At 47.1% G+C, this 141,224-nt stretch overlaps 6 protein-coding genes across 9 annotated transcripts in view; all 6 read right to left on the bottom strand.

Moving 5' to 3' along the window:
* Nucleotides 1-10,907: 10,907 nt before the first annotated feature.
* On the bottom strand, nt 10,908-20,338 carry TXN2 (thioredoxin 2). Of its 3 annotated transcripts, none has more exons than XM_084205677.1 (4): nt 20,232-20,338; nt 19,522-19,706; nt 18,419-18,542; nt 10,908-13,656 (listed from the first exon to the last, which is right to left on the bottom strand). In XM_084205677.1, the coding sequence occupies exons 2-4, from the start codon at nt 19,704-19,706 to the stop codon at nt 13,540-13,542; spliced, it is 426 nt and encodes a 141-aa protein (XP_084061803.1). In that variant the 5' UTR covers nt 20,232-20,338; the 3' UTR covers nt 10,908-13,539. The 3 variants fall into 3 exon arrangements, with proteins under 3 accessions (XP_084061803.1, XP_084061804.1, XP_084061802.1); XM_084205678.1 differs by lacking the exon at nt 20,232-20,338 and adding an exon at nt 20,102-20,176; XM_084205676.1 differs by having other exon boundaries at nt 10,909-13,656; nt 20,202-20,250.
* A 916-nt stretch (nt 20,339-21,254) lies between these two features.
* FOXRED2 (FAD dependent oxidoreductase domain containing 2) lies at nt 21,255-29,519 on the bottom strand (the record flags this gene model as incomplete). Its single annotated transcript, XM_084205718.1, is given in 9 exon segments — nt 21,255-22,254; nt 23,028-23,198; nt 24,025-24,266; nt 24,768-24,933; nt 25,574-25,740; nt 26,436-26,705; nt 27,176-27,427; nt 28,866-29,482; nt 29,484-29,519. Coding segments are annotated over 9 exon segments (2,187 nt in total). The 3' UTR covers nt 21,255-21,988.
* A 653-nt stretch (nt 29,520-30,172) lies between these two features.
* On the bottom strand, nt 30,173-37,657 carry EIF3D (eukaryotic translation initiation factor 3 subunit D). Of its 2 annotated transcripts, none has more exons than XM_084205933.1 (15): nt 37,523-37,657; nt 37,096-37,229; nt 36,817-36,862; nt 36,297-36,433; nt 36,114-36,199; nt 35,565-35,637; nt 35,314-35,429; nt 34,973-35,105; nt 34,257-34,404; nt 33,892-34,022; nt 33,364-33,449; nt 33,009-33,138; nt 32,376-32,518; nt 31,316-31,596; nt 30,173-30,325 (listed from the first exon to the last, which is right to left on the bottom strand). In XM_084205933.1, the coding sequence occupies exons 2-15, from the start codon at nt 37,216-37,218 to the stop codon at nt 30,312-30,314; spliced, it is 1,647 nt and encodes a 548-aa protein (XP_084062059.1). In that variant the 5' UTR covers nt 37,219-37,229; nt 37,523-37,657; the 3' UTR covers nt 30,173-30,311. The 2 variants fall into 2 exon arrangements, with proteins under 2 accessions (XP_084062059.1, XP_084062060.1); XM_084205934.1 differs by having other exon boundaries at nt 35,314-35,426.
* A 14,682-nt stretch (nt 37,658-52,339) lies between these two features.
* On the bottom strand, nt 52,340-104,207 carry CACNG2 (calcium voltage-gated channel auxiliary subunit gamma 2). The gene is made up of 4 exons (XM_084206856.1): nt 103,674-104,207; nt 57,836-57,919; nt 53,988-54,128; nt 52,340-53,556 (listed from the first exon to the last, which is right to left on the bottom strand). Exons 1-4 carry the CDS (start codon nt 103,882-103,884, stop codon nt 53,021-53,023), a joined length of 972 nt encoding a protein of 323 aa, XP_084062982.1. The 5' UTR covers nt 103,885-104,207; the 3' UTR covers nt 52,340-53,020.
* Nucleotides 104,208-118,243: 14,036 nt separating this feature from the next.
* On the bottom strand, nt 118,244-129,357 carry IFT27 (intraflagellar transport 27). Its single transcript, XM_084206862.1, has 8 exons — nt 129,249-129,357; nt 125,587-125,666; nt 124,467-124,526; nt 123,747-123,806; nt 122,665-122,782; nt 122,242-122,351; nt 121,941-122,042; nt 118,244-121,319 (listed from the first exon to the last, which is right to left on the bottom strand). The coding sequence occupies exons 1-7, from the start codon at nt 129,280-129,282 to the stop codon at nt 121,944-121,946; spliced, it is 561 nt and encodes a 186-aa protein (XP_084062988.1). The 5' UTR covers nt 129,283-129,357; the 3' UTR covers nt 118,244-121,319; nt 121,941-121,943.
* An 11,034-nt stretch (nt 129,358-140,391) lies between these two features.
* The window catches only part of PVALB (parvalbumin), a 7,012-nt gene continuing 6,179 nt past the window's right edge, over nt 140,392-141,224 (bottom strand). The window contains exon 4 of the mRNA XM_084206162.1: nt 140,392-140,752. Coding sequence (XP_084062288.1) covers nt 140,724-140,752 — 29 coding nt within the window. The 3' untranslated portion in view covers nt 140,392-140,723. The remainder of the gene's footprint in view (nt 140,753-141,224) is intronic.

The raw sequence follows: 141,224 nt of genomic DNA, 5'->3' as shown, positions 1-141,224 counted from the left end.
CATCAAACCACTCTTCCCTTCTCCCTGTATTGCAGTAGCACAGACTTATTCTGGAGCCAAGATCAGCTCTTGCTGCTTTCCCCAAAGAACTTTCAAGTTCAGACAGACCAAGAAAACAGTGTGAGAGCGTGATCAGAAGTGAAGAAAGGCTGAGCATGGCCTCCATGCCTGCAGCAGGAAGTATGTACAGGTCCTACCCTGACTGACAAGGCAGGCAGGGAGCTGAGGACCCCATGGCAGCATAGAGCTACTGCACGTACGATGGAAAATGTTTAAACTGCTCTAGTTGGGGCCCACAGGAAACTTTTGGGAAGCTGGGTCTAAGACAGGAACCAAGAGAGTCAGTGTTTAAAATATGCACTGACAATGAATTGCTTCATTACTTAGAGAAAAATTGAGAAGGGGGAAGGGGTAAAACTCAACCACATCAGGAAACAGGCAAATAATTGTCTGACAGATACACCAGGTCTCCTGATTGCTGGTCTAAGACTTTGCTGCTGCTCAGCCCACAGTGTCTTACTCATCATGATCTCCTTCCAGGAGACATCAAGGTCTTCTCTGCATTTAGGTATGGATCTCGCACCCTGGAAAAGAAGCAAACAGAAACATAGGGCAGCTTGCCATTTTTGCTAAGTGTCTTATTTTGCCCTGATCTACTGTTTTGCATTCTCCTCCGACACTGTACCCTGTTCATACACCCAAAATTGAAGAAAGTGACGCCCTTCAAACCAAGGAAACTTTTGGCCCATGAGCTGCTGGAGAAAGACAGATGGGTGGACCACAGTCCCTCACCTGCAGCACTTTGTAAAACAATTTAACAGTCCCAGGCCCAGGCAGGAGACTTTCTACAAAGGCCAAGGCAAGGAGTCGTGCAGGGCAGAGCACCTGGGGAAACTGGATCTCATGACCTGGACCTGCATATCCATGTGCAGAGACATGGGAAACACCGCCTTTCTGGAGCTGGAGTGGGGAGGGGAGCTCTGGAAGCTGCAGGCAGGAAAAGCCTGACTTGGGAAGAGCGAAGCAGGTAACAATCATACAACTATTTATGGCTCTTTTTGCTTGTGACAATCGCAGCCTTATAAGGGCAAGAGCGCTCCAGTCGGGGCAGAGCTGCGGAGGTGGAGCCTCCAGGGGCACTCCTGATGTTTGCTCCCAGGCTATCTGCCTGCCCAAGCCGCTGACCTCCTTCCCGGGAAAAACCCTGGGAACCCTTGCTGAATCCAGCTGTTCAAATTTCAAACTACAAAATGCCTCGGCTCCCCTCCCCTTCTCCCCATACCTCCTACTAGCTGGAGCCGTGGTAAAGCAGAGACGTCTGCTTTTGTAATATTGTGGGTATCAGGGAGCACTGGGTTGGAGAGTGCCCCCACAGCCGACGTGGGAAACATATTCTCATCTGGTTGTGACAGTACTGAGAACCGGAAGAAAAAAGAAAGAAAAAAAGAAAAAACAAACAACCCTCCCCATGGCCCCCCCAGCTTGCTTGTTGGACACAAGGGAGTGTGTGAAAGGCTGCAGCTGGAAAATCTGGTGCACAAACTCATTTGCAGATCCTTTTGCCCATGGATGTGCTTCAAGAGCCCCCCAGTAACTCTGGCTCAGTTTCCAGTATGTGTGTTGGGTTCTTACACATTTCAGCCCTGTCCAATCCACCCAGCTGAACTATGCTGGAAACGGTTTGCAAATAAAACTGAACATAAACATGCTGAAAATGTCACTGTCATCAGATAAGGTTGCTATGCACATGAAATTCCTGACACGAGTTCATTAAACCAAGGACATGAAAAGTTAAGCCACATGCCTATGTTGCCTGGGATGGGGAGGAGGGTATGGTGAGTGTGGATTCAGACTGTAACTTTATTTTTTTAGCCTTCTACCAAACCCATAGCCATCACTCTGGTGTGACCCAATTTCTCCCAACAGGAGGGGGAAAATAAAATAAAATAGAATGTCACAGCACCCACCTCCCTCTGCGAATACTGGAGTGATTTGGGAAGGAGCAGGAGGCAAGGGTTAGCCATGCCACTTGGCAGCTGTGGAAGCTGGTTTTCCAGAGGGCAAAGCAGACATTGACAAAGCCAGGCCTCGGCAGCCTTCACCAAAACCAGTCATATTTAGCACTGCAGGAGGTAGTTAATCTCTGTATTATGAAAGAGGCACTAAGAGCTTCCTCTATGATACACTTTTCATAACTGGGGCTGTATTTGCCTTGCCGAAATGCCTGGGCTAGATGCTCCTACATGGACTTACCAGTTCTCAGACACCCCAATTTATAGAAGTGCCAGACCTTCCCTACCACCTACTGAGCTGTTACAGATCTCACACCACATATTTTAAGAGAGGGGCAGGAGCTGTGGGAGTGGTCTACAGATGGGAGTGATTTCAGGAGATGCCCTCTCCTAAGCTCTGCTTCACCCTGCTTTACCCTCTCCTTTCTGAGTCACACAGCCACCCTTTATCTGCCTTCTCTTTCTCAAGAAAAATGAGCTGTGGCACACTTTGCCCTGGGATGAGCAACATGGGTTAGATTAACCTGTAAAGGAACATCATGTTCTCCTCAGCCTCTCAAGGGTCAGGGTTGGAGTTTGATGAGTGTGTAAAGCCAACCCAAGTCTGAGCAGTCTCTGAAGGAGGGTTATTCCCCTCCCTCCTCTGATCTTCACACTCCCACTGCCAGTCTCGGATGACAGCCAGCTGATTCAGCTGGAAACAACCCTGAATCAAAAGAAAGACAGATGTTTCCAGTTTGATAATTTTCTTGGTGCATTTGACTACGTGCCTGCTACAGAGGTGCTGAAAATGCACAGTCATAAGCAGCCAGATCCACAAGCTGCTCAGAAACTATGAGGGAATTGAAGGTCAGTAGAGGCCAGAAAGCCTCCTTTTCAGGGATATTGTGAATGAATTGAATTCAGTTGTGTGGCTGGTCAGAGGTGTTCTTGTGGCATTCCATAGGCAAGTGGTTGCAATCAGTATCTGAGTTAAAGAATGTCTACTATCAAATATGTACCATTACCAAAATCACAGCATCATTTAGCATAAGAGGTAATTTTGGAGATCTCCAGGTCAGCCATCTGCTTGGAGCAGGACCAGCCCTAAAGTTAGATCAGGGTGCTTAGGGCCATATCCAACTGGGATTTGAAAAACTCAGAGGATGGCAAATCCACCATCTTTTCCCTTTTGTCCTTCCACTGAGCACATTTGGCAATGTGGCTTTACCTTCTACATAACTCCCATTTGGGTAGTAGAAGTCAGTGGTTAGATAGTCCCCCTCGTGAGCTTTCTTGTCCCTTTGCAAACCAACCTGTGTGGCATATGGTCCAGCTCCCTTGGGCAGCTTCATACTTCTGCCCTGGAGTTGCTCCAGTTTGTCAGTGTCCCTCTTGCAAATGTGAAGGACCATCCTGAAGCAGCTTGAGGAGGGAGAGCAGATGTCTCTGCCTGCTTGTAGAAGCTTGAGTGTTCAAGTGTGAGTGTTGGGGTGTGCATGCACAGCACCAGCATTTTTCCTGTGTGTACACAGCATCACAGGGCAGCTGTGCATCCGCCTCTCGGGTAAATATTGACTCAGGGTTTAGGTCATAAAAATGGGTGCAAATTCACTCAAGGCCATGGAGCTGTGCTGGTTTTTGTAAGCAGAGCTTTCCTGCAGGTTTGCTGTGTGAATATTATCCACACTGAGTCCCAGGGATGTCTGTGCATGGTCCTCCTGCAGCAGCTTTGCACCTTAGCAGGCATAGATCCTCCTTCCCATTATTGTTGGAGAAGATGTTTACCGTCAGGTTTAAATCTGGTCTGGTAGCTTCTTGATTACTCACTTCTCAGCTATTACTCTGCTTCAGTAACCCTGAAGCTCAGGGAAACAGGGTGTACCAGTCAGTAGCCACGTCTGGAAGACAACAGAAATAATTTTCTGCTCTGGTGATGTTGCCAGAGAGCAACACATCACTGCTGTGATGTCATGAGCATAAGGCACAGCCTTCAAAGCATAAAATACCCACCCATTACTGAGGGGGCCAACAGGTTTTTGAAGGAGGCAAGTGAAAATGGGACACCTCAAAACTTTTATCTGCTTGCTGTCTTGGGTATATGGTAGGCAAAATGTTGCGTAACTGTGAATCAGCAGTGCCTTTTGAAATATTGGGATTGTGGCTAAATGAGCAATCCCTCTGGTGTCTTCATAAGTCTTGGTATTGTGGTGTTGGTGGACTGGGCAGGGTAGAGCCAGGGCTGGGCCAGTGACTGCCCCAAGCTACAGAGGCAGCAGCAGCAGAAGAAAGCCCTGAGGTACTGGTTTTTAGCTGGCCACATCCACTCCTCATTTCACTGCAAGAACTACATCAAGCCTCTGTCATAAGGAGCTTTGGTGCTGCAGCCCTGGGTGCTTGGATGCCTGACACAAAAGGAAAAGGGGTGTTGGGTAAAGACCTCCTTGGTGTTAATCTCCAGGCTGGAGCTGTAGTCATAGAAAGAAGAGAAAAGGAAGCAATGTAGCTTGCTATGGGGAATGGAGATGTAAATCTAGGTTAACAGAGGGTGAGGTGCTCAAAGGTCTGACCCAGATCAGAGGCAGGCAAAGTTTGTTCCCCAGCTATAGAAAATTATTACAGAAATGCTATAAAACAAGGTTTTACTATAAGTCAAGGGCAAGAATCACCAGCTGTTTATGTCATCCAGCTCCCTTTTTTCTGAAACAATTTAAGGAGTGCTTAAATGGCATGAAGAAAAGATATTCAGGTCAGATTTGAAAGGCAGAATTTTTTTCAGGGATCAACATCTCCTTTTGAGACCCTCTTGTAAATACCAAAAAGCAAGGCAGAGAGGCGAAATACAAACTCAGCTGATCTTCCCTATCAGCTCCACATCTGGATCTACAAGACCCAGCTGGGATTCCCTGGGATGTGTTGGGACAAGAAGCTGTGTCTGCACCACAGCGCCATACGCTAGAAGGCCCAAAATACGTGCACAGCCACCATGAGCCGTGGGACCTTGTGCTCTGCCCAGGGCATGGTGGCCAGCCCTGCCCAGCTTGGCAGCCTGGAGAACCTCACCAAGGCTTATCTGGTTCTGTGCCCTCCTCCCTCCCCAGATGTACCCCTAAGGCCAGGTTTTCCTGCTTCACCCCAAAGGCTTATTTTTCTTATTTTAAAACAAACAGACTTGTGTCTGTTTTGATTTTTAGAAGAAGGTTAGAGGGAGGTCAGAGCTGACATCTGGGCTGGAGATAACATTCCCGTCTAATTAGCAAGCCCTGGATAATGAGGGCCTTCCTGTCCCATCCCCCTGCCTGATGTGAGAAAGGACAGCCAGTGCAGGCTGGTGCAGAAATGGGGCAAGAGAACACCCTGTAGGGCAGCATTTCACCTTCTAGTGTCCCCAGCCCAAGCTCCTGGGCTGCTGATAGGTACCCTGGGTGATGGCTAGAGGCCGCACCTCCTCCATCTCTATGAGGACACCATCTGCAGGTGCTCAGCCTCTGCAGACTCTTTCCAAGGCATTGGCCATGGCTTTCCCAAGTGCCAACGGTGCTGCCATTCACCTCTCTGCAAAGCAAGGTTTATGGATTCAGACACCCTGGGTACTACCTGTGCTGCTGTGTGTATGGCAGGAGAAGACACCGGGAGACGCAGTATTGGTGGGAGACAGATGAGATGAGGACAGTGAGGGTCCCGAAGCATGGCTGGGCTATCTGCTGCCCTCCCCTCAGCGTAGGGAGCTGTACATTGCCAGTTCCATCCCTGCTCTCAGGAACTGGGTCATTTATCAGGGCAGTGCAGCCCGCCGGGCTGACATGATGCAGCTGTTTGTGCACAGCAGTCCTGCGAGGAGGAAGCGGCCACGGCCGGAGCCAGCTTTGGCTGGGATGCTGGGCTGGGGGGGAAGGGGCAGAAGTGCTGGGGAGACCCAGTTTGTGAGGCTCCTACAATCTACAGACATAGCCCCCTGCAGCAGGACAGGGAAATGCTGGAATAAGGCCTGACTCAGCCGGGACAGAGGCTTCTCGACTGAATCACCCGAGTGCCGTGCCTTCCCTGCAGCTCCCCCACTGTGGGCTGCCGGCGCTTTTGCAAAGCCCTGGGAGATTACAGGCACAGGCAAGCGTGGCTCTCCAGGTGAGATTACGACAGTGGGTGCATCTGGTCCTTGGAAAACCCCGGCTGACACCCCTTAGCAGAGCTGGTGACACACCAGCCTCCTTGCCTCGTCAGCTCCATGGCAGAGGGATTTGCTGCCAGCAGCCTCAGATTCCGCCCTCAACGGAAATGCCACAGCTTGTTGATTCCTTGGAGGGGACGTGACCATCATTCCTGGCCTCAGTATAAAACCCCAGGGAGGGAAGGAAAAAGGAGGCAGGGAACAGGGCTTGGGATGTAACAGTGGCAGAACTTAGCCATCGTGACCCCAGCTGCAAGCTGGAGAAACGAGGAGGCTGGGAACAGTGCCCTTGGGTCAGTCATGTGCTGCTGGTCACCACAGGCTGGACACAATGTCACAGGGAGGCACAGCATTGTGGGAGAGCAGCAGAACAGGGAGATGACAGCAGCCTAAGGAGTTTGCTTGCAGATGTGGCCACATGTTGCCAGTTTCTGTGCTGCAGGCTCCAATGAGACCAGCAGTGATTGGTCCCTCGTGTTCCTGCATCGTTTCATCTTCAGGATGCTGCCAGCTTCTGCCTTCGCGTGTGATGCCAGACAGATAAGGAAAACCCCAAACGTGCTTCCTCCTGAGAGTTGCCAAAAAACTGAGAACAGAACTTGATCCCAAGGTCAGGGAAAGGGGAACGAGAACTAAACAGGGTTCAGACAGGTACAAGGGGGTTGGAGTGCTGGGTAACCGCACAGTTTAGCATGAGAAATGCAGTAGTAGGTGTGATAGCAACAACTTTTAGTCTTTCCTGAGCTCTGTGAAAAGTTTACATGCTCTTGCCAGGATTTTAGGATGATGCCCGTGGGACCTCCCTGGCTGGGAAGGGGAAGCTGGATCTCCTCAGGTAGCGAGCTGAAATAGCTTAGGCTGAAGGATCAGCCCCCTTGAGAACAGACCTGGCAAGCAAGAAGGAAGAATGTGGGGGTTTTGTCTTGTAGCTTCCTGCCAAAAACTGGCATAGCTGTAAACACAAGTGCCGAACAATAAGGTCTCCTGTCCCAGCAGCTGCTAAAGCTGTCACCTGGGAAGCTTCCTGCAATCAGCCAGTGGTAGGACAAAAAGGAGTTCCCACATGCTTTCCTGCAATTTGTCATATGTCTGATCTCTGTTCTGCTCAGTGCCTGTCATCCTCCCTTTCCCCAGAGCCATCTCACGCTCCAGCAGGAGGATGTGATTATGAAGACCAATCTCTAGTGCAGAGCAGGCTCATTGTTCAGCCTTGCTTCTCCAAGCAGCAAGAAGTGCTTCTCTTTAGGGCTTCTGAGTCACCCTATAGCCTCTCCTCAGAAAGTATTTCCCTTGGACTGGTTCTGCAGGCACTGGGTAGATTTCCCTGGTGCCTCAGAGATCCACAGCCCTCTGCAAATCCTCTCTGCCTGCCACGTGTTGAAGCTCCAGGGCTTACGGTGACCAGAGTTGGCAGGAGACTGCCACTGGCTTCTTTTTCAGACCACTGCACCTTTCCAAGGCGTTAATCTCTGGGTCTGAACAGTGCTATGCTGGATCTCTCCTCACGGGTAAGTATTTTTAGAAAGTTTGAGCTCAGACTGTGCAGTCACTTCTGAGCTATGCCAGGACAAAAAGAAAACAACCACTTCTGCCTGAACAATACCAGCACAGAACAAAAAGCCACTGTAAATGAGGTTTTTCAGCATCACTCAAAACTAGCCAAGCTTTGAAAGATGAAACTTGCAGTCAAAAAAAAATGAAAGAAAAAGGTTCCTAGTGAACAAGTGAACAGAAAGGGCTTTGACAGTTTACTTAGAAAGCCGTATTAAAGCAAAACGATGTTATATAAATACCAGCAGGCATGCTGGAGCTTGCATCACTCCTTCTCCATCCTGTCCGCTGTGACAGCCAGAGCCAGGGCTGGGTTTGTTACCTGCTGCTGCCTGTGCCATGGCCCCGCGGGTAAAGCCACCTGCAGGGAAAGGAGCCCTGCAGTCCCTGCGCCCGTGGCTACGCACACTGCAGGGAAACCTTATTATGATGGAGCAAGACAGCAACCCCGGGGCATGCAGCTCCTCTCCTTCCCAAGGCCATGAAGCTCCATGTGCAGAGCCTGCCGGGACAAACACCCTCTCACTGACAGCTCTGTGGGGCTGGCATGAAGGAGCTGCAGCCACGTGGGTGACCAGAAGTCACCATCTCTGGAAAACACCGAAATCTCTGATGCATGTTGTACCCTCTGGATGACTTGAAGTCAGTGTTTCTGAGGACTCTCACTGCAAAAATTTCCTGTTTTTCAGGAAATTGCTCAACCACTGGTCCACTTGTAAGAGAGATGGAGCTAGGGTGCCTTTAGCAGCACAGCGAAGAGAAGTGTGCAGGGGCTGAGAAAGGTACAGGGAGCTCAGCCTTGCCTTGGGTGGGAGCAGGCTGGCCCCTGTCCTTTTCTGTCAACAGCTGCAGCTGCTGGGGACATCTGTGAGTCACAGAAACTCCTGGCACTCTTCACAACAGAGAACCAGAGCATGGGAGTAGATAAACAAGTATGTATACATATACACCTGTAGGGACCTTATTTCACAGACCTTATTTCATGCAGGCCATGGAGAGAACCCATCAATTTTAGTGCATTTTTTTTGTGACTTTTGGGTCATGAGAGCCTGGAAGTCAATGTGAGGTGGGAAGTTGGGTACTGCCCTGTTGCCTGCAGCTGCCAGCTGTCCTCCACCCTTAGGACACGAGTGGCTCCAATGTCCCCTTCTGGCCTCTCCTTGTAGGCTATTTCCCTGTCTCACTTCCCATTCTTGGGCAAGGGACCCTTTGCCACCAGGAAGGCAGCCACAGGGTTTCTCCTCACTCCATTCCCACTGGGATGTGGACAGATGCATTTTCAGTCTCTCCCTGTAGGCCTCTTGTTGTCACCTATTTGGCTCCTCTGGTCCAAGAAATTTGGGCTTCCCCCTGCTGCTCCTGCCTCCATCCTTCCCTGGCTAGTAGAATGCACAGAGAGAGAAAGTAAGCAGGCACGGCTTAGCACAGCAGCCACCTCCAAACTGCATTCAGCCTGTGGCTACCACCTTCCTGAGAGTTGCAGTCTTTGGTTTTTGCCTGCAAAAGGTTTTAACGGGAAAAGTGTTGCTAAAGTTACAGAGCCGCTGAGGCAGAGAATCCACAAAGCTCGCAAAGGTGCCCCACATCCTTGAAAAGAGCAGGACATGGCAGAACACCACCCCTATGTGGTGATGGGCAGTGTCCTGATTTAGACTGGGACAGAGTGAATTTTCTTCCTAGCAGCCAGTGCAGTGCTGTGCGTTGGATTTAGTATGAGAATAATGCTGATAACATACCAATGCTCTACTTCTTCCTAAGCGGTGCTTACTTTAAATCAAGGACTTTTCAGTTCCCTATGCTCTGCCAATAAGGAGCTACCCAAGGAGCTGGGAAGTAGAGCTGATCCAAACTGGCCAAAGGGATATTCCACGTCATAGGCCATCATCCCCACAGTATAAACTGGTGGAGTTATCTGGAAGGAGCCAGTCACTGCTCAGGAAGAGGCTGGGCATCAATCAGCCAAATGATGAGAAATTATATTGTGCATCATTTGTTTCTCTTGTGTTTTCTTTCTTTTAGTAGTTTCCCTTTTCATTACAAGTATTTTTATGTTATTCTTATATTTTACTTTGTTCAAATTATTAAACTGTTCCTGTCTCAACCTTTGGTTTTGCTTTTTCCCTGACTCTCCTCCCCATCCCGCCAGGAGAGGTGTGAGTAAGCAGCTGCCTGGTACTTAGTTGTCAGCTGGGGTTAAACCACAGCTTGAGCCTGGGTGTGTTGCAGGGGCAGGTAAGGAGGACAAGAGACTGGAACAGGTGATCTAGTCTGGTTTTGGTTTGGAAATCAAGCCTATGGTAGCTTTATCTTATCTTTTTATTGACTAGACTATTGCAGCGGCTGTTATTCTTTAACTTGCAGGAAACTCACCGCAAGTACTTGCCACCATTTAAGCAACAGTTTTGAACAACACTGAGTTTAACATTGCTGCTAACAGCCTTGCAGGGCTGGAGAATTTAACTGCTGATTCTCTCTGAATCCTATAATTACTTACTTGGATGAGAAAAATGAGGTGTGTGAGGGGAAGCTCAGAGTGATTAACAAGCTGTTTGGGCCAACAGCCTGGCTGGACTGGTGAAAGGCCTGCCTAAGGCAGCATCACTGGGGGCCACTTCCCTGTTGACAAGGAGCTGGTCTTTGTTTTCTTCTTTGCACAGGAGGAATCGTATTTGTTGATAAAGCAAAGGATTTACTGGCCAGGCTGCCAAGGTCAGACCTCACTGGGAAAAAACTGGCCCAAACTATCCCCCTTCAGAGGACTACATATACACAGCCCACTGTGTGCTGCAAGCCAAGCAACCTGAGTTTTCCATCCTCTACCAGCCCTTGAAGCTGGTCTTGGCATAGCACCTCTAGCAGGGAAGATGGCAAACCTCTCCCTCCCTCCTTGCAGATATTCACTATGAGCCAGAGCAGCTGGAGATTAACTCAGAGTTCAGCAGGGAGGCACAAACATCTTGGGGAAAGGAGCAGCTGTGCTAGGGCTTGATACAAGTGTAAAGCCAACAGAAATGAATGGAAAACCTCTGCTTGCCTGGAATCAGGCGCCTTGGACAAGACTGTGAGACAGAGGCATTGTGCCTGACCCTTGGGGGAACCTTGGCGTTGGGTTCAAAACACGCATAGGGAAGAGATGTGGGCTTAGCTGAGTGTTGCTCCCCTTGGGAAGGCACTGACTGCCACGTCCTCTTTAAATAGAAACAAAGAACATTAAGAGCTGAGAAAGCTACTGTTAAATAGACAGGCTTGAGTAGGAGAGAGCAAATGCTTGACAGATCAGAGGAGGATTCAATGTGCTTAACTCCAAAAGGGAAAACAAACTTCATCCTCACTGGAGAAACATTCTCCCAGCTGACATGAAAAAACAACTACTGCTGAGGAATTACCCTTTGCTTCAGTTTCCTTCAGTTGGGAAAGACCAACATGACATTCAGGTGGCATGAAAATTGCTGTGCAACCCCTCTTTAACCACTACATAAATACACTGCTGGCACTGCTTCCTGCTTGCACCTCCTGTTATTAACACCGCTGTGGGAATCCCTGAAGCCTTCCCCAGCAGTTGGCAAACATGGAGCTGAACTAAAAACCTGGCAAAGAAAATACCCTTTTACTCTGAGTCCTGTCCTGTGGTGGAAAAATTGCAGGCTGCTTGAGGAATCTCAAGCTGTCCCCAACCCTTCTTCCTACTGTCCACCTGTTACACTGTTCTGAAGGATTCCCACAAGGCACCAAGTACGTGGGTCTTCAGCATTTATCTCAAAGAAACAGTTGTGGCTTTCACATAATGCACCCTAAAGTGTGCTGGCACTTTAACAGCTGAGTGACACTTTAGCTCTGCTTTCCCTTAGAAGGAAGCAATAAAATAACTATTTTATACTGCCCCTTAATTACACAATGCAAAGTCACTGTGTTTTTTCCTGTTCTGTAGGATGGTAAGGCAAGAAGGTTGATTATTGTTGGGTATGTGACGCTGTTCCCCTACTTTTCCTGCTTGTGCAGGAAAATGGAGAGTCTTTACTAGAAGTGTTTATTGAGCAGGAACACTGAAACTGCAGGGGAAATTGCCCAGACTGAAACTGAGGAGATCAGGAGCAGCACAGCCTCTGTGATCTCTGGAATAAAATTAAATGCCAGTTTTTATTGATTGTAACTGACCAACAGTTCTTTACCAGATTACATTCAAGTGACATCACCTCTAGTAGCATGCCAGCAGTGAGATCAGCCCAGCCCCAATGGGAGGCACCCACCTCAAGAGACCAGTACCACCTTGTGCTGTGGCCCTGGCTCCAGGGGGACAGAAGCAGCTGGGAGCAGGGATGCCAGCCAGCAGCACTGCAGTTGCAGCAGGACTTGGATCACCACTCCCCTGGTTCCTTCAAAGGTCATAAATTGTTACTGCAGAAGTGCAGAAAAAAAATTTACCTGTTTGCTCATATACCAGGGAGGTAAAATGGAGCAATGCCAAAGCAGATTTAAGACTGACTGAAGGAAACAGAAGCTGTAGCAAAAAAAAAAAAAAAAAAAAAAAAGAAAAAAAAAGAAAAAAAAAAGGCAGCTTGTACATAGTTATTAAGCATTTACAATGTTCTCATGCAGCTTAGATAAGCAAGCTGGAATTGAACAGTAGTCATCAGTGCTGGTGCTATACTCTGCCTGCAAGCTCAGGAGGAGGCTGGGAGCATTCAGAAGCCAGGTTGACAGGAAACAGGTGTATGTGAGGAGGAGGAAGAGGTTAGAAGGGCTGAAGGCTGCTCAGACAGAAGCCCACAATCGGTACCCTCAGTCCAAAGGTCAGGGCAATTGAAGTCAAAAGGCTGCCTTCTGGCAGGGCTCACCCATGTGACCACATTTAATTATTCACAACGGGGACAGGGAGGCTCTCAGGCTCCACAGACAGGGGAGGGGTGAGAAGAGCACAGGGGGAGGGAGCACAGCTCAGGTTCCTTGTGTGCAATGAGCAGCTGTTCATCTGTGAGTGACAGGTGAGTCCCCCCTCTGGCCCCCTGGATCCAGCAGCACACAAAGGGGGTCCTACAGGCAGCACTGAAAGCCCCATGGAAGGAATCCCCTATTTTGTTTTCAGCACATTACCTTTTAGTAGGGATCAAGTCATAACCTGCACTTTCCCAACCCATCATTAGAAACTGTGCTGCTGATACTCCCAACTCACCTCTCTAGACAGACAGATTTGTGATAATCAAGTTTTACTTTCCCAGTAAGACAGCAGTGACTGATAAAAAGTTCTCTATTGCTGCAGACATACAAAAGGAGATCTATAAAATACTTCTCCCTATTTTCTCTTATTAAATTATGATGGGAGCCCATGGATTTGTGGAGGAGTTGTACCTGTCCCATCAACACAAGGACAGAGGAAGAAAGAGACAGGTTTCACAGACAAGGCAGAGGCATTCTCAGCTTTAAAGGAACCCACCCAGGGCAGGTATGTACCATCATCTTGCAGGGAGCAGCTGCCCTCTGCTCTGGGCTATCAGATGTGAGGCAAAGACAAAAACATTCCTCCTCTTAACTCAGCAGCAGCAGCTCTGCACGTCAGCTCTTGGCTGATAAACACAAGCTCTTAATTCCAGCCACATTCCCAGTTTTGAGAAAAAGCAGCCCTGCTCCTCAGCGCCCTTTGCAACTACTGCTGCTCACGAGAAGGGGGAGAAGGAGGGAAGGGTTAAAACATTTTCCATCTCCTAAAAACACCAAATCAGAAGAAACCCCCGGGTTGTACAAGGCAGGCAATTGACCTGCCCTCAGCTCTCCCAGGCAAGGAATGCACAACATGGACGTGTCCAGAGGCAGAGGTACAGCCACCCTTTTACTTCAGGCTCCAATGAGTTTCTTGAGGAACGCCTCCAGCTGATCCTCGTCCTTTATGCCCACAAATTTATCCACAACGTCTCCGTTCTTCATAGCTAGCACAGTTGGCACTGCTGATACCTGGGGCAAGAGAAACAGGGAGACAGGTGAGCAAAGCCTGCAGGAAGCCACCTGCACCTAGATCTCCCAATGGAAGTCTAAGGGAGCAGCTACAAGGGAGCTGAGCATGTACTGCTCTAGGGTAAGATGTCCACTTGCAAAACAGGCCAGCTGCGCTGCACGTTCCCCCTCTCTGCACTGACTTACACCACTCTACTTGAGATAAGGCTGAGCTGCTTTTTGAGTTTAAATAAGACCCAAATGTTTAAAGACAAAACCACAATACAAAAACCACCTCCAGTACAAAAGCTTCTTCTCATCCTTCCCTTTTGTCCTCTCATAAACGAACACACCTAGGACACATCTCAGACATAATCACCTCAGGACATTTTATGGCCAGGGTAGCATCAGACTGGACCCCTGTTCTTCTCCAGACAGGACTGGAGGTCTAATCCTAACCTGCCCCACCATTGCACAGGCAGATTTCCTGCTCGTATTATGGCAATGACAATCCCCTCCAAGCCTTCTTCCTTTCCCCACTTCTGTTTTCAGTTATTTATCTGGTCACAAACTGCTGGTCATTCAGTGCAGATTCCTGATGATTAGGTAAGAAGTGAAAAAGTCCCTCTGACCAGAGATAGCAGGCAGCTGTGCTGCTCTGGGCGCTGCTTTTTTAGCTCAGAACAAAGTTTGCTGGGAATTATCCAAGAGAATAGTGTTGGAAATGACAACACTCCCCAGGGACTTGCTGGTTGACTGGTGACAGCAGAAACCCCAGGGACATGACTGAAAGAAGGAACAACCAGAGCTTGGAGAGCTACAGCAATGGAAGATCTGATCACATTTCTGACCCCCACAGCTTATCCCTGCAAAGTCTTCCCCCAAAACACATCCTGTCCTTATCTTGCCCGCTGACTCTCCTCCAGCCTGCAGGGCCTTCCCAAGTGCACTGCCAGCCCTGCTGCCAACAAAGATCTGTAAATCCCTCTGGAAACCCATCAGAGGACTGGCTTTTCTCCCAGTGGGAGCCTGAGATGAAAGGGACATTTTGTCTTCCCTTCCCACCCGGTCCCAGCCGAGCAGTCCAGCGTGGCTCCCCACAGTGTCCTTCAGGGCTTGTGCAGTCTCATCTGAAGGGATGGGAGCGTCGGGGCTGCTCAATGCACAATCTTCAGCTCCTCCTAGTGACTGCAGGGAGTAGATCCAGAGGGCTTGGGCCCCAGCACCGGCGATGGTGCCAATACATTCCCTTGTGATTTTGAGAGAGAGAAAAGATGCATTGCACTCAGCTGCTCCGTCCCTGAGAAGGCAAACCTCCACTGAGCCTCCCTCTGGTTTGCACAGTGGGTTAATATCGAGCAGAGTTGCTCCAGTCCTATCCAAAAAAACCAAGAGCTGGCCCCTGTTAGGTTCGGGGTGAGAAACAGGCAACTCTTGGAAGCTCTACAGAGAAGCAGCCAACACCATGTTGCCAGGCCCTGCAGGCTGACCAGTGCATCCGCGAGTTTCACATGGCCTTGATTCCTCTGCCTCTTTCCCTCTTTGTGCAGGTGACCAAAATCAAAGTAAGAGTGGAAGGTCTGGGGCTCATGCTGCAAAGCCAGATGAGAACTGGGGACACAAAGCAACTTTCCTCTGCTCAGAAAACACAATGTTTTTGTCAGCTTCCTTCCTGCCAGATGCACCAAGGGCAGCCTGTTAATGGAGCATGTACTTTGTTTTGCTGGTTGAGAAGCAATTATCATGGGAATTTCTAGAATGTAAAGTTGAGGGCACTTCTTCTTTTTTTGGGTCCCATCTGCACTTAACCTAAACAAACTTTACTCCTCCCTGAAGAGTATTTCTACAGAAAAAATCAGTCTGCTTTTCATTAGTGTTGACCACACAGATAAACAAACAAACATGGCCATCCAGGTTATTCCTGGCAATACCCATACCAAGGGAATCCTCCCCCATCTGAAACTTTTATACAAGCTCAGACACCACACAACAGAGCAGGAGAAAGGATTTCACCCAGGCCTCTGAGTGAGGAGATAACAGCATGGAGCTCCACTGATGAATGACCACCTCTGTACCCAGCAGCTCTCCTGAGCTGCCCACCCACAGTGGCCAGAGAAGGAGCTGCCCTTTCCTGGTCATCACACACAGAGGCAAGTGGCTAAGGCAAGAGATGAATCTAAAGAATTTTAAGAGACTGCAGATAAACAAAAGTATTTCTTCTCCCTTTCTGCTCTTGAGGCAAGAGGTCAGGAGCTGGCTGGAGCAGCAGAGAAAGGCCACAACCAGAGATGAAAGGTATTCGATTAAACGGGGAGTCCCCAGAGAAAACACTTTTGTGCTGGGCACAACAGGACAGGGAAGGGCACTGGTGACATTCCTAGCTGCAGGAAATGCATCCGTGCTTTGTGCTAAGCTGGGATGGCTAAGAGCCAAGGGCTTGTATAAAGGAATGTGCCAGCATTCCTCAGCTCTTCCAGGGGCCTCCCGCTGCCTCCCCCCACACCAAGGAGACTGCTGAAGAGGACATTGTGCAAGCAGGCAGCAACCTGGGGGTGCATGTGTGCGTGGGCAGGGGAATAAACATGGATGGAGTGAGACTTCCTGGCAGCTAGTGAAGGATTTGTGGGGGTGGCATGGACACTGAAAACCCCCAAACAAAGACTTCCTCAGCGTGCAGACATCTGATCCCCTAAAGAATGGCTTTAAAACAAATGTTTTCTGATCCCCTCTAAACACCACCTGTGGTTTTCCTAATCTCTCACAAACATTCTGTTTGATCCCTCTTTGATCTGAACTTGGTGCCTTCCCATCAGCCCTTACATTTCTCCTTAGATGGCAACCTCCTAGAAGATGAAGCAAAACCAAGCACATGCTCAGCACATGAACAAAACTTCTGCCTCAGAAAGGATGCTCCAAAATTTGAAGATCTGAGCACAAAATTCTCCCATCCCCCTACTTGTTTGCAGCTATGGTACTTGCAGACAGTCTGACAGTGTTTTAGCCACGGGGATAATGGCCAAGACAAGACACAAATGCATCACTCCAAAAGTGGAGGAGGGCCTCTTGCAAAACAAAAGCTTCACCATGTTTGTATGTAAGGTTCCTGAATGAACTGCTAGAAGCTGACCCTTCCCTGCAGCCTCAGTCCTAGCTGCAGGCAAACACGCACAGCAGGCAGTACTCCCTCAGCACCTGTGGGGAGGGGACACACAGTACATCATCAAATATCACCAAACCTGCACAACTTGGGACTTTCAGCCTCTTTTCACAGACCTTCTCTGCATGCACACACCCTGCTTGTCGTTTTCCACTCATCTGAGATTATCCTCTTGTAATCTCAGCTCATTCCATCTACTGGAAGGCTTGGAACAATACGTGAGTTGAGCTAATAATCTCTATTCTCTTTTCCTTAGCATGGTTGCTACCAGAGCTTTCCATACATCTATTAGGATTTACACACTTTCAGATCATCACTAAAAACACCTCATCCTCTTCAACTTCTCACCAGCACCCTCTGAACTATGCAGCCTTTTGGGCTTGCAGCAGCCAGCCCTTCTCAGGAGCCAGCAGCCATCTTCCTTGGCCTGGGGTGTATCTGCCAGCACATCTCCACCCTGGAGAGCACCGGAGGCTCTCGTGCTGAGCTTGTGGGAACTGCAAGTCATGACTGTGGCCACCAGCTGTGTGGGCACTCCACCACAGCAAGGCAGAAAGGTTTCCCTGGGGAAAGAGTGGGAGGGAACAAGCTGTTCCCACTTCCCTCTCCTTCTGGCTCAGCAGGGTGCAGGAATGGCATCTTCTCCAGGCTCAACAAAATGACAGCTTGCTCAGGAGATGGTTCACACTTTTCAGGGCAGCTTGAGGAGCTTGCTGTGCTAGTCGTCACCCTGGGAGCAGGACTTCATCTGCAGAGGGGGAGCAGATCCATCTGCATGATACCCAAGTGAAAATGAAGCATGTTTTTCCCCTGTAAAGCATTAACAGCAGGATGCCCCAACTCCATGGGCAGAGTGGTTGTTTGTGAGGACAGACAACAGAGGCAAGCACGGCCCTCAGAGGGGCTTTTGCGTTTCTTAAACTACCTAACCACTGACAGAAGGGACAAATAAATGAATCATGTAAACTAAAGTCATGGCCTTCTCCAGTCATTCTGCTCCTTCCTGGGAGAAAGGCAGTACAGGAAACACATCCAGAAGTAATGTCACACTGTAATGTAAACACCAAGGTCCTCCCCTTTCAAGAGCAGGACATGGGCTCCTGTTTTTTTCTGACCTGGCTTCTACCTGTCCAAACAAAACTCACTGTGCCTCCTTGTGCTGCAACTTCAGGATGGGGATGTTATGACCCAGTTCAAGATCCTGAGCAAGGAAGGGAAAGAGAGGACAGGCTGGTTGCACAAAGAACCATGTTCAATAGCACGGCAGAGTGGGGCTTGTAACTTCACGATCTTGCCCTGCACCTGAGCAGCCCAGCTGACAGCAAAATGCCATGTGTACTCCAGGCTCCTCAAGGTCCGGGAAGTGTTTACACTCTCAGACACCAGCAAGGCCTAGAGAACACCTCCCCGCAGAATCAGAGGTGGTGATGTTGGGCATGACCAGCAGAACTGGAGCAGAGCCAAGCAGCAAAATCCACCTAATGACAAGTGACCCAATGGATCAAGAACCCATAGGCTCTGGGCTTCCCCTCCCCTCCAATGCTGCTGCTGTGCAGACACAGCTCTCCTTAGGGAGGCACGTTTGCACGGCCAGCCAAACAAAGTCTGTGCTCTTCCACCTCCTACCTCGTACTCGATAGCGAGGTCTGTGTGATCGTCAATGTCCACCTTGGCCATCAGCACCTTCCCCTCCTGCTTGGCCACCAGCTTCTCCAACCTGGGGCCTAGGATCTTGCAGGGACCACACCACCTGATGGAGCAGGAAAAGAGAGGGCACATTAGGAGAGGCAGGTGCAGCCATGGAAGGCATGCTGGTACACCAGTGCCTTTACCACCACTGCTGTTCCACTCAAGAGCCAGCCTGGAAATACAATTCTTGAACCATGGCTTAGAAAAACACTTCTCTCACAAAGGAGCTGTCAAAGGTTAAGGAAGCTCTGCATCCAGTTTCAGGCTTCAATTAATTGTCCTCTCCTCCCTGGATGATCCCAACTAGTGCTCACTTTGGTTTTTCAGTTGGTTTACTTAGAGCAATAGTTTTTTGGCTGCTTAGTGTTCTCTTTGCCCCAATAAAGCTGTAACAGGCTCACATAACAGTACCAGAGGACTATGAAAATATGTGAAAAATCCAAAGATAATCAGTATTTAATAGAGCAGATAGCATCTAGGAATATTTTTCCTGACAGGTGGGTGACAGCATTTTTAGTGATGACAATTGCTGTCATTGGTGTCACATGGCTGTTATTAACAGCCACATAAGGACATTTGCTATAAAGAGCCTCAAAACCATGCAGCTTTAAGAAACATGGAATGATACACCTTAACAATGGTGAGGCACAGCGAGTGCAGAGCTCTCCGAGGATGTTGCATCCATGAAGCCAAATAGGGCAGATAGCAGAGCTTTTTCCTGAGGCCTCTTTTGTAGGATGATGCAACACTGGGCCTGGGGTGACACCTGAGCACTTGGAAGGTGCAGCTATGCCACCCTGGGGAATGCTTTCCTGGCACTCCTGTTTGACACTGCTGCAGGGTGTAGCTGTGAGGGGAGTCTTCATGGATTGAGCCTAACGGCCAGAAGCATCTTTCAACACGGGACTCCACTGCTTGAGAAGCCCTCAGGCTTGCCCCTCCATGGTGAGCTTGGAGTGCCACCACATCAGAAAAGTCACAGGGACACACCTGCACGGGTGGTGGTGGAGAGGGGTGCAAGAGCCACGAGTGGAACTTACTGTGCATGAAAGTCCACCACAACGGGCTTGGGGCTCTTCACCACCCGGTTCTGGAAGTCGCTGCCATCCTGCACGTTGAAAGTGTTCCTGCGGCCGGCTGAGGTGCCAAAGGCCCTGCCGTGGGATGCCAGGGGCCCCCGCGTGGGGAGCGACAGCAGCCGCTGGAGCGCCAGCCTCTGGGCCATCTGTGGGGAGAGTGGTTGGTGGGGCGGGTGCACGCCACGGCTGGTCCCACTGCAGCAGCGCCCCGACCCGAGTCCCCGCGGCAGGACAGCCCCCACGCCAGGAGGAGTCCAGGGGAGAAGCTTATGGGGTATGACGTGGGATTGCTTCGGCCCCGTGCCCAGCCCCTGCCCCGCTCTGCAGCTCCAGCCCAACGGGCACGGGGCGCCCAGCTGGACCCCGCCTCCTCCCCGTTTACAGGAGACAGCTCCAGGCACAGGCTCCCCGTTTCGCTCAGCCCTGCGGAGCAGAGCTGCCCCCACGGCCCACAGGGCAGAGCCAGGCCTGCTCCGACACCGCAGGGCTCCTTCAGCCGATGTGCCAACAGGTGGCACAGGGCCCCGGCCCCCCAACCCACAGGGGAGAACAGCCCCAGACGCCGGCGCCCCGTTGCTCCCCGAGCCCGAGGGCAGAAGGGCACGGCCGGGAGGGCCCCGCTCCACCCGCCGGGCCCGCACCTTCCCGGCGCGGAGGTGACCCGCACGCACCGAGCTCCCGCCCGCCTGCGCCGATTGGCCGCCGCCGCCGGAAGGCTGCTACGGCCGGGCCGGCCGCGCTCCCAGCCGATTGGCAGCGGCCCGAGGGGCCGGGCACCTCCGACTGGCTGCCCTGCCTGTCCTTTAGGCCGCTTCGCCCCGCTGACGGAGGGGCTGGTGGGATGTGTCACGTGGGGCGAGCCCTCCAATAGGCGCAGCGGGCGCAGCACGAGCCGCGGCGCGGCCCCGGTGCCGGTGCCACTCCCGGTCCCTGCGGCTGGCGGCTCTCTTCAGCTTGAGGCTAGGCAAAGCGCTGCGAGCTTCACCTGCTTTAAGCTTTCCTGGAAGTGCACAGCTCTACAGTCCCCCAGACAGAAATTAACTCCGTTCCACAACGCGCCCGCACGGGTAGGGCACCGGGACCAACGTGCACCCCTACACTGAGGGGTGACCACAGACCAGCGTAGCCCATGCCACCCTCTCCAGCTGCATGTGAACAGGCACTACCTTCCAGCAGCAGCATTGCTTGCAGAGCCCACCCTTCTCAAAGAGAGCAAGAACTCCTCTGTCACTTCCTTGACTTATTCTGCTTCCCTGCCTCTCCAAGGAACTGAGGTTTTAGGGAAAACAGCAGCTGAATTCAAAGGACTGGGAGAGCTTTAGGTACATGTAAGGTACAGCCCCTCTCAGTTTGGAAGCAATAGCGTGCATTTTTCAAGAAGCTAGAGAGTTGGAAAACGCGTGGAGATAAAAGCCTGTTCCCTGTCATCCCTCCTCTATTTCCTAGAAATCACAGGGACATCATGAGGTCAAGCTCAAAACTGCTCTTGCTTTGCAACTCCAGGCCCATGGAAGGAGTTCACAGGGAGGTGATAGGCAAGCATATGTGGCTGACAAGGGGAGCAGTAAAGTGCAGACAACCTCCCTGTCAGTCCCTCTAAAATCTCAAGGTGACTGGAGGGGAATAAAACAGAGAAAGAGCATTTTAACAACATCAAACTTTCTTGATGGAACATAGTGCAAATAGGAGAAATATTGGTCATGCTTTATAAAAGGCTAACCTTCTAGGCTGCTTGGTGTGGGAGAAAAAAAGCCATGAGGACAGCAGACCCAAACTCTTTAAGTCTCTGTGTTCCAGGCATTCCAAGCAAGCTACTCATCTGTTGTGGAGGAAAGAGTCCCTTGTAGTGTTCTCTGGGAAATTATAAATTATCTGACCTATAGAATAACTAAAAAAAAAATCATCTTTCCCCACTCAAGCTACACAACTGCCCTAACTCAAATGCAGGAAAAATACCAGGAAGTTTGCCTGGAGTACCACTTCAGGATTCAATGCAGAAACAAATCTTCAAGTATACACAGTGTACAGCATCCAGGGACCAGAGAGCCATGGGCTGTGAGCAGGCCACCTTTGAAGGGGATGTGACATCTCAAGTTTCCCAGGCATTCCTGTGCTCCCTTCTGTGGCCTCTGTACGTCGCTGCAGATACTGGTCAGTGAGATACACACCAACACCATCTTCGGGCAACTCTGAACTCTGCAAGGACAACATGGGAACCTCAGCATCACTGGGTTTTGGTCCCTCAATCCTTCAGAGCATGTTGGTCCTCTTTGTAACAGCAAGATCTGAGCAGGTCTTTGGCAACTCACGATCAGTGGGAGGCATGGGGATGGAAAAGGGATGCTGGAAAGGGCAGAATCCTGCTGTGGATCTCTGTTACAGTACAGTCACAAGAGCACCTATAGATTTCAGTGTGGAGCAAGAAAGGTTAAAGCTCATCCTTGGCATTAACAAGATGCTGCAGAGGACGAACTGGTATCCCATGATCTCTCATCAAGTGCTCCTGTGACCCATGGTGGCTGTCAGGGGGTCTGTCACCCAAGAAGTCTGTGTGAGTGTAATCCTGGAGCAGCCCAGCCTGTACCGCGTGCTGCCGGAGCTCCTGGCTCCCCAGCAGTCCCTGCATTCGAATGTACCCCTGCTGGCAGGAGGGAGGCAGCTTCTGATGGGTGAAGGCAAACAGGAAACAGGACTCTGCAGGGGAAAGGATCAAAAATTAGAGTCAGCAGAGATACCCCGTAGGGAAATACTCCCATAAACTATCAGGGACTTGTTCAAAATAAAAGGCAGAAAGGATGAAGGAAGATGGCTGGAGTTTCCCACCCGCTACCCTTCCCTGGGGTCAGCACAGTAATTGATGTAATTCTGCAGAGCTCAGGAGATGCAGAGAGGGATCCCCAGTCTGCACACTGAGAGAAAAAGGAGCTGGATTTGAGCTTGCATTCATCTGGCATATTCTTTGTGCTACAAGATGGCTTCCCTCTGTGTGCCATAAGGGCTTCCTGCAGGAGGGTCCCACACCAGTGTTAAGACCAGGAACGAAGGCAGCAGAGGCTCTTCACCTCTCACATCACACCACTCCCATTTCCCATGGGAAAGCAATCCAATCACTGGTACATGAGATCTAGTACACAATGGCACAAAGAAATGTTCAGATAATGAAGACGAAAGGAAAGCTGCAGCTAGAAAAAGGATTGAACCCAACCTTATATGCCTTTCTCTAAATCTTGGCATGCCTGGGCCAGTCTTCTTCTAATGGTGACAAGAGCAAGGACTCTTTGGGAACATACACACGGAACAGCACTTTGTACCATCTGGTGAGTGCATTGAGGAAGTGTGACTGATGGTGAGACACAAGCAGCTCACCACAGGGAGATCTCAGCTATTTGCAGAAGAGATCACTCCTGTCACTCGTTCCTCACATTGCTCCTCCTCTTCCTGCCATTTTGACCGTGTGCACAAATTACCTGCAAAGAAATTGCGCAGGTCGGTGCTAAGGCAATTCTCCAAAAATCGCCTCAGCGGCAGGATGTGAGCATTCGGGGCTGTCCAGTCTGTCAGAAAGTCCTCCACAATGTGATGGATGGCATTTGGCCGGGGCAGAGGCCAGTCTGGGGGACGGAGTCTCATCTCACGCTCTGCCAAGAGAACATTAAGGGAGTCTCTTAGAAGCAAAATGGCATTAAAAAGAGCCTGGGGAGTGGAAAGCAGCTGTGACAGCTGTTTCCGCCTTTGTCCTGACCTTTTAATCCATTACTGTGATTTGCAATCCCCTCTGCTAGCTCTGTCCTCAACAGCCCTGCCACTGCACAGCTGCCCTCTGTCTCTGCCTGTAGCATTCTTGTCATGTCACTCCTGTTCCCCCTGGGCACGGACTGCCAGATGGGCTACGTTGTGTTTAATGCTGCTACCCATCATGCTTATTTCCGAGAAGGCAAGCTGGACCCTAACCCTTGGTTTCTGGAGATGAAGATTTCAACATACTCATTTCCCAAGGAAGTCTGCCCTGCTGCTGGATAGAACACTCCTCTTCAAATCCATGCCTTTGGCTGCCTCTGTGTCTGTGTGACCTCTCAGACCTGGGCCTGCCAGAGAGCAGCTTTTTCTTCGCAGCAAGATGGCCAAACAACAACACCCTCATCTGTCAGGTTCTGCAGAATTCACATAGGGTGCCAGCCAAAGGGAAGAACTGTTCCTCTTTTTGGGCATGGGGAAATTTCCAGCACACCTGTTTGTTCATGTTTTCAAATGTGAGGTCTCTGGTACAACCCCTCATCCCCAATATCGGTCTTACGGATGGAACTTTCTTGCCAACTCTCAGCTTCTTTTTCAGCTCATACAGTGGTGGGAGGTGTCTCACAGGAAGGGGGAATAGTGCTTTCAGGTACCAGCCCCACTCTGACTCTGATTTATCTTTATCCCTCTTTGTTTTGGTTGTGTCACACAATTAGCAGGAAAGCTCACCTGTTGGGAGGTGTTTGTAATAGTAAATCACAGGGTGTAAGAAGTTGGACTGCCAGGCATGCTGCGCCTCTCCCACAGCACGGTTGTAGTAGAAGACATCCTTGTCGGCCCCAGAGAAATTCCTCCCATACTCCATGATGATGACAAAGAGCCCATTGCGAGCCTTTCTTCCCGTCTGCATTTCAAGCTCGGCCAGGACTCCAATAGGGTACTCTTCCAGGTATTCAAATGCTGTGGCATTCCTGTGAATTGAAAACACACCATCGGAATTTTCCACCAGAGAAAGCCAGCTGGGATCCAACCCACCCTCAGCTGGTCAAGGCTAAAGCCAAAAAGTCATCAGATAGTAATTTTGTTTGGTCATTACAAATCTGAGCTGGACTTGATGCAGAGCTTATAAAGGCTGCAGATACTGTGACAAGACACCATTGTTTTCCTAGATTATGGGAATCTCTACAGTAGCACTGCTCAAAGTTTTTTCCTGGGGTCAGTAAAAGAGTACTACACCTCTAAGCCTAAAGGGAAGGTCTGGACCATTTCAGCCCTTTAAGAGGGAGAAACAGTCTGCACAGTTGAGCACCAGTTGCAGCAGTAGTGCAGGTTTGGGGTGGCTGCCTATGCGATGGTAACATCCTTAGGCAGGAACAGCACAATTGGTGTGGTGTCAACATGGGAGGGAATGGTAGAGAAACAGAAATGAAATTATGGAGCGCTGTGCTGGGAATAATTACTCACTCACTCACTCTCTCAGCAATATGATGTCAGCCAGGACACTGAACATCTGGTAGAGGCCTGAGGCCTCATTCACTCTCTTGATGATGGAATTGGTCAGCTGTGTAATAGGGTAGACTGTGGATGGCCAGGGGACACCATGGTGACGGTTTTCCAATAGGCGATGGACTGCCCGAGCTAAGATATGGAGAGAAACAAAGACAGCTTATTTAACAACACGAGCTAATGCTTTAAGAAATCCAATCTCTGTGCTGCAGCAGGACACAATAAACAACCGTTACAGCTCCTCTGTGCTCAGGATCTCCCACCCCAATAGCTGGTAACTGCAGTGGAGATGCCCTCGGAAAGCTGATGTGATGCGAAGTGGTGGGGGAGGGGGTGGGGGGTCCTTGGGGATATTTCATTACTTCTCAGCAGTCCTTTAATGATAAGGATGGGCAGACACACATAAAGAAGGAAATTCTCTCTACTGCCCACAGCTGCTGGGTTTTAACTCCACAGCACAGACCTCTCACCCACAGCCTGTCACAAGGCAGAGCATCTGGCAGGAAAAAATCTATTGTGTTACATAAATAACAGACAGTGCGCAAGAGAGATACAAGACAAAACAAAGACAGACAACCAAAAACTTCATATATGACCCCAAGTCACTTCTCCACCACTTCAGATGATGCAGCTGCAGCTTGACTGTGTTTTGTCCTTTTTATTGCCAGAACAAGACTAAGGGCAATCTCTTTCCAGCAGTAAGCTATGGATTGTTCTTTTGAAGGGAGGAATGATTTCCACCTCTGCCCTTTCTGTGCACCCCAGTACTCACTTGTATACCGGAATCCATGGATGAAGCCCCCAGCAGATTTCCTGAAGTCAACTGAATGGCTAGCAGTGCCAAGGACAAAGAGCCCCCGAGTGCCTCTAGACTCGTAGCTGGGTTTGATTTGAGGGTACTTCTTAATATTCCCTTTTCCTGGCATCATTCTCAGGGATCTGATATGCAAAGGAGAAGAGCTATCAGGAAGGACAGGAGTAGAAAATAAAAAGGGTTTCTGATACACATTATTTTGCAGCCACTGCAAGATTCTGCTTCATACCCCTGCTGCCTTCAGTGGCTTTTACTACTAAAATTAGGATCTTTGGAGGATAGGGGTGTTCATCTCAAGATAGCCCTGGACAAGGTCTAATTCTCAGCTGAGCCACTAACAATGAATTTTGCAAGACAGTGAAGTTAGCAGTATCATTTTCAACTGCAGGATGTACCAAGGTGGAATGAAGGTTGCATCCTCAGGGAATTTTTTTTTCCCTGACAAAACCTTCTTGTAGTGATCTGCACCTTTATCATCCTAATTCCAGAAAAAAAAACCAAACATTGCTAGCCTTGTCCTTGTGATCTGGCAGGTCAGGATGTTAAGTTCTAAAGGTACAAGCTTTTCTGTGTCACTCAGGTCTCACTGCTCCCATCGGCAAAGCATTAAAGCCTGTTGGTCAGAGGGCAGTGACACACATTCCCACTGGGACACAGCCTTACCTGCAGGATAAACAAAGGACTGTGCAGCACCAAGCAGCTCAGAGCACACAGAGGTCCAAACAATGCTGCCAGGAGAAGACCTGTTCTGCCCTTTCCTCCCTACTCAGGCCCTTCAGCCTAAATACCTTTTTTCATGGAGATCCTGGTTCTCCCTCACCTATTATAGATAGAGAAGTCAAACTTCCAGCCCAGGCAGCGGATGACACGGTCGTAAGGTGCACGGGTGGCAAAATTGTCCAGTTCATCCTGAGGGAGGGTGATGGAGTCAATGCCAGCACTGATGTTCCTGTTCTCCAAGTAGAACCTCAGTGTGATGTGTAGCTTTCCCTTTTTGTCCTTAACGATAGCCAGATCTTCCAGGTCGCCCTCCAGAAGCCCATCCAGAGATTTCAGCTGGTAGGTGTCCAGCAGGCCATTATTAATTGCTCTGTGGAAAATACAAGAATGTAAAGAAGGGAGGTTCTGTCTTAGCTACTGAAAATTGGATCACTCATCACGCATCCCAACTCCTCTTCAGTGTAAGGGTTATCCCCAGAGCCTCAGGGCTCACAGGAACAGCACAGGTAACAGCCTCGCTGTCCTTGCAGCATGTAGCCAACCTCCTAATTTTCCTCTGTAACTAGAAGCAAGGGAACAACTGAGAGCCAGTAGATTTTAAAGATTATAGTTTCCAAGAGGACATGTTTCTATTTTAGGTCCTAAAAAAGCTCTCACCAAGCCTCTGTGTTCAGCAACTGCAACCTGGATTGCTTTAAATCAAGGACCTATAGAAAGCCCTGTATTTCCCCTATGGCCCCCATGACCACACACCAGTCCATCCTGTCACCTGGGAAAGAGGTGATTCTCCTTGTTAATATTCCAGCTGTGTTAGGAACAGGAACAGGAGCAGTTCCTTACCTCAGATCCCCGACGTAGTGGGTGGCCCAAGAGAGGCGCACGCGGGACCGGCTCACCATGTGGATGAAATTTGTGACACCCAGGATGTTCTCCGCTGTCTCGAAGGCCGAGTTCCCTCGGCCCAAGATCAACACGGTTTGGCCAGTGAAGTCCTCTGGGTTGATGGACACAGTCTCGTAACCTTCAACATACTCTGAGCCAGGAAAGTTTACCACATTGGGAACCCACGTCCCAGCAGCAACCAACAAAGAGCTGCAAGAATAGGGATAGCACGTGGAAATGCAGGAATTTCAGGAAAGGGGCTCCATCTCCTCATTCCTTCCTCCTCCCTCCTCCCACTGTGGAAGGTCGCTGCAATGTGACCCCCACAGTGACACTGGACCAGCTGCACTGGCCATGGTTTCAAGAGAAACCTCTACCTAGCTTCAACTAATGACTTGCTCCTCTCTTCCCTATCCTCAGGACAACTAGGAACACTGTTATATATATAGCAACAGTCAGTGTGGGTGCTGTATATACGCATCTCCCTTGCCTGTTCATGAATGCAACTTCTACTCGTATGAACTCACTGACAGTATCACAGGTTGATTATATGTTGCATAAAAATGACTTGGATTTAAAATTTGAGTTGACATTTGGCAGAGCAGAAGTCATTTTTAAGACAGACAGGAAATAGTTTCGCTATTTTGAAGTGTAACTGCCAGTCATAAAAACAAGTTAGCAACATCACTAATTGTTAACACCAAAAATAACTACAGTGATCTTTTTATATCACTCCATAAGAGCTTCCAGTTGATTCTTGAGGAAGTTTTTGCGACTTAGATGGAAGCACCAGGCAGCTGAGGCAAGCAGCACTGCCTGCTGTCCCAGCTTTGCTTACACAGCATCCCGAGAGCAACTCGCTCGCAGTACGTGGGTGTCCGGGATTGCCTTCTGTCCCCTCGGAGCCTGCCAGCAGCACACCGGCAAGTGACAGCCAGCACGACCTGCTGTCGTAGAGCTGAGGCTCTCAGGAGAGGTGAGAAATATACTCCGTATGTTCACACGAGTAACTTCGAGGTTTTTTAGGAAAGGAGCTCAGCGGTGGTACGGGATACACACACGTAAATAGGACAGTGGAAGGGGAATTCAGCGACCAGCAGCCCTGAGGGTTATTTCTGACAGTCCTTGCCCTTCCCCCAAAAATTCCTCACTTTCTTCTGCTTCCTCCCGCCTGTTCCAGCTCTGTGCCAACCAAGGGCTTCACTTGTCTGGGACACACCCCTGAGCACATACGGGAAAACGGGAGCAAGATGTCACTGCACTGACTCAGTCCAGTTTGTAATAAAGGCAGTGTTGGCTGTGAGTACAACTGAGTTACTTTTTTCACAGACAGCAATTATCAAGTGATAAAACAAAAGTGACTTCAAGATTACTTATCAAGGACAGACGCTGCAGTGACGGCCATGGCAGCCAATTTGTGTCTGCCCTCCCAACCTCCTCAGCTGCCCAAAGCAAAACACTGCTCGTAAAACGCAATGCCTTCCCAGGAGGAGTTATTCCACCCATCCGCTTGCCAATCCCTAAAAAATGTTTTCCGCCCCTGATGGTTCTAAGAGGCTGTGAAATCTCCATCCTCGGATACTCACAGCTTTGCCCTCAACAGGGCAAAGCTGTGAGCTGCATGTCAAGCCCCAGGTTTGCCCATTACCTGCACTTGTAGTTCTTCCTGTCCTGGTCGGTCAGGAGAAAATAATGGCCGTTCCAGGCCTGCTCATTGTTCTCCAATGTCACATGGATGATGGCTGTGTTGTACTGAACCCGCAGCTTCAGCAGGGAAGCAAAGTCCTCCAGGTAACGCACCATCGTGTCAGCGTTGGGGAAGAAGTCGCGAGAGTAGCGTCGGAATAGCAGCCGCCGGTCGTGGCTGAGGAGCGAATTCCAGTCGTGGCGGAGGTTGAACTCGCTGTTGGACTTGCCCGTGTACTGCTTGTTGATGCTGATGAGTTTGCGGTGCCGAGGGTAGAGCGCGAAGAAGCTGCCGGGAGCATGGCTCCGCTCAAAGACGATGTAGTCCCGGCCGGCTTGCTGGAGGAAATAGGCCGCCTGCAAGCCCGCGGGGCCGGCCCCGATGACGCAGTAGTCGTGGTAGAGGAACGTGGCGCCGCACATCGCGCACAGGCTGCTGGCGTACAGGGCCAGTCCCAGGAGCGTCCCGCAGACCGCCGGGGCCATGGCGAGGCTGGCGCAGCCGACCCTGAAGGGAAGAGGACCGGGAGGCGTCACCCCAGGGGCTGCAGCTTCCCCACAGGAGACCACCGACCCCACCAGTCCTCGCCCACCGCCACCCAGAGCCGGCCGCCATGACGCCCCACACAGGGTGGGGTGTCGGAGCGGGGCCCTGCTCCCTGCCAGCCAATAGCAGCAGGGGTCCCGGGCCTTCCAGCCAATGGGTGCACAGTGGCCCCCGCCACACCATACAGGTGCCAAGGTGGGGCAGCACCTGCGGACTGCTGGTCGCGAGCGCCTCTGCGCCCCACCAGCCAATAGGGACGGGCGGCGCAAGCCCCCCAGCCAATGGGAGATGGGGTGCCCGGCGCTGCCCTCGCTCCCCCGCCAATACGGTCCCGGCCCTGATGCCCCCGCCCCCGCCCAACGGCGCACGAGGCGCAGCGCACGTGACGCGCGGGGCCGCCGCCGCCCGTCCGGAGCCGCACCTGCACCATGGAGCTCCCGCCGCTCCGCTCCTCCCGCTCCGCTCCCTCCTCCTTCCCGCGCCGCCCGGGCAGGGCGGGGCGGGCACGGCGCTACCTCCCGCCCGCTGCGGGGGCGAGCGAGGGGGGCGGCGCGCTCCACGCGTCACGTGACGCCGCCACCACCGCTTCCCGCCGCCGGCTCCATGGCGGCGGGCGCACCACGTGTCCGGGGGCGGGCGGCGCTTAAAGGGGCAGGCGCGGGACGGAACCGTGACCGCGGGGGACACCCGAACCAGGCACACACACACAAACAGCGCCGGCAGTCGGCAAAATCAACTTTATTCCGCCTTCCCCCCATTTATGATCGATGTGCAGCACAACCGGGGCAAAGGTACAGCCACAGCTCATCCCCGGACCGGGGCTGCCCAGGCACTGCAGCCCCTCAGTGCTGGTTGCAGGGTTCAGCTCTCTTCCTCTGAAAAAGAAGAGAAGCAGAAATTAAGTGAATGCAGCTGGGGGAAGAAAATCCCAGAATTAAACCCTTGCTGTCAAGAAAATGCCACAAGGAACACAAAAAAACCCAAGGCTGTCACTTTGGACGGCTTGTGACACCTCCTTGCCTCTGTCCAGCTTCCCAACAAACCTGCCCATCAGCCAAGACCACACACTCGTCATACACAATTTACATTCCTAAGCAAATTATGCAGCAACTCAACTAACATTTCCATAATAAAATCCAGAGCACCCAGGCTAAGCTTACAGCCTAAAAATAACCTGGGATATATCTTTCCTATGACAGAAGCAAGAGCTCTAGGATAAATGGTTTCCCTCTGTCAGTGGAGCATACACAGATGTCACATCAGACATGGTTTTAGGCAGCAAAGGGAAGGCAGCAGTTATCCACCAGGCACCGATCCTCCAAAACTCGCATCCAGACCAGCCAGTGATTGCTCAGCTTCAAGTCTCTTCAGAAAAGCTTCACCACGTTCCCTCAATTGCGCTCTGCCACCACGCATTTTAAATGTGTCACCTTATAGTCACTGCCATTTCTAAAACTGCAGTCAGAAAATATCCCAGTATCAACAGAAATTAGCACCCACCCACTGCTGCAGACCTTGGGGCTGCTGAATGAAGGGCTTCTTGGCAGGCTTCATTCTTCCAGACAGCGCTCTGGACCTGGGACCTCCCCCCAAACCCTGCTAAAACCAGTCCTCATCAAGTATCTGTACAAGAGGCACAACATCTGCATCTCCAACTCTGCACTCTTTTCTTCCAGCTGAGTACTCCCAATGTCACCCACACCTTTTCAACAGAGTCCCATCCTTGGGACCACACATTCCCCAGCCTCGTTCCTACTGCACTGGTCAGATCCAACCCTTTAGCTCTGGTCTTCATCATACATAACCCCGTTTCATCCAGACTAGAACATCACTTCAAAGCATAAAGCACCAAGTATGCTACAAACCTTCCTCTTCCTCTTCTTCCTCCTCATCCTCCTCATCTTCATCAGAGCTGAAGGTGCCATCAGGCAAACTGTAGATGCGGATCACCTGCTTGTTGGGGTCCTTGAGGATGAGGTACTTCCCCTCATCCAGCTTCATGCAAATGTCAATGACGCACCTCAGGATGCCCCAGGCATTCTCTATGCTCAGATTAATCTGGCTGGCAAATTCATTTGGCTTGAACTGCTGTGTGCCCAGGATCACGTGGCGGGCAGAATCCTTCACGTGGTAACGGGATACGTACCTAGGGGGGCAAGAAGAAACCAGAGTGGTATCAGATTACACCCAGACAGCAGAACACCAGCAAAAAAAGCAGCATGATCATTTTATTTTTGTTTTCTGGGCTAAAAAATCCTAATACTCCAACACTGAAAGCTAAGAGGATTTCTTGGCTACAAACTCTCAACCTGCAATGCACCTGGAAATCCCCAAATCGGATGGAGAGGTACAAAAAGATAAAGAAGAATTAGCCTCACAGATAAAATTAAGAAATAGCACGATTAGCTGGGAGCTTGGAATGAAAAAGATGGAAAAAGAATCAATTCTGTGTCTGCGGATGGAACTGAGGTTGCCGAACCACTAGAACTTTAATATTTAGCAAAAGCCTCTTGTCCATTACCTACAGTACTCAACTGATTTTAAGCTGACAGTTTAAAAAATGCTGTGGCCGTATCTCCCCCCACCACCTAATTTCTCAGTAACAGGGCACTGAGGATCTCAATCAGATTCCTGACAGGCACCACAATAACTGTATTTATTTCCCTTGTCGGTGACCACAGCAAAGAGGCTGAGAGCCCACACAGGCCACCTGTCCCTCACGTGTGGGGTCAGTCATAGCTGGATGCTGAGGGGAAGCAGCTTACACCAAGGCTGTTGCACTCACCACAAGCTTTCCTTTCTTGGTCACTCAAAAACTGGGTGATTTTACGATTACTCATTCTCTAAATGCTCACTAAGCCATACACCAAGTTTAATAATGGAAAATGCACTTTGAAGACATTTGGTGTGAACCACCCCCCTTACCCGAGTTTAAGATACTCTGATCCAGCCAGCAGTGCACAGCATGTCCAGCGGGCGAGCTTGTAGCTGTTGTTCTTCAGCTCCGTGGCAATGACAGCCCCTCTCTGAGAGTCCAGCTTCTGGCGCCAGTCCACCCCATTGCAATACTGAGAGGAGAATCAAAACCAGGGTCAGCCTGACAAGCCAGGAGCAGGCATCTCTTGAGCCACCTTGTCATCACATAGGAAAGCAGTCTACCCTACAGTCTACCCTACAGTACCACAAGGGAGTGTGAACTGCAGACTACAGAGTATGCTCTTGCACCAGGAAGGGAGAAATGCAAACAGCTGAGATTGCTCAACATTTGCGGCACTGGTTAGAAGGGGTAGTTAGTGAGGAAAGAATTCTAAAGAGAACCGTAAGAACAGACTGGCTACTGCACTGAACACCCAGGGAGATAAGAGGGCTCAAGCCAGCTACCTCACATTTAGGGGAGAATCTCAACAGCATTGCTTGTCCACCAAAGTTATACTCCTTAGTGGAATGTAACACCCAGGGGACACCGCCAGATGTTTGTCTCATCTTCCCTGCTGTACCTGGCATGTCAGGCAGCAGTGAAGCAGTTAGAGCTAGCTTGGGGATCCTGTTCTTCCTCACCCTCGAATCCCACTCGTTCAGTGTTTTGATGTTGATGAATGACACTTCTCCATTAGCTCCTGTCATCACTCCATCATGCTCACAGCGGACAATGAGATCTATATCATCTCCCAGCTTCCACCTTCGGTACCTGCCAATAAACAATCCAGCTGGTTATTTCTGACCTTTATATTCAGACCTTTGTTCTCTTCCAGATCCACAGAAGCATTCAGCAAAATCCTTTCCTCCTCTATCTTTTCACTGTGAGGTCATCCATGAATCCCTCTAAAGGTAAAGCTTCTATCAATAACACTCCCAACCTGTTTTGCCTCCGTATCACACTGACAAAACCTGGGCATCAGAAATATCAACTTACCTGTATGCAACAGAGGCTACTTCATTTTTATCCATGTCATCCTCCACAAAGGGGTTTGGGTTGGGAAACTTGTACTTCTCCTTTCCCTGCAGATGACAACAGCAGAACATGTTAAGAGACAGCTTTCCTCTATTGGAAAAGTATTCTTTTACAGCAATAGTAGCTGATTTCCCTTATGTCGAGAAACACCAAAACATTGAGACAGCTGATGAAAGCCTCATGCTCACATTAGTCACAGCACTATAAGCAGTACTTGTACTGGCACTTAGGCTTCATTAAGTGTACTGAGAACCCTGTCTACATCAATGGGAGTAGGATGATTTCTCTGTGAAATCAAGGTGAAAACCTTCCTACAACAAAGTCACACTGTTCACCAGAAATAATCCCACCTCTTTCAAAACTGAAAGACCACCGGTATAACACAACTGTCATTTAAAATACTTCTGGGCTGTATTAAAGCAGCCTTAATGAAGTGTCCTCTTGAGACTCTGGAACACAGACCCACTACTCATCACAGTTCCACCGTACCATCCTCAGACACTGCTGGGAGAAGTTATGGTTGATGTAAGTAGCTTCCATGGCCAGGTTGCGTGGAGAATTAAAAGAGTTGCCCTCTTCCTGTGGTGGCTCATTGGCTGTTTCACTCACTGTCAGGAGGTCTGGGAAGAAAACCAGATGCAAATGGTAATACCTGGGGGAGTAACTATGTCAGCTTTAGTAAATTTCTAGCCCCACATCAGAGCACATCAATACTGAAGTTCCCCCCACAGCTATCACACATACTGCAGTAATAAGCTTGTTCAGGGGGCTCAGTGTGGACACCCAAATAAGCATGAGGAAAATAAGACCCTATAGCTGCTGCAACAGAAATTCCTTTCAGGACTTTTCCTCACCGAAATCTGAGTTGTCCCTCTTGTCAAAGAAAAGCTTGGATCCAACTCTCTGGACAATGATGTCCCAGGAATAGACAGAACGAGTGCAGCTCATCAGTGTGGCCAGGATGGCATCCGTGGCAAACACATTCCCTTGTGTCTTGGCCAGCTGTGAATACAGGAGGAGGAGAAAACTGTTTCAGCAATAAAAACAGATACCCCTTCCCTAGGTAGGACAAGAAGCGCTAGCAAACCAGATCACTGATTTCTTCTGCAGTTCTGACTGAGAAAGCTGTACTGGTGAGTACCCCACTGACTGCCAGACAAAGAGTAAGGTACTACCCAGCAATCCTGCCCCACCCTCACCCACACAAGGGGAAGGTAAGAAACTACTACAAAATGTTAATTCTGTTGGAAAATGCACAGCTTCTCACTGCAAATCAAGTCAAAAGAGAGAAATGTCTCAGCCTTCCTCACCTCCAAAAGCAAGGCCCAAGGATCATATATCTCTGACATAAATTTTCTTCCCAACACAGCTCAAGTACGGGTCTGCTTGCCCTTCCAGAACTGGAGCTTTTCCTGGGCCACTGTTCCTACCTCTGCATTAATCTAGCTCTGCCTTCCACCTAAGAAAAATAGTGATACCAGCTAATGCTTCTTGCTTTTGCCCTTTGGTCTGACAGCGACAAGTGGACTCCAACTACAGCCCAAACTGAGTTTCACAAACTGGTGGGTACCTTTCGGATAACTGGGTCATCCGTAGTGGTGACAGTATGGAAGATGCGCTTAATGCTCCTCAGGAGCTTCTCGTTCCTTGTTGTAATGCGGTCGAAGGCTTTGTCATAGTACTCTAGGGCTCCACAGCACTCTCTGCAAAGATAAGAGGACCATCTGGATACCCCTCTTACAGATAACACCCCCCACGAACTGCACAGGGCCTGCTGGGTGTTCCATTACCTCCCCTTGGTTTTGGTACTTCAATGAGAACATTGGGACCAGGCAGGAGACCCTTGAGCTCCCGCTTTCCAAAAATCCGGTCACTTCATGGAGCAAGCAAAGGGCTGTCTTAGGAACTCACATGTCCTGTGGCTCTGACACCTCCAGATAGCGCATTTTCATCAGACGAGGGAAATCCATCTCCTCCTTCACCTCCCAGTCGCTGCGAACTTCAACAGAGGAGTCACGAGGTTTCTGCTGTGCGGCCAGAGGGGGGACAAGTACAGAGAGAAATGGAGACACATCAGGATTTGTGCAAGAGGAGCTGCCCTGTGAGTGCAGCCACAGAAACCTAACCATCACAGGGGGCACAATGCTCATCAGTTTGTCTACCTGTGATTTCTGGTCCCACTTCTGCCTCACTCCAAACTGCTTCTGAAACTTCTTCTGTAGGCGCAAACGATCTCTAAAATGACAAATGTGAGAAAAGCCGTGATTCCTATATGCCACAACCACTCCTCCACTTCCAAACTACTACCAGAGGAGCACTGCTTTCAGACACCGAGCTGCTGAAACATTTGTTGAGCCATCTGTCGATCAAGACGCCCAAGGCATTAAAAAGTCTGTTCCTTGCTCTAAGCAGCTCTTCCTATAGTTTTACCTGAAGTCTGAAATGCAGTTTGCAGAAAGGATATTCTCTCTTTAGAATGTCACCGTTACTTCCTAAACACAACTAAAAAATTCTCCTAAATTATTAGGTAGCCATTTGAAATCCATGCTTTTAAGTACTACTGACACCAGAAGAACACTGTACTCAAAACATCCCGAAATTCTTTGCTGACTGTTTGCTCCAGCAGACTCTGTTATTGCAAGCTTGCAAATTCATCAACAGTACATTCACACTCCAACCCGAGCTCGGTATGCTCGTCTCTGCAGCCTCACCTCTCCTTCTGCTTGGCACTCTTTGGCAGCGTCTGCATGCTGAACTGCAGCATGTTCCGACGGTCCTTGTCTCTCCGAAGGTTCCTCTGCAGAAATGATGGAAAGAAAAAGGAACAGGTTTCAACTGGGAAGAATCCTGTGCTGCCGAAGCTCCCCTCTGATCCCGTCTCAGGGACACGCTACCTGAGCAAACCTCATGCGGTTCCTCTGGTACGCTGTTTTCTGCGTCCGGGCCGTGTCCACCAGCTGGAAGCTGGTCTCATCCTCCTCGTGGAAATAGGCATATTGGCTTCCACCACCAAACTGGGACGAGTACTTGTCTGGAAAAAAAACAAAGCAGCTCAGCACCAAGGTCCTAAGAAAAAACCCTGATGCTTTGCCTCTTTCTCCCCCCAGCTTCTTTCACCTAAGTCTGATATCTAAACTGGGATGCCTGCCTTACACCTGCATGTCTACTCCCCCTCCACACCTGCCTTACGAGCCCGGGTAGTAAGGCAGTACAAAAACCCAGAGTAAGCCCCAAGGACAGGGAGAGCCCCACAGAGCTCTCCCAAGGGTAAAACAAGCTTCCTAAAGTAAGCTGCTGTCTTGCTGAGGTGTGCAGGTAATTACAGGGTGGGTATGAGACATGAAAGCAGGAATGACGCTTGGAAGGAAGCTTGCAGAAAAGAAACCCCAGGAACAGCCAGCAGCCCACACATACTTGTGTATCTTTTATCCTGGTACGTGGCTCCTGTCCAATCGGCCACCTAAGAACGAGCATAAACAGTTAAAAGTAAGAATTAACACAACATATGCTCCAGGTCTAATACTTTTGACTCCCACCTGGGCCCGCCAGCCCGGCTAGGTGTTCACAGTGTGTCAGGACGCACTGCCAAGGGTGCCAGAGGGGCAGCCAGGGTAACAAAAGCGAACACGGGAGGCAGCGTGCAGGGGGGCCCAGAAGGGCCCCAGAGCTCAGGGCCCAGCACGGCACAGGTACCTTGCCCAGGCGGTCTCCTTTGCTGAAGGGCTGGTACGGCATGTCCTTGAACTGCTCGGGCACAGCACACGGGCCCCAGCCGGAAGGGTTGTCCTGGATCACGGGTGCCACAAACTTCGCCATTTTTTAATTTTCTAAAGGTGAAAAAATGAAAAAACTCTCAGACCCTCAGCTGCCGCACGGTGTGGCACCGAGACCTGAGGCCTTGCTTCTGCACAAGCCAGCGCCAAGAGAAGGCGCCTCCGCCAACGAGGCCCGGGGAGGAAGGAAGGGTCCCGGTGGGCGCTGCGTGTGCCGGGGAGGGGCGGGGACGCGGCCCCACCGGAACCGGCGGGGCGGGGCGGGGCTGGGGGGGGGTCTTGGTACACGCGGGAGGTGCCGGCGCGGCAGGAGAGCGGCTCCGGTGCGACTCCAGCGCTTCCCTCACCTGCGCGGCTCCGGCGCGGCCCCGATGGCGATGGATCCAGCGGCGGATCCGGGAGCGGCTCCGGCGGCGGCGGCGGCGGGCGGGGAAAGGGCCGCGCGCAGCCCCGGCGCGCCCTTCGCGTCAGCGCCGCGCGACGGCAGCGCCCTGTCGTAAAAGCAGAAAACCGCCAACCCCCGGAAAAGCGAGCAACCAGCGCGGCTGCCGTAAAGCGGAAGCGTTGTCGCAAAATGTCAACTATTAAAAAAAAAATTTAAGAGAAGATGTTCATTGATGTTTGATCTTTGTGTATTTTCAGGTCTGATTAACAAGTTTAATCTGTGAAAGAGGAGCTAACAAACAAGCTCCAAGTGATGTCCAGATGTTAGAAAGACAAATTACTTGACAGTAGAACTGCCTTGTTAAGGTTAGGGATCAACGTTTTTCAGTGACCTCAGGAGAGGTCGGCAAAGCTTGGGAAGAGGGATGTACCACAGATAGTGGACACAAAGAATCCAGAATTTACAAGCCACAAAGACATTTGGCAGAACCCCCAAGGTAAGGAAGAAACTAATAAAGACAGCTCAGCAACTGTGCTGAATCAGCTCCAACAGAGTAAAAGGTAATTCTGGCAGGGGGAGATCATGGCCACTGACCCAAGAAACCACCGACTGGAAAGGAGAGAGGGACTGAGCGTGCAGACTAATTAGCACGAGCAGGGAGAGGTCCATTAGCCAATAGAAGACAGAATACTAATTAAAAAGAGAATTAGGTAATTTTTAGCCAAGGAACATTAGTGGCTTTGTTTGGTGAAATGTATAAATAGCAAAAAGCTTTGGTAGCCATGCTGGCTTTGTGGATTTGCCAGCCGGCACCCCTTTCTGTGCAGAACTGTAAATAAATCAAATACCTGGATTATATGTGTGGATTGGCCTCTTGCACACTGAGTGAGAGAACCTGCTTTGGGACAACACTGTCATTTACTGAAATTGCATTCCTGCTTAATCGCCACTTAATAGAGAAAAAATATGCAGGAGTGGAAGGAGAGTGATGTTAAGGATAGTGTAAGTTTGGCCTGTTGATTAAAATGCTTGAGTTTGGCTTTTAAGTGTAAAAGCAGGGGGTGATGTGTGACAAAAGCCATTCACTTTGTACCCAGATGTCATAAAGAGGAGGAAAACTTGGCTTTCTGCGTGTGCTCAGCAGAGCACAGCAGCTCAGACAATGGTGAGGTCAGAAACATCTCCAGTGCTAATGATGGCTAAACTTCCTGGAACTTTGGAGCTTCTCTTGGCAGAGGTGTTTAGCCCTATGGTAGGCAAATGCCTGTTGGGAGTGGTTTTGGTGTCAATGACTTGCCTTTTGTTTGGTTTGGTTTTTTGTTGGTTTTTGTTTGTTTGTTTTTGTTTTCTTTTCTTTTCCCTTTAGAAAAACTTGAGTTCAACTTAATTTACAAATCATGTATTCAAAAATATTGATCCTCAGCTTAGTCAAATACAGATTTCAACCATTAATGTGCAGTTCCCATCTGGTAAAGTTTGCTGTACATACATGTGATTGAGTTACTGTGAGGTCTGGTTGGTAAATTCCTGTTTTCCCAGATAAAAATGGAGATAGAGGTTAAGAGATGACTTTGATAGAGAACAGACTTACAGGACTCTGGACAAGAAATATGTCAATAAAGTCACATGCTGGGACAGGAAACGTGACTTAATGGTGTGCCTCTTCATTTTCTCACCCACACAACTTCTTAAAATAAAAATGTCTTCCAAACTTTGTAATCATGCTGTGAAAAATCAGATACTTTTCAGGCTGTAGTTGTATGATCATTCAACCAACATTTTGTTTTTAGAGGGTGTTACAAAAACCTCTTGACTTTGAGAGTTAAAGATGGGTGAAGAATGGGAATTGCAGTTGCCCTTGCTGTGTTCACAGTGTGATATTTGAGCTTTCCCATAGTCCCTGATGGCTTCCCTGACCTGCTGGAAGGCAGACCTAGGGCTGGAAGTTGGATTCAGCCCTACAGCCTCTCTGGGAGACCATGAACCAGTGATTTAATACAGCAGTGCCTTGGGTCCCTGTCTCTGTAATTGGGTTAGTATTTCTTCTCAGGGAATGAGGACAATAAATCATTAAATCCCAAATGTTCTCATGCCAGAGTGATTGAAATTTTCTCTACCCCTAAAAAGAGCAGGATCTGGTTTACAAATCTCTTCAGCTCACAGGCTAAAAAGCTCTTTAGAGAATTTTACTGAGTATCTTTTACCTAGGAAGAGTCTAGATCAATATTTTCCAGGCAGAGAGGTTGTGCATTTTCTTCTTTATTTTCCACTTGTGATTCCTCCTCGAGAAAGAACCGAAGCTGCAGCGGTCTTTGCTTTGACAAGACACCCTGCCATTAATCAGAAGTGGGATTATTAAAGTGCCTCTTCCTGCTAGCAAAAAAAAAAAAAAAAAAAAAAAATCCACTTACAGAAATGCAGTTTATAAAATACAATTTGTAACTGTCTCACCTAAACAGCCTTTTTGGAGACAAACATTAGAGCTGGAGCTGCCTCCCTTGTCGCTTGCAGTGGCTCAGTGGGATGCCAGCTCCACAGTGCCTGTCCCTCGTCCCCCCAAGCTGGACAATGGGCTTTGTGGGCTCAGAGGGACTCGGCTTAGGAGGGGGTGGGGGAAAGAGGAAGAAGTTCCAAAGAGAGAAACAGATTTAGGAATGAACAAATGAGGAGAAATAGACTGATAAAACAAAATCCTGTGCTTTCCACCATTTCTTCTTCATTCCCGAGCCTGCATGAGGTGCATGCAAGAGAATGTAGTGCTGCTGCTGTCTACCAGAGATGGCAGATCATGTGCACCTTGGTCTCAGCCCATCAGAGTTCTTTTTCTGGTGGCACAGTTGGATATAGGTGTGGGTTGGAGGAGATGGGATGCGTAAGGAGTGACTGGTTTCACTGGGATAAACGCTCCCCTGGGCATGAATCTAACCTCCCATTTTCTTAGCAAGGAGAAGAAGAGTTCTATGAAAAAAAGAATCCAGTCTTAAGCAGGGGAGATTTTCTATCACATTTAGAATCATAGAGTGTTAAGGGTTGGAAGGAACCTTAAAGATCTTTTAGTCCCAACCACCCTTGCCATGGGCAGGTATTGGAATAATATTCCAATATTACCGGATAGCACGTGTCTGGGCTTGTCCAGCCCTCGCTGCTCGGCCAAAGGCAGCTGCTGTGATTTTTCACCACAGAGATCCCTCTGGCTAGTTAGGAGTTGCAGCTGGACACTGAGAGCAAGTCCAGGCTGGTAGAAACTCAGCTTTACCTCGGTGAAAGTCCTTAGGCTAGGTGAAGAACGAAAGGAGTGGATTCTACCGCAGGGTTTAATCCAGAGCTTTATTCCAAGGTCTCCGAATATGGTAACAGCTACAGTAGAATCCGGCCGCATGGTCTCCAGGTCTTTTTAAGCTCAGAGGGAGGGGGAGGGGAGAGGATAGGTGAGCTACCAACCAGGTGGGAGAGGGCGAGTCTCAGGGGACAATGACACTTGGACAGGCCAATGGCCCAGGGCTGAGAGGCATCTTTTGAACTTCTACCAATCACACGGCGCCCTTGCTGGACTGTTAAGTTTGATGGACATCACTTAGGAAGAGAAAGGGGGAGGGGAACAGGAAAGCTATACCTGGGAAAGGACTGGGAGTCTGAATGGGAGATTGCAACACACTACAACAGGCAGGGACACCTCCCACTAGACCAGGTTGCCCAAGGCCTTATCCAACCTGGCCTTGAAGTCTGCCAGGGTTGAGGCATCCACAACTTCACCAAGCAACCTGTTCCAATGGCTTGGTCACCCTTACAGTAAACAATTTCTTTCTAAAACCCAGCCTGAATTTCCCTCTTTCAATTTGTGGCCATTAGTCCTTGTCCTATCAGTACAGCTCCTGGTGAAGAGTCCCTCTCTGGCTTCCTGGTAGTCCCTCTTCAGATACTGGAAGGTTGCTATGAGATCTCCATGAGACCTTCTCTTCTCCAGGGTGAACAGAACCAACTTTCTCTTCCTATCTCAGGTCACATTTACTAGGAGAGGGAACAGGTCTGTCTCGCTTCCCACTTCACATGAGGCACTGCGCCTCCTGTGTCCTGCTGGGGCCCCGCAGCTCCGTGTGCTTCTGCCTCTGTCCTGCTGACCCCACACTCTGCTGCTGCTGCTGCAAACAGTTCCCCTCCTGGCCTCTGGTTTTCATGAAAGGCACGTGAAATACGTTGCTTCCTGGAAAAATACTCCAAATACACTTGCCTTGCAATCATTTGATCCTTGATCCATAATTTCAGTTCATCAGTTAATTAATCATTTAATCAGTTAATAAGACTAATCACTCTTCCCTGGAAGACGCTCATGAGAACAGCCAGGATAAATTGCTCCCATCTGTTTCTCTGTTCTTCTCTCCCACTTCTCTGGCTTTGGGCTCTGTGCTAGTGTTAGCAGGCCCATAAAAGAGGGGCTCATTCTAGCACCTTAGATGTTTCAGTCCAAAACCTTCTCTGCCCTCCATCTCCTCTGCAGTTTGGTGCTCGCTGGAGAGCTGTAACCCCATGAGCTGGCGCTGCATTGAGCAGCCTCCTCCTGCTGGGAGAGGATAATACGCAGCTCAGGCTGAGTTACCGGGGGCTTGCCAGGTTTAAGTGAAGGAGAGCATGCCCAAGCACCCAACCTGTTAGGGGCCTTTCCTAGAAAATAGATCACCTCTGCCTTGAAATCTTTGGAAAGCCTTAAGATGGGTTGCTTTCCAGCTTGTATGATGGTACTTCCGATCAAAGAGGCAGCTGAGGATTGGAAGACTAATGTTCACATTAAAACACCATTCTTCAGTAGTTCTTTTTCTCATTCTTATAAGAAATGCATCAAAAATGGAAAGTTGGGTTCCTTTTCCTCACTAAAGACCAAACACACACCGTATGCCTGTGCCATATGCTTAGTCTCCACTGCCCTGTGCTTCTTGACAAACCCAGAAACCAAGGGAAATAGTCTTCAGCCTTAACACCTTCCCACTGTGGGGAACCCTGATGTTCACACACACCTCCTCAGGTCAGATTCCTCTTCCGCAGTCATTGTCATCATCTTTAAAGCAGTAAAACTTACTGCTGGCTCCAGGGCTTTTGTTGTAACCAATTTTGGCTGTGTATGAACTGGCTCATGCCCTGGATCGATGTTCATAGGCTGGGAAGCCTTCCTTCCTTCCCTGGCCCTCCCCTTTGCATGCCATCTTTTCCATGGCACTTTTATCTGCCTCTTCAGTCTGCTGTTCTCTCAGGCCAGGTGATTTGCTGCAATGCTTGTCCTCCTTTCCAAGAGCTTCATTGCTCTCACTGTTGCCCTGGTTGCTGAACTGTAAACATGTCCTCTCGTGTGGTGGTTACTCACCAGCTTTATCAAGGAAATTCTTGGTTGGATTTCCAGGAAAATTCTTGATTGGATTTCAGGAACCCTGGAAAAATGGCCATGAAACAGAGTTACTGTGTATGTGCAGTGAATCTGATTTTTAACTTGCTGCCTGTGCAATCTGGTGGGGCTGGGAGCAGGTGGCACCTGGCAGATTTGCTGTGTGTGTTCAGACCAACCCTGGTTGTCCAGTGAGGTCCACACAAGGAATGTGCTGAGTTTATTGTTCTTGGTAGCAGATAGTGCTTTCACTGTAAGGCTTTTCGCCTCTTCCTCCTCCTGCTGTGCTGAGCTCTCCCTGGCTGCTGGGCTGGATTGTCTTGTCCTCACAGACAGAAACTGAGCAAGGACTGACTTACCCTTCTTAAACCACACTGCTTCTGTAGGCTGGGCTCAGAGCCTGACCTTGCTCTGTCTGCTCCTTCCATGCTACCAGGAAAACTCACAAAATGTTGTGTATCCTTTCTGTGAATTAGTGCTCTCTCTTGCCTGGTTTTTACTATTTTTGCCACCAGTGTCAGACCTCTCCCAAAGTTTCTGTAGCTTTGACCACCAGGGTCTGGACCACATGAATTGCTGGAGAGGCAGTGTGTGTGTCATGCTGCATCCTCACCCTTGGCTGCTGAGCACTGCCCTTTCCAGAGCTGCAGAAGGAGCCCAAGGCCCTCTGCCTCCCCTCAAACTGTCAGCAAGATTGTCTCCTTTGATCTGCACTCAGTGCTGGATTTTATCCTAGCAGCCAACAGGCTAATTCCACAAGTTTATTCTACAAAGCTCAATTAGAGCAGCTGGTGCCAGCAGCATCCCTGCTGGCTCCAAGCCTGCATCAGGAGAGGAAGGCTGGTGCAGTGGCTGGGGTATGAGCTTGGGAGTCCACAGGCTCAGCTGCAAATCCCTGCTCTGGGGCTGTTTTCTAGGCCACACCAGGGAGCTTCTGCAGTGGGAGCTTGTCACCTCCATGCTGTGCAGGGAGGGACAACATTACCTGCCTGACTGAAGGAGATAAAAGCTATGGTGGTGGGCAACCGTGTCAACAAAGGCTGCTGCTTCTGGGAAGTGCTGCATAGATCCAGCCAGATCTACAGCAGGGAGGAGGTTGGGGCCCTGGGTGGTGGAAGGCACGCAATGCCTTCTCACCACTGAGTTAGCAGTTTGCTTTTCACCTGCTGGAGCCCCGCTCCATGCCCTGCGATTATCCAGTGCCTGAATTGTATGCTGCACTGCCCTGAGAAGGATCTCGATGTGAGCAGAGCTATGAGCAGTATGGGTTTTCTTTACAAGGGCCCTTGCTCAGCACAGAAGCACTCATTTTTATTTCCTTAAACATCATCAGTGTGAGAGTAACTTCCATGAAAAATCAGAATCTTCTGGGGCTAAACATGCTGTGCAAGTGCTCTTGCCTGGCTGGTTTCTTCTCTGGAAGGCTTAATGTTTATGCCAGCCAGGAAAAGAGGTCTAAGCAGAATATCAGGAGGCAGAAAAAGAGTGCAAGCAATTTCTGCTAGGAAACACAGTTGAACCCTATTTGCACAAGACCTACTTTCAAGGCAGTAAGGAGGCAAAAGCAGATGCTACCTATGTATAACATACTGTTCTCTTCCCAGGAACTGTCAGAAAGGTCCCCACAAAAGAGAAAGGCAGCAAGGGATAAGCAGCAGCCCAGCAAGTCCACGGTAGCCATTCCCCTTTCTGCTCCTTGGTAAGTCAGAGACAGGGCTGGCCGACACGCTTGGTCGCGGACAAATGTGCCTCTCGGGGTACAGGGAGTGTGGAGGGTACAGGGAGTACGGAGCCTCGGGGCCATTCCTTCCTCTCCTCTTGAGCAGATTTCAGAGCCATCTGCTCTCTTCTGTCTTTGGAGGAGTCAGCCGGGTGCTTTTGTCCCTTCTGGCAAAGCTGTGCTGCGTATGTCCCCCATCGGGCGTCAGGTACCCCGAGGCAGCTGGGACGGATGCGCACTCTCAGCCTTGCTCCAGAAAGCTCCCACTGCAGCAGTCCAAGGTCTTTCTTTCTCTCCTTTTCCCTGTCTGCAGCCTGTTCCTCTGGATCAGGCACTTCCCAAGGTCACAGCTGACTCCCAAGGTCAGGTGCAGGCTTTGCGTTTGGCCCCTGCTGTAGGGGATGGGAAGGGGTTTGGGCTGGAAAGGAATCTTCCCTTCACCCCTTTTCCCCCAAAGGATCCACAAGCAGCACCAGGTACTCGAGGGAGAGTAGCAAGGGCAGAAAGAAACATGGGGTAGCCATGGGGCTCCCTGGCCTTGGAAGTGCTTTCTGGAATTACTCTTTTTCTCTGCATGCATGAAGTATTACCCCATTAAACACTCCTAGATGATCCCTGGCCAGGCACCAGTCAGAGCTGCAGATTTTAGAGTGGGAGAAGTGGGGGGACTTGCGGATGATAAGCAGCTTCTTGGGCCATGCTGCCTCCAACCTCATGGCCACACCAAGCTCACAGTAAGAGCTTTGTTGTCTGCCCTCCCCTCCTAAAACAAAACCTGCCCCTGTGCTGGCTGGAGCCCATCACGGGTGGGTCTAAGTTGAACCCCCATGTAAATTATGTCCCTGTGTTCCCTCTGAGATGCTGTCAGGAAAGGGGGAATGAGGGAAAGCAGATAGTGAGGAGCCCTGGAAAAGTGGAAAAGTCCGCTGGCCACCCTTGTGCACCAGGGGGACACCGGGCAAGGGTCCCAGCTCTGCATCTTCCCTGGAAGCTGTGGGGCTGCTCCAGCTCCCCGCACAGCGCGGCTGTGAGGCTCCGCTGCTGTGCCGGGCTCGTCCCACGGGATGGCACTGCCTGCTCAGGAACAGGCAGCCCGGCCGGCGCTCCTGGCAGGCATAAATGCAGCAAATTAAACGGTGCTGGCAGATTCTGATTGACAGGTCCCTAGAGAGCAAAGTCCCTTGTTTTTTCCATCCCCGAGGGGATCAGGAGCAGCAGGAGGAGCAGCAGCAGAGAAAGCCCTTTCCCAAGCCCGGTACTTTGCCCTTGTGGATCTGTTTCTGGGACTCAGCCCACAGCCGTGTATCTTGACCCCTTTGCTGAAGCCGCGGGTCCGGGCCAGCCGGCTCCTCCGCCGCGGGCGCTCCGCAATGTCAGGAGCTGCCCGCTGCAGAGGATGCCGAGCCCGCCGGGGCCCGGCCCTCGTGGCGTACATGAGCCGCGGCACCCGTGTCGCTCCGAGCCCAGGGTGCAAGGCCCGGAGGTTTCGATAAAGGGCAAGCGAAATGAGGCCAGCGCGGTTTGGCGTCATTCGCACGTTACTCCTCTCCACGGTGTAAAATTGGCGCAAGTGACAACGCTCTGCCAGAATGGTTCACGTCTGTGTTGGCTCTGCCAGAGCCAGGTCAAAGCTGGGATTTGCAGCCAGGAAGATGAAGGCAGTCACCCAAATTTTGCTGCTGCAGTTGTGGGAAGCAGCATGGCCCATTGGGGTGTCCTGGATCCTCTGGCAGTGTCCTCAGTGCAGCTCCATGTCTGGCAGGTCCTCAGAACCCCTCTACGGCACAGTGGTGGATGGCTTTAGTAAGGTGTAGCCACTGTGGATACTAGGACATCACAGATGTCCTCCCTACCCTGGCACAGATCCCCAGCTAAAGGTCTTTTTATGGCCAAGTCTGGGTGGCAGGACCCTGTTCCCCCTCTCAGGCTGGAGGGAAGTTTCTCATCTCCATGGGGTATCTTGGTTGCACAGCTACTCTGGAGCTCTGTAGAGCCAGCAAATTGTGGTACAGGTATGCTTGGCTTGAACAGAAGTGCTGTAAATGCCCTGCCTGGGTGAGGAGCTGCACACTGCACAGCAGCCCATGTGTGGTCCAGCTCCATGCCTCAGCTTAGTGGGGGACGTGACTCGTTCCCCACTCCTGGAGGTAAAGCTCAGGCTGGTGGCATTTAATTCACATCTGCTCAATCTGCACAGGTCCTACTCAAATTCAATCCTCTGCCTGCCACTCTTCTGTACCAAAACTGTTGCCTCTTCTTTCTATCTCTCCAGAAGGTGTCCAGAAGAGCCTGGGCAGAGGAGGGGAGAAGGCCCCAGCACCTGGGAAGGAGATGCCAAGATATCTGGACCCACCTCTGCCTTTGGGGATACTTCCTGGGCATTCAGATAGCCCGTCCTTTGCCATCCTTGCTCACCTAGTAGCTTCAGTTGTGTTGGCTGTGCCTCTTCACAGACCCTCCTCCTCCATCAGCTCTGCTTCTCAAACCTTTCTGTGTCCTTGGCCTCGGTGCTTGGGTTTTGAAAGGCGAGCTGTGTGGCTGTCTCCTTCCCCCGTGGCAGTCCTCACACACAAGCAAGACAGCAGGCTTGTGTGTCTGACGCTTGGCCTCTCTCTGTAGTCATCTGGCACTAAAAATTATCTGCAGAGAAAAATACTGGGCTCCATACCTGGGACTTAATATCCTCCCTCACCAAACCATAATTACTAATTACCATTCCTGGGTGTTTAAACCATTTGAATGATGCAGTTAAATGCCCGACGTTAATTTAATAGCCAAGTATCTGGGTTTCCCCACATGAGGAGCTCTCAGAGCGTCTCCCACTGAAGCAAAACGCAGCCAGCTCTGGCTGTGGTCCATATGAGAGCGGCAGCAGAGGAGCAGCAAGCACATGTTGACAGCAGACCCACACACGTGAGGGCCTGGGCATTACTCAGCAGCAAGTGCTCCCTTGCTCCACACCATCCCCCTAAGGGAGCCCCCTCTCCAGCCATGATGTGCCTCCATGGGATGGAAGACCTGGCACCCCTGCCAGTGCAGGCCAGCATCCCTTGGGTAGTGCAGGCCCTCTGGAGCTCACATCCTTTGCCAGAGCCATCCTTGCAAATTTCTCTGTCTGAGTAGGGCAGCACTCTCTCTGGCAGATGCCCTGCCTGCCTTCTACCCATCCCTGGCCAGCATTTGAGAGTGTGTCCTCAGGTTTGGAGGGGCACTGTCCAAAATCATCCCTGTGCAGGGCCAGACACTGCATTGTTCTGGCACCTGAAAGCAGGGAATGACCATTGGCCCCAAAGAGGTCACGAGGCTGGGGCATGACAGGGACCTGGCTGAAGGCATTGGACCAGACTCTGCCTGCTCCACCTCCACTCTGGCTGTGTTGCAAGGGGCCTGTAGTCTCTCCTTCCCCACTGCTGGGGCTTGGGACTGGGGCAGGAACTTTTCCAACCCAAATATTTTAACTGACCTCTTCGGCTTCCCTAAGGCCTCAGCGGCTCAGTGCTGTGGAGGAGAGGACCCTGGTGCCCTGCTCACCCCTGGCATGCTCAGGGCCTGCCACAGCACACAGTCAGCAGTGGGAGAGGCAAGCACGTGGAATGGGGAGCACTGAGAACTAGGAGGGGAGCAGGAAAGCATATTAGGGTCTCTCACCTACCTAAGTGTTAACATGCCTGGGGAGAGATGGGGAATGAGAGCTTCTGCCCACGCACAAGTCGTTTGCTTTCGATGCTGCCCCTCTAAGACATCACTTAATATGACATTAATTAGTTAATGTTTGCAAAGTGCTTTGAACATGAAAAGTGCTGTATAAGTGCTGAATATTAGTACTAATTATTATGGCATGGAGGCTGGTGCAGTCTGAAGAGCATTCCCCACGCTAATTTCAGGCCAGAGCTGCTTCGCTGCCTCATCCCATAAAAGCCAGACAGAGAAGGGGAGAAGCCTCTGCACCCTATGAGGAAGTGCACCCCTCATGGAGTTTTGTGGAGGGGCTGAGCTGTGCACCCCCTTGCTTCAGGCAGGACATTGCATGGGAAGTGTAGCCACATGTCTCCAGTACCTCACTGGCAGGAGGATAAGGGAGCACACTCTTGCCCCAAGCTCTGAAGCAGGCCGGGATTGGAAACATCACAGGGTGGATGGAGGATACGCAGGGAGGTTCCTTCATCCTTATCCCACCCATGACTGAGCAGGAGCACTCAGCATGGGTGAGCACTCAGGCAAGGAGATGAGAAGGAGGTGAGAAGGTTTTGGGGTCTGTGCACTAGATGGGGGAGAAAGACAGGTGCCTCCTAGATGTGCCTCCCTATCTGTCCCCATGTGGCAGGGCCAGGAGCTCCCTCGTGTCTCCTGGCCTGCTTTGCTGCTTCTCCCCTCCCTATGCCCTCCTTCTTGGTGAGGACGCTGCTGGGAAGGGTCCCTGGAGGAGGAGGAGCAGAAATGGGTCGGCGGGTGCCCCCAATTACCTTGGCAGTGAAGTGTCCTGCCAGATGGAATGCTGGGGGGTGTTAGGTGCTACCAGGGCCCAAAGAAGGGGGATGAGCTGGAGTAGCTTGTGCTAAAGGGGGTGCAGTGAGGGCCAGAGTGGGGACCCACTGGTTGGTGCTAGCCAGGGGGTAGAGATGCTGAGCACAGGTATCAGCATGGGTGAGGTGCGTTGGGCAGCAGGGAGAACTGCAGGGCTGTGATCGCACTGCGACCCACCAGTGCCTGCTGGGACTCCTGGAGCCAGCTGCGCCTTCCTTGCTGCTGCCAGGTTAACTGCCCTGCTCTGACCTGCTCACTCAGCTCGAGGTCTCACTCGTCTGCTGTGGGTCACACACAGAGAAGCTTTGTCACTCAGGTGGCTGTCCTTCCCATCATCCCTCTGAGCCAGCGGTCACAGAGTCAGATGGGGATTCTGGTCTGCCTCAGAAAGCCATGGAGGGTCTCAGGGGAAGTGAGAGCCCAGTGCAGGGTGAAGGGAAGCTCATTGGTGACACCCTTGCAGCCAATGGTGAGTGGGAGGTGAGGGGACGTGCCTAGTCCCCTTTGTGGGGATCTCGCCTCCCTGCTCTGCTGCCACCTTACCTGTTTCTGGGTCTGCATCTCCAGCTGTAAGTTATTCCCCCTCTCCAAGCTCCTACCTGAGCATTTCTCCCAGGCATCCACTGCCAACCTAGCTACTGAGGAAATTGCCATGAGTGGCTGAACAAAACCTCAAAACGATGCTGGAGTCACTTTCTTTATCCTTTTTTGAGCCCTCCAGTGTGTATGAATTCTGACCTTGCTGGCAATTCTTGGCTTGCCACGAAAGCCACTGTTTCCAGTAGGAATTGGAGCATCAGCCTTTGTCGTATCTTCCCCCCAGAAAGAATGGAACAGGAAGGGAGATGCTGGAAGCTAAAGAGAGGCTGGAGCAGGTGTTTTGGAGGGCAGCAGAGAAAGCCCACTTATGACTTGAGTTTACTCACACTTACTTAAACCAAGAAGTTGTGGCAAAACACTCTCCTCTTGCCTCGTCCATTCCTGTATCTCAAAGACTATCTTGAAGCAAGCTCATCCTCTGAATCTCCAATGAGGATGAAATTGTCCACAGCAGTAGATTCTCTTGCTGGTTTTTGAGGTACTCTTCTGGCACTACAAATCCCCCCCCTCCCCCAATTAAATCAACATAAACGAGGACCAAGTTATAAAAAAAAAAATCTTTATTTCATGTACCAGGATTTTTTTTTTGTCATTTTCTCTTTTTAAAATTTTTTTCTTTTTAACAGTCTGAAAAAAACCCCACGAAATAAAGAAAATGGAGGTTGGTTTCTTGTACTGGTTTGAGCTGGACATAAGCAACGCCCTGGGGAAAATTCTTCCCTTCCAGCCCTTGCCTCCTGCCCACGCTCTCCCGGCGCCCTCCCGCGCTCTCCCCTTCCCTCCCGGCCCCCGGGCGCGCTCAGCCCTGTGAATGCTCCCCAGCTCCGAGCGGTGTTGGGTGGGGATGGAAACCCCAACGCCACCTTCCCTCTACGCTGGAATCTGGGGAACTGGCTTTGACTTATTCCTCGGGGGGCATTGGAGGGGGTGGATATCCCCTGTGAATCATTCTGAAAGGGCTGGGGGGCCACGGGAGGGGATGTCATTAGTGGGGTGGGGTCTGAACACCCAGCCGAGGCGCTCGCATCCGCCTCTTGCCCCGTGATGCCATTTCTGGGGGTGACTCCGTCCCTCTGCCGCCCCCCCTGCCCTACCCCAGAGCGGGGAAGGGGGGGTGAAGTAGCAGCGGGTCGGGGGGAGCGGGGAGGATTTGGCTGCTTTAAAGCAGAACCCCCGCTGGGACCTGGAGCGGGGACTGCGCAGCTCCTAAAACTGGAGCAGCAGGAATGGGGACGAAAAAAAAGTCGAAAAGTGGGTCTGAGCTGCCGAAGGGCTCAGCGGCCCCATCCTGCAAACTCTCGGCTTTGTGCCTGCCCCGGGCGCTTCTGCTTTCGGGGGGCAGCCCCAAAGGGGTCCCGTCCTCGCCCGGTGTCTGTGGGTGTCACAGAGCACCCCGTCACCCCCGGGCCATCTCCCCTCCCGTCTCCATCGGCGGCGGCTCGGGCGGAGGAGCTGCATGAGGAGCTGGCAGCCCGGCGCCCCCTTCCCCGGGTGCCAGCGAGGGAGGGGGCGGCAGCCGGCCCAGGGCCCGGGGGGCTGGGGGGACCCAGCTCGCCTTGCCCCGCTGCTGTGGGGGGACCACGGCAGTCGGGGACCCCCAGGAGGAGGAGGGCACAACGCGGTGGGCGTGGGGACACCCGCTGGCTTGGCACCTCTCCCGGCACGGCTCGGGGCTCGGGGCTCTGCCCCGGGGGCTGGCAGGCGGCACGGATCAAGGGCGGGCAGCTGGGGCCGGCTTTGGCTCGGGGTGTGCTCGCTGTGCCCAGGCGTGGACGGGAGCGATTTCAGGGAGCAGCTGGGTGGCCTCACCATGCCCCTGCATGGCTGCAGCCCCGCTGATGCGACCCAAGGGGGATCTGGGCGGATTTGAGGGGTGCATGGCCACCCTGGGGAGCCTCTGGAGCATTCACAGGAGAGCATGCGCCCACCCGGGCTAGAGTGTGTGAGCATGGGCACACGTGTGCGCGAGTGCTGTCCCCCCCACAGCATCCCATGTGTGTCCCCCCCACAGCATCATCACCCTGAAAGGATGGGAGCTCTAGCTGCCCTCCGCCAGCCCCCCCAGCCTCTACCTGTGCCTCCCACACAGCTCCCTGCTGCCTCTTTTCTTTTTTCACAGTTTAAAGCTGAAGAAAACAAAAATTAAAAGAAAAAAAAAATACTATCTGTTCTTCTTGCAAGTAAATCCACTTATTATATTTACATTTATTTATAGCTGTTGTTTTATTAAAAAATTGCCACTTTATTTTTTTTAAGAAACCTCTTTTGTCCTTTTTTTTTTTGTCTCTCTGTGTGTGTCTTTATTTACTGTGTCTGTTTGTTTTTTGCACTGTCACTGTTAACCCCAGGGTCCCCAGGGCTGGGGAAGTGGGGACCCCCTGGGGACACTGTGGAGGGTGACTCAGCATCAGCTCCTGCACTCCCTAGGGTCACTTTAAACCCCTACGGATCTGTGGAGGACGAGCGGATCCCCACGGATCCCAGGGGAATGGAGTGGATCCCCATGGGTCTCGGGGGAACAGAGTGCGTCATGGCTGACTCCGGCACCCAGGATCCTCCATAACTGGCCCAAGGACACCGAAGTCACTGGCAGCCGAACCCCTGTCCCCTGTTCCCCAAGAAGCCTGTGCTGGGTTAAAGGTAAGTGGGAAACAAAACATAAAATAAAAGAATAAAACCTCCCAAAATTAAAAAAGCTGCCTCCTCCTCCTCTTCCTCCCACTTAATTTATTGTCATTTGTTATTTCTTGCTTCCCTTTTATTTTTTTTAATCTGTTTTTATTAAATGTTAAAATAATGGTACATGGGAAATCATGCATTTTCTTTTAAATTTATTTCTATTTTTTAAATCTCTTTCTCTCAGTTTTAAGGATTTTCTTTTTTTTCTTTTTTCTTTTGCTTTTTTTTTAAAGAATTTTTTTCACTGTTGTCTCTTTCCTCATGTTTCCTTTTCGTTTGTTTGGTTTTTTTGTTCACTCGCTTGTTTGTCTGCTTATCTGCTTGTTCCTTCGTTGTTGTTTTTATTTTTTTTTGTCAGTTTTTTGTTTGCTTTTGTTGGTTTTTTTGTGGATTTTTTTTTTTTTTTTTTTGCATTGGGAAGGTCCCCACTCCACCAAGGGGCGCTTCCACCTCCTCCTTCCCCACCCCCCTGCTGCCCCCTGCCCGCTTCCACCCTCCCCACCCTGCAGCCCACCCCCGTCTCCTCCTGCCCGTTCCTGCCCCATTTTCAGCTCCTGGCGACGGCTTCATACCGGGGTGGTCCGGCGGTTGGCTGTGTTGGTGTGGATAGAGTCCTTGTTCTCTTTCTGGATACAGTTGTGAACCTGGAGGAAACTGTTATCCCTGTCGGAGTTGTAGGTGGCGGTGGGGGTGGTGGTTGCCTTCAGCGGGTCCCTGGTCAGGGTGTACATCGAGATCTCTGTTGATGGCAGGGTGTTGAACCCTTTGATCCCGACGGGAGAGGCATCCCTGGAGTGTGAAGGCTCGGTGGAGCGGGAGCTGGAGCGACTGCGTCTCTGATAGCGGTACCGGTAGCTGGGGATGCGGGTGATGGCGGAGGACTGGAGGTAGTCCGTGGCACGAGCGTTGGCACGCAGCTGTTTGTGCCGGTCTATGAACATGTGGACAGCCAGCACTCCCACCATCTCGGCTATAATGAAGGACAGGGCCCCGAAATAGAAGGACCAGCCGTAGGAGTAGCTGTTCTTCTTGGAGTCACTCTTGGAGGGGTCTCCAGCGTTGGCTGATATGTATACGATGATGCCAATTATATTACTCAGACCTGCAAGCCATCCGGCAGGGGAGAGAGAAGGAGATGTCAGGAAGGTCACATGGGGCAGCGGTGGGGCTGAGGGGTTGAATCCCCTCCTGCACGGGCAGTTTGCCTTGGGAAACTCAGGCAAAACCCTCCTCATGTGCCTGCCACTTCCCTGGACCGCACTCCTGGTCCCCGAGAGATGTCAGATGTTAGGGAAACTCTCCTTCCGTCGGCTCCCAAGCAGGAGGAAAGCCTCTGCCTGCCTGCCTCTGCTGGGTGAGCAGGTGGGATGGAGAGGCGTCCCTGCGATGCTGCCTTCAGCCCGAATAAGACTTCTCAGGGCTGGGACATGCACACACTCCTGCCTAGGCAACTGTACCCCAACGTCCCGGCTGGGCAGCCCCCCAGTCCCCTGAGCCCACCCCCGGGGCATCAGGCCCTGTGCACCCCTTTACCTGCAGACACGAAGAAGATGCCGGCACTAAGGATGATGTTGTGTCGGGTTTTGTAGAACTCGCTGGCTGCAATGCAGAGTCCACCCATGAAAAGCAGAATCACACTCAGGATCGGGAAAATACTAGAGGCTCTAACAGCCCCTGCAGAGGAGAGAGGGAGGGCGGGGCAGAAAGAACAACACAGGTGTGAGAGAGAGGAAAAAGGGGCATGGAAATGGCACCGGAGTGAGGGGATGGGGGCACGCGAGCACGTTTAGTGGGTGGGGTGAAGGGGAGAGGCAGAGGGCAATGTGCAGAAGGGGAGTAATTTAAGGAAAGATAAGGGCATTGGGGGATGGAGGGAGAGAGGAAGGGAAGGAGGGAGAGAGAAACAAAGTGTGTCAGAAAAAGAGTGGTCCAAAGCAACCCTCCCATGCCCTGGCCACTGCTGCTGCCACAAAGCTGGTGGTTCAGCATGGCGAGGCAGAGGGGGCTGTGGGGCTGGTGGCTGGGCTGGGAGCCTGCCTGCATTGTCTGTGCCCCCTCACACTGTTTTTTCCTCTGTTTTTTGGGGGACTGTGGGCTGGAGGGGGAGCCCAGGCACCATTCAGCCTCTCCTTCTGCAGGGCTCTGCCGTTCAAGCCTGCACTTCAAAGAACAGCAACCCAAATGCTTCCTGCAGAGCTGCTCAATCTCGAATCCTCCCAAAAGGGCATGAGCATCTCAAGGAGATTTTTTTTTTTTTTTAGGGCTGAGAAGGAGCTCGTGGTGCCATGCACTGCTCTGCAGCTGCAGTGAGGACTGAGAAGAAACAGTCCCAGCCCTGTGTGCTGAAATGCGGAGCTTAACCTAGTGATTAAATGACTGGGCTGCTTCCAGAGGGCAGTGATGGTTTGGATGTGCCAGCTCCCACACACGCACACTCTCCATCGGTCGATATGGGAAGAGCTCAGCCAGCAGAGGGCAATGGCATAGATGCACAGATGCACGTATATGCTTGTATGTGCACGCAAAACATACCCCAAAGCTTCTGGGGGGCCTGACTCGTGTTCCCACAGCGAAAGGCCAAGTCTGTGTGTACGCACACCCACACACACGGCACGCACGCACACACCGCTCGTGGGCGGCTCGGTGGGAGCCTGAGCTCTGCCTGAGTCTGCCTTGCGAATATTCCTATTTTTTTATAACTAGGAAGGCCTTCTTTCCTCCCTTCACAAGAGAAAATAAGCTGTTAAAGTGTGAAATGAAGCCTCGCTTGATAAAGAAAGGTATCAGACAGGCTGGTGCAATTCTGCTTGTGGAGCAAAGATCTGGAAGGGGGGGATGAAAGCTAATGCTTCCTTGCCTGCAAGAATGAATCCAATGAAGCAAATACAGGACTTTTTCCTAAGTGAGCAGAGACCCCGCTTCAAAGACCCTGTTGGCCTCTGGATCCTGCTAGGCTCAAGCAATCAGCTCTTTGAGGGGGGCCTAAAGGCCATTGCTTGTGCATGGGGAATGCAGAAGGCAGGGAGAAACCTCTCTTGCTTGCTTTCCAGTTCTGCCTGGCTGTGTTTCAGGGAACAGGATAACAGTAATAACCATCTTAATAGCTTCTGGAAAACAAGGTGGCATTTGACGATGGGGAGCTTAAACGGCAGGAAGCAAACATCAAGCAGACACCCACTGTTGAGAGGCTTTCTAGGGGATGCTTTGTCAGTCCTGCAACCTGGTCCTGACTACATCAATTTTATCTGTGTCTTAATTCTGAATTCACATCTGTGGGGAGAACACAAAGTTGCTGACTGACATGGGAAGCTGCAGGTGTCATGTGATGGAGAAGGACAGCAGTCTTCCTCAGCCTTTCAGGAGGACAATTCCAGCAAGAGAGGAGGAAAATATCATCCAGCCTTCCTGGCTCCAGAGCCTGTGTTCTAAAGAAAAGGGGCTGGTGGCGTATGCTCCCTAAACTCATCTGTGTCTGCTAGTAAGGAAACACAGGGTTGCTTCTGTCTCCTCTCTGATAACAGGCATTTGATTTCAAAAGTCCTAAGACACCTTATGTGGATGGCTGGCAGAAATAATGGCTAAAACCTTCTAGCCAGGCCATGGACACTGCTCCATCACTGTCCTGGCCCCTGGGGCATGAGGGAATTGCCTACTCTGATACAGATAAACAACTCCCTGGTTTTTCCTGATGGTACTGCTGGCATCGCCCATGCAGAGCACCCACGGACTCCGGTTTGACAGAAGTTCTGGGAAGAAGCTGTTCAGTGGGGTCCTTCTCCAGGCAGGTCTAAGCCAGCAAAAATCCCAGTTCCCTCAGGAATGACCCAAATCATCCTTTATTGACTTGCCAAATCCCTCTTTGAACCGGGTTCTTTCTTAAAAAGGGCTCTACCCTGGGGACACTGTCAGGTCCTGACATTGGGCCAGTTTTTGTCTTCAGATCTTGTTCTCTCTGAGGGAACAAACCCATCCTTCTTGTGATGTTTGCCCCCTTCCCCAAACTCTTTTTTCTGAAGTGCAATTGATGCTGCAAGCAGCTTCCTTGCTCCCAAGCAGCTCTGCAAAGGCTGATTTGCCCTTGGAGGCAGCCTGCAAACCTTTGGCATCCCTGTGCCAAACCGGATCAAACCTCTGGGTTCAGCTCTGCTGTTCAGGGGCCATGCAGCAATTAAGAGACCAGTGCTGCAGAAAGGCAGCTGAAAGAAGCAATCTCCCTCAGTTGTTTACAATTTACAGTGGATGAAGGACTGTTTGAGAAACCAAGAGGAAGCAGCATAAGATCTGCCTCTTTTCACATACAAATGAGCCTCACAGATCCGAAATTATCTCTCTCATCCCTGCCGCAGGGCTGGGTTTCCACATCTGGCTTTGAGCACACCCGGATGACAAGGAGCTATTCTGAAAGACTCCCGGTCTTTGGAAGCCTCTGATGATTAACCTTGGAAGGTCAAAAGCACTTATCTCAAATTTCTGTTGGGAGAAGATCTCATGATGTCAAAAGATGTTTGGCTTGGAGGGAGGGCAGGATAGCAAGGTAGAGACCTAAAAGGAGTGTTCCCTGTTCAGCTGTGCTAAAGGAGGAGTAAGCGCCTGCCTCTGGGGTGGGTGAAAATGCTGGCTGGGGAGGGCAACCAGGCAGGCAACGCATGATGTGGATCTGTCCTGCTTGCCAGGGTGCTACTGCGCAAAGCGGCGTGAGCTTCACTCACACATCTCCGTCTGGACTTGGAGCTTGGGCTACAAGACATTGTAGGATTACAGACATGCCTTGTGCCTAGGGTTCAGCACCTCTAACAGGGGCTCTGGGTGAGCACCAGGTCTTTCCTTCAAGGGGCTCTGGCTGTCCTTATTCCTGCTGCCTGCTCCTATCATTAAAACCAGCAAAGATCAGATCTGCAGCCTCTGTAGGGAAACGGTGTTTGGGGGAAGGTGAAGACAGCAATAAGAGCTCCTCAGACAAAATCCAGCTAATTTCTTAAGTCTGGTGCCACTAGAGTACCAGATAAGGAAATCTAAACTTTCTCTGCTTTAGGAGGACATGCACACTCACACACACATGCTGCCCCAGCTAGGCCAGTCTGACCTTAGGCTCAATCAGCCTCTTTTCAGTGGATTTGAATTAAGACTCTGATTTTATATCACAATTAATTGCTGCTCATAAAAAAAAAAAAGCCATTGGTTGTTTCTGTGAGTTTGAATTTGCCATCTCATGGGCAGAGCCCCTGGGAAGTGAGAGTGGAGTCATTTTTAGGGGGTGACGAGGCTCTGGGGTTTCCACTGAGCCTCACAGGTCCCAGTGTCTCCACCACCCTGGGTTCAGAAACAAAAGGCGCCCGGCGCTAGCACCTACGAGCCATTGCGAAAAGAGCCTGCGGACTTACGGAGGAAATATTCTGCTGTATCGGCTTCATAATCTGCATCCTCAGGGAAGTGATCGATTTGCTTACACAGACCTTTAAAATTCCCTAGGGAACAAGAGAAAAAAAGAACAAATGAGAACACCAAAACCTGCCTTGCAGGAACAGCTGCCCTCTGCTTCACCTTTTGTGCCCGCCTGCTTTGCTCCCAGGCAGCATGCCCACTCGTGTGTGCATGCCCGGGAAATGCCCGGGGCCTCTCCTTGCACACTCGCACGTGTATTTGCACAGGAATGTGGGGTTTGCTGCCAGGCTCCAGCCTGAGCCCACCTAGCCCAGCACGCCTCACTCCGAGAGGAGAGCGCCAGAAGCTCCGTGACTCCTGCCGCAGCCAGGCGGGAGAGCACTGCCCGCCTCGGAGGGAGGCGGGATGGGAACGGGAGCCACGTACTGGGCACAGTACAGGTGTCAGTGGCCCCTCCCTCAGCATCCACTGCCGTGACTGTGAGCAACATCATCAGACCTCAGTGTTTCCCCTGGCACGGCCTCCCTGGATCACAGCAGTGAGGGGATCAGGTGTGGGTTGCAAAAGTATTTGTTTTTCTCAGCTGTGAATTTGCTGCCCTCTAATTCCTTGGGCAGGATACATCCTTTTGTTCTGGTTTGGTGCTAGAACAAAAGCCCTTAATCTACTTTCTCCATATGACTGCTTGTTTCTGCAGACCTTTGTCAGGTGTGCTCTTGTGTCCTCTCACAGACTGAGGCTACAAGGAGCTCGGAGCAAGTCTGTGCATGCAGCTTGACAGCAAAACGCCCTGGTGCTGGGAGAGCAAAATCTTCCACCATAAGTGAGGGAAGCTGGGCTGGACACAGTTCCATCAGGCTGGTGTATATATAGGGCCTTCTGCCAGTTTCAGTCACGGGGCACCCTCTTTCACACGCTCCATGACCAACAAGACCATCCCAACAGGGGGCCAGTGACATCTTCCAAGTCTTTTGTTAGCTGGGATGTCTACCAGGCTCTTATTTTCATCACTCATATCTTCTCTTGACATCAGGAGTACCACTTCAGAGAAGTACTCCTCAAGCCACATCATAATTTTTACCATGATCACTGATTAATTAGTATTTCAAATGATCGGGTTGTCCATTCTTGAACAGGGCTGACCACGTGAAAGACAATTTCATTATGTCTCCTGGGGTTCCCACAAATATTTTCTCCTGCCCTCCATTTCATTTCCCTCTGCAGACTTGCACTGGCTGGCCATTAACACAGAACTGATGGACACAGTCTGTCCAGAAAGGAGAACTACATTGTCTGCATGAGGTGCGTGGGTAGGCATGGGGATCCTGTGGGCCTCCTCACCACATGTCAACCAACAACCTGGCTCAGGCTCACTGATCCCTCAGCAGAAGCATTTGGAGCCCGAGTCTGAAAAGTGACAAATGCTGTGGCAGCCTGGGTAAGCCTCCTGCCACCCTGACCCTGAAGCCAGCTTCTGGACCAGCTGGATGTGAAGGGCAAGGAGAAAATGAAGCCACCACATCTGAGGCTGTTGCCTCTGGGAAGAGCAGCAGAGCTCTTCCAGACCAAACCTACCCAGGCTGACACCTGCAGTCACCATGTCAGGTCTTGGAAGGTCTATTCCAGATTAATTTGAATGACCTTTCAGATATTTGTGAACACACGGAAGAAGGGACCAAGTTCAAAAGATTCTCCCTGAGTTGCTTCTTGAGGCCAACCCTTGATGGATTAATGTTTGGGATGCTTTGGGAGGCAGTCCTGAGTAAATATCTGAGTAAATGGAAGGCAGGTTGGTGTGTTCCTTTAGGTCTACCCCCAAGTTTGGCTTCTTCTGCATCCATCTGGCTTGTGCCTGATGCCTCCAAGGTACCTATTGCATTTAGCTACTCATTCAAAGACCTTGCATGAAGAGACTGCAGATAGCAGAGAGGAGTGTGTGTGTGCGTTAAGAGGTAATAGGAGAAGAAAGTAGGAACAAAGCCTCTCTGTGTAGCTCTGACATACTATTCCCACACTGAAACTGTGGCTTATGAAAGGTTATTAATCACCCATCCCCAATCCAGTTACCTAGTTCAAAAAGTGTCTGCTTCTCAGCCATGGCTCTTCTGGAGGAAAAGCTTCATAGCCAAGTAAATTGCCTTGGCACACTTCCACCCTGCTACTTGCCCACTAAAATCCCTATGAGGCAGGCAGATACAGGATGAAGGGGCTCCTTTCCTTTGCTTGCCCCTGACTGCCTGGGGCCATCTGCCTGTGACAGATGAGCAGCTCCTCATCCTGGTCCTTTGGCTGCTGTCGCTGCTGTACAGTGCAGGTGAACACTGGCACACTCCGGGGCACTGGGGAGGTCTCCAGCTTCAGATTTCAGTTCCTCGCCCAGCAGATCCTGAACACTGAGTTCCTCCTGCCCGTACATGCCGGGGGAGCAGGCAGAACCTGCATACACCTCCCAGGTGATGTTCCTGGCACACAGCCAGAGCCTCCCTGTTGGAATCAGCCAGGGAGGGAAGACGCAGTGCATCTGGAAACCCCCTCACTGTGTGACATCCTTTCCCTGCTTCCTTTTTTCTCCTTCTCCCCCGCTCTGTTTCTTGCTGAATTTGAGGCTGATTAATTCCTATGTAAAGAATTGAGCTGCCTGGGGAAGATGCTGCATCTGGTGCAGGCTGTCTTTTATATGGACTTGCGTGGGATAGCTGGTTAGAGGTTCAGCCGCTGAGGCAGGCTGAGGGGATATGCAGGCTCTTTGAAAATCTGCTCCTGGTGCCCAGTGTCCCACAGGCTTTGCTGACCTGGCTCCGCAGGGTACTTGGCCATTGGAGTGTCCAGCCTCGGCTTGCTTAAAATGCTGTGACATTGTGGAGCTGTTCCTCTCCACGGGCTCAGATGATGTGCCAGGTTCCCCTCCCTGGATCGACCCTCCCGGGGTTCCTGAGGGCAGCGCTGGTGCCGCTTGAGCCCCAGCTTTGTCTGTGCTCAGCACAGAGGGCCGTGGGTTTGGATGCCGACTGCTTCCCTGTGCTACCACACCCTCTCCTCCAATGCTTCCTAGCTCCTCTGGGCGATGGATGGGGAAAGGATGCAGAATTTAGGTCATTAATGCGCTAACTGGGAACATAAGAGAACAAGATTCAGTTTTTGCTCTGCCAGAGGCGTGCTGTTAAAACCACTTCTCTCTGCCTCAGAGTCCCACCCTGTAAAATGGGGGTGACAGCGCTCCTCTGCCTGGTGCCGTACGGGGACGTGTTAAACAGGGCACGGTGTGGGTGTGCTGGTGCCAGCGGCTCCCAAAGTGCACAGGGTGAGTGAGTGACGGATGGCAGCCGCTCAGAAACCCGCTCGGTGTGGGGAAGGCCTTGATGTCACTTCTTGTGCCAAGGTCACTCGGCAATTCTCTGACGGACATCTGTGGCCTGCTGAGATGGTACAGCAGCTTCCCTGGCACCTGTGCTGGTGGAAGCACAGAGGGGGGATGGAGCAGCTCAGCGGCGCTGCTGAGGTCTGACACACCAGCCTTTTCTTGTGCTGCACGTGTGGTCTGCGGAGCCAGGGATGGTGAGAGCCGTGTGCCGCCCTACAGTTAATACTCCTAAATGCCTGAGCGAGATCAAGGCATTATTTGGGAGGGCATGTAGGCCTCTGAGAACCTCCCCAAGGAAGTCAGAACCACATCTCCTCTCTACTTGAGCCCCTTTGCCCTTCACACTCTTCCCAACTCAAGGTATTTCATGCCGTGAACCTTGAAACAGGGCACCTATCTCTGTCCTCTCCCACACGCCTCTCTGAGACACTTGAGCCACATGCTTCCACCTCCTCCCTGTAGCTCTCCCAGTGCAGTTTGGGCTCTCTCCTCATCCTTGCTCATGCTGACCCATCAAATCTTTCTCCTGTTTCTCAGTCCCTCTCATTCATGACAGCCACCTCCCTCTCTCTGGTGTATCAGTGTGGGCATCCTCCACACCCTGCTTTGGGGTGTGCAAGCTGCAAAGGAGGGGGGGATGAGCATCAGCCTGTCTCAGGAAAGGAAGACTGCAGATGCCCAGGTCCATAGGAAAGCATGGAGCAGTTTCCACATCCCTTGTTACTGGGAGTCGTTAAGCAAGATCACCACCGTATGCTTGTTGCCTGTCCCAGCTTTGGGAAATGCAGTTTAGAAGAGCCAGGACTGGTGCAGTAGGCAGCCCTCCAGTGCCTGGCCAAGGACAGAAGCTGCCCAGTTGGGTCATTAAGAACAATTTCTCATCCTGCCAAGAGGGACTAAATGTCTAAGATGAAATTCAGCATCAACTGTGTGTACATCTCTGAGAGAGGCCTCCTCCAGTGTGGCAGGATCATTGTTTGGGTATCAGCTGTCTATCCAGGACAGCTGGCAGCCACCAGCCCTGCTGCAGCAATACTCAGACTGAGCTACCCCCGGCTCCGTATTGTTGGGGATACAGTTTATTTTTGTGCCGCTTTGTGCAGCCCTCTCTCTTTCAGAAGTCTTGCTTGCCTGCAGAGTGCAATCCATTGCAAAATAGTAAGTTCCAAAGAATGAAAAGCTACTCCCTTCCTGCGAGGCAGGAACACTTTTAAATGGTCAGGACCATACATCTGAAAACTGTGAGCCAGAGGCAGAGGAAAAGACATCCAAAAGGAGAGAAGCAGACAAAGAGGGATGAGAACAGAAAGACCTGTTTTCCCAGAATGATTTGTGATATTTCCATTTATGGAGAAAAGTAATCCACTGAAAGCTTTCCTTCAGTCTCACTCTCTAATTTAGCAGAGGTTTTGGCATGATGGCTTCTAGAGAAATAAATAAAGGGGGCTGGATATAGCTGTTGTCTCTAAAAGCTGAGAAAGATGGTTTGGTGTTGGCCAAGGATTCAGTATCACTTTTTGTCACACGCTCCCCATATCATTTTAGGCAAGCCACTTACCCTCCCCCACCCACCTCTTCTTTCACTCAAAATAGGAATAATGTATTTCCCTGCCTCAGGAGAGTAGGCTGAGGATATTTGTATTAAAAATATGAAAGTGATCAGACACTGGATCATTTGGGCCAGATAATTCTTCCCACCATCTAGTTCAAATGTGACATGCTCATTTTTGATGTTACCTTCTGTGCATGAAGGCTGTGCAAACATAACTGTTCTCAGAAGTTCCCACTCGTGCTGCCTGCCCTAGGAGTAAACTTTGGTGCAGATTAAACTGTTTGCTATCTGCCCATGAAAGAGATACGAGAAATGGCACACGACAGGCAGGTAGTCAGACACAAACACAAACGTTTCTGCTCCAGGATTCTGTTTCTGAGCAGTGTCCCTTTGGTACCAGGTGGTGAAGTGGGGCTCAGAGCCAGCCTCTGGGCTACAGAGACAAATTCCACCGCTACATGGCAAACTGCTGGCATGCCTTTCTTACACACAAAAGGCTTCCAAACCGGGAGAAGAGGTCTGCCATCCCTGTCAAAAATTGACACCGGTGACACTGAGTTGTTAATGCCCAACCTGACATGACTGCAAGAGGAAGGAGTGAGGTTTCACGAAGTGACAAAAAGCACAGGAAAAGCCTTTTGAAGGCATTTTGATTGCTCTCCTCCCTTCCAAGAATGAAGCACACATAATTTTGGGGGATTTGGAGCTGATGAAAAGCGCCGTGGCAGTGAACACAGACAGTGCTTGTGGGCATCTGCTTTTACCCACCTGTGCTGACACTCCCAAAAGAAAGACTGGCCCTTCAAAAGGGCTCATTATCCCTCTCTGGGAATCTCTCCATAGATAGCACCTTACAGAAATTAGGCCATCTTTTCACCTGCCTCAGTACACAGGTTACAGGGTGTAGGGCTAAGCCAGCAAACAGAGCACAAGGGATGGTCCTTCTGGGGCTGGAGCAGATGCTTCTCCTGCAGCCCTGACCCTGCACAGTGGCAGGGGAAGCTGTGCTAGGGTAGCACCTTTTGACCCAGCTGGGTAATTTTAAGACTGAAGAATGCTCAGGTGTCATTAGGGACAAAGGGATTTTTCACAACAAGGTGCAGGTCAGTGGGGCAGTAAATGTGGTCTGAGGAGTTGACCCTGGGACAATAGCAGAGATCCCATGGGAACTACAGGCCATCAAAAATCTTGCCACCTTCCTGTCCAAATGCAATGTACCTGCATTGATGTGGTCTTCAATGCAAACACGTAGCAATGCATACGTTAAAAATCCCAAACAAAACCCTAGCAACATAACCAGTACGTGGCATACATAATTCTCTCCCTGGGGAGAGGATGAAAGAACAAACCACATGTGACTGATATCAAACTCCATCACTTAATTTGCCAATGGAATTCATTCAGATATTGTGCTGAAGAAGCCTGTAAAAGAACTGGTGCAAAACAGAAATTGATCTTATAGTTATGAAAGCATATCTGCCCCTGCCTATGAGGTAGAACCATTATACCAGCTCTCCTCACTTTATTATTAATAATCATGTTTATTACCGCTGTTGCCAAGGTTCAGATGATAAAGTGAGTTGCAGTAAAAATGTTACAAACACTGTTTTACCACTGCTGCCTTGATGAGCATGGAGGAAGAGGTGTATCAGCACATTAGCAATGACCAGAGCTACAGCAGTAAAACGGCCTAAAACATACTGGTTCTGAGGAGATTAATTTATTCAGGAGATGGCTGATAAATAGGGAAAGAAATGCAGACATAGATGGCAGAAATAAGTGGGAGAAGCTGGTATGGAGTAGCATTGAGGAGGAGATGAGATGGAAGGAGAGGGGTATAGAGAACTGCCAGTGTGGAACACCAGGGAGATTAGTCCCAACCAAAACAATACCAGGCTCCTGTTCTGCCTTTTTCAGCTCTTCTCCTCACTTACTCTCTGCAGCCATCCCTGGCAATCACCTGGCAAAGCGAGAGGAGGCTAATGACAGAAGGCTCATAGTATCATTTAAGTTGGAAAAGATGTCCAAGATCATCGAGTCCATCCTTTGACTGATCACCATCGTGCCAACTTAACCAAAGCACTGAGTGCCATGTCCAGCTGTTTAATGCACTCTTCCAGGGATGGCGGTGACTCCACCACTTCCCTGGGCAGCCCATTCCAACACCTAACCACCCTTTCAGTGAGATGACCACACGGGCTGCTGGAGGTGACCCAAGTCCCTCCTGCAGAGGCTCAGCAGTGTGGGAGTGCAGGAGAGCCCATCCCGCCCTGGCACTGCCTGCAGGGTGCCTTGCAGAGCTCTGCTGCAGCCGCCAAGGGGGCCCACGCTGTGCTAGGGCTGGACTCTGCAGTGCTGTCAGCCTGGAACCACTTTGCATTTTTCCTTGGAGGTGGCAGCCTCCCCTCCTCCCCACCCTGCCTGATGCTGCTGCATGCTGCTAAGTACCCCATAGACTGCCTCAGAGCTGGCTACAGCTATTCCTTGTACGTGGGTGGAGATGCAGTGGTAGCAAAACCTATTATTAAGATTATATGAAGATTTCCATTTATAAACACCCTCTTTTTACAGGGTTGTAACTTTCAAAAATATCCTCGCTGTGGCTTGAAATTTCCCGTGCTTTGTCACAGGCAGAGAAGTGAGATTGGCTGGGAAAATTGGGCAAAGGCTCTTGAATGCGTTTTGGTGCAAACGCAAATCCAGCAGGTTGGAGCTTTATAAACCGAAACATTGCGGGTGGCTGGATTTCAGGGTCTGCTACAAATCTGTCCGAGTCACAAAGGAAAAATCTCAACACAGCAATAATAAAAACAATTCAAAAAATTCATTTTTGCAGACACCCAGTACAAACGTCTCCCATGATAAACAAATGCCTCTGTTTCCTAGACTTCGCCAGAATCAAACCTGGACTGAATTTCTTCTGAAAATAGTACTTAACACAAAAATGTATTAGGCTCATCTAAATCATTGAAAGCTGTGGATAACCGTGCTACTCCTAATGTTCTATTTCTCACATTTGCCTTCGGCACTGACATTGAAAATAATTTTACGTATACATATGTAACAAATGCATGATTTCATTTTTATGTCAATGAAATAATTTAGTTTTTTATAATGATATTTGCCTGTGTGATTCAATGAATGAGTAAAGCACAAACAATACCTCTGCTTCATCAGCAGAGAGGTCAGAGACTATTTCTACTGCTGTTAGAGTGACTAGTGTCACTCTAGGAAGGAAAAATATATGAACCTTCTGGCTTACAAGCCCCATACCAGTTTCCAAGGTAAATTAGCTGAGTTAGTAGAAGTACTGCCTTTCCTTGCAAGAAGAGACAGAATTAGATTTGAAATGAGCTGGGAACCAGAAATAGAATTGAGAAAAAGGCTTGTAATTAGTTGTGGTACTCAGATGTGGTAGCATGATGTTGGGTTTCAAATTTGAAGAACATAACTTAAGTACTGGACCTGCTGTGGTAGAGGATGGAGAAATAAAAACAGAAGTTGGTCAGGACATGGAGAAAAGTCCAGGCAAAACAGGAAAGGCAAGTAAAAGAAACCAAGAAATTACAGATGATTAAAAAAGAATCTATCAATTTGTAGCAAAACCATTTATAAGTGTGTGTGTTTAACAAGTCAAATGTGACTCTACAACTGTGAGTCGAGTGACAGGAAGGGTGATGCAATTATCTGCAGTGAGAGAGAAGTGATGTGCATTAGGTGTGGGAGGAGAGGAGATGCTCCATAGCTACCACAGGCAATCCCCATCCACGGCTGCACATCCAGATGTGACAGGAAGGAAGACACCAATGTAAGCCTGCATGGAAAGGGGTGAATGGGATGGAGGAAGTATTTAAGAGCTGGTTGTTCTGTTTTCTTTTATTTTTTCCTTATCAGGGCAACAATACTGTAACTAGGACAGTTTTTGCATATAGAGTTACAACATCAAACTCTCAGAAATCAGAACATGTAAACAACATCCTAGTTGGGTGAGGGCATAAGGACTGAACCATCTCGAGTTTGGACTCAAAGACCCAGAGCTCAAATGGATTAATCTTACCCCAGAAGTATGTAGAGGAAAATCAAGTGCAAGAAAATTTTTGATTTAGTTCATCCTGTTGTGTTGCATTTTTCTGCTCAGATGTAACTGTGTTCCTGATCCATGAGTGTGCATCAGAGGACAGAGCCAGGCTCACCTTGCACAGTAGGTCATGTTTTGGATCAGTGATGAGACTGTAACTCTAGTGGTCACTGGAAGTAACTGTGCACAGACATGGATTTATAGGCAAGAAAAGAGGTCAAACCAGCCCTGCTTACAGGGTGAAAAGTGTCCTGCACAGCCTGGGATGAGCCACAAGCTATGCATGCCTTGGTTCAGCTATGAGCTGAGACCCTAACTCAGCAGGAACCAGGGCTTAGCTATTCCCAAACTCCAAATCTTGAATCTTGCAATTGTAATGCTGTGTTCACAAGACTTTTTGAATGCAATTTCCTTAGTCATTTTTAAATTATGAAGGAGGAGAAAAGGCACTTCAAATCTTTCATCTCCAGCTCCACATTGCATTTGTCTCTGACATATCCATCTGGATCTATGGGGAGACACTGTCCTCAGTTAAACTGGTACAAATCTAGTGTGACTCTGAGCTGCTCCTTCAGCATTTAGGGCCACAACCAAGAGAGGAATTAGGCTCTCAGCTGTTAATTAGCTTATGAAGTATGTGGTGTGCTTTAGGGTCCTTCAGAATGCAAAGCGCTATATAGAAATTATTATTAGTTATTAATAACAAAAATACCCAAGAACCCCAGGGAAATAAGCCAAAGAATGGAACAAGTCAATGACAGAGGCAGCTTTTAATCCATCCTCCCTCTTCTGTGGCACTTAAGCTCTCCTCCCCCTTCCCCTCCGAGGCTCAGACACTTGGAGGGAAGGAGAGCCCACCATCACACATGTTTAGCAATTTGGCAGTCTCAGCAAGTCTCCTGTGTTCTCCCACACAGCATCATCAGCCTGCAGTAGGAATTGTGAAATCTGTAGCAGAATTGACACCCAGCAGTAGAAATTTTGGGGAATAACAGTGTGTGGGAATTCCTCAGCTCGCCTCTCATGGAAAATTGCAATCCTGCCCAGTGGTCTTCAGGGCTTTTCATTTCATTGCCCTCCCTTCCTCTAGGAAAATTATTGAGAAGGTAGGCACTGCTTGCTTTCTTTAAAGGTGAGAGATGAGACGCCCCTAGATGAGAACTTGGGGTCCATTTGCTGTTGCCTGAGTTGGAGCGAGTGGCTCCACTGGAAATTCCCAACCTGTTCTAGCCATTCCAGCCGGGGAGATGATTGCGAAGTCTATTTCAGGTAAGGAAGTAGAACAAGGGAAGGGCTGGACTTTCTCTAGTTCTTTTTTACCCAGGGAACCCAAAGCCCTTCATGCAGGTCCCGCGGCGCGGAGGCTCTGCGGGTGAGCGTGGCAGCCGTTACGCGCTCACTGAGCGCGCACACACACGCCCTTGGAGAGCGGAGGTGGCTTTGCCCAGGCAGGGAATATTGGTTATCCCTTAGTCTGTTCAGGAAGTGCGCTGGGATTTTTGCTGTCCCTTCAGGCAGCCCACCAGAGATGGCCAGGAGGGAACTGGGCGTAGGATTTCCTTGGCAGAAAGCCCTGCTGACTGCAGCGCTTCAGGTTGAGCTGCAACGCGCAGGGCCAGGAGCTCACGGAGCTTTTCTGCCCTGTGTCCTTTATGCCCTGGAACACACCACCTACAAATTAGAAAATGAAAGCCCTGGGGAAGAGGTCAGGACTTTCCAATTTTGCAATTTCCTCTGGCAGTCACTACATCTCACCCTCCAGCGCTGGTGTTTTGGGAGAAGCCTGACCCAGAACAGACACCCTGCTGTGATCTGGGGAACGTGCTGGGATGAAGGGAATGTGAGTGTGCTGAAGGTCTTCAGGATGTTCACTCCTGATGAATCCAGTCTTCACCTGGACCTCACTCACAAAATTATCCAAAGCCTCCCAACTGTTCCTAAATCAATAAGGAATAAGAAACATGAGGGAAAACAAGGCAGGAAGAGCAGAGGACTGATTTGATGTATAGCGAGCCTCTTCCTGCTGACAGCTGGGGAGGAAGCCACTGGTCCTGAGCTAGCCACATGCAGAAAGTGTTAGTCAAATCTTCAGGGGACAGCCCCCATTGCAGTCCCCCCCTCAGTCAGCCTGAATGCTAAATCCAACCATGGCTTTATATTGTTTCTTGCATTTCCCAGCTATGCTAGGATTTGGGATTTGAAGAGTTGTATGGATTTGCATGTAGGGGTTCAAGAATTTTAGGCTCATAGCTCCCTGTGCTTATTTAGGTGCAATTGCTGGCAAGGCAAATATCCAGTGTAACAACCAGACTGGTCTGTGAAAGTTGTAGGAAAGCATTGCCCTCTGTGCTGAAAGAGCCAGGACACAGAGTTTGCTTTGTTACACGCATTATGCTGATTTTTCACTTGGGTTGCTGGAGTTCAGAAAATGTTGATAAACACAGCTTATATCCCACAGGGCCAAGCAGGGTAGCTGTGAGTCTGATCAAATTGCCTTAGCACAGCTATGCCGAGGCTCCCAAAGCCTCCAAACAAGCTACTGCTGTTCTAACTTGCTGCTTTACTCATAATCCACATCAAACACTGGGTGTTAAAGTAGATATTGCGCAGATTTGATTTTAGGTGCCTTTCTATGCAGCTGAGCAAAAAACAAATGCCAAGCCTTGCAAGTGTTGCTAGCTTTTAGAGGCTGCTATTAGAACATTAATAATTTTATTATTGTTATTTCCTTGGGGTTGCGGGTACCCTGGTGATTTACAAGAAAACAAAGTGATTTGGCCCTCTCCTTAAGCTCTTACAACAAAAGTTAGACTTAAGCGCAGCACTGGGCTTATTTAACAAGCAAACAGTGCCAGCAGGGTGTTTGGAAAAGGGAGGTTTATAGCAGCACAGGATCATGAGACATTTACGATTGTGTGCACGTGTATATCCTGTTAGTTTATGCTGGCTTTTAAAAAGAAAACCATAGAGGGGAAAGGTGTGCTGGAGTTAGGGATAATGCCTGCAAGAAAAACAAGCGGAAGTCAGCGAGGGAAGGATGATTTGGAAAGGGGAGGCTGAAGGGAAGGCTGCAAGGAGGAGTGTGACTCTTCCTGTGGCACAGCCAGGGAAGGCATACGGGGGAGCAGGTACTGCTGCTCAGTCATAATAACTCTTTTGAAGCTTGACTGCAAGTCGTGCTGCTCCACCAATATTTTTTCATCCACTGAGCACACTAATTTATTGCAGAAGAGTCTGTAGGTGTGAGCTATGTGCTAAGGCTAATCTCTGAAGCGTTTTCAGCTACTCTACACGTAACATTACTCTTGCGTCCCAGGGAGGAGGCTATTCATAATGGAATAAAATTTACTCACAATCCTAGACTGGGGAATATTATTTTTAATGTGATCTGGTCCAGTTACACTCAGTTAGAAACCTGAAAGGCCGTTTCAGGGTTTTGAATCATGTCCAAGCAGGTACCAAGCCACCTTCTATGTCCTGGATTGTACTACCTGGAGACATCCATCAGAGCTTCTTGTACCAAATTGTACCTCTGTACTCCCCACCTACACCACACATGGAATAACGTAGGTCTCAGAACTGAAACTTCCCTGCTTTAAAGTCTTTAACACGAGAACTTGTCTCCTAAGACTGCCAAAACCCAAATCCCTTTCATATCTGCCCAGTTTTCCTTGGAAAATATTATCATTTCTCCACTGGAATCACTGGTCTGAAGTACCAGCCCCTTTCTCAGTTTCTAATTTACTGCTATAGCTGCAGCAGTCTGTGAAGTAACAACAAAAGTTGTGCTGCATCTTAGATCTTAACCTCATTCTCTTACCTTTGAACTCAGTTGCCAGACAAGAAAAGTACCTAGATCAAAGAACAGCAGCATCTCAGCCTCACTGCGTGTTTGTCTCGCCACGAGTAAATCCCTTTTTTTTGTCTGTGCCACAGCCACTGCTGAAAGTCTTTCTGTCTTGAAGTTGGTCAGCATTTTTCAATGAAAATTTCTCAGAGGGGTGCAGGGACTTTGACCTGGTCACCTGAATCCCAGGGGAATAAAGTGAATACCTGAACTATTGGCTTACCGACAATTTCAGCGCATCTAACTTATGGTTTTGGTTTAAACAAAAAAAGGCATAAAAATGATCGTTTTCCCACCCGCGTGTAGAACAGCAAGTTTTGTAAATCCAGAGCTCTGAGGGATGGGAAAGTAGTTGTTCATATTTTTCCAGCCTGGTTTCTGCATCTGTTTGACTTCTTGCCAGCTAGCACGCACCTTACTCAGCGTATGTTTGCAGCTTCTCTTTGGGTCCTGCTGGGACAGCCATGGCTGCTGAAGACACAGCTGGCCAGCTGTTCCCTGGGCACCACCTGGCCACTTTCCTTACAGTTGCCACACCTCAGTCTACCAGCCTGCTCCTTCCAAACTGACCTCTGAAATCCATTGTGCACCAAGACCTCTTGATCGGCACGGCCTCGGAAGGTGCTGGCCTCGGTTTTGCTGAGCCAACCCTAGAGTGAACCTCAGACATGGAATTCAGAAAGTCTCCGCTCCAAACTGTCTCTCGTGGTGCCCCTTTTATTGAATGTCTAAAAGAGTTTTGGCCAAGCTGGAACAAAAACCATGCAGGTTTTCCTCTTGTTTCCTGTGTAACCTGACATAACAAATGGATTGTGCCTCTTGAGAGCTGCCCTCCACTCCTCCTGAAGGGCTCCTCTTTTTCTGTAGTGCACTTCACAGGGCGCTGCAGAGCAGAGAGAGCACGAACAACTTTGCCTAACCCTGGGATCCTGTAGCAGCCCCAGCACTGGAGATTCCCCTGCAGGGGGCGGGAGGGGTGTGGGTGTGGAGAGAAGACGGAGCATACCCTGACGAGCTGGAAGCCTTGTGTATAAAATACCTGTGGAGACTGGCAGGGAAAGCAAGCAAGCTGGGACTGGATGCCTTCCAAGCATCAGAGCAAAACTGAGTCTCTCAGTGGAGGATGCTAAATTTTGACAACGGGAAAGAAACAGATAGACAAGGGGTGAGTGGGAGGGGAAAGCCTTTTCCTGATAATGCTGTCTGCTTGTAGCTTTAAGCATTATTATGTATTTCCACATGCCACCATGTGTACACAGCATTTTACCGGCAGCTAAACAGGCAGAATTTTGTCCCCAGGATTTTGCAATACAAAACCCCCAGTATGTGGGGCTCTTGCAAGTGAGGGTACCCAGCTCTTCAGAAGAGGCTCTCAGCAGCCATTAGGCAGCAGCCTACAGGGCCTGGATCCTGCTCCTGATGAGGTCAGTGGGAAACAGTGGGGACAAGATTGGGCCCAAGACTTGCAGGATGAAATGAGGGAAGGAAGTGCCTGAGAAAGGTCACAGGCTGAGTTGTGGCATGTTCATATCTTGTTTGCTCCTGGCTTTGGCTGTGTGTATCTGAATCATTCCTCATTCCAAAGATGTAATATAGTAAACAAAGTTAATAGTCAGAAGGGGCAAAGCTTGCCAAGGGCATAGGAGAAGTGGAAGTCATTAACGCAGGGAGACCAACTGCAGTAAATGAGTCCGGAGGGCAGGCACGAGGGAGGTGAATAAGGCTGTGCAGTGGAAGGAGGGGAGAGGACAGCAGGAGAGGAGGAGCAGAGTCATTGCTGCAGGGCAGTGGAGGGGGCTGGGGAGGGGCAGATGTGCTGAGTGAGCACCGAGTAGCATGGGAGAGGAGACAGGGAGCAAGCTCCAAGAGAGCCACGTGAGGCCTTGAAGATGAAATGAGAACTGAACTTTGATGTAGAAAGAGTCTGGAAGTCAGCACAGGGATTCAAGAAGAGGGAATGACACAAGTGGAACAGCAGGTAAGGAAAAGATAATGTAACTGCTGCATGCTGGGTGTTTTAGTGTGACTATTAAGCCTCCCCTACAGTCCTGCTGGGCCTCTCTGGCTCTGAGAATTGAGCGGGTTTGTGCTTTCATGATCTGGTCTAAACAGCAGGGTAAAATATTTTCCCTTTATTGCTTTTGCCTAATCAATCATCCACACATCAGGAGTGTTCATTCGTAAGGGAGGCAGTGGCAGGGAGAGGGCTGTCTGTGAGTGGTGGGATGGGCACCACCAGAGCAGCAGAACAGTGTCACTGAGGGGCTGAGCATCTCCCATCACAGCCCACAAGCTGTGGGGTGCAGGGCATTTCTACAGGGAGAAAAGTTGTGGGATTCCCTCCAATGTCGTGACTTCCCCAAAAGTTGATCGAGGGGACAATCCCAGCAGTAAAACATTTCCCACGCTCTGCGGGTTTCAAAGAAGATCAATACCACTGTCTCTGTTGTTTATTGTATCTTCCCTAGGTCATGTCTTGTCAAGGGTGTTTCCTGCCGGACAGAACTACCAGAATAAGCAAGAAACATTCCCTCTTCCTGTGGCTTCTTCTGGGACAAGCTTCATCTCCCATCTCTTAAACCTTGAGTGGATTCTATGTGGGTTTTTTTAACAGCTCATCTCTCCATTCCCCTTTGAAACAATTTTCTACATGTGAATTTCTTCTATTTTCTTACCTTCCATGATCTTTTAGACTTGTTAGTTTTTAGCTCATTGTTCCAACTCTGGTGACTTTCTTCCTGCTGCCCCTTCCTCTTTCTTCTCCTTCCTTCTTAACTATTGGCATGCAGTTTCTCAAATGTAGCCTCCTGATCTCTGGGACTCAGTCCTAATAAGATCAACTTTTCCCACCCTACCCAGTGCTGCCTTGCTTAATTTGCACCAATCCCTGTTGTCCCCTAATTTCAGAATTACACTAAAACTTTGATTCCCTTCAAGCATTTTCCTCATATGCCTATTCGTGCTCATCTGCAGTTTGACTGGCTCCCTCCTTTCATCTCTCTGTCCATTATGGCAATACCTGCAGTGCTGGGTTAATCTCCATTTCTGTCCAACACCATCTGCATTAAAAACCAAACCCAAACCTCAACAAAATCCATTCCTTCAGGATCTTCTTCAGGATGCTTTAGCAAGCCCCTGATTCTCAGTTTTTTGGGTTATACTTTCAGGAACAACAGCATGAATCTGTCTTTCGTATCTACCAGGAGACTTAGGGCAGCTTATCAAGGATAGTCTTGCTATTCCTTCTCTACCTGTTCCTTTGACACCACTATTATTCCCAGCACACCCATGTTGTCTTCGCCTCCTAGCTCCTTTCCAGACAATATATTTTTCTCATCTTTCAATCACAGATTTCCCTGATTTATATTGTTCAGACTTAACAGCCCCCTTTCCCGAGCCTTTCTCATGCCTTTCCTCCTACTCTCTTTGCAGCCCTGGAAGCATCTGACATAATTCAGTCGCTCAAGAAAACAACTACTTCTCTTGACCCTGGTACCTCTCATCATTTAGGCCTATCTCTTTACTCTGTCTTTTTACTTTACTCCAGTGTGTGTTTCCAGTAATTCCATAGCTTCTGGTACTCTGCTCAGCTCTTTGAAAAGAAGCCATTATCTGCTGTGTCCTCAGGCTCCTCCATCGACACCGCCGTTCCACTTAACAAGCACCCAGAGCCTCCTTATTCTTCATAGAGCACTTAAGAGAGTCACTCCCTGCTATCTCTCCTACATGACTGTCCTCATCCATTTTCACTCCAGGTTCATGCAGACCGCAGTGCAGGAATCTAATGATCTCCTCTTTACTAATGATGCCTGGTCCCATTTCTTTTTTTACCTCGTGGCAGCCTTGTGAAATGGTTGCCCACTCCATCCGTCTCGAGGTATTCATTGCGATGAAGGTACTGTCGTTTCTTAGCAACTGCTCAACTTTCAAGTGGTTCTTCGGATGGGGATGCCTCTTCCATGCTGGGATCCCTTCCCCGGGGATAAATGATGCTTTTAATATTTTTTTCTTATAAAAATTATAATCGTACCTAACATTCGTACTGCTTTTCACTCATAGAGCTCAAAGTATTTTACAAAATCAGTAAGCATTGTTTTCTCCATTGTAGAGAGAGAAAAGCTGAGTCACAGAGACACTGGGGCCAATATTTTCGTGTGTTCATTCATTTTATGCATCTTCATTTCTGGGAACCCAGTCTGAAATAACTTAACCTAATTGCTTTGCTGTAGGATATGAAAGGGAGCAGTAGGTCTTGAGCACCTTTGAAAAATACAGAATAGAACAGTAGGTGCAAAATATCTCAGATGAGGCACAGAGAACTGAGTACCTATGAAAATGTAGTTGTATACCATCTGATCAAGACCACAAAGAGCTCCCTTACTTCTGACATCAGAGCCAGAGACCTCCATTCATGAGCCTACTGCTGCTTCAGGGTCTTCTTTCTGCCTTAAGTGGTGGAGAGATGTGATGGTGCAAAGCATCAGGGTATTTTAGATGTTTCAGAGTAACTCTTCATGCTGTGGCATATTCATACCTCCTCAGCCGCTTTTTTTTTTTTTTTTCTCTGTGAGGAAAGTAGAAAACAACCCTGTCCTAGAAGAACTGGTGGACTAGTAGCTAGACTTAATATTGAAATGGTGGAAACTGGTTCAAAATTCTTGTCACCCAGCAAAGACTTCACCCTGGCCTTCCCATATTCTAGATGAGTTCATTAAATATTTGGTTCTTCTGACTGCTTCTTCTCTCCTTCTGGCCAGCAGATCCATTTCAGATCCACTGAGACTAGAAAGTATGTTCCAGCAGAGTGTCAGCTTCAACAAACTGTCATTCACAGACAAAAAATGAGTCTCAGTAAAAAATTTCTGTGAGTTCTATTGGCCACGTTAATGTCAATAGTACTCAAATACACACAGCTTTATAACTGCATTGCCTTGTCTCTGCTACCTGCAGCCTCTCTTGCCTAAGGAAGTTTCTGGATTCGTATCAGCTTTTCTCAGTTAACTTCTTCACGGGTAGAATAGTTCCTCTTAATCTAAAATGCTTCAAATAATCGATATAACTTTTCTGTCTCTGTTTGAAACCCATTCTGCACATGTTGTGTGATGGCTGATGAACAGCTCAACGTGAGCCAACAGTGTGCGCTCTCAGCGCAGAAAGCCAAAGGAATCCTGGGCTGCATCAGCAGGAATGTGGCCAGCAGGGCAAGGGAGGGGATACTTCCCCTCTACTCTGCTCTTGTGACCCACACCTGGAGTGCTGTGTGCAGTTCTGGTGTCCCCAGCATAGGAAGAACGTGGAACTTCTGGAGCAAGTCCAGAAGGGGGCCATGAAGTTGAGAAAAGGACTGGAGCACTTCTCCTACAAAGACAGGCTGTGGAAGTTGAGGCTGTTCCTCAGCTGGAGGAGAGAAGAGGAGTGTGTGTGAAGACCTCATTCATTTTTTTAAATCTCTCTCCTTTATTTTCCAATCTTCTTTGTTCCAGTCTGTGCCATTACTCAAATTTCTTCTATGCTAGCAGGGGCTTCCTTAGGATCCCACAGCTCCAGCTGTTGACATGTCTTTTTCCAATACTGCTTCCTTTGCCTGGACTAATATTTCTCTCTCTGCTTTTTAAACTCTCTCTCTCTCACCCTCTCTCTCCCCTGTCTTGATTTCAATTGATAACAGATTTTAGTCCTGGGTTTTTCCACAGTGAACCCAAGCCAGCCTTCTCTTTTCTAGCCCTCAGTACAAATGTTACAAAATATAGGATTGGGGAATAATGTAAAACTGCAATTCCATGTGTGATTGCCAGAAAGTCGAATTTCTTTTGAAGAGCCTGGGAGATACCCACTTCCTCAAAACCATTAACAGTCTCTCCCATGAGTTTCAAAATAATTCTTGAAGAAGCATAATAGCTTCCCTTAATTTGTTTGTTGATTGACTTTTTTTTGACAGCACAAGGGCAATTCAACCTCTGACTTGTTTGCTAATCTGTTTCTGCCAGCATGGCTTTAAGTATATGAGATGTGAATTCCAGTTATTTTCTAACTTGAGACCTGTACTCAATGACTATTATCCTATGCCATCAATTGAAAATGGAAAATATTTGGGTTTCCAGTTCCCCCACAAAAGAAAGAATGTAACAAAAATATGCCCAAAACCCCAGATGCTTTTCCCTCATACAAAAACAATTTGGTAGTTGCTTTAACTTGTTAGTAGTAGTGACTCATCAGAGTGAATACTTTTTGGTTATAGAACCAACATTTGCTTTTTACAAACATGTTCATGTAAATGTTGCCATTTGAGGGAAAATCCATGCCAGTAAATATGTTTCTGGAACAGTCACAGAAGGCAGACAAATGGAGTGGGAGCACAATTGAAGCTAATTTGTTTAAAGTAAACTGAATGATCATACACAAATATTTTGTGTGATATTTACTAAAACCTATGTTCTTGCCCATCAGATGACAATTATGTAATTTTTGCAAAGTAAAACAGGCGTGTGAGAGCCTAACCTGCCTCTTCAAATGGTAGGAGTTAACCAGCACTGGGAGATGTACCAGGCTGAGTTTTTGTTTAAAGGGTAGTCTTAGAGGTTAGTCTTAAAATTCAGGTCTCACACACTTTTCACTCCAAATGCATGTATACACTCAGCCAAAGTTTGACTGCATCCACAGAATCCTTCTTTGATGAAGAAAATGTGACTGCAGAATCAATACTTTAAGGTTAATGACAGCTAGAGGGTATGAAAATCTCCCTTCTTTTGGTGGAAATATATCAGCTTTCTTTATTATTGGTCTGTCTAGCTTTGTTTCTTTCCTTGGCTGCTACAGGAATGCTGCTGTTGTAACACAGGACAATCTTACAGGTGCTATTAAGGAGCACCACCTCTCTGTCTTGTTTATTGGACAGCAAGGGGCAAGTGTGGAGGAGTCCAGCAGAAGTTAAGGTGGTTTAAGCTGTGTGAGTTGCATGCTGGCAGAACAGGGAGAAAGCCACATTGCAGCAGCTCAACTGCTTCGGATGCACTCAGTTCAAGCTGTGAACACAACCAAATATATTCATTTTGCTGGCATTTTTATTAGTTATAGACTTCCATCTTTCCATCCAAGCCAGTGAAACAGCTCATGTAGGTTGCTGGGTGAAAAGCCTTTGCTCCTGAGTGAGGAAGTCCCAGAATTATACCCCAGATATTTTATGCAGTGAAATGGCTGCAGCACAAATAATGTCTGTGGATAAATAAAGTCGGTATTAGAAATTTATGTTGCAAACATCTGATGAACTGTTCTAAAGAGAGATGACAGTGTCATCACATCTAGCTCTGGATCAGTCATGCCACTGTACACCATTACATGCCTAACACACAGATTATAAGCCAGCTATGAGCTGCTGAGCAGCCCTGGGAATCACACATATTCCAAAAGGAGCGAACCACCAAGCGCTCATCATGGTGCATACTGGTGCCTGTGAGCAAACAAATCTGGGCCTGTTTGCAGAGCCATATGAGCGGGTTCCTCTGCCACACAGCCTCAGGTTTGGAATACAGTATCTCTCTCTAACGCAGCCCCATTTCCCGGCTGGCCCGAGAAGCCAGCTCCAGGCAAGTGGGATTAACGACACGCTGACACACACACGTGCAAGGAATTAAGGGAGGTGACAGTAAAGAGGAGATGCCTGTGACCAATGCAGCCGCTTCTATGTCAAAGTGGGAAGCTTCTGATCATAGAAGAGGCCCAAGGTGTTAGCAGGGGTCTGCACAAAGCTGTTTGCAGCTTCATGTCTGCAGCATCACTGTGCAGTATCCAGAGGCGCAGCCTCGCCGGGAGCTGGAGTTGGAACGGCTGCTCTGGCTGCAGGTTTCACTGCCCTGACCAGGCTGAGCCAGCGGGCAGCCTAAAGCCTGTTTTGTGTGTTTGTCGAACATGTATCACAGTAGGAGGTACTGCTTTATGAAATACAGTTTCTAATTGCAAGCCAGGGTTTTCCAGACCAGTGGCATTGGCTGACAGACGTTCACGTGGCCCCAGATTGCCTTTTACTGTGTTTCTCCTCCTCCCCTTTATCCAATAGACCATTGAACTATTGAGCAGCTCTGGCTGACACGTTTTTGCAGCTCCGAGACCTACAGCACATGATCCTCAGTGTATGGAGACTATGATCTCTTGTCACATTCAGGGGAAAAAAGGATTGTTTTTGTCTGAATACAGCTGAATTGCTTGGTGTTGCTCTTAAAACTTTCTGCCTACTTGTCACTGCATGATGAGAGTTGTATGATCCTTGAGCTGTTGTGCAATTTCCCAAGTAAGGACCCAGATAAATGGGATTTCAGAGGAATATTTTTTTTTTGTTCTTCCTGAATGCTACCAGAGACAGCTTCACTGCCCCTGCTCCAGGACTCTGAGGATACGCTATGATATGGTGATTTATCCAGCCTAACCCTTTGCCAACAGGAAGCAGTAGGTTCCTGTTTCATGCTCAGAAGCCTGTAAAGAGTCAGCTCACAAAGAGAAGTCCACCCATCCCCAGGACAGAGGGGAGCCCCCTGTGCATTTGACTGCAGGGACTAGAAACAGGGTGCGTGGGATTTCACCAGCTGGTGCAGAGAGGCATCAGACATGTTCCCATGGGTTCAGAGCCTCCAATTCACACACAGTGAGCTCCCAAGGAGCTTGATTCTGCAGAGCACATTTTCCTACATCTCTTACTCTCTGGCTACTCTCTTGTTACTGTGATAAGGTAGATGAAACACTGCTCTCTCTTTTCTTCTGTGCACAACCTAGTTAAAGCCATACAAGGTGCTTCCTTTGGCTTTCTTACAAGCATGTGGCCCAAGCAGGGCTTACAATTTTTATTGATTTGAGATCCAGGATGGGCTATTTTCAGTTCTTGATGAGTACCCACTGAGAACTGCCAGAGTGAGGAGATGGGATAAGTCTCAAAGGTGTGATGCACAAACCACTAAGATGGAAGGATAAATTTTTAAAAACCCATATGTCTGGAATTTTGGGCATAGCTGTTCTTCAGTGATACACCACATTCACTCAGAGTTCTGCTGGGATGTGATATCCATGAAACCTAGCTGCAGCTGAGTAAAGCCCTGAGCAAACTGGCCTGGCCTCACAGCTGACCTGGCTTTGAGCAGTAGCTTGGATTAAGAATTTGTGAGGTTCCTTCCCACCTGAATGTTCCAGTTATCCTATGATTCCAACTCAAATACCACACACAAATGTCTGACCAACCTTTTCTTTATCGATATCCCTTGAGCTGTGTGTAGAGGGTGTATATAAACAAGCACAACTGGAGGTGAAAGTCAGTGCTATGCCATTGCAAAGCTTGTAAATAGTGATTCAATGCATACACAACGTGGTAATGACCAGACTATAAACACCTGTGGAGCAACTCTAAAATTTCATTCTACCACAGCATCCAGCTGCTGAAATTTGTGTTATAACTAGAACTTAAAAGGAGAAAAGGAATTGGATTGAAAAAAATATACAGGGAAAAACAGACTTTCTCAAATCGGCAACATGTTGACAGATTTCTGTCAGTGCAACATATATTAAAGTAAAAGAGGCTTCCGTGCTAGTCTAAACTTAGGAAATGGGTGAGTGCTCCAGCAGATCCACCCCATTGGCTGATTGTGATGTTCTTCAAAACTGCTTAAGTCTGAGAACATTTTGGGATGGAAGCCGAGGCTTCCAGACTAACCTAAGATTTATGAATTATTATTATTATTATTATTATTATTATTATTATTATTATTATCATCATCATCATCATCATCATCATCATCATCATCATCATCATTACTATTATTTCCAACTTACCAGGGAAACTGAATCAGAAAAAAACAACTGAAACTGAATTCTAACTCAAGCCAGGGATATTTTATTCAGCTTGGGTTGACCGTGGATCTCACCACATTTGAGAAGAGCAGGAAAATTGGAATCCTGGAATCCCAGTGAAGCAATCTCAACAGCCAAAAAAGCAATGCACTTCACTGCAGGTTACTGCGTTCTGATGGGAAGTAAAAGAAAGAGCTTGTCCTTTACATGAAAGTGCAGCAAGAACCCAAAATCTATCGACTTCTAAAACTGCCAGTAAGCCCCAGGTCCTCACCTATCCAGCCTGGGGCATAAACTTCCCTCAGAGGCATATTTCTGTGCATGCACTTACTGTAGAAGACAGAATTGGGATTATCAGTTTTGTCCCTTCTCCAGTGGGGCTTGTACAAGTTCATTCCATTACTGCACTGATGAGACTGGTGCAAGAAATGAGGTCATGACTGCAGTTACCTTGGACCTTCGAGGGTCTCTGGGGAATCATAGCCCTTTTCTCTAGGAATGCAGCTGCATGCTTTCAACCTGCATTTATCTTACAAAGCAGCATGTCTCCATTTGAAGTTCTGCACAACAGGATTCTTCATAATGGACTTGACAAATCTGGGGCAGTGCACAGAAAATCTCCCTTCAAGGGAACAGGTTCAGGTGCACCGACACTGATTTTCACTCTTCAGCAGATGGAAGGCTATTTAGAGGTGGAACACTGAAGATGGCATTATTTGCCAAGAGTTGCATTCCAGAGTTTAAAGGAAAGGATCTGTCAAAGAGAGAGGTTATGCTGGTAAGAAACTCCCAGACCACCTCAACTCCATTGCATCAGGAGGACTGAATGATCAGTGGCCTTGAGCAGATGCTCCTTTAATGGGAGTAGAGGCCAAAGGGAAGACTTTTTGTAGCTGTGGAATGTGTCCAAGGAGAGATACGAGGTGTGTATAAGGAAATAATCCAAGACAAAACAAGAAAGTGCACAGCCATCCAAGCATCTGGAAAGAGGTAGCACTGGCTGACCTGACAGACTTGTTTGTATGTGCGTGGTGAAGCCTGAAGATGAGCTGCCAGGGATGGCTGAGCACATTCTCTCCCTGAGGATTTCTGGATGGGATTCTCAGACTGGGATCTATCACCCTGTGAACTCACTGAAGCATACACCAGTTCCAGACTGTGTTGCCATGCTCAGTAGCTTGTGGGAGAGGAATAGTGTAAAGACAGCTCTTGCCACATTGGACTTGAAAAGGTTGCTCTGAGAAGTGGGGGCACGTCAGGATCTTCTCTGCAATGAGGGAAATGTCCCAGGCAGGAATAGAGTCCCAAGGACAGGGGTGTATGACATACAGAATAAAGCTAAGGTGCTAAGATGACCATATTTCAACTTCTGATGAATGGTAAAAGGAGAAGGATGAACAGGCTCTTCCTTCTTCTGTCCTATCCTCTAAGGCTTCTCAGGCTTGCTAACTCACTGTGTTGGAATCTGCTTGTTAAGTCTCCATGGAGTTAACAAGAGGAGTGAGAGAACATTTGGGAAAAGGTAGAAAGAGAGAGAGTATGGAAAAGATCTTGGAAGGAAAGCCAAGGACAAGCAGATACAGTCATGATGCTTTGGCTGGGACATCCATTGAATAATACTTCCGAGTTGCCCATAAAGTCAAGATCCTGGCAGAGGGTGGATCTGGATGCTAACTCAGCACTTGTATGCCATGAAGAGAATACCATGGGGACTCAGTCCATTTTCCTCATTGAAATGATCAACTCAAGTGAATTAACTTGGTTTCCAACTCATCCAACCCTAATCATCCTCCTTTGAAGTTCTCCTTTCTCATTCATGCTGTAATTGTGCCCTATATAAAAAACCCAGTGTGTCTCAAAGGCAGCTGGAGTATAAACCACAGAAGGGATGTGGAGGCCTTTCATCCAAGACAAACCTACACTGAAAATTAATCCTGGTTTTGGACACAGTAATAGCTCTCAGATTATAGAGACAGAAGAAGTCAGCATGGCTGGACTGATAACTATCCCTTTGCTTGCTGCCCTTGAAAGGGACTGATTCAGGGGACTTTGTTCACCCAGACTAAAATACTTGTTGAGTTGGAGGAAGGTAGAAAACCTTGTTCTGATGTTACATAAGCACATCATGTAAATTAAACTGAGGGATCAGTTCAACTCTGTAACTCTGAGCAAGCATAACTGTAGTGAAATAAAATTGTTACAAGAAGGAGTGAGAAGGGGTTTAGAGACTGACTTCTCTGTCATATCTCTTGGGAAGAAAATCTCAATGAAAGCCACCAGTATTAATGAAAGCCAATTGGAACTTGATAGGAATTATTTTGCTATTTTGTCAGCGTTGGTTGGAACACAGGGATTTAGGAAGATTTCCTTTGTAGAAGCACATCTAGGAACACTGTGCTGTCTCCTCTGAGCTGTGAGATGCACAAGCCTTTGGGAATTTGTATTTCTCTCAGGATCTGGTTTGTATGCAGCTTTTCAGATTTTCATGGAAGACCAACAAACCCACATTACTGGCATCTGTTAACTGAATGAGAACACACACGCCCAGACCCAAATCCTACCTACATGCCATGAAGGAACTAGGAGGATAGAAGGGAAATTCAGGTTGCCTGGAATCGCTGTGCCTCTTCTAAAAATTGTCCCCATAAACAAATACCTTATCACAGTGGGGTAAACTGCCAAATCCCAAAGAACTGGCTTCGAGAAAGTCCTTCTCAGGTTATTAAACAGGTCCTATCAAAGAAATGACAAATGAGAAAGTGGCCTTTGTTTTCCACAGTCAGGATGGGTCTAGGGACTGGAGTGGTAAGGGGGCATGGTTAGTGGGGACCAGCACAACATATAGGGGTCCCAGAGAATGGAGTGTGCTACAGTTGAGTCGTTTCCTAACTGCATTTGCTGGTATTGCACTTGGTTCTGACCAGAGCATTTCATTGCTTTTTATTGGAAGCACACAAACCTTCCGTCCCATTTGAAAGGAAGGAGAGGGAAGAGCTCAGCTGCAGCAAAGAATAGAGAAATCAGAGTGAGGGAGGGAGCTGCAAAGAAAAAGAGCAGGTATAGTGCATGTCCGATGAGGTCCATCTGTTCCTCATTAACCAGATGTCTCCCACCCACCTCCTGAAGTGCCATTGACTGCGTATTGTCAGGACAAGAAGGGGATAACAATGCCACCATGGTGCAGACATTCATACACCAACAGGAGTCCTGCCATGCAGCCATCCCTCCCTCTACTACCCTTCCAGACTGGATGCCAAATCCCTCTTTTTCATAATCAGCTTTTAAACAGTTACATCCTCATAAAGCTTTTGCATTATAATTGCCGTTTGTTTCATCCCACTCTGAAAATGGCAAGTTATTTCAGCCCACTTTACCAGAGTCAGACCTTACTTCCTGTAAGTGTGTCATGACTTCCTGCAGCGTTTAAAAGAGAGAGAAGTGAATACTTGCTTTAAAAAGTGGTTTCTACTTGCCAAACTTCATCATTTTAAGAGTCAGAGAGTCCTTGGATTCTCACCTGTATCCAAAGTACAGCAGTAGATTTATGGACAATTCAACGTACTAAAGATTATTTAGAAATGCAGGAAGAAGCATAAATTACTTTCTCTATGTTGTTAGCCAAGGATCATTTATAATAAGAGCCCATCGAATCATCCTTACTCCAAGGGTGATCTGTGCAGTGATCCATGTGTGGGCATGTCAGCCCACACAGGAAAACTCTGTCTTACTCTCTAGGCTGTATTCACAGCCTGTTCGTGGCAAGTCTTCCTTTACCTCCATATCCCTGATGAAAGCAAAGCACTCTGTCCTCAACCCTCTAAATCATTCCACAGCACGGCTCATAAATTGTAGTGTGCAAATGGAGCATCTGCTGAGCTGCAGCCACAGATAATGTGATGCTTCCACCTATTTTCCTTTGTAAAAGCATGCAGGCTATGCTGTGCACTGGGCCCCTGACTCACGTAACAGTTAGAAAATAGCCTTAATCTTGTCATTTTGGTCCAAGCTCCTGCACACTGAACTTGAATGGCTGGAGGAGATCTGGGTGGGCATGTGTCCTTCAAAAGCAGCAACTCTGAGCACTCACCCGATGGGCAGCTGAAGGCCTCAAGAGCTTGTTGAGATAAATATCTGTACCTCTTTCAGAGTCATTGTACCCAGTGAGCCTGCCACGCTGCTAGAATAGCTCTAGGTTTAAATGCCTGTTGAACAGCTGGTGCTGAGCCTCATGTTGATGTGAGACCTCTGCAGGAGCCGTGCACTCTCCTTGATGTCACGGCGTTATTACATTGCTGTCACCACGAGAGCAACTCCAGTGTGGATTCCTGCTCACTGTGAGGCAGGAGAGTCCTTCATACATCAACAGCAGTTGGTCCTTGAACCCTGGTGGGTGATGGCTGAGACTGCATACAGGGGCAGTAGGATTGCTGAGCCCTGTGCATGTTGCAAAAAGCTGAACAAAGCCAGGGAAAGATGGAAAGGAATAAAGAAAGACTTGGTTGAGCAACAAAACAGGAAACTTCATCAAGAGACAAGAGAGAATGGATGGCAGAGAGAGGAGTGAATGTTTTTTTAAAGAGAAAAGGCTCATTTGGTGAGGGGAATAACCATGAGCAGAAAAGACAAATTATGAACTGGCATGAAAGGCAGGAGATTCCCCATTGAGTTAAAAAGAGAGGGAGTGTTGGGGGGGACATTGTTTTTATTGTTTTTTCATTATCTGTTTTTCCTGAGAGGTGACGGGTTCAGACATTATATGGAAATTTCATCTTTATCACAGATGTGTTACATCTAGCAGTGACTGTACGTGAAAGGGTAAGCTCACGCCTCATGATAGGTTTCTGTGAAAGGCTGTACTTAAGCTACCTGGGGAAGTTGTGTGAGCCTGCAGGGAGAGGCAACTGCAGTAGGAGGTCAAGTTCTCAAGAAGGAATGGTCGATAGGGCTCTGTGCCCCTCAAACATCCCTGGAGATGCCCAGTCAGCTGCAGTGTTTTTGTCTCTCTTTACGCTCCAGAGGCTGAAAGCACTCTGGAAACTCAGCAGCTGGATTCTGCGGGAGCAATCTGATTAGTGTCCAACAAATGGCTCCTAGCCAGGTTTGTGACAACCTGATCAATCAAATTCAGAAAATCCCTTTTTAACTTCACAGCTGACATTGGGAAAGATCTGGGAACATGTTTGGGAATTGAAGGCACCTGCTGAACGTGAATGAGAAAGAAAAAAACCAGACAGGTGGATGAAGAAAGAAATGAGTGGAGGTTTGTGTGATGATTCCATGTGCTGGTGTTTGGAAGAAAGCAAGCCACCTTTGATGCCAAATTATGTCCTTGCCTGCATCATGAGACTGCGCCGTGATATCAACTCAATGCGGATGCATTTCCACGTCTTGCTTTTGCAATAGGAAAACACACCTGAAAATTTCTCCAGGTGAGTTACAGCTGACATGGAAAGCCTGAGGAGAAAGCTGGGATCTAGCAAGACATGGGAAACATACCCAGAGTGCCTGTTGTTGCTGTTAAACACCATCTGTCACGGACCTACGCAGGAATTGAGTGTCAGATTCTTCTTCCATCACAAAGGCTAAATGAAATAATCTGCCTCTTAGCCTCACACGCATCATTGCTGAACGTAAGAATTAGTAGTTCATGCTCACTTTTAGTAGCCATGGATTGGACCCAGTACGTCAACTTCATGACTTATTTTCCTGACACTGCCCAAGACGTAAACAGCATGGATTTTATTTTTCTTTTTCTCCCTTGCTGCTTTCTTTTCACTCAAAGCATTGTAGAAATTGTTTGTTTTTTAAAATAAAACCTTTTTTAAGTGCCAGGTAAGCCTGCAACTGCAGCAATGTTCTCTCTCCCCTTTGGTTCTAACAACTTCTGAGTATCAATCAAGCATTGGTTTGCAGAGGAAAAAAAGATAATAAGGAATGACTTAATTATCTCTGCTGAGGAAAATATGAGCTTGATTTCAGTTTCAGAGGGAATTACTTTTTTCCTGGCTCACTCACTGACTCTAATAGAAGACCAGTGAGATCTGATGTGGCTCCAGCAGAGACCTCCTATGTTCAAAATATCTGGGAGTTTGAAAGAAGTACTGTAGAGTTTGAATTGGCTCTAATATGTTACTGATTGCTATCCATGACGTTTCCCTGGAGCTCGAGAGAACATCTGTGTACTTCACCCTTGGAAAACAGTCAATATCCTTCCATGGTGTGATAGGCAGTAGGGGCCAGGTACAGAGCACTTTGGAAGGAAGGTGGAGTGATCTAATAGGGACTTGTGGCTTGGTGAAAAGTGAGTTCAGCTCTACTGCAGTCTTTGTGTATACTTGGCTTACCACTTAATCTTCCCATGTCTGAAATTTTCCACAAGTAGAATGGGCATGGGAGCATTTTCTTGTGCTCCAGAGACACTGGGTGATGGAAAGCTTCAAGGGGTGAAAAACCACACACTACCAGAATGGCTTCCATTGCTTTGAGCAGAGGACAGCAATTGCATGCACAGAAAGCATGAGCTGAAACCTCACCCAGCAGCATTGGTTTTGCTGCTGCAAATTGAGACCTTGCATTTGGTAATTTATCTGTTGGCCTTTGTTTACCTGACCAGTGATGGCACTAGTAGGTTTGGAATGTCACCTTGATTGGCACCAGTAAAACTTTCATACCATGATCTCTCTGTTCTAGAGGGGCCATGTGTGTCATGGAAAATAAATTTATTTTGAAGACTTTAAAAATGTTATCGTGACTATTCTTACATTGCTTTTCTGCAAAAGTAAGCATCAGTTACTTCTCAAATAACCACACAGACCTCACAGGAGGCCATAATGGTCCTTTAAAAAATGCTAAAATAGTCTCTCTATGCATAAAAATGTCAACATTTTAAACTCATGCCATTCAAAGTGACTTCTGGAGGGAAGCTGTGGATTTCCAGCTTTCTCAGCGGTGTCTAAAGCAGCATGGTTTGTGTGGGGGTTAAAGGTGACTTTGTGCTGCATTTGTGCTTTTCTGATCACCAGACCAGAAGAGATTGGCTTAGTCTCTGATACAAGCTGGAGTACCTCAAGGCTGTTGTAACATATACCTGAACCAAATCCTATCTGAAAACAAGGGACCACTGTAGCAGGGGACTCCTGGAACGTGATGTCTTGTACTGTTCGTCCTTTAGCCACATCCCTTCACTGAGGGAAAGCTTATGCATTTCTTGGCTATGTGGGAGTTCCTGATAACAGGAATTTAAACCACCAATGTGCAGCAATGTTAGCAAAGGGCATGATCTGACTCCATGGAGTCAGGCAGCAACAGAATGAACTGAAATACCATGATGCTTTCTGTCTGAAAAAAGGAAACCACTGCCTCAAGACTAGATCTTATTAGTTTTGGGCCTTGGGCAGGTGTTGTTTCATAAGGCAAAATCACAAATGTCACAGTGTCTGCTTAAACTAATAAATGAGAAAAATACACATTTTCCAGGGAAGATATACTTCAGCCGTGAGAAGTAGCTTTAACCCAGTGCAGTAGAAGGCTACATAGCAAACCCTTCTCATCATTCCCCTGATGCACTCCAACAGGGCTCCCAATGAGTTCAAGAGATGGTATCTGAAGAACCCAGCATGACCTCGAAAAAACCTGTGTGACACAGCAGCACCTGATAGAACCAGTGCAAAATCCCCACGATAACCTAGCATGACCCACAAGACTGACCCTGTGACAACATTTGATTTATGGCAAATGACATGGATTTAATCACTCACCGGAGAACGCTGAATGACGCAGCACAGCGTTGCTCACTGTGGCTCTACTGAACTGGCACGCTCCAATTGGCTTTGGGAACACACCCATTGGGTGATTCATACAATTAAAGGGCTGCCAATCCTCCCAACACTAATGAAATGCATCTCTGTTTTACTGGTAGCACTTTCTAGCAACCCATTTAGGCTTTTCTGCTGCTCTCATCACCCTAAGGTATGAGCACATCACAATTGATGGACAGCTGGTTTGCGGTTGAGGTTAAAAGGAAAACCTGGCTCCAAATAGGATGGAATTGTATAATTCATAGGTTTATAAGCAGAGCACAAATATTCAGTCAGATAATTAATTGCTATACTGACTTAGCATGGGTTGGATGAGGTACCCCCACCTTGGCAGGGGGACACATTAACATTAATCTAGGAATGCTAAGAACTGTGTGTTCTAAGTAAACCAGCGTTACAAAATTGTTGTAGTGTATAAACTATATCTCAAATGTGGTTTGAGATTTCCTGCAGACTGTGAGAAAGACGCTGTGGTTCTTCTCCACTGAAAGGGAAAGTAAAGATAGCTTCAAGGTGCACAAGCAGCAAGCTGCCTACTAAGATCACTGATGTATGAGCATACATCAGCCAGAGCAGGTGCATAGGGGTCAGTCCTCAAATTCATTCCAGTTGATTCAGCCCATTTAATAGCACAAAACAACAAATAATTTTGCTCACATTCCATCTGAAGACATTCCATATATAGGGGAAATCCTGGATGACATTAATAAAGGGTCATGAGGACTCTGCTTAAGTCTCTTTTCTCTTCCTCTGTCATTCTGGACCAAGTATGACCCAGACATGCTGGAAGATGTAGTCTATCTAGGACAGCCAGTCGGGTCTGTCATAAACTAAATTAGTTCAATAGTATTCTCTCAAACCTTACAACAGACCTAAATTTCCTATTAGAGCCTCAGTTTCCTTTACTTCCTTTGGTTTAACACCCATGAGGATCCAGCTCACTTCCTTCTCTGCAGGAAAATGAGATCTTCCCTGGCCTTGTAGGCTCTATGCTGACTCCCCACTCACGTTTTGCTGCTGTACAATTAAAAACCAGATTCTCCCTCATTCACTCTCCCCATCCTCCTAATCTAATGCCCTGGTGTTATCCTGATAACAGCACGTAGAGATGTGAACTGATCTGCCTCCCATCTTGTCATCTTCTCTCACATATCCGACCCAGTTCCCAGGGTCTGATTTTGTACAACTATGAACATTTAGTCTTGAAAATTGATCACTGGCCCAGAGGCTAGATGTTTGTTACCCAGAAGAAAAAAGATGACGTTACAGTTATTTTAGGTCCTGAAAAGGGCAGGAAGTCCTACTACATTAGCAGTGAAAGGATCAAGAGTGGCTCAAGAGGATCTTGGCAGGTTCAAAAAGTCACAACATTTGAAAGCATAGTCCACATTTGATCACCTATCAACAATTTATCAATAGCTCAGTGATTAAAAACAAAGCTCTTTCACTTCATTAAACACATTCAGAGCCGTTTGCTCTACATTCCAAATGGCTGAACTGATGTTCCAGTGCAGCCTATTTTTAGTCTTTCTGATTAGTTCATTATTTAGGAAAAGCTACTGACTGTATCTGTTGCAGAGATCTAATTCTTCATGTGGATCCCAAGGAAGAGAAGAGCTTCATATAGGTCGTAGGAATTTATTTGAATGTGGGTTTGACCACTGTCCCTGCTGTGATGCAGCTCAGTGAAGTGATGAGCATAGAGCTTTCCTCTCCTTGAGTCTTTTCCTTCATTTTTGTTATGGGAAGAAGCCCTGTAATACATTATACTTTTTTTTTTCCCTGTGAAAACTAAGATGTAGATTGACAAAACTAGCAGTCTCAGTGAGAATTAAACAAGATACTCAAAATAAGTGATCTCTTGGGTGTCTGAGTAAATCACCACCTCCAGATCAGATTTTATTTATTTTGGGAACAAACTATTTCTTTGCTGGTAAATCCTGCAGTTTTGTCATGAATCCAATGATTTTTTCTCTGGTAAGTGACAACCCTGGAGACAGAAGTGGCCATGTATCCCCAGGGCAGACACCACATGGGCAAAAGCATTCCAGCATTGCCTCTTCAGCAAGCTTCAGCCCTCATGTGAAAGGACAGGATCTGCAGGTCACATGGAGATTAGTCTCTGTGTCCTTCAGCCCTGCCTGCTAAAACTGCAAAGGAGAAATCCAGCTGTGATGGCATCTTCTGGCTCCCAATTTCTCAAGCCCTTGCACACACATCTGGGCCAAGCTCCATTTCAGAACCCCAAATAACACAATGCACCTCCCATAGGGACAGAATGAGATAGAATCATTCATTTATTTCAGACCACCTGTGGTTACCAAGCATGGGGGAAAACCCCTCCAGTCACTTAGGTATGCCTCTTTGGGGACATGGGAATTAGATTTGGACTGAGAACTGAGAGGGGCTCTTACTACAAGTTCCCATGGCACAATGGAATGTGACCTTGCATGGGTTTTGGAATCTGCACACCTGAGTAAGCACTGCATCCTGACAGCTCTCAGATGCACAGCTCATTTGCCTGTGCAGGGCACCATGCTTGAGTGGCCATTAGAACTTGAAATACCTAAGCTAGCTTGCTTAGAGTTATTTGGGAATGTCCTCCTGGCACTGCCTGGTGTTGGGCAGGCGGGGACGGCTCTGCGTTCTGGAGAAGGAGATGAAGTCAGTTCTAGGTGTAATACCCTCTTAGTGATGTCAAAAGCAGCAGCACAGAAACAAGTTGTACACTTTTGCTGTCTTCTGCTTTGCTGCCTTTCACATGTCATTTGTCATCTTAAGAGTGTCACTTCTTGGATGTAGGGACAACAGTTTTGTGTGTGCACAGTGTCTAGCATAAAGGTGTTTCCACCCTATGGGAAACATTTTTTGTGCAGCTGCAATGGCACAATGGCAAGAAAAGGTAAAATTCTCAGAAAATCTCCACCAAAGAACAGCAGCCAGAGAAGAGCATTAAGTGTTAGTTCCTGTGCTTTACCAAAGATAATCTAGCCAAGACATGGGTTCTTTGCCATGAAAACTGTACTCAAAGACTCAAGGAGGAGGACAAATTCATGTGCTTCCAGTATGAGACCAGCACAGAGCCTCAATATATGAGGTGGCCGTGCCTGTCTTTCTTGGCATCACCAAATCAAGTCTAAAATGTCATGCTCCAGCTAGTTTGTTTCTTCTTTCCTTTTTCAAACTTTACTGTATGGAGTCAAAACCACTGGTCACACTTTCCAAATTGCTGGAGGTCCAAGACTGGTTGGTCTATATGATTGATCCTGCCCGGTCTTCCCATGTCAGAACCCTTCTTTCTCCCACGGACTGGGGCAGGAAGGAGTGGGAGAGAGTGCTGTTAGTGGTGGTAGATGTTGGCATCAGCAGGTGAAAATCCATCCCATTCCACAATTGAGAGAAGATGGATGAGGAGGTCTGTCTCTCCATCCATCAGCTCTAGCTGATACTCCTGCTTCTCTCAGCAATACAAACATCTCTACCTCCGAGTCCCAGGATTTCTTCTGACTCATCTTCCTCTTTCAGACCATGTATCTCAATTATCTCCTTCCAGCATGCACACTGCATTCCTATTACCACCTTCCCTTGTCATGCTGTGGCCAAGTCCCGGATCCTCTCTTGCCTAATGTTTCCTTCTGGCCACCTGTGCTTTCCAGCTGTCACAGACCCTTCCAGCCCCAAATGTCCCTCCATTTCCAGCACGCAGAGACGCTTTCCTCCACAGCTGAGTTGGTTTATTCCCAGAAACAACCCATCCCTTCAGTTTCTGCAGAAGAATAAAAGTCCTCCCTGGTCCTCATGTCTTTATATTGTCACAATGCTCTTTCACACAGTCTTGCTTTGCTCTGAATGCTTTCCCCCTCACTGTTCCTGTAAATGTGGGCCAAGCTGTAATGATGCAGCACACAGAAAAACACCTTTCTCCTGTGATCTTAGACAGCCCCTGGAATTAATTCCTGGAAAGTCATTCTTGTCCTTTCTGAGTTATGCTTTCCTGTGAACAGATGGACAAAGTGATGGATGAAGAGGGGAAGAACAGAACAATGACTGAGAAAGAGTTGTGCAATGATTAGGTGCTCACCCAAAATTTAGAAAAATTGTCAGTCCCATGCATTTTCCTGTGCTGTGCTGCTGTTTGCATTGCAGTTCACTCAGCAGGGTAGACATATTATTTTCTCTTTTGCTCCCTTTCCCAACAGCAAAGCAGCTGCACTGCTCTGCTCTGCTCTTGGCAGTTGTTCCCTTTGAGGCTATTGAGTACAGTTCCAATGGAATCCTCAACTAAAGGACACTGTGCAATGTTGAGCTCCAATTATCTCCAGCAGCAAGCCTGTTCACAGCTGCTCTGTTGCCCCAAACCCTTGCACTCCATGAGAGACCCTATCATCCTCCCAGGCTTCCTCCCAAATTCTCCTATTGAACTTTCTCTGTGTATTTTCTCTTCCTTGAAAGAAACACCTGGCTCCTACTTTTGGAGACACATGGGAAGCAGAAAAGATTAAAACAACTCCATGTTTGGAAGACTTAGAGGTCTAGCCCATTGTGCAATCCCCCCCAAGCCTGGAAGATATGAAGGAACCAAAGCCTGGTTATTTTTTAGGGAGCAGCTACATGTCTTCACTTCTGTTATTTCACAGGTCAACTTACAATTTCTCTCTGTGCTTCATACACTGAGATCATAGGGCTCCAGGCAGGCATTTTGAGGAATATCTGGGACAGAAGCTTCTACACCAAACTGTAGCATCCCCCATACCAAAAGCATGCACTGCAGTAGTGCTGGGAAGCAATTGGAGGAGAAAGAAGCCTGGAGATAGCTATTCCTGGACCTTTCCTCACTCCTGCCCAACTGCATTTCCACAGGGCAGTGGGGATCTCAGTCTCTCACTCAATTGTTTCCACTGGACACTGGCCCCTCTTGCTGTCCCCAGAATAAACTAAATCAGCTTTTCACCCTGCTTAAAATGTTCCTACGGTCTGTGGCCAGTTAGGAATTCCCAAACGCAGGGAAACCATCCATCCCGTGGTTGTGAAATTCAGTAGGACTTCATAGCGGCTCCAACCTATTCCCTGTACTTTTTGTCTCTGAATATTTGATTTCTGTCCTCCTCCCCACTGCCTTCAGGCAGGATGACATTCTTTTCTGCTCAAGCCCTTTCAGTCCTTTCAGATCTTGAAACTCCCCAATTACAACCACTTTTCTTGCGATGGTGACACCTTAAGAGACAACAGCAGCTGCCTATAAAGGGCCTCTGCCATCTGTTTCCTCTGCCACTTCTTTGAGACAGCTCTAGTTATATACAGAAAAATATTTATCACAGTTCATTCACTCCTCACTCAGAAATGAGCTAGAGAAAAATGCCTTCTTTCACGGTTCTGCCATTGCCCTTCAAAAACCCATGACCCTCAGCCTAAGGAAAAGGACAATGCTTGAATCTAAAACAAAGCAACAGAAATTCCTGATGGTCGGTCCCTTGGGACCCTGTACTCTGAAGGCAATTATGGGGGGCATCTACATTTGGGAATGGCTCCTCCTGGCTGCCTGAAAGGCAAAAGTCAAAATCAAACCACTTCAGCTCAACCACCAGTCTTTCATACCAATCATATCTGAAAGGAGATGCATGTGTGCACGTGTGCACAGATGCACATTTGAACAGACTTAGCTGTGAGTCCTTTTCCACTGCCTCTCCATAGAGGCTGGATGGGATGGGATCAAGGGGACTAGTTCCTACTCAGGAGGACTATGGGCTAGAAATGTAAAGGGAAGAGGGGAAACATCATCAAGGGTTAGGACTGTGGGAGAAAAATCCACACGTGAGAGATGATGTGGACAAAATGGAAGAGATGAAGAAACAGCGAATTCTGAAGAAGAATGGTGAAGAGAATGAATAAAAATGAAAACCAAGGGTGAAAAAAAATTGAACTAAGAAAAATATTATGCAACATCCTCAGGAGGAGATAAAGCTCTAGGAACAGGTTCTCAGAAATTTACTGTTTTCAATGGACAGGTCACAGTGAGGTTGCAGAAGTCAGCAAATAGGGTTGGATGAAAAGTTGTTTGATTCACAGTGATCTGTGATACTATATGAACACAACCATAAACCTGGGAAATATTCAGTGTTCAAGCATGATCCATCTCACTGCAGCTACACTGGTGATATAAACAAGACCTGAAGAAAGAGAGAAGTTCCCTGAGTGATAGCAAATTTAAGAATGAAATGTTGTTATGAAGGAGTGGGAGGAGAAAAATAAAACCAACACTAAAAAAAAAAAATCATGTTCAGAAGGAGAATGAAAACTGAGAAATAGGAAGAGAAAAATCAGAAAGGGATAGAAAATCCAAGGAACGGAGGTGGATAGTGTTATTCTTTATTTGACAGAATGTATTCTTTATACAACAAGCTAAATCAGAAATTTATAGGTGTTTCCTTCTAGCAAAAACACACATCAGAAAAATCCCTACCCATGAATAGGATGACATTGCATTCTCAAGTTTTTGTATACCATCCTCATTTCTGTTTTTCACAGCTAGAAGATAGGAGTATATGCTCTGGGGGAATAGGAAGTGCAGCATAAAGTCCATATGCTTCTCTGGGGAGTTATAAATTTGACAGGAAGCTAGTATAAATACTTTAGTCGCCTGTGCCACAGAAACAGAAGTGGATTTCACCTGTCCTGCAGGGCTTGGTATGAAAACTCTGATTAAGTAGTTTGGAATTTTATGGGAGAGCTTTCTGTAACACAAGGAGAATAAACGGGTCTGTGAGACAGAAAGGTGTCAATAAAAAAGAGAGATTCAGATAAAGATAGAAAAGCAGAAGGAAGAGAAACGTGAATGCCAGCAAGTTCATGGTCACCTCTGCCATTTCACACACTCACCCATCCAAGGTGAGGAATCTGTATGAGAATTTTTGCCCCACAGGAAGAGCAGCCAAGTCGAATTTTCCTAATAAGGGTGAAAGATGATGAAAATGGGAATAGTGAAAAAAGGAACTGCTGGACTTGGCGAACAGCTGGCATAAATAAATGCAGAATCTCATTACCTTTGGGGCTGCTGCACCCACTCACACTTGAAGGGAATTTAGCCCCCGGTTTGTTGGGTACGTCACTGGCGGAGCGGGGACACGCGGTGACCTTGGGGGCATGGATGCTGAAAGCACGCACAGCCCCTCCTCAGCCTGGCGCTCCCCTTGCCTACACAGGCAGCGTAAGCAGCGTGGCTCCATCCGAGTCACCGAGGTTACATCAGAGCAACGAGGGGAGAACTGGGCCTCCATCTCTTGTGCACAGAAACACTACAGTACTGTACGTCATCGGGGGCCAGTGCAGTAATCATTTCCACAGATGCAAGAGGAAAGAGACACCCTTGTTTCTAATTTACTTGTGATAGCATCAAAGAGACCTAAAGCCTATTGCTTTCTGGGAAGCAGGGACTTCAACAATAATAATTCTTTGCACATATATAGCACCTTCATTGCCAGCTACTTACTTTATACCCTGGGGTGTGAAGAAAAAGGACTCCACTTAATTCCATATGCTCTTAATTGCTCTCTATCCCAGATCCTTCCTAGCAAAATATGATAGAAATACCTAAACTCCCTGTTAATTTGTCAAATTAGGGCAGTCATTGACACCAGCAGAAATACAGGCCTAGTTTGCATCTTACGTTGCAACTGCACAGCATAGCATCTAGAAACAAAAGAAATGCCAGACTAAGTAAATCTGAGCTCTGTTTAATCCCTGACAAATGTTTCAGGGAAGAGGCAAGAACCACATGGCAGTCAGATAGGGGATAGACTGCCCTTGTGAAATGTTATCCTAGTTTTTATGGCGACTGGCTTAATTGCTGAATTACAAAACACCCAAAATGCTGTTCACATCCATTAGGTGGATGCTTAATTTTCGTGAACTCTGTCGTAAATGCCCACTTGCTTGCTAAATGTTGTTAAAATCTTGGCCATGAGAGCTCCAGTGGCAGTGAGCTCCACAGCCCTGATATGCATCAAATGAGAAAGCTTTAACTGGGTCTCCTGTGACTCATGTCAGGTCCTCTTGTCTGTGTGTTACAAAATGGGGAAATCAAGAGCTACTGATCCACCTTCTCTAGTCCATTCATTATTCAACACAATCCAATCACTTTCCCTCTCGTTCACCTCCTTTTCCAGGCAAACATGCCTAGCCTTCATACACAACCTTCCTACCCTTCCTTGTCCCTGTCCCCCTTTTATGAACCCTATTCTGATTTTGCAATACCCCCCCCTTGGATAGGCCTTGCTTCTGCACTCTCTGCTGTCCCCTTTGCTTCACTCCTTATGCTTGGGGACTTGCTGGTGGTGGGTTTTCTGTCTGCAGCCCTGCGCTGCAATAGACCATTAACAGCAGTGTCCCCGTTTCTGGCACCCAGTGAGTCACCACGGTTCACGTAGAGCCCTGTATGATGCACAGGCCCCCTTTTCTCACCAGCCAGTGACACCCTCTGCCCCTCCTCACTGAGGTTCATCCAGACAACCAGCCCCCAGCCCCATTCACCTCCCCACCTTAGGTATTCCTGAGAATCTCAGAGAAAATCATTCCCCTGAAAACAGTTCAAAAAGGACGACTGCTCACTGAGACTCTTCTCCCTGACAACCAGAGATCCTTCACTGTAGTGCACAACAACTGCCCCAGGGTTATGGCTTGAGAGACCCTTATTTTCCATTTGGATCCTGGCCTGATCCATGTCTGAGGGTTGCCAGGGAGGGCATTTAGGGCTGCCATGAGCTCCTTCCAGCCCAGTTGCTGGCTGCACGCAGATGAGCCAGCTCATCAGCTGAGCTGCCAGTGAGCCCTCCGGCCATGGGAGGTTGGAGGCAGCAAAGTGGAGGGAGGCTGGCTTGACCACAGGCAGTGAGCAATGAGGGGAGCAGAGGGAGGGGCTCAGCTCTCACCCCCCTCAGAGGTAGCTGGGCTGCTAGTAAGAGGAGACAGTGACAGCAACTGGTGTCATACACTGCTTTGAGGAGGGGGCACTGGCTGGAGAAAGGAGGGGGACAGCCAGAAAGAGGCTGGAAGAGTGTTTATTTAGAGCACATAGGCAGCACAGCTCCAAAAGAATGGGGTCCTTTAGCTGGAGGGAATCACTATATGTAAGATGGGGTAAAGACAGGGGGAAATGATGGTAGGGAGAAGAGGAAAGAGGAAAGAGAAATGTGACAGCAGGAGCAAAGGAGATGGAGAGGAGCAAGGACAAGATAATATAACAGAGGATAGGATAAGATAAGATAAGATAACAGAGCAAGGGGGATGGGCCTCAGAGAACTTGGAGACAAACAGGGAGAAATAATGAAGGAGAAGATGCTTTTGAGAGAAAGCACAGAAGAGACATAAAGATGAAAGGGAAAAATAAAGAGGAAAAACAGGGGAGGGAAATGAGAACAAATTAAAATGGAGATGGATAGAATGAGTCAAAGATGGAGGGTGAGGAAAAAGCTGGGGTTATATAGGCAAGGGAAAAATAACTTTCAGGTGTATTGTATTTGCACTGCGTTCTGCATATGCCTAAGCAGTGGCTGCCTAACTGGGTGGCTGCTGCCCTGGATTGGGGGCTGAGCAGGGAGGACATGAAGCAGGAACCCTGCTGTAAGCCATTCCTCCGGCAGCAGCCCCCTTCTCTCCTTGAGAGCCCCCTGCAAGGGGGGAGGTTTCGTGCCCGTGAAAGGAAGGCAGCAGCACATCCCCTGACAACGAGTGCGATATGGAAGGGAGAAGCAGCGCAGAATGGAGCAGCGAGGGCTCCCCCTGGGATAAACTGGGTATGCTTGATTGGGAATCCGCTCTTAAAACAGGGGCAGGGGGCAGAGCCATCTGAGAGCCTGAAATGTTCCCTGCTCCCCCCGGCAACCGCCTCGCTACTGCTTTTAAATTAAATAAATATGGAGATTCTGCTGTCAAACCTCAGTGGTTCTCCTCCTCCAAAACTCTTGCTTAGATCGTACCAAACCGCAAGCAAGTGAGACAGGGGCTCAGAGGGCTGCATGGGGAAAGGGATGGGTTAAAAGGGAAACATTAGATAGGAATAGCTCCTGGTCTCCCTGGCAAAGAGACATTTGTTCTATCTCTGTGTAATTTCTTTATACATTATTGCTGCCACACTGAACCTCCATGTCCCTCCCACTGCATTTCACTCTCACTCTTTTCAGCAAGGCAATTTCTGGTGCATTTCAGGACAGTATTAACCCATTCCTCTTTCTCTGTCAGCAGGAAGATTCATAATTTAAAAGCAATTTAGAAGTGTGTTCTAGCAACTCACCAGTGAGGAACAGCATTTCCTTGTCAAATCTTACAAAGGAGCTGAGCTTGCAGGTCTCAACCCCTCACATCCCTGCCTTCTCTGTGACTTCAGTCAGGTGTGAACTTAAACTGAGAGGAGAACCAAACCCACCCAGCTCTGGGATCCTGAGTAATTCTTCCTCACCATCTGCCACCCCACTTTTTAAAATTCTTTGTCTTCTCTTTCACCCAAGGCCTGTCCAGCTCTGAATCCTTTTTTCTCTGTCAGATGCAATGCCAGCAACAATCAGCTCTGTGCCGGGTCATTTCCTCCTGCTGCATCTCACTGGGCTGGGCTAGGATGCTCCTGGTCCTGAACTGTGAAGATATGGAGACCCTGATTTAATCTACTTCTACACCCACTGAATTTTCAGATAAGGCCCTGGATTAGGTCAGCAAGGATGAAAGGAAAAGACCCTTTGTAGATTTGTGGATCCTTAGAAGTAGGACGGCAGGCAATTCTGAGAGGAAACTAGGGATACTGACAAGAAACAATGGCTGAAAGAAATAAAATCATGAAAGGTAAGAGGGAAAACAGGGAAAAAACCTACATATAAAATGCATGTGAAAGGAAAGAGGTGCACCAGGAACAAATGGCAGTGGGAGAAGGCAGTGAGAGGAAGCGACGCAGCGCCAGAATCATCTGGCAGAAGCTTGTCCACTGCCTGTGCCCTGCCTCACTTTGCTGTCAGCTCTTCATTTTTTGCAAACACTGGATCTGCACTTAGCTCTCATGCACTGTTCAGATATAACAAGCTGGAAAGGGAACAGATCAGCTCATTAATTCTCCTTGGGAAGGGTCTCTAGGCAGGAATTATTTTCTCCACCAACATCCATTCAATTACTTGCCTTCACACCAGTCAGATCTACAGGGATGTCTAACCCCATGTACATCACTCATGCCTGCCTGCCCTGGACTCTTCTCTCCTGCCTTCTCAGTACAAAAGCCTCCCAGACCTATCTGTTTCTTAATAATAATGACAACATGACAAAACCAATAACCTACAGATACGAAATACATTTCGTTTGCTTGCTTCATAAGACCCTGATAAGGCATCGTCCCTCACTTTTTGAGATCCTGTAGGAGATCTACAGGAGCTAATGAAAGAATTAGACAAGGCATCACTCATAATAAAAAGTGGTTTTAAAACATTCAGTGCCAAGAAGGAATTAGGCTGGAATATCCGCAGCCATTTCGAAGTTGTAAGAGGTGCAGCATCCATGTGGGGCATGAGCTTGCAGATCTCAATTGTTCAGTGTTCGTGTGTGTTTTGTGCCTATACAGCTGAAGGGCTGAGAAAAAACATTTTTCTTGAAGGGCAGAGACTTTTCAATGGCCCAGAGACATACTTGGGCAATCCCAAAGTCTAAGAGAGAATCATCTAGAGGAAGATTTGGGAAAAATTCAGAAGCATGATCTGCAGTAATTGTGAACTGACACCACCTGTCTGCTTGAGTCCCACCATGGAGCAGGGGCTCACAGTAGGGCACAAGATAGGGGAAAATAAATCCCAATAGAGGAGGAACTTCCCAATAACACTCTTCTTTGAAGTACTACAAAGATCTGAAAGTGCTGACTGAAAGTCCATTGTAGGGAATAGAATGACTGAAGAGAGGGAAACCCAGAAATTGAAAGCCTGGGAACCAAATTCTCCAAGAGAAGCTTTCAATTCTGACAACAACGTATCTGTGCATAGAACCCAAGATAAGTACTCACATCCATTTTTTCTACTGGATCTCTTGGCCAAGATGAGAAAAGACAATTTAGTATGATAACTTGAACACGAGGTGTCCACCATCTCTGACAGCCTACAGTGTTGACTAATGCCAGCGTTCCTCCACGTTTCCAGAAATGAAGGCAACATTATCAGAGGCTTCCTACCAGTAGCAGATGGCAGTTTGAACTCCTCCTTTGATTATTTTCTTGTTACAAAGCCTCCTGCCCTCCTCTTCAGTATCTCCCCTCACCCTATAGACCTGCCCTGACATCTACCTCAGAGAGAAGAGTGCCTGCCCCACATCCTTTATCAGGTGCCTCTGCCACACCGTGGGGAGGCTGTGCACAAACCCAAGGCTTTTGTCCTTTTTACAGCCTCCTGAGAAGAAGCTCTTCCCTCCATAAATCTACCCACTCTATGTATCATGGGGGAAAGGAGCCTTTGCTGCATCCTTCTCTCTCCTGTTCACCAGCAGGAAGCTTTCACCAGGGAGAGGGAATCAACCAGGGACACTGTTTTGATTCCTTATGACAAGAAAGAAGATACCCCCCGACTAAGTTGATCAGACATGACAGTAAGAGCCCTGCCATCCACGGGCTGGTGGGGATATTTGGCTGTGCTGTCCTGGGACCAAGGGAGTGCCAGCCATCACCTCATGCAGGCTGTGGGGCTGTGGGAAGCCAAGCAGAGGCATCCCAGCAGTGCCAGTGCCAAACCTATGCTGTGCCACCTCACGAGGCAAATCCATGCTTAGGCCCTGCTCAGCGTGTGCCCATGGGGATGGTTTTGCCTTCTGCTGAGATGCTCTTGAAACCAAGTATTTATCCAAGTTTTAGTGCAACCTGTGCCCTCGGGCAAGGCACTCAGAGCTGGGCTCAGCTCTCCTGTGGTGCATTGCACCCTCCTACCCCACTTGCTGCTGCTGCCCAGCACTTGGGGGCTGGGGAAGAGGGCCAGCCCGACCCTCACATGTGTGGGGTGAGTGAGAGCACCCTGCCAGGGCCGTGCAGGTTGTGCTCAGGCTGAATTTCATGCCGTTCATGCAGGGCTGTGGTTTTAGCCCACTAGAGAGCATCAGCAGGGAGGGCAGGGGACCTGGGCTGGCAGCACAACATTGTGGGGGCTGGGGGCACTTCAAAGCTTTTAATTGGAAGCATCCTGGCACATTCTTTTGCCATGAAAGCCACTTCTCAACAGTGCCTGTGGGGTCCTGTCAGATGTAAAGGAGAAGGAGCCCCGAGCTCCTCCAATCTGACAAAGCTCACCCGCCCCTTCCTCCTCCCCCTCAGACCGCGTCCCTCTGGGTACGGCTCTGTGGGCAGATAGACATGATCTGAATTCACTGCCTCTCCTGGCTGGGGTCCTCATACCTTCTATCTCAACCCCAGCCTCCCTCCGCCCTCCAGCCTGGGGACACGGCTCAGGAAGGGAGTTCATCCCTGCAGCCTCTCTTCCCTGCATGGCTTTGCATTTGGTCTTTTTTTTTTTTTTCCCTCTCTCTCTCATTAATTTTTAATTAAGGAGATGTCTCCTTCTCTGGTTGTAATGAATATCTGTGTGAAAGGCTTTTCATTTTTTATTAATATATACCTCTATGTATTTATCTATTTGCAGGAAATCGGTGCGTGTGTGTGAGCAAGTGTGTTTAAAACATCCCCCATTAATTTACTGCTATTGATTTTCTGGCGTGGATACAGCATATAGTATTCAGCATAGAGCTCCTCTGCAGGATATGTTAAAAGGCAGCAGTTTGGGTTGACAAAGGGCACTAAATGCAGTATGCGTCAAATAGACCATCGCTCAATGAAGTCACTTAGCTATTCAAAACATGTCCAGCCATCACTCAACCATTTGCACCAAGAATGGGGGGGAAATTCATGCTTCTTCCTGGACACAACCATTTCCAAACAGCAGCTTTAGCTTTCTTTGGTGAGAGACATCAAAACATACATAGTTTATTTCCCCCTTCCCCCTGCCTTCCATCTGCCAGTGCCGGGTTAAGAAAATAATTTCTGCGGTACCCACTTGCCGTTCTCTCCCGACAGGGAGCTCCAGGCACACCCAGCTTCGGTGGACACCGGCAGGCACTGATCTTATCCCTGCATGTCCATGAACCCCGGCAGCCCACTGTCCAGCTGGGAGCTGATTCACAAACAGGGCTTTCACAACGGGCTGTAATGTGCGCTCCTGTTCTCTCACTCGCTCCTCACTACGTGTGTAACACAAACCGTGCATTTACATCGGTTGCCCCTCTCCCTCCAGCACGGGCTGAAGACCACCTCCCCAGCCCACACGTACGCCAATAGCAGTACTCAGCAACACATATTTAAAAGCGAATCACTGGCCCCTCTTTTCTTTCCCTCTCCCTTTAGAACGTCTGATTCCAGAAGTTGGCTGCAGTGGTGTCTCTTCTGTCATCAGACATGTCACTGAGTTGCTGTTTAGTTTCACCACATCAGACTTCAGCTGATTTCTCCATTCAGAGACTTGTTTATTTTAAGCCTTTACCATAAACCTTTAAAAAAAAAACCCAAAAAATCAAAACCACAAACCCACCCTCAAACAAAACCCATCTCCCACCAACAAACAAACTGGGGAAAAACCCCAGCCCCAAACCAAACCAATCAGCAGCCAACTAGACCCCTCTCCCCTCTGCATCCAGCCCAGTGAGATGTGGTTGCCTACAGACATTACAAAATGCTCTGAACTCTGTTTGAGATGACTGGTATCATTCTGCATGAGACATTCTGCATGAGACATTTTGGATATAACACGGTTGCTTCCCTTTCTCTCTTTTTCCTTCCTAAAGTGAACTAAATTGCATCCAAAGTGCTTTGCAATCACCTCCTCCCCACATTGCCCCTCACTCACAGTCTTGTCTTTGCAAATAAGCCTTTTGCAAATAGAGCAATTATTTCACTCTCTGGTTGCAGCCGGAGCACGGCAATAACACAGCATTTTGGCATTGCTTACCCAGGCAATACAAACAAGCTGAAGACAGGCAGACTGCATAGTTGCTTTTTGAAAGGATCTCTTGGTGGTTTTGTAACACACACATTATTCGAGTTGGAGGGAGGAAGTGAATTTTTGGAGAAGGTGGGAGCAGAGAGGGTGGGAAAGAAGAATGAGAAGGGAACAGAACAGTGAATGTTTTGCCTGTCTTCTTGCCTCTGTGCTCTGAGTAACTGAGCCCACCACTCTCAACACACCGCGAAAGGACTGAAGTGAGAAAATGGTGGAATGTGGAGGGATTTATTGGGGGGAGGAGGGAGAAACGTGGGGTGGTGGGAGAGGAAGGGGTGGGGGGGTGTGGAGGTCCAGAATCAAATACCTTCTAGGCAGCAGGTTCTCCATAATCCAGAATGGGTCATGACTTCCTCGTTCTTTTTGCTGGTTTCGTTCTCACTGACAGTTTTAGTCTTGCAAACCCCTCTGGAGTAAAGCCAGTAGTCGGTCCCCACAGCTATGGTCATCAGGCTGAAGGCAGCGAAAGCACCAACGGTGGTTAAAAGCATCTGAACACCTCTGTCAAAGAGCCCCATAATTCTTCATTATACAAATACCCAACCGCCTTCTGATTCTTGGGGTGTGTGTGTTTAATAAAATAAAAGAATAATAATTCCGACTAATAATATAATGGGTAGAGAGAGAGAGAGATAGATATCAAAAAAGGGAGGTAAGAAAGCCCACGGAAAAGAGTGTAAATTAGAAAGACCACACGGGAAGAGGCTTGCCTTTTAAATCGGAAACGTTCTGGTTGAAATATAAAAAAAGGAAAAAGGAAAAAGAAAAAAAGAAGAGAGAAAAGAACCAAGAAAAACCAAACAAATAAAGAGAGAACCCCCCCCAAAATGAGACGCCTTAATCCCTTTTTCTAAAATTCTGGTCTCCAGTTTCCATATGTAATGGCTAATTTGGAGATGGCTTCCACAGTGAACAGGGGAGCAGCAGCAGCATCCTCAACACAATCTCTCATTATCTGGACCTAGACAGTTAGAGACTGTAAGAGCAGAGATGCAACCTTCAGTCTTCTTGCTTAGCTCTGCAGCCTGCGCCATGAAAATCCTTTTCCTTCCCAGTTATCTTCCTTGGGTTTTTATTTTTTTTTTTTCCCGGCAGCGGCAGTCGCTCCAATCCTCTCTCACTTTTTCTTGCTTGCTTCTCCTTCCTTTTGCTCGCTCCTACCACCAAGCCAGAGTGCCCAGTATACTGTAAGCCCTTGATTTCAGCTGAACAGGTGCCGAGGTCTTGCCTCCCATGGCTTTTCCGCACAGCCGCGGCGCTCGCTCCCGGCGGAGGTGGGCGAGGAGAGAGGGGGGCTCCTGGAAGGGGGGGTTGGGGAGGGGGAGGAGGGGGACAGGCTCGGCGCCCCTCCCGGGCGGGGGTCGCGGAGCGGAGCCCGGCTGCGGCACCCCCTGCCCCGCGGCGGCCCCCGGCGACTCCCGGGCCCCGCTACTGCATCAAGCCGGCGGCGGCGGCGGCGTTGGCGGCGCGGCGCTGGACGGCTCCCCCGCGGCAGCGGCGGCGGCGGCGGCGGCGGCGGTGGCGGCGGTGTTGGCGGTGTTGGTGTCGGCGCTGGCCGGCGGTGCTGCAGGACAGCTCCCCGGGCGGCGGGGCGGGCGGAGCGCTCCCGGGCCGCCGGTGCTGCAGGACAGCTCCCCGGGCGGCGGTGCGGGCGGAGCGCTCCGCGGCCCGCGGTGCTGAAGGACAGCTCCCTGCCCGCGCCGCCCGCCCTGCCCGCGCCGCCCGCGCCCCAGCATCCGCGGGCGGCAGCCTCCCTCCTCCTCCGCCCCGCTCCGCTCTGCGCGGGCAGGCACAGGCAGCAGGCAGGCAGAGAGGGGCGGGGGGGCAGCCTGCCCCCGCCCTGCGCCTCGCCCGCCGCTGCCGGCTCCGGCTAGGGTCGCTTCACCGCGGCCGCCGCGGAGCCCAGGGGAAGACGGCGCTGGGTCTCTCCCTCGCTTATCGCCTTCCCCCCCCCACCGCCGCCCCTCAGCTCAGACTCCTTCGCATCCCCGCCGTAGGTACCCGGAGCTGCGAGTGCGACCCGCACACCGCAGTTAGACCCGCACAAAACTTCAGTCAGCCGTTTCTCTCCCCAGGAGGCGGGTGAAATGTAACGTGGAAGGGTAATTTAAAAATAAGCATGTATTTCTGCTCTTATTGCTGTTGTTATGATTTTTAAGTGCTTGCTCTTTACTCTTCTCGGGTTTGCTGCAAGTTGCATATGTCTTGGTGTTGCTCGTTTTCCATCCCTCTGCCTCCCCCTGACCAGCGTTGCGTGGATCCCCGTGTTCTTACTTTGTCTTTGGGGATTTCACTGAAATCCCAATGCCTGCTCCAAGAAGCAGACATTTTGGGAAGATTTTCATGAGAAAGGACGATTTATGATAAATAGTATCATTTTGTTAAGGAAAGACACCACCAAAATTGAATACCTCCACCCCCTCAACCCTGGGAAAGCAATCCACCTTTCACATCCTCATTTTACACAGAAAGACACATGAGCTGAATGGATGCAGACTGAAATCTATCACTGCTTAAGTTTTCTGTGTCAGACACAACCCAATAGTACAGGGAACACATACAAAATTGTGCAATACTGACACCTAAGTATGTCATAATCCTCTCTCTCTTCCTCAGCAGTATCATTACACCAGGTTAATTACATTAGTCACCTCCTGGTTCTATACATGTAGCTGCTCATTAATGCAACGATCACGAAGAAAAGAAACAATCTAATTCTTGATGCTACCGATTTTGTTTCTCTCTGATCAGATTCATTGTTCAGTGAAAAATTAGACCAGAAGATCTGCTTTAGGTTCACTGCTGCTCTATGCGGGGGAGCCGTGCTGGGGGAAGGGGGTGCCAGGAAGTTGAACCAGTTGGAGAGCTTCAGCCATGCTGCAATTTCATAGCTCCAGTTACCTCTTCTCCCTACTACCTCTCTGGGTGCAGACTGAGACTCCCCTTCCAGGACAATCTGTCACAGGACTTGTGGGCATGAAGGGCTTTATAGCAAGTAGTCAGGGAGCCACTGGCTGCCCTACAGACCCTGGGTCATTTCCCCCCTTTGGAGGGCACAATCCAGGCTGCTCTCACAGCTGAGACTGAGGTAGAGGTGTTTACCAGCAAGCACTCATGGTGTCCAGCATCAGCCATATGCAAATCACCACCAGCAGGCAGAAGAGGCCCCAGGGAAGGCAGAAAAAGAAAGAGGTTGTAGAAGAGAGCGCAGGTTGAGATCACTGAAATATTCTTTGTTTCTAGAACGCAGTACCTAGTTCATCTGGAGGAATCCCAGCCTTGCCCTCTGCCATTGGAGCTGGGGAGGCTCTTTCTGTACCCTGGAGCTGTTGAACAGCCGGGGATGAACAAGGGGGCAGGTGCATATTGTACTCTGCATTTTTACTACTCTGAGTACAGCCTGCTGCAAGAATATGGAGGACGGTAGTTTGTGGACAGGCTCTCTGAACTGTTGTCCTTGGTGCAAAGGAATTTGAGAGGCAGAGGGATGTGGAGGGCACCCCTAAGCTGCTGGGAAATTATGGTTCTATAAGGGATGACCGGTGTTGAGGAGGCTCCATGAGGCTCTTAGCTTGGAAAGCTAGGGATCATCAGTCAAGGACCTCTCCTCCCCCTATATATCTCCTGAAAGAAGGAAGGGGCCTTGAAGAGGAAGGCATAAGGGAAGAATAAATAATTCTTGGGGCTCTGAGCATTTTGTTTTTATGTTAGTGGTTGTTCCTTTCCAACCCCACCCCAAAATTCAAATATACTCATTTTCCAAAGAAAGGTAGAAAGCCTGGGCCAGGAGTCCGAAAGATTCTGAAGAAGAAAAATCTTCATTTGGCTATTCTTGCACTTAAATCCATCAGACACAAACATTTCATGTGTGGACAAGAAAACCACTCTGGAAAGCTGGACCTCATACTTCCAAGGAAGGTTGGCTCCTCAGTTACTCTGTACTCTCGAATAGTGTATTACAGCAACAAGAGAAGTCCATGTTCTCTCCAAAGAAATTGCCAGTGTAAGAAGGCCATGTTTGAAGGGTGGCAATTTCTATAATCTCTGGCTAACAGAAGTCAGACCTATGAGAGCTCAGTGCATCTCAGGATCAGATCTAAACATGGCTTCCTGCCTCACACTTCCCAATTTCCAGAAATAATTATCTTTCTGCTACCCTACTTATATACTCTTAGACCATTCACAATAATCCCTCTACAGTTCTAAATGCCACAGGAGAAGAATGGAACAAAGGCAATGCAAATGCCAGACTGTCCTGTGTGACTGCTTGCACTGTGGTTAGATGCTGTGCTGAGATTTTGTCTTTCCTACAAAGAATCATTAAAAATTATAATACAAAACAAGAATACAGAATAAAACCACTGTGGCAGATTTTTTACAAGTTGCATCTTCTGAATAGTGCAACACAGAATGACATCTATAGAAGAGTAAGGAGAGTGAAATTAATAGTCTGGAGGAAATAGAGAGATTTTAAATTACATTTTAAATTACTTGAAATGAGAAGCTGATGAGACAGGGAGCCACAGGAAGTCTGCTTCCAATGGCAAACCAAGAGTGCTGCTATTTGTGGAGAGAAGGGGCAGTGCTTAGGAAAAAAAGGGGCACGAGAAAGATGCAGGAAGCGAGATGAAGGGCACAAAGTCGGAAGCAACTCCATGGGATGGTAATGAGACTGAATAGTGTTTGTGGATTGAGTACTGCAGTGGAGCTCTTTGGCACATAGGATAAAATCAAATAGCAATAGTGTATAAAAATTGGATCTAGGAATCTTCATCCTGGGGAGGCCAGCTGAGAAGGAGCTGTTGTAATGAGCTGTAAAAGATATAGAGTCGGTGCAGCTGCATTTGCAGGCAGAGCAGAGGTGTTAATAGGGAAATGCACCAGCAGAGGAGATGTTAGAAAAAACAAACTGGGGTTTGGGTGATGATGATAGAAATAGAAGCCAATGAGACCGAGAAAAGAGAAATGAGATATGGTATATAAAGAGAATTAAAATATAAGATATTCTACTGGAGAAGAAGAAAGTCACATATCTGTATCATTAGAAAAGCAGATGGAGTGATCAAAGCAGTCATCACTGACATCCAAAGCAGAGGGTCCCAAAGCACCTAAACATTATTTGCATCATATCTGCATACTGGTGGTTTTCTTAGACCAACAAACTAGAAAGCCATGGACAGAAGATTTGTGGGTTTTGCCAGAGACTTGCAGGTGAAGGAGCTAGAGATGGAGATGATAGACATAGGGAGATAAAGGCAGGTGGAAAAAGCCTCCCTGGGCCTCTCTTCTTATCTTTAGGTTCATGTAACTTGAAGATCAACAACACAGTTTAAACATCAGACAATCAATACTACAGCAAAGTCATCTCTAGTGTAACCCTGTGACAAGAAATTAAAGAAGAAGGGAAATACAGGATATGGAGGTCTATCAATTAAAATGAGCAGATTTCCATGCAAAATGGGCGCGGGTTCTACCCTGGGAGTGCCTAAAAAAACTCTTGCGATAGACAGGAGTGGACTCTGGCAGGCACCAAGTACGAGATTCTAATGCTGCCTTACAGAAGTCCCTCAGTTTCTCACTTATGTCCTCTTCCAAGCACAAACAGTTCATTTAGCCTCACAACATTCCTACACAGAAACATGTTCATTAGTTTGCAGAGGCGCTGAAAAATCCAGAACGTGTTCATAAAGCACACCAAAGTGAAAGTGTTTGTGCTGATTTTAGTGGGATCTGGGTGCTGGTATGAATGAATTGGGTACCCACAGGTACCCAAGATAAGTGTTTCAGATTGAGTCTTGAAGCTACAACTCCTGTGCTTTCCATGTGAGACCCCCTTTTCCCTTTTTCTTACACACCTTTTCTTCCATTGGTATACTTGAAGATGGTTGGGAAGCAAAAAGCGTCCTCTCATGAGCCCTGAGGGTTGATTTCTGCAAAAAAGGAATGCCTTCCTTCTCTACTCCGAAGAAATAGTTGCAGAAGACTGAGATAGCAGGATGAATTTTCGGCCATGATGAGTTGCTGCAATGTGAACTGTTTTGCCTCCCTTTCTCTTTCCATGCTATGCTAAGGTTTGTATGTACAGCAGCCTCCTAATCAATAGAAATAGAAAAAAATCAATACCTGCAACCCATTAGCTCTAACAGAGGGCAGACTGCTAACAAGTCATTCCAGCTGGAATTCTAGTATTTGGTAAAGCACTCTCAGTGAGCATATATGCATATGTGTATATATATATATATATATATACACACACAAGCCGAATATGACTAGCAGAGAATATAAGTTGTGAGAACATTCCCCCTCCCACCAGCCCGTCTATCCCTATGTATTTACATAAGTATGCTAAACTAAAGACACTCTTCCCCACTCAGATGCTGCGCCTCATACTTATCCTCTCCAGAACACACATTTTTCTACACTTAATCTATAATCCCAGCTACCTTCATATTGGACTATCTTGAGTATAAATAAATACATGCCTCTATACTCCCTTACCCCTGCATTAACCATATACCATAGAAATCCAGCTTGAGGCCTACTTATTCACAAGCATACAGCCATTCTTTCGCCTTTGCTGTATCCCTAGATCCTTCATGGAAATTCTCTTTTTAGTTCACATTCATATCCAAAGCCAAACACAGACAGTTCCCACTGAGAGCTACGTACATCCAACCCTCAAAGCATATTCCAGGCAACAAAAAGTTGGCGAAAACTTTTTGGCACAGGTTTTGTAATCAGAATTTGCTCTAGGGTCTAAGGCACAGGGAAGAGTCTCCAGAACAGATCAGAGAGGCAATGGGTCTCACTGCCCTTTGTGCCTGAAATACGAGCACCAGTAACCATGTTACCCCCAGTAAAGCCTTTGTTCATTTTCCACTGACTGTAACTAGATTAGACCATCACTCCTGATTTGTCTCTTATGGAATGGGTGGTGTCTCCTGGTCAGCTTCAGAAAGTCCAAATTAAAAGCAGTCATCATTTCTTGACAAACAGTTTTATGAAACTCCCCTGAGGAAATGCACATGGGCTGTGGTTTGGTTCTTAAAGAGAAAAAAAAGAAAAAAAAAAAAAAAGCATGTTTCCATGTAAACATAGTAATCAGATAACAAGTCAAAAAAGAGAAAGGCCTTACTTTTTTCTAAAGGCTTTCAGAATCTTCTTGGAAGCATCAGTGCAATGATAAATGCTGAGGTAAAGGTGAGGCATACAGCGAGGATGGTTTGTGTTGACACTGATCGATATCCTGTGATATCAGTCTTCCTTTCAGTGTAAAGGGCACAGATGGGGACAGACAAGAGGATCTTGTGCAGCCGCATCTATTCACTATCATCATGTAAAGCCACAATCCGGCCCCAATATGAGCTTTTGCCATCTAGACCTCTGCAGCCACAGAGGTATCACTGGGGCTTCCTCCATGGACAGATTTGGTCTCCTAGGTCTGGTGGTACTGACACAGGCAGTATGCAAGACAGCTATTCAAACTTTCATCTTTAGGATACCCTGAGCTTTTCTTCTGTCAGATAGTTTAGGGTATTGGGGCAGGAATATTGGGCATTTAGCTTCTCTGATGCTCAATTAGTACATCGGGGTTAAAAGGATTCTTGAAGGAACATCCCAGGAAAAGGAAGAGAAAGGGTTAATGTCTAGGATAGGCTATTTAATCCCTCTGAATTTTCAGAGGGATGTTCAGGACTTCAGTGAGTTGGCATTCTAAGAGAATTCAGAATCAGCATCTCCCACTGATGCCAGGAACAGGCTACCAATTTTAATGTGGGAAGGATTTACTTCTGTAGTCCCACATAGTCAGGGAGGGAGGCATCTCATGAGGTATAAAAGTACCTAAGACACTGTTTCCAAGCAAGTCAGCTGATACATCATGACCACACAGCTCTTGTATTCTATGAATTCCTAGGATTTGTCTTCACATTACCATTGTAATGGTTCAGGATCCCTCAAGTGAATTCCTATAGAGGAAGTAGGTTAAAGACATCAGATTAAGCCAGTCAGATGCTAGACTGGAGCATTATGGTGATGCATAGAAGAGTATTCCATGGATTGAAATTGTCAAGAGGTGGTATTCGCTGCCTTGGGATAAAGGCCTAATTTAAAAAAGGAAGCAAAACACATGTCTATTTAGGCTTCTAACTCCAGGTTTAGACAGTGAGGAACTGTCCTGATTTTCAGTTGTGCTAAGGAGTCAGCATCTCATGTCGAATTTAGAGGGGCTCCAAACACCTCTGAAAATCCAGATTTCGGTTTTGATGTTTTAATGTCATTTAACATAATAGCTTTGATCTCATGAACCAACAAATTTCTTAAAAGAAATTAAATCTAAAATTCCAAGACCAAACAGTGGGTTCATCAGCATTTGATACTTTCAGTCATTCACTGCAGCTACTGACCACTTTTGAAAATTTCTGGGAAACATCAGAAAGCAGCATTTATTTATATGGTGGCAAATCATAGGAAGTGAGAAGCCTACTGCAGAGCAAAACAATTCCCAGCAGTGCACTTGGTTCATACAGCTCCACTAGACCATTCTCAGGGCCTTGATGATGCCTCTCTCCCACTATGTGGGTCTCTTTGGCAGCTGACTCCAGCAGAGGCTGACCAAGCACTCCAGCCCATCCTCCAAGAGTGTGGAATTCTGGCTGTCCTTTGTGTTTCTCTAATTTATTTGCTCAGTTGTTGTGCTCTTTAACACAGTGAGCTAGTCTGGCAGAGGACACAGGGAAGCATCTCTCAGCCATGCTCTGCAGTCCATAACAGAGACATGGGAACATACACAGGAGTAGGCAGCTCAGAGCAGGCTGTTTTTTCCCTGGGTTACGGGGGCGGCTGGGAGATGAGCAATCCCCTACGCAGAGCTGGTCCTCCTCCCATGCTCATCACTACTGCATTCTCTGACAGGATTCTTTTCCTGTGTCTGTTAGATAAAACTATTAATTTGCCATCTTTCCACTAGCCAGTCTGAAATGACAAAACACTTCTCTATTTCACAGACCATTGGGACTCTTCTCTGCAACTGACCTATATTGGTTATAAGCTTCATTTGTTCTGGCCTGCACTCCTCTCTCTTCTCCCACATGGAGCACATGCACTGCTCCTCCCCCCTTTAAACAAACACCTTTACACATCCAAGGACATTGTAAAAATAAAATTATCACAACCTGGCCCTCCGGGAACCTCGGTTTTACAGTTTGTCCCACTCTGATGCCACCAGAATTCACAACCCAGTTCAAGAGAGACAGACAGTGAGTGAGAGAAAGCAGGCAGACAGGCACAGACGGAAGGAGATGGAGGAATCAGGGAGAGAGAAAAGGAGCAGAAAGAAAGAAACAGGGCTCCTAGTCTAGAACACAAAAGAGAAAGGGATGGAGTTATAGGACAGTAAAAAACTTAAAATTATAGAAAATTGAAGGAAGAGAGAAAGAAGTAGATGAAAAAAAAAACCAGGAAAGTACAGAAGAGAAAAGAAATGGTCAGAGGGAAGAGGGGGACCTCAAGTCAGGCAGTAAAGCAAACTGCTGTCTGTGAAACAAGGCAGAAGAAATAAGAACATGCTTATAAATATGGGCACTACTTTTTAATGTCTCTTTCTCTATTATGAGTACACTGTGAGGAAAAGGGCAAGATGAAAGGGAAAGGAGGATAAATAAATACCTGAGCTGCCATCTTAAACAGTTTCTAATAGTCAAGCAGATATGCTTGAAATAGGCAGTCCACAGGTTGCAAACATTCAGGTACAAATTGCAGTTCAGCAGGTAGGAAACTGTCTGCACTAGCATAGTGGCATTTACATTCCTGGGTCCACTGGGTCTCTCTGTGCACTGGCAGTGAGCCCTGAATGCATAAAAATACTTCTGTTTAGTACTGGGGAATTGTGCTCTGATGGCTGCCCTGCCACCTCTTTCAGGTTCCAATAAGAAAACCTCAGCCCCAAACATACGAATGCAGTTGCTCTCCCTTCTTTTCATACAAATCCCTTCCTCCCCACTGCCTGATGCCAGCTCGTTTGCATTCCAAGGATTCATCTCTATCTAGCATTGTTTTTTGTTGCTCTGCTTTCACGCTCCCCTTTCCTTATGGCTCCCCTTCCTCACTCCGATTCATTCAGCTCACCCTTACACAGGCCAGTAGAAACACACACACACACACAGAGACACAGAGAATTTATCTCCATCTCTGTAGTTATCCACTTATCTATGAGTGTAGTACCTGGCTGGCACACATCTCTCTCCCACAGACAATCTATTGATTTCCAAACCACAACCCTGCCAAATCTGCCTGTCTTTCCTTCCTTCACAGCCTTTCTCTTGCTGCTTCCCAGCCACTCGGTTTCTTTGTCTCTCCCTGTACAGTTCTGTATGTTTTTCCCTCTCTTCAATCCATTCTTCCTTCTCCCCAACTCTGCTCATCTGTCTGTCCCTCCTTCCCACAGTTCTCTCCAGCTGATGCACAAGTACCCCAGTGTCTCTCTCCCTTTCTCCCCCTGCCACATTTCATTTCTTTGTGTCTCATACACACCCAGGCCCACACTTGCTCTCTCCCATACTGAGAGGAGGCAGCAGCAAAGAATTTGCTGCTGACCGCTGCATTGCTAGGAGGCAAACACATGGCTGGCCTTGTGCAGGCCAGTTTCTGCCTGAGTGCCCCAAGTCACATATCCCCAGCATCATCTCCAGCACTGGGAAAACAGATGGTAAAATAAATGAGCACACTCTGATAAAAGGAGGAAAGGGTGCCTGCCTCGGATGCTCCTCATCCACACAGAGATACACATCCGAGATGGGCACAGCCCTCTCACTCCTATACCAGTCCAGCTTTGTGCCAGAACTAGCCAGCTGAACAGGGCACAAGCTCTTCCCTAGCACCAGATGGAGAGGGGTAGGAGAGGGTGGTAGTAGATAGAATGACCACTGGCTCTTTTTCTGATCACAGCTTCAAATCCTGGAAAGCAAAGTACATGGGAGGAAATAAGCAGTCTTAAGGTCACAGGGAGGGCTGATATCAGGGAGGGGTAGAGGAATTGTGGGGACATATAAGACCTCCACATGCAGAGGAAAAACGCAAGAGGCATGGACAGGGAAAGGAATCAGGTATCAAAACAGCTGTGGACCAAGATGGCATTCATAGATCACTTTTACCTCAATGAAGAGGGAAAGCCAACCTACTGGCAATCTTAGCTGCGAGGGTCATCAAGAGCAATGACATACTCTGCTGAAGGGAAATGTCTCCCTATCTCAAAAGGGACAGAAATCAGAGAGCAAGATTTGCATTACTCTGCTTTTGCTCATACCAGAACCATTCTCCTGCTCTTATCCAGTTCCATGATACTGTCCGAGAATGCTCCTTTACCTCCTCTACTACCTCCCCAGATATCTCCATCCAGTGACTTGCAGAATCCTTTCCTCTGCATTTACCTGTTAGAAACCTATAGTTGTTACCCTTTCCAAACCCAGCAGAATTCCTTCCTAACACTTTCACATTTATTGCAGCCTCTCTTTGCTGACAACAGCACTGAAAAGCATTATCTTAACCCCGCAAGACATATTTCCTAGATACTCTGTTCTGCTGTGCCTACAAGCTGATTTTATGCTTGATGCTTCAACTGTAACCTGAATCTCAACACTTCCAGTTTTACAGTCCTCAAACTGAAGCCACCCAACATCACAGAAATAAAGTCCTAGAATTGGCCCACAATGCCCACACATAACTGTTAGACTAAGAGAGAGCCATGCTTCACAGGAATCAATTAGCAAAAGCAGAGAAGGAAAACCAACACAGAAAATATTCCTTCCATCCCTTCTCCTGTATGAACTGATTGTGAAGTTTCTGTTGTGATGTATCAATGCTCAAGTCGTAGTGGGCATTTCGGCCTGGTCAGGTGGAGGTGCATGTTCTCTTTCCATTTCCTGAATGTATTCATGATTCAATATTAATGCTAAGACACCCAACGTCTGGGAAGAATGATGTGCAGAACTCCATGATATCAGAAGGCTAATGAATTACTTTATTATACTGTATTATACTATATTACAAAGAATACTAAAGAAAACTTGTGACTGTCTCCCAACAGTCAGGACACAGCTTTTTGTGATTGGCCAAGGAAACAAAACAATCCTCAGCAGAATCCAGTTACCAAATTCCTTCAGGTAAATAATCTTCCAACACATTCTATATGTGCAAAAACACAGGAGCAGCAAATGAGATAAGAATTGTTTTTTCTTTCTCTGAGGTTCCTTGCTGCGATTCCCAGGAAACATCCTTGGGAAATTGTGCCTGCTTGCTCTCTATTAAGAGAGCTGTGGCTACAATGCAACATCACAATTTGGCATAAATGTATGTGTTGTTGCCTGCTTTCCCCCTCCCCCACCCCCCCAAAAAAAAGAAAAAAAAGTGGGTTTAAGCACAAAGGTCATAATAATTTTTGGCAAAGGAAAATAGATATAGTGGATATAGCGCTGGAATTAATTTGTGTTTTAAATGTGTTTATGAAGATGTGTGGGTACCAATTGTAGATATCTCTTTCCCTTCACTCAGAAATTCCCTCAGAAGAGCTGTGCTCAAACATGAATTTCCAACATCTCTTCACACTCTTCCACCCTGATGGTCTGATAGTGCCCTCAGCATACCTACTTTATTTTTCCTGGTCTCACCTAGGTACGCTGTCTCCAGCCACTGCTGCTCACAGCATCACAGCTTGCTGTGCTTATCTCCCCACACTATTCCTAGGTTTATCATCCTGGATCCTTGCTACTGCCCTTTCAAATTCCAGTGTCAACCCTGTCACACAGACTTTAACTCTTCCTGCCTTGTTCTAATGCAGGCCCTACATCTTAAACCTAAACTGATGGCTACCAGCAGCCTTCCTCATCATGGCTCTGAATCCCCCTGTCTGCCCTTGGCCCTGAAAATCTCCTTTCGGTTATTTATTCTTATCACTTGCCCTTCCACCTGTAAGGTCACCCAGCTCTACCCTGTATCCTCATTTTCCCTCAGTGGCTCATGCAAAAATTACTTTTCCTCCCACTTTTACTTCCATACAGCATTCTAAAAGTCAGGAAAAGCCTCAGATTTTCCCATCCCTAAATCCCACTCTCCCAATCTGCCTCAGCAAATCCTTTGGGCTCTTCATGAAGGAATAGAGACCTACATATTTCCTACATATTCCCGTTCCCCTAGTGGTCCTGCATTTCCCCCTGTCTGGGACACAGAAATTGATCACTTCTGCCTTTATATCCTTTTCCTCACAGTCCCTAACTGGCAGCTCTCAATATTGGCTCTTTTTCTAGAACTTGTGCAGAAAGATCACAGGCTCCACATATCTCCAATTGATGTATATCTGGCTGGAGGGAAACTCATCAAACTGACCCCATCCCTGACCCCAGCTTGAGATGTAGGGTCTGTCACATTTCCCTTTTAAACATTTCCAGATTAAATCTCAGAGACCAGGAAAGGGAGCAATTCTAAGCTTCTCTTGACAAACAACTCTAGGGGAGGAAATATGTGAAGCCATGACAAATAAATGAAAGACCTTTAAGGAGTAAAAAAACCCTACCAAAAATTCCCACCAAAACCCCAGGTTAGAAGGAGAACAGCGAGTGTCTGACAAAGTTACACTGCAGCAAGCTCTGAAGAGCCCAGATGAGACTGCCAGGACTCCATTAGTGGTCTCCTGCCAGGAAATTACACCCTAGACTGAGCAACATTCCCATCTCTCAGGTGACTTCAACAGAGTCACAACAGCTAAAGAGCCCTGAAAAGACTCAAGACTGAGTCTGGCTCTCTTCTTCCTTCCTCCCCCAAGCATTGTTGTTCTGGGTCAACAGAGCCAAGGGCAACTGGCACATAAGACATTGTTCTCCAGGCAAAATGACAGCAGGAGGAGGAAATAGGACACGAGAAGTAGAGAGATGATGTGCCCCTAGGGCAAAAGAGATGTTATGGAGGCCAACATGGCCCTTGAAGTACTCATGCTCTGCTCCACCTTTGAGAAGTCCCTCAGCCCGAGGTTCCACAGAATACCATCTGCAAGACTGAAAAATTACTTGTTAAGAGCAAGCAGAGGTGGGTATTGTCCACCAAGGAGCAGATACAAAAAGGACTGAGAATGCATGGGGAGAGAGGGGTCCCATCACGCAGGTGTTAATAATAGGGATGTCTTCCTGCCACTAGCAAATAATCTGACATCATGCTGCTGACTTTGTGTAGGCAGATGAGACCACAACTGCAAGCAACTGCCACCTGAACATCAGAGATACTGTAATTATTAAAAACAGAGCACAGCCTTGAGTTGCATAAGGACCCCCACAGATCTGCATAAGTACCAGCAGAAAGCAGTTGCTGCCTCCAGAACAGAAATGCAGTGTTTTCCCTGCTGTCAGCACCTGCGTCAGGCTCCCAGTTTCTCTTGAGATACAGCTCTTAATTGGGATAGATTGTACGTTTTCTGCCCAGCTCCCAGTTTAATTGCTAGTTTATGACTTAGCCTGTTTTGTGCTTTCCACGCTACTTCTTTCCTCACTTAATTTAATAGAATTATAGAAAGTATTGCTGGGAAGACCTCAGGAGGCCACACAGTTTATCCTTCTGCCCCAAGGCAGTATTTCATTTTCAACAACATCATGTGTCTTTTGCTATCAGGTCAGATCGGTCCAAGATGTATAGTGGGTAAAGAAATGAAGCTTACCCGGGGGAGTCAATTGGCATAAAAGACTAAATCCAGCTCTTCAAGTCACTGAAGTTACACCAGAAATAACCCTGATCCAAATGCTGTCATTTATCAGATCAGTCTTTTAAAAGATGTCCTTTCTTAAGTTTAAAGTCTTTAAAATGAACAAATCTCTAGAAGAAACTGTTTTGACAGCCCCATTTCAGTATATTTAATGCTTCATTATGAACAGCAGTGACCACTCCATTGTTAAGACTTAACAGATCTTATCACAGTGTGATCATCTTTGAAACTCCTATTAATTCCCACAATAAAACCTGATCTTTCTGGAATTTTACATCCTGAATTTCACTCTGCAGTAGACTATGTCTGGCAAGACAAAACAAAACCATTAAAGCATCTTTAATATGACAACTTTACACAAATGAATTTCCAGTAAAATTTCAGAATGTCAGATAGCTTCTTAAGGCTTTTTCTTCCAAGACAATTTGACTAAAAATTCCACTTTTGTTTCCTTTTGTCTATTAATCTAAGAAGAAATGTCTTGCAGCCTTGGGAATAGATAACGCAGAAATTAGAAGGATTAAAAAAAAAATCAGCTGGTGATGTATGAAGCTAAGTAAAGCAGGGCACAAGTATAACAGAGATTCTGTGCAGACCTGTGAGGACCAAAGGAAAGGTAAGAAGGAGGGACTCCAGGGAGGAAAGAAATGGTTTTGTCTAATCAAACAAGCAAGCAGGAAAAAGGACTACCAAACCAGTTAAAGGCCTGTTTGTTTCCTTCCCTTTCTTTTGAATTTTCAGTTCTGGTTGAGCTGGATCTTTTCTGTGTTGTAACACTCATGCTGAGCACCTGCAGCACTGCACAGCTGGACAAAGCAGGGGAGCTGTAAGAAGACAACAAGCTTCCTGGTCAGCAGACAGGCTTTCTGTCTTCCTCCCACTGTTCTCCACAGCATCTGTAATTCAGACTGATGCTAAGCCTATAAGCAGCAAACATACATCCTCACTCTACAGATGTGACTGCCAGTTAGTAAACAGGTAGGAGAAACTTAATAACGGCTCCAGACTCTTACTCATCCTCCCGGTCCAGCTCACTTACTCACCACCCTGAACTCCTTCACATGAGACAAAACTATTTCCCACAATCTGCCCATGTTTGGCTCCCATGTTTTCTATCCCTTCTGAACTTCTAGCCTCTACAACCAAGGTCACAATTAAGCCAGGAAAATAGCAACAACCACCACTTGCATCAGGCTGGTATTATACAGCACATTAGCCAAGAAGGACAATAGGTTTCGCTGTTAAAATAGATTTGAAAGGGTTGAGATTGTTATTGTCAAACACACTATTTTGAAGGACATGAAATTGTGTCCACATTAGTGCTTGAAATAGTCCTGCAAAAAGCAAGCTGGACAACATGCTTTAGATATGACTTCTTTTCTAATTGTGGTTGTGGTCTGTGGAAGAGGGAAAGGGGCAGTGGGTGAATCCCTACTGTTACCTAATTAGATCATGCATTTCTTCTCTCAGGCAATACATCTTTCCCTGCATGGGCTGCATTTTTCTTCACTAACTTCGCAAAAGCAGCTTCACTATAAATCACAAATCACCCCTGCAAGCATTCCCTTAATGAGCTCCTCCAGCCTTTGCATTTATTTTATAAAACAGCATTCACCAATCTTCATCTTACAGGCGCATTTAGAGTGTTTATTTGAAGTTATGGGAGGTCCTTCAGGTGCAGAGAGATAGACTCCCTGGCTAAAGATTGCACAGAACTCATTTTATTACCTATTCCCAAGGCATTCTTCCCCCTAGATTTACCATGTCACAGGTGACAAACACATTTGGTATGTTATTTTCAATATGAAAAAATATCTGTCTTGTTTTGTGATCACATTGTCAATAGAACCAGAGGGAAACGAGATACCAAATAAAAACAAACCTTCTTTAGTTCTTTAACTAGATCAGCACAGAATCCAAAATAGCTTTTATTCTTACTACTCAGAGTAAGAATAAAAGGTGCAGATACCAGCACCTGCAAGCAAGAATCTATACAGCCTATGTAAATCAACAGAAAACACCCAGGATTAACAAGACAACCCATGCAAGATACAAATGCCAGTAATGCTAATCTGGTTCAAAAAGAGGGAGTCTTCTAGTTACCTTAAGTTCATAGAGGACTCCTTCCTTCTTTGGAGAAAGCAGGAGCTTTCCCAGCTTGTTCTATCATTTTTGAGTTGGCTTTTAGCAAAAGAACCTCTTGTTTTTACTTCTTATAGACTGGGCTCCTACTCATCCTCTTTAACTGGTATTCATGCTCCCTAGCAAGTTCTCAGCACTGTTGCCAGTGAAATGAGGCCAGCGATTCTCCAGATTCTTGAAGTGCTTCATAAAGTCTGCTACAACATCTGCAGCCATATTTCTTACGTTCAATTTAATGTACTTTTCCTAGCACTGGGCACAAAAATGATTATAAACGACACATATAGAAGTCTTGAAACACAGATTCCTGAAAAGACTGCCTGAAAAATCACTCAGTGCTCAGTCTCTACAAAACTCAGCTTCCCTTGCCCAAGAGAGTCTAAGATTACCGGGAAGATAATAGTTACATTTTTGAAACTCTTGTCGTTAGGCTCAGTTACAAGGCAGCACCTTACCACAGATGCTTTTGCAGACTGCATTAGCAAAGACTCTACACATGGAACATCAGTACTCCACACAATAGAGGAACTCTCTCTAGGCTTTTACCCTTTCCAATACGAAATTTCTAGCCAGACACAGCTGAGTCAGAGTAACTTAGCCAGGCTGTCTTTCATTTCCTTAGTCCTGTTTCCACTAGCAACATCAGAACCGTGGTCTTTTATCTGAAATTCAATGACAAGCAGAGAGACTTTAATAAGAGGACTCTGATTTTGAGATTGAGAACTGAAACTAATCAGAACGGTATTGCCAAATTCAGCTGACAAAAATGACACAACAATATGCAAGATGATAAAGACATGAAGAAGAAAAGGTAATTTTTTGTAAGTTTTAGATTCATCTTTAGAATAGAAAAGGTGTCCTTGCAATTTCACTCCATTCTGCAGCTAAGCCAATTTGGATGCGCCTGCAGGAAGCCCTTCCTGCTCACTTCAAGGGAGGTGGCAGCCTCTGGAGAACTCCTGTGACCTGGGACCAGCAGAGGGCACTGCGTCACCAAGTGACAGCGGCTGGACGCAACACAGCTCCCACCAGGCAGGGACAGTGAGCCACGCCGAAGGAAAGAAACAGATTCTGGAAATTAGAAACATGCATTAGTCACCAGCATATCAATCCTACAAATGATAAAGGCAACACTGTTAAAATTGGCCTCCAACTCTGGGTGCTCCTGGAAACACACTGAAATCCATCTCTGCCTCCACACATCTCAGTCTCCAAGTGTTGATTTTAAGGCAATAAGCCTCCTCCTGAAAATGCTTCTCAAGGGGTAGGGCCAAATCGGTCCTGCCCTGCAGTATATGCATCAAGGCTGGCTTAAGCCGAAAAACATGCTGTCAGCTTCCTCTCTCCTTTTCCAAACCTCTAAATCCCTGCTTGTAGCAGCAGGAAGTCTGTTCAGACAAAAAGATATTAAAGCAAAGAGCTGGCAATTTCCATTCTGTCCTCCCCTTTTACTCTCCGCCTCCTCCAACCTAGCAGACTATCAATGAGCAGAGAACCAAGTTAGAGGACATGAAAGGAATGCTGAGGTAGCAGCTTTAAAGAGTGTCTTTCTACTTGCCTATTTCTAGTTTATTTTGAATTACCAGAGGATGACCATGAAGTAGCAAATAGCTCATATTTTTTCTTCTCTCTGTATTCAGTCCAGCAGGATTCTCAGTACTAGAAGAAGCTTAGAGGATAAATAAATCATACCAATCAGGCTAGTGAGTGAAAAGTTGCCACTTTCTCTTTGTACAGTTGGTGAAATAACTTTGCCAGGATGTGGAAAGGGGCCTCAAAATTTTTCATTTCCTTCTGTAAAGAAACAAGAAAGTTGTCAATTGCAGATGTAGTAAGCATTTGACTATTTCTCCTGTTTCAGCAAAGAAGGATTAAAACTGAGTTTGATGACAAACAAGGTGAAGAGAGTTCCCAGTTATCTTTCTCTGCCTGAAAGAGAAGATAACTTTACAAACACCCCCTTGCACAGATGGTGAAAGGAGCAGATACTCACCACTGACATCTCACAGTATTCCAGGCCATGTTTCTCAGCCCACTCCTGTGCTTGTTCCTGCTCCACAACTCGACGATCAGCTAGGTCTGTTTTATTCCCCACTAAGACACCTACAGAAAAAAAGACACGGAAGGAAAGAAAAAAACCCAGCTCATCAATGCTGACTTGTACGCCATAAATACTGGAATATTTGTAAAATTAACTGAAGAAGTTGTAGGCGTGGCAAATAGTCTATAACTACCTAAAAAAGATTCCAAAAGGGAAGCATATTCAAGCATTATCTGCTTTTTGATAAAAGCAAAGGAGTTGGAGGAAGCCATGTCTGCCCCTGACTGAAAATAAATGCTCTATTCCACAGCTCAGCAGAAACAACTGCTGTCATACAAGAGGGGAATAGATAACAAGAATCACACCCATTCTTACCTGGGATGTGCATCCCAACTGCTTGAGCCCTCAGCTTCTCCAACCATTTGTTACAGTTGTTGAAGGATTGCTCATTAGTGACATCATACACAAGGCACAGGACGTTGGGTTGTTCCCACTGCACAGCAAGAAAGGAACACTGTCAGCTCTAATGAAACTGATGTGGTCAACAGCCATGCTGTAAACGTAGCAAACACAGCTGCTAAGATGAAAATAAAAAGCCTAACACCCAGGAATCCTATGCCCTGGCTGAGGTTTCACATTTCAATTGACCCAACTAAATCACTGACATTGGAAGAGGTGGTCTTGCTTTCCTCCCTAGTCCTGTCTGTGCAGCCCTGCCCCTTTACTTGTATCAGCTCTGGCACACATCTGATCCCTGGGGAAGCTGATTTTTCATGCTGAATCAGCACAAAATTAATCCTAGGAAAAAAGAAGAAAGGTTTTCTTCCAGTTTGAGAAGCTGAGAAGAGAAGATCCTTGCAAACCAGATCTAGTGCAAGGGTAAAACTGGAATTGCTTTTGTAGACAATGAACCATTACGTTGACTTAGCCATCTTATGAAAGCTTACACCAATTAACTGATCCTGCTTCTCAAAATGAGATAACACAGTAGAGAACTGTGCAGGGAAGGTCACAAATATGTGAAGGAAAAAACCCAAGGGCAGGATTATGCTCAAGGACAAGAATGAATTCTGTTGGATCAAACACATCACTGTAACACAAAAAAACCCCACTTTTTTTTTTCAAAATAAAAACACTGTTGAAGTTTATTTTGTAGAAAAACAGATGTTTTTCTAAGAAATAAAAATAACTTTAAACAACAGTACACAGAAATTCTTAGTTCAACTTTCCTATTGCTTTTGTAAGAAAACTGCCTATCTGCTTTCCTTTCTCTGGAAAGTATTTCTTCTAGTACTTACGCAAGTTTTAGAGAGGTAGAACAGGATGCGTTGGCAACTGAGGTAATTATTCCCATTTACACTAAAGACAAAGTTTGCTACATCTGCCAGACTGGGGAGCTCAGATCTTCAAAGCAAAAGCACTTCTTTGGAAGAAGAGGACTGTTACATAAGACTTACCAGTTTCTCTAGCATTTCAGAAAATAGATCTTTTCCTGCAGAGTCAAAAATGAAGAATTCCTGAAAGCGGAAACAGAAAGAAGGCTCTTGCCAAGAAAAATGCAGTGTAGGGAAAGGTTTTGGAAGTAAATACTGCAACTTGTAACTCCAACATTTTATTCAGTACAGCAGTGTCATGTCCCTAAGGGACAAATTCCCCGCACTGAGAAAACTCCAGATAGTATGAGAAAATAAACAGCCATTTTTCAAGCATAAGCAGTAAAAGAGTCACTTCCAAGGCCCCAGGTCTAGTTTCCATCCCTACTGGAAACAGAATATGTGAAGTGGGACAGTAACTTCTACTATTTATACAAAATTTTATACATTCCATTAGTGGGAGTATAGGGCATTAAGGAAAAATAACAGATAAGCTTCAGCTTTTGTATTTCCAAGAATCACGAACTACACCTGACTGTCCTAAAGGACAGAACAGAATCTCAACAAAGCTGGCAATAACTTTGGTTTAAAATGTTGTGTTGGATACAAGTATATAAAAATTACATTTTTAAGACTAAACTAACCCTGGAGTATCAGCAATTATACATGATCAGCCTCATTTCCTTAATGCAACTTAATTGCCCTATGAACATGCACAGTGATCTTCCACCAGAATGAGACTCGTGTGGGGCTTGAGCTCTGGATGTCTCTTTCTGACCCAATTTATGTCACAGAAAAACTCACCACACTATCACTTGTCTCTGGAACTGAAACAGCCTTCACCAACAATTCTATGCCCGCTGTCTGTCAAGAAGAATCAGGAAAATGAGGATCAGGAGAGTTTTTAAGAGCCTGTCCAACTGCATACCAACCGTACATTGGATTGAGGCAATTCTTGTGAATCATTACAATTTCATCAAACACAGATTGCTGGAAACACAGCAATACTCCTCCTAGCTCTGGTAACCTAATCTCACCAATATGTCAAAGACTCACAGATTTGCTCAGCTGGAGGAAAAAGGAGGAGAACCAAAGAGATTTGCTTATTTACAGATCAGAGTATTAGCTGAAGTCTGCAGGTCTACGTTGACTCTCACACTGCTGCTCTAACGCATGCCTTAGAACATTTTGCACTAACCATGTGATGAGCTAACATATGGGACTGAGATTATTTGTGCTTCTCCCACCTTTTATCTCATTCTGCTTTGTAGCTCATTTGTTTGTTCTATTTCTATCCTTAAATTCTGGTTTCCATCTTTATTTCAATGAATAAACATATTTTAGGGGTTTTTTTTCCCACACTCATATTTTCCTTTTTTTACTTTACTTATATTTACTTTTATTTTTCTCCTGCTTCTGATTAGTCATCACCATTGATTCTTACACTGAAAGGCTGCAAACTGTATCCTCTTCATCTGGGAACACTTTCTGTAGATTATAATTATCTTGGGGCTATGCAGCACATCTTGGTGTTTGCACAGTGATAAGCGCACTGTCCACATCCACATTTAATAGTTGGAATTAAAAGCTTTCTTCTTCAGCAGTGCTTTTTCATAGAATAGTCCCTAAAGGGGGAAGCTCTCTAACACCACAAAACCTTGTGAAAACATTGGTTCAAAAGGAAAATCACAAGATTAACTAAATTATTCTGCCTTAAGTTTCGACACCAGCACCTACATAACGCAGACTTACAGAATGTTAAATGCTCTCTCTTCAGAATCTAAGGTGCAAGAAAGAAAACCCTCTAAGATCCCACCTTGACTGCCTCAATTTAAAATTATATTTATTTTGTTCTAGGCCTCTCAGTTTTCCCATTTATCTTAGAAAATATTTAGACAGCAGTCTGAGCCTGTTGTATGCTTACCAGTGTGTAGTTCTTCTGAAAATGAGCCCCATCACTGCGAAACATCTGGGCTAAAGCACTCTTACCCACAGCTGGATCTCCTGCAAAACCAAAAACATAAAACATTTTTGTTTCATACTAGAGAATCTTATTTCTCCTCAGTTCTGATACTATCACATGTAAGAGCCTGGATGCTCTAACTCCGAATACAGGCAATTTAACTGTCCCACGAAGCACAAAACCATCTAAAAGGTAATATCCACCCAAGGAAATGAATATTGCCATTATGCATACTGGTGGATGACATCTGATTTCTGACCTATGCACAACAACAAGTGACTGCCAGATCAGGGTAGAACTGCTGTTTGTTCTAAAATTCATGCTTACTCCACAGCCCTTACCTAGGAATTAAAATTTCCCAGACATGTTATCATGTAGAGAAAACTACAACATGAAGAGGGACTGGGCTTCCTAGGAGGCTATTTCTTCTCCTTAGGTTATCCATCACCCCAGACTCAAATCCTTGTTGTATACTGAGACAAAGCTGCTTAAGCTGGTAACATTTCTCAATGAACTCTTCTTGCTGACCGTGCTAAGAGAGCAGCTCTTGCTGACTCAATGCTGCTGGTGGCTCATTAGTTGCATCCTGGGCATAACAGAAGCAAACGTCAGAGAGAAAGCACACGGCTGGAGAGAAGAGCCTGCTGATTCATCCCAGTATGGAAGGAAAAGCAAGGGGCTTTGGTTTTTGCTCTTCTAGAGCCAAGGCTTTCTGATATGGCTTGCACAACACCCCAGGCAAACCTGACAGCTGCCTGCTTTGGCCCGCTCTTACAAAATTCTGAGATCCAAAGCAATCACAGGATCACAGAACAGAATATGCTGAGTGGGAAGGGATCCACAAGGATCACTGGGTCCTGCACAGGACTATCCCCAAGAGTCACACCATGTGCCCAAGAATATTGCCCAAATGCTTCTTCAATTCTGTCAGGCTTGGTGCTGTGACCCCTTCCCTGGGGAGCTGTCACAGAGCCCAATCACCCTCTGGATGAAGAAGCTTTTTCTAATACCCAACCTAAACCTCCTCTGACACAACTTCAGGCCATTTCCTCAGGCTCTGCAGAACTCACATATGCCCATATTACTACATGAAAAAGATGATAAATCATAACCCTTTCTAAGCAAAGACTTAATGCTTCCAAAGAGCTTATAATTTCTCTACATAATGTCTCGCTAGCCTGGATAGTTAAAAGGACAGGAGCCAGTAATTAAAAACCTCAGTGGTTCAAGCTTTACCCTCAAAGCCACACTCCTAACAGCCAAGCCTGGAATACAAGTCTTTCACATTATGTTGTTAATAAATAAAGCCAGAAAGGAAGTATTTTACATTATGTTGTTAATTAATAAACAAAGAAAGGAGTATATTTTTGACTCCATTACAGCTTCCTAATGGTGTTTTGAAGGAAATTGGTAAAGCTCTCTGCTCACATACTATTACAGAGGAGGAAGGGTGTTTTGGATAGTGACAATTACCCCTAGATGCAATAACCAAATGTAGTTCTTGTTTAAATATTTTTAGCATGCTTGCTTACTTTGAGCTGAGTTGGGCTCATAATATTTAGACAGGAAAATCTGGTAAGTCAGCTTGTTTGTTCTCTGATCAGTTCAAGCCTGTGCGGAAGACAACACTCTGTTCTGAGTGGAAGCTATTCTGTATTTCAATAGACAATTAGATCTGTCTTTGTAAAATGAGATAGAGAGGCACACATTGCTCCAAACTGTGCAGGCATCAGCCAGCACAAATTCTTAACTAATGCATTGCCTTTCTTTCACTTGACAGCCCCAGGTGTTCTTTCTGTCTTTTTATTCTTTGCCATCCTCTTAAGCCCATCACACCAGTACACTTCCTCAAAGTAAATTTCCTTGCCCTTTTCAGTTTAGTCTGGTGTGCCAGTAGTGCATCTCACAGTATATATTCTATCCATATTTCTGTTATTCTGCCAGAATCTGTAGAGTCTTTCAAAAATGCCTGCTACTGCCAGCTGTTTCTCTACAATGAAAACCTTTGTGTAGTGTCTCCACAGTTAGCTCAGACCACAGATCTTTTCACTTTATGCCTCTAAATGACCCTTGAGCTAACATAGGAATCATCTTCTATTGTCAATTCAATAGTCTCTGTTTTGCTAATAAGAGCCCTTTTCCCCTGTTCTTTTTGACCTTGGTGTAGCTCCCAATTCTGTGTCACTGGCTCTTCATAACCATTTCCTTAGGTCCACAAGAGCTCCCAGTTCCATTTCGGACGGGTTTGCTCCAATTTATGTAATTGTGTTTTCTTGTTCCCTTTAGGTTGTTGTGGTTACTCATATCTTTGGTCCCTTTCACCATAGTGGCTTTTTCTGCAACAGAGAATCTATTTTCCTGGTCTGCTTCACTAATTTATTATTTTTAATAATACATGGATATTATTGTGGCATATAGAAGAATGACATATGGGATAGGACATTCCTGTTCTTTGTGCTGTGAACAGAATTGAAATGGCCACTCCAGACCCAATAAGGATTAAGGACATAAACAAGTCATCTACAGAACACCCATGTGATATTAAAATAGTTGTGGGATTGGCCTTTGGTAACACTAAACAACAAAACTGGAGAGACTTCAGCAAAGCCAGTATATGGGGAACAGGAAACTCCCAAACTGGAAATGATGCCTATGTTTCAAGTGTGGAAGACAGATATTCATGCTGTTCACAGCAGTAGAGCCACAAGGGAGATCAATTCTTTTGCCTTTGCCAAAGACCACATCTGGCTTTATGTGAGTTGATGGTCAGCTGCTTCTGAGGTTAAAAAAGGCAAACATTTTATTTTGGATGAAATACCTTGGAACGAAGAGTTAAACCTGGGAGTTGACAGCACACAAAGATTTTATGGATTTGTGCTTTTGGCTGAGGCTGCACAGAGCTTCAATGTAGAAGGAGGGGAAAAAATAAAAAGTTTTTCACAAAGTGCTGACAGCCAGCTGTACTCACTTTCAGCACCTCCATAATCCATCCTAACTAAATAAAGTGGTGTCTTCACCTCTTTATTTCCTCAGGTTAGCCTCTAAATTGTTTGGGGGAAAAGATGCCACTGTGAAGTGCTCATCCTTCTACTCTTTGTTTAGGCTTTACCTTTCTATCATACTCTCAGAATCATCCTAAATTCTGACATGAAGTTTTCACATCAACCCAAAGCAAGACTCACAAATGAGGCAGGACCCAGCTGCCTACCCTGCTCCCTTCACGCTTTCTCCAATCTCTGTGCCCACCTTTCCACACTGCAGAAATATTCTTTTTGGCTTGGGTTTGGTTTTTTTTCCTCTTTCTCAGACCCTGTCCTCGGATTTCAGCCGATCCAACTACACCTCACACCCTCCCTGCGCACTGCCCGACTCCACGTGCTACGCGGGGGCGGGCACCGAGTGCTAATAACACGCCCGACTTCCGCCGTTCCCGTCCCCAGGCAGCCGAGCTCTCCCTTCTCTCCCATCGCCTCTCTCCCCACCTCTTCTCCGGCGGGGCGGCCGCTCGACGAGGGGCTGTGGGAACCGGGCAGCCTGCGCTGCCGGCCTCGCTCGACCCCACGGCGCCCGCTCTAGTGCCGTGTGGGCAGCGGGGCGGATGGGAGCGGGCGGGCCAGACTCACCTGCCAGCAGGCACTTGGCAGCGAGCTTCACCATCGCGCCGGCCCGGGCCCGGACGGCGGCGGCGGGGGCCGCCACCGCGCTGAGCAGAGGCCTTAGCAACCGCGTGGCCCTAGCAACCGAACGATTAACCGCCCATCCCCATTGGCTGCGCGCCCTGCTCATCAAGGCCCCCCACAGTTTTTATTGGTTCTCTCGTTTCTTCCCGCCCACTAGCCGTGCTGTCAATCAAAATAGGCGCCCCGCCTCTCCCAGTGGCGCCGCAGTAGTACGGTGGACGCGTAGGGGAATTCTGCCTGGCAACTAAGGACGTCATCGAGAGCCGGCTTGTTATTGGATAGAACACAGAGGGCCTTCACCACGAGGCTGAAATGACTCTCTGGGGGCACGGCAGAAAATGACAAAAGTTACGGACAAGGAGCTGCGGTAGCCCCAAGGCGGGAAGAGGCGAGCCGGGGGAGAAGCCTCCACTTCCTGCCTGTGAGCCCGCGGAACGCGATGTTCCGTGCGGAAGGGCCCCGGCTCCGTGCGCCTTGCTGCGCATGCGCGCGGCGGGAGAGCGGCCTGTCCCGGCCTGCGCGTCCCTCGCGCCGGGCCCGGCATTTGGGTCACGCGTCCCTCAGGGCTCGGGCGGGAGCGGAGCTGCCCCAGGCCCGAGCTTTGGGTCACGCTTCCCTCAGGGCTCGGGCTGGAGCGGAGCTACCCCGGGCCCGACCTTTGCTGCGGCGGCTTCAAAGTCGGCCACGAAGCCCCACGAAGCACGAAGCCGGGTCAGCGCGGCGGGAGCAGGCCGTGTGTGAGGCCGCTGTCACCCCCTGTGGGAGTGGAGCTGCGCTCCTTCTCTGGCCGGGCCAGCAGCTGATCCGCTCTCCTTTGCTCCAGTGCACACTTTCCCTTGTCTTTGGCAGTGTTAATGTACTCACGGAGAAAGTTCTCAGTTCTCTTGCTGATTTCTTAGATGCTTTCTCCTTCGCACCCCCCCCCCCCCCCCTTGTTAATTTTTGTAGCCTTTCACTCTGCAGTGGGTTAATTTCTTTATTTGTTTTTTACATATTTTAGTAATATTTCTACTAAGGTCTCCCTTGGCTACCATTAAACTATTTCTATGCCCTGTTTTGTTCTTTGAACTGATTTTCTGTCTTCCTTAAACAGTCCAAGTGAGTGGATTTGGATGGGAGCCACAAAGAGGACCATGAAGCTTCTTGGGTTTTCCCCTCCTGGCAACCTCTTTGAAAGATCTGTGCCACTAGAAAAAGCATGCAGTAGCAATCCATACCTTTTTTAGGATATAAACTTTGCTTGGCTGCACTTTGGATTGTTTATTCTGGACAGAGAATGTGCTTACTGTGGGAAGCAGTGAGTAAACTTGGGAAGAACAGAATAATCAATAATGCATCTGTATTTGGGTTATAGCATTGGACATTCCAAGGGTCGAAAATAAATTTTTCCAAGTTTTATTTTAATGTCAACATTTTATTTTAATGTGACTGCTTAGAAGGCAGCTCTTTTACCTTTCCTGGGATAAATTGCCTGTGACATATCTAGCCAGGGAAGCAAGTAACATAAAATCAATGAGAACCTATAGCTGAATCAAAGGAGTCTTCTACATGCATGTAAAATACCATTGGGTAGAACATTTTTCTTTATGATAAAAATATGAAGGGGACTTCATTAGCCTGAGTGGGCAGACTTCAGTTTTAGATGATGACTTGTAGTGTAAAATATAGTGATGGAATCACTACTGTTCCTTTAAAAGGGAAAAGAAAAATTAATCCCAGGTCTCATTTTTACTTTCCATGTTTTCCATCCCCAAATCTTCCATCACATGAAACAGATGTGGGCTATTGATGTTCTCCATCACTTATGTCTAAATAGCTTACCTCCTCTTTCATCTTTTCTGCCTTCCACTCCATCCTCTGAGAAATTCACTTGTCTGCGTCGTTCCATTTTTGCAATCTTTGCATTATCTTTGTTGTCTATTTGTAACATTGCCCCAGTTTACTGACAGGTCTCCAAGCGAAGGCTTTGAGGCTCCATGATGATGTACTTGAGGTTTGTTGATCGTGGCTGCAGTGTGGTGGGATCCATCAGCATTTACTGAGGTCACAAACGTCCCTGGCATTTTACACTGGGGTCGCTGCAATTCAGGGCATAGATTATGTTGGAAGTGAGATTTTCATTACTACTGAAAATTTTTGCTTGGAATCTGGATATCTCCTTGCTGCTTGCTGCTTTCATATTAGCACCCTGTTCCTTTATCCCATTCTCTAATTTCCTACCTCTGCATGCATGTGTGCACAGAACTCCTAATGGATTTGTATCCTCTCTATTTCTTATGTCCTTTTACCCCACAATATTTTTTTACCCAATCTTTTCCTCTGCCTGACTTCTCACAGGTATAAGTTGTTCCCCTACCAGCATTGACAGTGATAGATTAAGGATGGAAATACTTATCTGCACCTTGTAATCCAAACAGAATTGAAGTCTGCAGTTAGCAGTCCGCAGGGGTTGCTGCTGAATAAATTGGAATGCTGGTAGCTGTGCTCGCTGAAGCTTCTCTCATCTTGAATACGTGAGAAAGAGGGGAAGAGGAACCCTGTGGATTTAAACAAAAGAAAAACCCCAACAACAGAGGGTGATGCCCTTATCCTAGAGAAGTGTTTATTAGGTTCAATCCTGTATTTAGCAGCTAAGAAGGAATAGAACACTCTTTTCATTCACACATTTAATTTTCCCCTCAAATGAAACGAGATTATTTTGAATGGGAAGTGCCCCTTCTTTCATGCGAGCCGGTAGAGTTTCCCTGACAGCCACAGGACTCTGAAATTTGAAGTCACATTCCCTTAGGTAGTGGTCACAAAGCAGCAGTCAAACTGCACGTGTGTCTGTGTGCCGTGTGTGGCTCGCATTTCATCCGGCTGCAGAAGGCAGCGATGGTGGAACTGCATCTCCAGCAGGAGTGGCAGGGAATTTCAGACACCAGGTAAGGCTCTGCAATGGGGCTTAAACTGAGGTCGTGTGGTCTTTTAGACTGAGGTGTGGTTGGTGTTCCAGATTCTGTCAGGTACTGCGTAGGTCACTTCTTTATCTTCTTCACAGAGCATACCTGTAAAGAAGTGATTTTTTTCTGAGGCAGAATTCACTAATATTACTAGGACTTGTTTTCACAGTTGTTCATCCATCGATGCAAACATTCTGGATGTGTTCAGAACTGAGCAGGTTATAACCTATACCTTGAATCTGCTGCCTGATAAAAGCTACTGAGGAAGAACTGTAGCTTTCTTTGGAGTAAGCAGTGCATTAATGTTGAGGAAAGTGAATTAGTAGGTCTTTCTGTAAAAAATCTCTTAAATACAAAGTATTTCATCAGTTCTTTTTTAAATCTTGTGTTACTAAAAGGGAACAGTGTGACAAAATGGCTTCACAAGTATCTTGTGAATGAATATTCAGAGTTCATGCAGCTTTTTAAATCTCCATAGATTCTTATAGGATTGACTGTGAATGTTTACTGGTATGTCTGGAGAGCTGTGAAAGCTGCAAGAAAGGATGTGTAAATTTTATTGTAGATTTCCATTCTTTACACTTCCCCCAAGTGGTGGAATAAATAGATACTCCATCTATTTTGAGGGCTACTTCATTTGGCATCCCCCAAACCCAGCTTTTATTTCTCTTCAGAGAGGGGCTATTAGCACAGAAGTGAGACACAGAAGTGAGAATTTGGATGCTTTCTCTAGCTCTGTTGATAACACCATTATAGTTCAGGTCTTCAGATTTTGCTCTTTTGTGGTGGGGGCTGAGGCACAGATCTGAAGGCTTTTTGGCTGAGAGTCGGTGCACTGAAATGTAAGATGATTACAAAATGGTTGAATCAGCCAAAGGATTTGTTGGCAGCTACAACAGCCCTTCTGACTGATCTGGCATATCTGCCATTTGTTTCTGATCTACTCCGTTGGGAGAGTGGAAGTTAGAAATGGATGGCAGTTGTGGCATCAATGGAAAGTGGTTAATTACTAAATGTAGGGTAGGTACCGCTACAGCTTGGTTCGAGTATGCTGATTGTAACTGTTATGTCCTCTCTTCTGATGAATATGAAAGGAGGGAAAGATTTCTCAAGGATGCAGATAAAGAGAATTTCCAGAGAGTAATTATTCTGCATATGTCTGGAAAAATTCCAGCTCAAATCTATTTTCTTGTTCATGACATGGAAGCTTGAAAAAGTGCTGGGAAGAAGCCCTGAAATCTTTATTTAATTTTTAATAATACTCCCCAAAGCAGTGGATAGTGGGCTGTTGATCAGGGAGGTGGAACATCACACAGAAAGTTGTCTGGATCTCTCCACGGGGCAGTGTCTGTGACAGACCGAGGGCTTCCTGTGGCCTTGTGTGTGGCCTGAGCCTTCCCAGCTGTTACTTCCACTGTTACTAGAGCCATCACCACCCTTTCCTGCACTGGGGGATCAGGTGCTGGGGAGGGAGCACCGAGTGTGCTCCTGCATCCCAGGGAAGGGGTTAATCTGTCAAACAGAGAGTACATGAATATGTGACAGCTTTAAATGAGCTACCCACAATTCCAGCATGCCAGTCATTATGTGCTGATGATGACTATGATAGCAGCTGGGGATCTTTTTTTGGATCTTTAGCTGCTGTCTGCTTAGAAGGCAGATTCTAGGCTTTCACTAATGCTACATCTTATGTTAAGAACTGCAAGACAGATTGCATTCAAATAATGAGATTTATTAAAAAATATAAGTTAATGTTTGGGTTTGTATCCTATTTTTTTAGGCTTTGAATGTTCAAGGCTTTCTCTGCAGGCATGAGAGCTAGAAATTTTTCCCTTTGCTGAAAACTAAGATTCAACCATGTGACTCCAGGACTTGGAGGTTTAATGGAGGAAGGAGAAGAGAAATATTTGAGATTCCTAATTAAATTTTCAGAAGTTTACAACCCTCTGTTTTCTATTCTCTTCCCTTTTATAACAGGCTAAATTTTTAGGCACCAACTTTTTCACCTTAATGATGTCCTTTCTTTTCAAGGTCAACTTATTATAATGGATTTATATTATAATAAAATATCTTCCGCTTCAGGCTTTTCAAATCCTCACTCTAATCATGCCAGTACTTCCTGCTCTGGATTTCCTTTTCCTGAGACCCTGAATTTCAATGTTGTTCACCCTCTGACCTCTGTCTCAGAGCTCTCTGTCCATTTACTTCCTGCTTCAGAAGCAAGGCTCCTGCTCCTGCCTTCCCAGTAGCTGCTCACACCAGTTACTTCCCATTTGTGGCTGAGCCTTGCTGGTCAAAATCTTTGTAGGCTTTCTTCCTACAGATATAGGGTCTTGATTCCTGCTTCTGATGAAGCTTTAAACTTCTGGGCTATGCAGTGAACTGATAAAAATTCTGAGGGAGAAGGATTCAGAGCTTGTAAAAATAGGATAAAAAATTACGTGGGAGCCTTTCATTGTTACTTGTTCAATGCTTTGTATTTAACAGACTAGATGGAATTTCAGGTTAATTTTGACCTATCAGACCTTCTCTGGGAGATAATTTAAGTTCTATTGTATCAGTTACCTTTCGAGCATTCAAAATGAAGATGCCTTTGAACACTAGGATTCTCAACAGCCCAAAAAAGATAGACACTCATGAAGTCTACAGGCAAATGTCTCTTAAGATTCTGCTTTGCTAAGAAGGCTCTCACGTGTGACCAAGGAAGTTAATATATGCAGAGAGAACAGAAAAACACTGGCTCTAGTAATGGAGGTTGTTACAGAACATAATTGAACACTGACTGCAGCAAAGCTAAAAGGAGACTTGCATTACAATGACAAAAAATCTTTATTTTTTCCTCTAACCTCTGATTTCAGCTGTCTGACTAAGAGCAGGTGCTGGGCAATAGCTCAATTTCAACAACCCATTGCAGCTGAAAGAGTAGATGCAATTGTGCTGTATCCAGCAAAATTGAAAATTGCTTTAAAGGAGAGGAATGCAAATGTTTTTAAGACAGAAAATCTTCATTCATCTGCAAAACGAAGCATAAAATTAGCACAGCCTCATAATTTTTATTCCTCTTTATAAAGCAGTAATAACTGTGAGATAATTTGCTATTTCTTATGTATTTTAGTATCTTTCTAGTGATACATTTTTAAAACTGCATTGCATTGTGAATACACAGGGAGTAGAATTTATTAACAATTAAAATGTTATCATTTTAAAAAATCCTACCAGGCAGTGTTTCCAAAACCTGGAAATGTCTCTGAGCCATTTGGTGTTTCAGCAATCTTGGGCCTTCCTTCCAACAATCAATGGTTAAGCCTTTGGCCTCTGGTCCTGCACCTCTCATGACCTGTCTGGAGTCACAGAATAGTTTGTGCAATGAGGGACCTTAAAGATCATCCCATTCCAGCCCCAATGCCATTAGACCAGGTTGCTCCATGCCCCATCCAGCCTGGCCTTGAACACTTCCAGGAGTGGAATGTCCATGGCTTCTCTGGGCTGCCTATGTCAGTAAAGAATTTTCCCCTAATGTCTGATCTAAGTGCACATTGATAGAGAATTACCACGTTCTTACCACCTGAAGGCCTAAGTTAATACCAGTGTTGTGCTACTGTAATACCAGTGAAACCAACTGTATTTCTGTACATAAACCTCACAAAGCATCTCCTGGAGTTAAAAACTGTTGTGGCAATATGAACTGAATAAGCTGATTCAGGCACTGACAAGATCACTGAGATTTTCCTGGGTGGGAGACTGAATGAATTTATGAAAGAAATATCTTTTCTAGCTGCATGTTCCATAGGCTTATTAGCATAGGTCTTCCTGTTAGTTCCATAGGCCTTTCAGTATTTATATTTGGGTCATCTGATCCATTTACTGTGGTAGCTCATGCACTTCCTTCTATTTTTCTAGTGGTTGGAGAAGGGACTCTAGTATTTGTATTTATATTAACTTCTGTCTTTAAAGATGCAACAACCTTTGTTAAGCTTTGTTGCTTTATTAACCAGAGGAACACTAACCAGAAATGTACTTCCTCCCTTGTGAAGTAATTATCCCACATTAGGAGGTCCTACAGTTTGAAAAGTTTTGACAATTGATCTGTTATGCAGACAGCCAACCCTGTTTAGGCACATTTGGCTTCACTTTCCTGTGTTTAGGAGAAACATAATTTTAACTATCTGAGCCCTAGAGAGTGTTGGGGTTTCTGAAGGGATTTCTTTGGGAATCAGCTAAAATGCTTGCTGAGAATGAAAAAGCAGGAGCTCAGGTTCAAGCCCATGTTAGCAATGAGTCCAGGACATAGAGGAGGTATTTAAGCACCAGCCTGTACTAAAGCCAGTGCTCTTCTCTTTGTGTTAGCCATGGCTCCTGAGTGGGGTTAGAACAAGAATGTCAGCATGTAATTTAACCACAGCTGGATTTGGGTGTGCTATTGCATGCCTTATAATTTTCTATTCATTTGAAGTTGCTTTATAAATAAAAGGATGGGTTCTCTATCAGCCAGCCATTTAAATATCAATCTAGGATTTTAGAGTCAAATGAAGTTATTTTGTACATTATACTCATTAATAAAATTTTTGTGGGCTAATTTGTGACTTCAGTGAACCTTTAGGCACAATATTTAATATTATTTTGTTACGGCAAGACTTGTTGCAAATATTGTGCAATGCTGCAGTTTGTAATTCCATAATAATATTAACTCTGTTTTGAACAGAATGTTGTTAATGTTTAGCTACTGTAGCACAAAGGCTCTGCTAAAACTGTGTGTGTGTTGCAGGAAAGGGAAACATGAACTGCATTACCAGTCTTCAAAAACAGTTTAGTTAGAAAAGGCAAAAGAAGCAAACAAACAACCTTTGCATTGATAAAATGAAGGAAGTGTGGAAGCAATGACAGGACATTAGGCAATGTTGATCTCAGGAGTTGGTGGATAGACTGTAAATATAAATCCTAGCTCAGCTTCTGCAAGGTGAACAGGTGTTATGGCCTCCAGTCCATTGATTCCCAAAATAAGACATGTGGAAAATTGCTGATCTATGAAACTCCATTAAGAGCTTGGCAGGATCCTTAAAGCATAAACAATTATGCATTTGTTGGTTAAGGATTTAGTAATGGTAAATGGTGATTGGAGAAATATTAAGAGTTGGTGGCAGCCTGCTAATGCAAACTCTTTCAGTTAAATGCTAATGCCATTTGTCAGGAAGTGATGGTTCAGCTATGACTTGAGGATTTGGCTCTTCTTCCTCTTGAATTGTAGCTCAGAGCAAGCAATTTCTTCTCTAGCAATGCAAAATACCAGCTTGAACAAGCAGTGCCTAGTTTTTTTTATTTGTCATTCAATTGTGTCTCATTGCAAACCATTGGATATGAATCTAAGTAAAGGATATGTACTGATTATTTAAACATTTGTCTTCAACAGGATGGCTGAAGTCTTTTTATTTTCTTTCATAACTTCTACTCTATTAGCACAGGGAAGAAAATTATGGAGCACTTACTGTTCAGGGCAAAGAAGATTTAAAATGGCAATTAAGAAATTTAAGGTAAATGTTTCTTGGAGAATGTAATTTTGCTCCTTTGCTTATGCATCTGAAAATTAAAACATCTTTCTTCATGAAACAGTAAATTGCAGGGTAGTGTGGATTTTTTGTATTTGTCAAGCATTTGTAATCCACACTGTGCAGAAAGCCTGATTAAATTCTGTACCAAATTCTGCTTTCTTCAGGCTTTACAGTGGTTTCTGTGACAGTATCAAAGACATTATAGCAAGTGCAATATGAGAATGAATAACTTAATATTTTGTATATGACATGTTTTGTTTTATATTTTATTGTAGCTTCAAATTTTGTATTTGTTTGCTCTATTTTGAGTAATGTCTAGATAACATCCAACAAAAAGGAAAATTATTAATTTTTTAAAATATGAAATTAAACAATTGAAAATTTGGAGAAGATTTGGAAGAAATTTGTTTTGGGAAATTAGAGTCTAAGAAAAACCTTGAAGATCCTGCAGTGAAAGGAAAGTAGTAGTTTGATGGCGATAGATAAAACAGTAATTTTGTCTCTGGACAGAGATTTACTTATATTACACTTGTATTTGACTTTTTCTTTTCTTCAGTGATAGATGCATAATTGAACTTAATTTAAAATGCAGTTGGGGGAAAAAAGTGTGTTTAAATAGAGTTTTTGAGAATTCAGAATATAAGATCTCAGAATACAGGATCTGAGTGTACCAGTTGCATATTTGAATAAACCAATCAAATACAGGTTTAGAATATCTTATACTGTCAGCATGAACAGTAGAGATGATATTTTGGAGATCTCTCTACCCACTGTAAATTTTTCAGTTTGAAAATAAAGAATATTTATTTTCACCTTCTTCAGTATTATATTACTGAATTTTCTCAGACCAAATTAGGCACTCAGTGTTGCTTGTTCCAGGGTGATTGAGGTAACAGCATGAAGAAAGACTGAAGCAGGGATCACTGAGGTATTCACAGTTTTATGCTAGTGAAACATCGCCATTGATGTTGCTGTAACTTGATTTATTTCACATAATATGCTGTAAATATTTCTATAGACTCATTAGTGGCTTTATTTATTGCTGTTTGTTCTATTGGTTTTTGGTGGGTTTAAATTTTTATTTTTTTTTTTTTTTTTTGTTAAAGCCCTGGATAAAATCGCAGCTTTTGTGCCATCCAGTGAAGCATTAAAATACAAATCCTTGCAGCTTCAGAGAATAGCAAGGGACTATAAAGGGCTTTGTTTTTACAGCAACTTTTTTGTTGGTTCTCGAATTCCCTGGACCTTTATTCTCGCGGCTGCAGTAGTGGGGTGCGGATGCCTTTTCGGTGTGTCTGTGTGCTCCTGTAATGCGGCTTTATTGCCACGCGAGGTCAGCAGCTGCCGAGAAAAAGCAGGAAATAAACTCCCTCCACTGCCATCCGTTTTCATTTGCTTTATTTAGAATACTTAAAAATCAATACATCCTTCAGAACCGTATATACAGTGTGCAAAACCAAAGGATTTCTTTTGAACGCACAGCATCTTCAGCAAAAAATCTTCCTTGCGAGTTACTACAGAGTGAGGATCTAAAATGGCTTTAGGAACGTTTATTGGCTTCCCGAGTAGCATTGGGTAATCGCTGTGGCAGAGGATGGTATTCTGTACAGTGTGATGATGACAGGGTTTCAGCCTTATCTTGTTGTCTCCACTAAATTGGTGATAATAAATCTAAATTGAATAAGGTATTATTGCTGCAGGGAATAGTTTGGAATACAGAAATGGAAAATACCCTTCCTTTTTACTGCAGTAATAATCAATGTTCTGCCAAGATGTGGGGGAGATGTTGCCTGAAAAGATTTTCCCCCTGCTTTTGTCTTTGTTTTAAAAGCAACCCCCCCCCAACAATACAGGTAAAAAGTATAAGCTTGATGCCAAATTTACTGAATAGGATTTGGGAAATAAGTATTGAGCTCTGTCATAGGCTTACTATTGGCTAATCATTTCCTTAGCATAAGTCTCAGTTTCCTATATGTAACTCCAAAGAAGATATTCGCTTATCTGGTAAAGTTTTAGAATAATTTTTTTTAATTAGATTTTCTGATTTGCTGTTTTTACAGTGGGATTATCTACTGCAGCGTCACACCTGAATCTTGGTGTTCTTTTCCCTGAAATTCATAGTTATTTCTTGTGAGTATGCAGTTCTTCCTGTCCTAGATAGTTGTGTAACATTGCTAGTAAACATACCCTGTGTTTCCGAAGTGACTGCTTTTTAATAATTTACGGAGTTATCTTCATGTATGATTGGCACCAGCTGATATTCCTGTCAAACCTTTTATCCAAAAATCCCCCTGCACTGGCAAATTTAACAAATGATACAGATGACAATCAATTTACTGATCACCAAAATGCAGCAGGGTAGATGCAGTTTAAATATTAGGAAATACTTTTTAGCTATAACACTGATTAAGTTGAAAGAATGAACTGCCAAATGAAGTTGGGTAATTGCCATCACTAGAAGTTTTCCATCAATAGAGATTTTCCAGGCTATGAGTATGCATCCATTTAGCAGGGATGGCTTAAAAATAATGCAGTCAGTTTTGCCACAGTTCAGATCTTGGACTGAATGACTCATTATATGCATGTTTTATCCTAAATAATTTTAAAAATTTCTTCCTACTTTACCCTGGCTAGGGATAAAGCAGCAGGGATGTCAGAAAAAAAAACAAGTAACATTTTCTCTCAGCATGTGCCAAGCCTACATGAAATAAGAAACAAGTTGTAGTGAGAGAGAAGAAAGCCCAGATTGATGTGACCTTTATTATTTTAACAGTGTCTTTCAGCACAATTACAGAGTTGCAGGATTGCAGAGAACAGAGCTGGAGTATAAAATAACATAAATAAATAGAACAGGAGCCAAAGCAGTCAGCAGGAGGTGGTTGGAATTGGGCAGTGAAGGATGGGTGAAGGGTTTGCATTGGTCAAAGCCTTTATGATTCAGCCACCATAGTTGCAAATTCTGGAGAAAGGAAAGAATTTTAAAAAATATTTAAAAAAACAAAATTTAAAGAAGGAAGAAGCATATTACAATGAATACAGAGTCACTGGTGCAGCAGAAACGTCACAATAACAGAAGAGTAAAGAAATCCAAGTTAATTAAAGGGAAAGTATGATTTGGGAAATCTTACAGTGAAATGAAAGGATTTTTTGAGAATAAGGGAGAAATGCTATACATGCCAGACTGTAAGACTTCCATCACTATTCATCTAAAGAACTTAGATTAGTTCTCAATTATTTCTTTGTAAATCTCAATGGGAGGAAGGCAAGAACTAGAAATTTAATATTGCAGGGAGATAAATATCTTTTATATCAGAGTTTGGCAAAGAGAATCATTAATGAGTCTTTCAAAGTATTTGTGTCCCATATTATAATTATATTGCATTTAAGCTCAATTTTGTAATTGTAAATTGAGTGAAAATGGCAGATTACAA

Source organism: Fringilla coelebs (genome assembly GCF_963513975.1).
Source record: "Fringilla coelebs genome assembly, chromosome: 5".
Taxonomy (NCBI): Eukaryota; Metazoa; Chordata; class Aves; order Passeriformes; family Fringillidae; genus Fringilla; species Fringilla coelebs.
Note: the sequence above shows the minus strand (reverse complement) of the source record. Positions and strands in the feature narration are given on the sequence as shown.

Excerpts from the sequence above, each read along its gene's own strand:
- TXN2 (XM_084205677.1), bottom strand. The coding sequence starts at position 19,706 with ATGGCCCAGAGGCTGGCGCTCCAGCGGCTGCTGTCGCTCCCCACGCGG. Across the intron at positions 18,543-19,521 it reads GTGGTGGACTTTCATGCACA|GTGGTGTGGTCCCTGCAAGA; the intron begins GTAAGTTCCACT and ends CTGCTCCATCAG. Across the intron at positions 13,657-18,418 it reads ACCTCGCTATCGAGTACGAG|GTATCAGCAGTGCCAACTGT; the intron begins GTAGGAGGTGGA and ends CTCTTGCCCCAG.
- EIF3D (XM_084205933.1), bottom strand. The coding sequence starts at position 37,218 with ATGGCGAAGTTTGTGGCACCCGTGATCCAGGACAACCCTTCCGGCTGG. Across the intron at positions 35,638-36,113 it reads AGTGCCAAGCAGAAGGAGAG|AGATCGTTTGCGCCTACAGA; the intron begins GTGAGGCTGCAG and ends TTGTCATTTTAG. Across the intron at positions 33,450-33,891 it reads CCCAGCAGTGTCTGAGGATG|GGAAAGGAGAAGTACAAGTT; the intron begins GTACGGTGGAAC and ends TGTCATCTGCAG.
- CACNG2 (XM_084206856.1), bottom strand. The coding sequence starts at position 103,884 with ATGGGGCTCTTTGACAGAGGTGTTCAGATGCTTTTAACCACCGTTGGT. Across the intron at positions 54,129-57,835 it reads TACAGCAGAATATTTCCTCC|GGGCTGTTAGAGCCTCTAGT; the intron begins GTAAGTCCGCAG and ends TCTCCTCTGCAG. Across the intron at positions 53,557-53,987 it reads CATCTTCTTCGTGTCTGCAG|GTCTGAGTAATATAATTGGC; the intron begins GTAAAGGGGTGC and ends GATGGCTTGCAG.
- IFT27 (XM_084206862.1), bottom strand. The coding sequence starts at position 129,282 with ATGGTGAAGCTCGCTGCCAAGTGCCTGCTGGCAG. Across the intron at positions 125,667-129,248 it reads TGCCAAGTGCCTGCTGGCAG|GAGATCCAGCTGTGGGTAAG; the intron begins GTGAGTCTGGCC and ends TTGGTTTTGCAG. Across the intron at positions 122,352-122,664 it reads AGTTGGGATGCACATCCCAG|GTGTCTTAGTGGGGAATAAA; the intron begins GTAAGAATGGGT and ends TTTTTTCTGTAG.